Raw genomic sequence first — 138,761 nt, 5'->3', positions numbered from 1 at the left:
GACTAGCTTTGTTCAGATCTTATAGTCTACACACATCTGCACCTTGCCATTTTTTTAGGAATAGGTACTATATTAGCCACACATTGAGGATATTTGGCCACTTGCAAGAAGCCTACATTAAATTATTTTTTAACTTTCTCTTTGATTTTCAATAGCATTTTTGGTTTCATCTTTCTTAGCTTTTGCTACACTGATTTGCATTTTGCCTTTAATGGTAACTTATGCTCTACTAATTTGGTGCTGAGTCTAGATATATCTTGGTAGGACCAAGCAAAGACATCTATAAATTTTCAAAGTAAATCCTCTAACCGCTATCGATCAACAACTGAAACTCAAGTGCCAATCTTAACTTCTTTCTTTTTTTTTTTTAGATCACCCAAATTGACTAATTTAACCACTTCTTGATGAGGTTTAATGGATTGTCTTCTTGTTGAATTAGTCTCATCAAATCTGAAGATAAAGTATATTCTTTAGAATTTTTTTCAGTATCAAGTTCATTGATACTAATTGAATTTTTAAAGTTAAACCTCAAATCATTATCATGATTATCTTTGCATTCATTTGGGAACCTGAAAGTTAATAGAATAAGAAATATTGGCAAGAAATTTTGATAATGGAATGAATGGAATAGAAAAAATGAACAAAATGCATGCTCATACTTTTATTGAAATAATGACAAATAAAAGGCTCAAATATAAGATTTTATCATAATGTTTTTGGGCATAAGCGATCAGAAGATGTGATTACATTGAAGAAAAATAAAAAATAATTACCATTTGAATGACCTTCTAATTCTACACTTTATATTCTGATGGGGAAAGGTAAAGCATGGCTTCTCACTTTGGCTTCCATCATCCACCATGTGAATGGATAGCTTGGTGAAAACTGCCTCCTACTTTGGTTCTTTTTTTATGTCCCTTTCAGCTTTTGAAAGCATGTATTCTCTAAGAGTGAAAGTCTTATTTAAATGGGGAACAATTTTCGACTCATTCCTTGCCCTTCTACCAAGGTTTGGTACTTCTCCTATCTCATAACCCAATCTTACTCTGCCACTATTATCCTCAAGCTTTGGGAATTCTCTCATCCTTTGAAGGTTTTTGCCCAGACCAAACTCGATACTCCAACCTCTGTTAACCATCTAATTAATCATGATTCGACTGAATTTGAGCCATTCACCTACTGTATTAACATGTTCAAAGGATCTATATGAGTACTCCAATGATTCTTGTATTGCTTCTACATATAGGGCATTTATGAGTTGGGTTACCAGTAAATCTTCCTTTCTACCCATAATTACCAATTATCTTTTTATATTAAATTTGATTATTTGATGTAATGAAAAGAGAACAATACCTACCTTGTGGATCTAAAGTCTTCCTAATAAATAGTTATATGATGAAAAGATATTCATAACTTAAAGTTTTATATTGAAAACACATAGACCAATATGTATGGGTAGCTTAACATCTTTCGATACTTTTCACCTAGTCCTATTGAATGCTCGGACTACCATTTGACTGTCTTGGATATAAGACGTATCAAAGGGTAACTTTGTCAAAGTAAACATCGGCATAATATTGATGGCTGACCCATTATCAACAAAAATTTTAGCTACAATATGGCATTTGCATTTAACAGTGATATACAATGCCTTGGTGCTTCTTCTACCTTTCGGTGAGAATCATCATAACTAAAAGAGGTATGGTGTGACACTACTAGAGTGCTTGCCAAATGATTCACATATTCCATGAAGATATTATAGGCTACATAATTCAATACCTTTAACAAGGTATTGTAATGTGATTTTAAATTCAAGATGAGCGATAATAGAGAGATTTTAGTTGACATCTTATTCAATTACTCCACTACAGAGTACTCACTATGCTTGACTAGCTTCAAAAACTCACAGGCTTCCATTTCAGGCACAGACTTTGATGTATTCTTTTTTGAAATTTTTGGTTCAATTTACTTCTTTTTCTTTTTTTTTATTCATCCAAACTCTTCGAAGTGTAATATCTTCTACTTCTAGTTATGCCTCCTACTCTTGTTATATGGGTAGTTTTAGCTTTTAGTGCATCATTTTTGTTGTACTTGAATTGTTACCCCACATTCATAATTTCAGGGTACTACTTTGTTATCCTTATAAGAAAATGGGCATGAAACCTTAAGGGCTACTGGTTTGGGAACAAACTTGTTTTCAGCTGATGGTGACTTCTTTTTATAATGTATAGTAACAGGTTTTGGCACCCATCTATCTGTCATAGCTATTTTGATGTCTTTTAAGACTTTCGACTCTTCATAGAGCTCTATTTGATAAGAATCCATCAGTTTCTAAATTTTTTCATAAAATTATTTACAAACATCGATTGAATGACTAAGCGTCTTACTATGATATTTATACATTTGATTTGGGATATGTTTCTTTACATGAGTGTATGAAGCCAATAGTTGTATCATCTTAGCCTTATACAAGGCTTCATATAGCTGGTTAAATGGCATTTTAAGCTCTTTTACCCTCTTTTCAGATTTTTTCACTTATGTTTAAAGTATTGAATGTATGGCTAGGCAAAAGATTCCCATTGATGTTAGGTGCAGAACTTCCACTAGTATCAAAGCTTATCAGCTCTTTTTTAATCAAACTCTGTATCCTATGTTTGAAAGGAATGTAGTTTTCAGTAGAATGTTCTGTTACTCTGAAATGGTAGTAGCAATAGGCATCGGTATCATACCATTTAGGGTAAAGAGGTTTAAGCTGTTTTGAGAAAATATGAGCTATTAAATGGCTTTTATAGAGCTCTTGATATAGCTCTGTGTAGCTTATAGATATAGGGTCAAAAGTTGATCTTTTTCTAGTTCATGGTTCTTTGGTATTGCTTGTAGTGTTGATTAGGTGAGCAAGGGATCTTAGAGAAAATGGATAAGATAGTTGACTAGTATAAAGATATGAAAGTATGGCTTACTATGTAATAGTATGTGGGGAGGTAGGTCAAGAGTTACTTCTAAATTACTACCCCTCAAGACTCATAGCCTAAGTCTTACTTTCTTTTTTCTTTGGTGCTTTTTTGAAAGAATCACCTCCTTCAAGCTTGCTATTTTTTATAACATTTTCGATGATCTCTCCCGAAATCATTATGTCTACAAAGTTCTTAGTTGTATTCCCAGTTATCTTTCCATAATAGAGTGACTTTAGAGTACTCACGAATAGCACTGTAATTTTTTTTTATTAAAAAAAGTTATACCTAAGCAGCCACATCCTGCTACCTTTAAGCATATTGCTTGAAGGACTTAAGCGCTTTCTTTTTCATTACTTGTAGAGAGAGACGATTGAGAGCCATGTCAATAATGTGTTGATACTGTTAATAAAAGATCTGATCAAATTTTTTCATGTCTTGATACGAGTCCCATCTAATTGGACATATCATCTTACCATATATCTAGTCAAACTATCTTAAAACACATGTATAAACAGTTTGTCATTACTGGCATATGCAGCCATTTTGTAATAGTACATAGTAATATACATGATATGACACTTAGTACTGTTATACTTCTCAAACTCTAGTACTTTAAATTTAGGTGGCATCACTACATCTAGTACTAGGCAAAGCCTCACTGTATCTATGGATCCATAAAAATCTATCCTTTCTACAGCCCTTAGTCTTTCTTTAAACTTGTTCATAGCTATTTTTCTAGGGCATAGCTACCTGTGGCTTTTTCTTTTATTTTACCTCATCTGCAGTAAGAAGTTGAATAGGCTTAGTTGTTTTTTCAGCAAGGATGGGATTATCATAGCTTTGAACATTCTTATAACCTAATATACAGGTCATTCTTGGGTAGTTGTACTTTAGAAAAGCTATTTGTTGAGGTTGGAAGAATGGTGCAATTTGATTTTATAGTGGGTCAAAGCCTAGAAGATATGTCGAATTGGTAGCTTCTTATGAAGTATCTTTTTCTACTGATTTTCCCCTATTTATTTTTTCTAGGGCCTCCAGAATTTGACTTAGCTTTCCCTCTAATGCTTCTTGGGCTTTCTATATCCTTTCAAAGCAACTTGTATTATCATGTTTCATCTTTCTAGCTCGATTCTGAGTATTGTATTGATGAGAAATTATTCTTGCACTTTAGTACCATAATTAAAGATTCAATGATAATGTTATGATAATGAATGCATGAGTGAATGTGATGCAAATAAAAGAAAACAGAAAGTAAAAGAAAAATATTTGCCCTTTGAAAAAGATTCAACAAAAAAAAACTTTCATTTATTCCACAGAAGTCTATTTTACATCAAACTTAATACTGTTCCTTTATAGAAATGTCTAACTTACGCATACTAGTCATTTACTTCCCCAATGAAATTCAATAACTTTTGTCCATGCTCTCATGTTGGTGTGATCAAAGCTCTCAAAGTCTCAGCCTTTTTTACCATGTCGCCTGCTTAGATCACAGCCTTGTCTATCTGAGCAATAAGGTGTTTTATGTATCTCTGTCTCCCTAATCCTTATCTTTTGCTACACCACACTTGATGGGATAATTCTCTATGATTTTTTTGAATGAACCTGATATGATTTTTCTATTCACTTAACTTTGATATCAGAGTCAGAATGTGGTCTGAAAGCCATTGATTCTCCTGTTCAACTTCTATAAAAGCATTTTCTATATGGTCACGTTATTTTTTTAACTCCTCATTTTCATGAGCCAACTCAATATTGTTTATTTCTTTAGCTTGTACCTAAATATGTAGCCTTTTATACTCATGTTGTAACTCTTTTAGCTCTTTTAAGGCATCGTCTTATTCTTTAACAACTTTTTGGGCCTTACTATATTCTTTGAAGATTCTATAGGCTTAAGCTTTTAGTTTCTCTGCTTTGTTTTACCATTGATCCTTTTCTTCCTATAGCTTCAAAACCTCTTGTCTTAGTTTCTCTTTCTCTATCTCATGTTCTAATTTCGAAAGCTTTTTATTAGACTTTTGACCCATTGGTAAGGGATGATCCTGAAGCCCAAATACAATCTCCTGACTTCTCTTATTCCTCCAAACCAAATACCTCTAAGTAACTCGATTAGTGAATGGCTCTAGGCTTACTCTTTTAGGCTTCTTCTAGGCTTTAATTATGTTATCAATTTGTTGAAAGGTTTTAGGCTTTCCATATGAGCAATCAAACTAGCCAAGCTTGCAAGTCATAGGAATAAACTATTTAGCTCCATGCAGCCTCATTATCATTAATGGGGTATAACTTGTTAACCCTCATAGAAGTGGGACCCTTGTCTCATCTCCATATTGGTATAGCATAAGTTCTCTGCCCATCCATAGAGCTAACCATCTTACTTAACCAGCCGTGAGTCCTTGTAGCAGATATTTCCTTTTCTTTTGAGTTTTTGTCTTTGGTCAAGTGCTCTGACAAAATTTTCTAATCGAACTTCAAGTGTGGAGATAGAGTTTGGTAAAGGTACTTTTCTTGCATTTAAAATGGCTCTTTATCCATACATATAACAAGGGTATGCAACCCATGAAATGTGCTTTGTCCATCTGCCTACAAAAACTCAGATATCTGATAGTTTCTATCAAGATAACTGGTGAAGGGTTACAATTTTTTTCAATCTACTCAAATAGATCCACCACTTCTATCTCAATGTGTCTTAAGACCTTAGGGAAGATGACTAAACTATATATGGCTAGAGCAAATGCATTCATTCTTTGATGATCATTTGAATGCTTGATAATGAAATCTCGAAGAACCCCTAATGGAATACCTTTGTAATCACCTTTCTCTTGAATGTATGAATCTATAGTCTCCTTTCCCACCCCTAGCATCTAACTGAGCTTTTTGTGACTCATTGACTTGTATTTCTCCACGTATATTCTATTTGGATACAATATATGTATACCCATCAGAGTTGAGTACTCCTCAATTATTGGTACTATATTAACTTCATTAAAGATGAAATACAAGTAGAAAAGATCCCAAACTATATCATCATTTTGATTAGTGAGTAGTCAACCGCCACTGACAAGAGATATGCTATATATTCAAACTTCACACAAAAGGTCTTTTACCTCAAAGAGATCACATCATTCCATATGTCCAACAGGCTTTTCAAATTATTATGTTTGAGAAGTAGGTGGACTTTTCTTGATAGTGTAGGGACATAGCCAGGTGGTAAACAATCTCCTTCTTTTAGCTGTCTCTTTTCTGATTCAATCTTCACCTCTTTGGAGAATTGCATTTGAATAGCATAGATAAGGTACAAACTTGACATTCTGTGGAATCCACAAGGATTTTTGTTGAAATAGTTTTAAGGCAAGAATACTATGCAATCTGTAAACATGTTCATGAATGTGTGCGAAAAGAGATAAAAGAAAACAAAAAAATTAGTTAGTCATTTCAATAAAATATAAAGAAAACATAACAACATGACTTAGAATTTTGGATTATCTACAGAAGGTGAGAAAATAAGACTCTATCTATAATTGGGCTTCTAAAGTCAACTATATGTGGTTTGAGCCATTTCTAAAAGGTTCCTAAATTATTCCCTACATTATGGTCCATTACACACTAGTAAGGCACCCCAATCCTCACACATCATAGGCTTCAAACGAAAAGGGTTCAAAGTGAGTGAAAGTGTTTCGCAGGTCCATGCGAAGACATAAAATCTCATGAGAGCATAAGTACTTCACTCTCTCCTAAAGGTAGAGCTTAGGTAGAAGCTTGTGTTATGCACATACAAGTGAATGACAGATATAATAAGCATATATTTAGGCAAATATAAATACTGAATAATAGGGCAGACAAATAAACAATAATAAAGCATATATAAACAATAGAAAGAAGTAATTTCAAATTTGTTAGATAAAGCCTGGATAATAAGAAATCTTTTACTGGCTTGACTCTTCATAAGTTTCCTAGTGGAGTCGCTAAACTGTCGTAATGTATATATCCATAGACCTACTGCTAGACTTAGAATGAATAGGGAGTCGCCAACAATTTTTTTTGGTTAGGTGTGATTGGCCACCTAATTGAAGTTGATTTATAAAGCAAAGGTTAGGTTCGAAAGTTGATTGCACATGATGAAAGTTATAACACCCCCAAAATGCTCATCCAAGGGATGACACCAGTTTCATTTCGAATTATCTAAACCTTGCTCATTTTTTATAATTTACCATATAATGGATTATATTTTTTTATTTTTTTATTTTTTTTAGAAAGAGTTTCCTTCTTCTTAAGAAATAACAAAACAATTTTTTTTATAAAAAAAACCAAAAAATAAAAATGTGGATAAAATAAAATAAAATAAAAATCAAAGAATAAAAAGAAAATGAAAAAGAGAAAACCTGCGATTGGGTCAGGTCAGGATGTAGGTCAGCACGTGGGTTTTTAGGTCGACGCACAGGTCCTGACTTGCCAAAACGATGTCATTTTGGGGCAATATAAAAGGCACCCTTTAGCATGTTTCCTCAAAACTCTAGAGCCTTTCTCTTTCTATTCTTCAAAATCTTTTAAACTTTCTCTAGAAACCCACCGAAAAGTTTAATTAAAAACTGAAGACACTATCAATTTCTAAAAACTTTGTCAAAAAATTCAACCGAAAACTAGAAAACCTACCAGTTTCTAGAAAACCTACCAGTTTCTAGAAAACCTATCGGATTCTGAAAATTTCGCTAGAAACTTCAACCTTAACCAAAAAATTCAATGTTCTTCAAAAACCCAAAAAAACCCAAAAAAATCCAAAAAATTCCTAGATAGTTCTAGCCCTTCCTAAACCTCTTACAACCTCAAATCCACATTCAAAAACCCAAAATCACACTTAAAACTACAAATAAAACCCGAAATCCCTATACTCGAATCCCAAGAACCTTTACTGCCAAAATTTTCAAAGCTTCCCTAATAATTTTCTCTTTTTTTTTTCCTTGTTTTTGTGTGTCCTCTATGTCAAAATCAGTCTAATTTATAGGTAGTCTTTAGAGTAACTTTAAGAATCGAAAAGAATCAATCCCAGGCTTGAATTCTGAGATTGCATTCTGTCTAACATGATTTTTGGTACAGAATTTCAGTAATCTCCTGCTGATACGTTTTGGCATGGAAAGTTTGACTCAGTAGGATTCTGGTTCTGATTTTATCACGTGGGACTCAAAACAAAAAAAAATGAAAAAGAAAGGAAACAAATGAAAATATATAACAACAACAACAACAGCAATAATAATAATAATAATAATAATAATAATAATAATAATAATATAATATGATATAATATAACAGAAAAAAAATCAAAGAAAAAAATAATGATAATAATAATAATAATAATAATAATAACAAAATAAATCTAATTTGACTTCAATGGTTTTGAACGAGAATAGGCCTAGTTGGGCTCAGGCCAACATGGACCTAACCAAAAATGAGCCTAGTTGGGCCCGTACCAAAATTGGTATCTACAATGGGCATAAAAACCATTTAGATAATTTCTAATTGTGATATAAAACTTTTCTAAATGGTTTGAAGAGCTTAAATATGTGTTTAAACATATTTATCTATCTTAATAGCCTTTTTCAAGAAAATATGATATTAAAAGTTAACTTTTTAATTTCCTTGTTTCTAATGCCAAATGATCACTTGAACAACTTTGTTTTGTCATTTGAAATTTGTTGGAATGGTTTAAGTTGGTTGAAAAATGAGCTTAACTAATTTTGAGATTTATTAAGGTATTTTTCAAGCAAAAATAAGTTTTAAAGTGCAAAAATCAAAACCCTAAACATATTAAGCTTTGAATGATTTATCTAATGGTTTTTGCATAAATATACTTGTTTGAATGATTTTAGCATGATGGAAATGATTTTTGTGACTTTTATGCATATTGATTTCTAATTATTAAACATGCTTATATGACCATGTTGATTAAAATTACTCAATTTGTTCTTAATGCTTGGATAGTGTAAAATATTTTTTAAACTTAATTGTTATATTCTAAATTGTTATAACTCTTGATTTGTGAATTGATGAACATTTTATGCCTAAATCATATATATTGATGTTTGATTGTTCATTTTTGATTTCTTATGAAATAGTCTTGAAATATGCTTTCATTATTTATCCTTATTAATTTAAGATTTATTTCTTCTTTTGTGCTGACGAATTGATGAACTTTATATGCTTAAAAATATAGATTGATTCTTTGCTTATCTATGTTTTTGGTCAATATATGTGTTCATATGATGATTGATTCAATTTGACCTTAATACTTATGATTTGAAAGTGCTTAAATTATTTATTTCTTAATTTGTGAAATACCTTTGTGATGTGCTTGCTCTTGTGCTTAAATGTTTTATCTCTTAATTGCGTTTTTAAATTGATGAATTACTTGTTTGTAAATGAAATATGTTGTTAGTTCATCTATTACTCTTGTCAAGTGTATGGTTATGTGATAAATATTTTTTATTTTACTTAACATGCTTGCAACATGACTTAAGTAAATGAATTTCTTATGTGCTTATTTTTAACTTCAATCATTATTGATTACGGCCTATAATTTGTGTAGACATATTTATGCTTTTGTGCTAAATTTTTCTTGAATATGTTTTTGATGATAAATATGTCTTCCTCAAGTTTTTAATTTTCATATGCCTAGAATTTATTTTTACATATTCCTTGGTGATTTATTAAATATATATGAATATTGAATATGTCCATTTTATGTTCATGAATGATCTAAAAGGTTTGATTTTGCACATTATATGAAAACTTTTGCTTTAGTGCCATTCTTGTGCTATTTGATGTTTAAATTAATATATAACCTCTAGCTTAAGTATATGTCTCCCTTGCAATTGGTAACTTGTGCTTAGTGAATAAATTTTCTTTTGCCTATAACGACTTAGAATATGGAATTATTTTCTAACAATTGGTATAATTTTTATCAATTGATTTTCTTGATGCTTCTAATGAAAATCCTTAGTCAAGTAATTTTTCTAAGCCTATACTAGGAGAACTTGAAATAAGTATGAATGAACTTTTTGGAATTTCAAATATAGCAAGCAAAGTAAGTCATCATCATCAATCAAGCCCAAGTACATCAAAGACTAGTTCAAATAATGTGAAATGGAGTATTTAAAGTCTCACTCAACTACAATGAGCATAATAGCATAGCTTGACAAGGATAAAGGTAATTGCATTGAATCTATGCTATGTGCCTATAATTTATAATGTTTAATGCATGATTTGATAAATGTTTTCTTTGATATGTGCAAAAATGAGATATCATATTTGAATTTGTGAACACTTTGCACAAATTAGTCACCAAGCTACTTGATAGAATTTTCTTAACTTTGTTAAAAGCTTGGATTGATTAATTCACTTCGATTAATATTCATGCCTAGTTTTGTATTGCTTTGATTAATAATTTTTATTGCATGAATATTCATTTGAATATTTGGACATGGATATGAGTTAAATAGATTGATTTTTTTAAACATGTTTATTGACTAAGTCCATTGAGATAGTATATACCATATTATGTCTAAAGGTTTGCATTTTTTTTGGTATACTGTTATATATGTTTTGAAATATTCTTGCATATGCATATGCTTATGTGATTTTGTTTGAAATAAAAATATGTTTGATTACTTGCATATGCTTAAATTAAGTTCATTGTTATGCATTGAAATAAATTGGAATATATTTGAATAATTATGCTTTCATTATTTCTTTGCTATGGCTTATGTGTTCATCATATTTGGAAAATGCTTGAATAATCTTTGTTATAGCTTATGTGTTCACCATTATGATAATTGAACCTTATTGCTCATTAATATTCATGCTTTATTAAATACATACGAGCTTTTGGTTCTTGTTTGGATAGAATAGGTTATGAAAGATTACTATTATCATGTATGCATGTACTGAATGAATCTTTCATATACTAAAAATATGTGTGCTTTATGAAAGTTGTTGAATAAAATTGCTAACAATTGGTAACAACTGGTATCAAAATTGCTAAATAATTTTTTAACTTTCATGGACATTTGTTTATGTGCCTATCTTTGATATAGCTTGTACCTTTCATGCAAAATTATGTGTGCCTTAAATTAATTAATCCTTATTTTGAAAATGAGGAGAAATCTAGAATACAATTTTGCTTAATTTGTTTTGTGATAACAATTGGTATGCTTTATAATAAAATATCTTTAACAATGGTATCCATAACAATTGGTATGAGCTTGTATGCATGTGCTTAAATTTATGCATAATTGTTATTGATGTTTTAGGTTCAAAGCACATCTTATGATAACATGATTTATGAGTAGGTTGCATATCATTTATTATCCTTTTGCTCATAAATTTCATGTGATTAGGATTGAATGAATAATTTTGTGCTATAACATTTCAATTAGATACACTTATACTTTTGTGCTTGAATACATGTATGTGAACTTCATTATGCATATTACACTTGATTACATGCATTCGAAATACTCTTGATATTATCGGTATCAAGCATTTTGTTCTATGCTTTAAATTATCTCTCTTTCTTTTGAAATGATAAAAAGGGGAAAATTTTAGAAATATTTCCTCTTGTATGCTTATAACAATTGATATAAGGGCTTAAACATTTAGTATAAAGAGGTTAAACAAAAGGGGGAAGAAATTTTTCTTGAATATATTTGTTAATGTTGCCTATTTGCGCTTATTTACTCATTAATATGCTTATGCCTTTTTGCTATGATAAAAAAGAAGAGAAATATCATATGGACAATTTTGTTTGTCCTTTATATGCATATATTTGATTGTGTTTATTTGACATATTTGACTAACATATGTTTATCGAGTTGTGTTGTTGAATTATGAAACATAAATTGAAGGGGAGTTTTGTCATGCATTGTTTAAGGGAGAGTTTTCAAAATGTTTCAAAATCTTAAATGTTTCAAGAAAAGTTTTTCATCAAGCAAATTTATTTTTAAGTTTTGTCATATTAAAAAAAGAGAGATTGTTAGCCTTGAATTTATCCTTATTTTGAAATGACAAAACATTAAGCTAAGTAAGCTTGATTAAGATTTTGAAAAAGATTTATTTAGTACATGTTCTTAAGTTTTATATTTTGATACTAAATAAATAATATGATTTTCAAAGTTTAAACAAACTTTTCTTGGTTTCATATTTCTTAAGCCAAATCTATCTTTAAACATTATTTATTTGAGCTAAAATGAAAGTCTAATTGTTGCTTTTAAAATGAACTTATTCATTTTGGACTTAATACGATTTTGATAATATTGGTTTTGAGAAATATATTAACTTAAGAAAGTTGTTTTACAAGAACAAAGTTTTTCCAATATTAAAATTATTTTATTTTTTTGTATTAATTCACAAAGTTTTAATATTTAAATTTTACATGGTTGAAAAGCTCTTTGAGTCTACTTGCTAATAGATTAAGCAAAATCAAAATTCAAATTTTCTTAGAAAAGATTTTGAATTTTTACTAAACACTATGTATTTGTCTAAAAATTACACAAGAGATAGTTTTGAAAATTCACTATAATTCATACACAATGAATTAGGTAATGATTTTTATATGGACAGAAAGCCCTTTAAGCTTAGTTTCTAAATCTTCAAACGGTTTGTGATTTGGATTTGTATAACTCAAGATATGATCAAATTAGTGAGTAAAGTACAAAATATGAAACAACCACCCAGTTTGGATAAGATCGATCCCCTTAAGGAAGGAATCGATTGATTTTTTACCCAAAAACAAACATGTTGAAAAGGCAAGAAAGAATCGATCACCTTATATAAGGGATCGATCACCCTCTTGAACCAATCAATCCCCTATATAAAGGGATCGATCGGGTCATGATTTTTAAAGGCATAAATGGCATAAAACTTGAACCAATCATCCCTTCATGGAAGGGATCAATCGGGTCAGCCTTAAAGTAACTCTAATGGTTAGTTCTAAAGCTTTCAATGACTGTTTTCTTCATCCAAAGCATCCCTAATAGCTAGCTCTTCAATTTCTATATATATTGGCCACTTCAACACACCAAAGAGTATGATAAATCAAGAGAGCAAGATCTAACAAGTCATACTTTCATTCTCTTAAAAAAATTAAGAGTTTTAGAGCTTTAAAGTCTATATCTTTGTATTTATTGTATCCAAATCATATTTGTTCTTCATTCATCATATTTCTTTGTACTTCATTAGGCAAACACTTAGCCTTTGAGAGGTGTTTTATGTTTGCATTTTTATTAAGTGACTTTGTAATCAAGATGTGAGACATCCTCTTGAATTTATGAAATTGAAAGGTTACTACCTAGATTAGACAGTAGATAGTTTAAGGTTTCTATTTTAAACCTTGGAGAGAAAAAGATAAGGTTGTAATTTCAATTCAAGAATAATGGATTGAAGCATTGGTATGGACAACCAAGAAAAAAGACGTAGGTGCCTTATGGAGAAAGATCGAACTTCTATAAATCCTTGTGTTTAATTTCTCTATCCCTATCTCTTTATTTTGATTATAGTTTATATTTGCTTATAGTTCATCAATTTATTGTTATTCGTAACATATTTTGATATTATTTTTAATTTTCCTTTTAATCATTTTGAATCATTGTTTGGGAAGAATTTGGAGAAATGCAATTCACCACTTCTTGGATCACCATCTCACCTACAAAGCTAACAATCATTAACTGTTATTGTTTACATTATATTTTCATTAAAAGTGCTTATTGTTTTAATTTTCATTTAATTATAATGAAATCATTTGTTTGTGAAGAATTTGGAGAAATCCAATTCACTCTCCCTTTGGATCATCATCTCACATATAAAGCTAATAATCTACTAGCAAAACAATTAGAAAGACATTCATTTGCAAGTCAATTATCCAATACAGAAAAATCAATAGTAGCTAACATGTCAAAAAATATGGTTAAACCTAGAAACATGTTATTGACCATAAAACAAAATGATGAGATAAATGTCAACATTATAAAAACTATATATAATGCACATCAAAGATACAGATTTATTAAGAAAACTGGTAGATCATAAAGCAATAGCTTATGAAAAAGTTCATTAATTGTAAATACGTAGAGTGACATAAAACTAACAAGACAAGCTACTATGTGAAAGACTTGTTATAGGCTTATCCTGGTGGTATATATTTATTGCATGCCTTTCCAAGTGCCATAATTATGAATTGTACCTATAAAACTAATAGATATTGCCTCCCATTACATGAGATTATTGATGTGAAATCTACTAAAATGACATTTTCTATTGAATTTGTGTACAAGGAGGTTGAATGCTATGACAACTATAATAAAGCACTATATAAATTAAGAAGTTTGATACCTCTGGGTACATTTGCTACTATCATTGTTATTGACAAAGACTTAGTATTGATGAAAGCAATAAATATTGTCTTTGCTAGCATAATAAGTCTTTTATGCAAGTTGCATATCCCAATAAATATACTTGCAAATTATAAGAATTTTTTTATCAATGACGAGTATGAAAAGCATTTAAATTCACTAAAAATTGATTACTAAACTTATTCGGGAGTAATCTAGTATGTCAATGGTTGACAAAGTATAAGGATAAATTTGTTGTTGCTTGGACAGATAAAATAATGTACTTTAGTAATGTTACAACAAATATATATGATTTGGGTTGCATGTTAAGATCAATTTGATAAAGATAATTCATAACAAAACATTCATTACAACATATCTTTCTAAATTTGTCTAGGGTTAAGAGTGCACATGTGAAATTAAAGAGGCACCTTCAATCATCTTAAGGGGATTTCGAACCATTATGAAAGATAATCAATACTTTTATTGAGCTTCAACATATGGAGATAAAAGCTTCATTTGAAAGAAGTCTTACAACTATTGAACATAACTACAAGCCAACATTGTTTAAAGAGTTACAAGGTTTGGTATCTAGGAGCACACTCAATATGATACTGATGAAGGCCAAGTGAGTAAATCAGGTTGGGATTAACAAGAAAGTTTGTTGTTGTGTGATCAAAGGCACACATGGATTATCTTGTGAGCATGAAATTGCAAAACATATAAGGGTGAAAGTCCAATTTCTTTATCTAAAGTGTATCTTCATTGAACAAAATTGAATTTAATAAAAAGCCAAGTTAATGACTTATCTTTTTAGTTAACCATTGTATTCAAGGTCGAGCGAATCATAAAATGCTTTTACAAATGTGATGAGGTCAATAAATTAGCTATGAAAAAAAATTCAGAAAATTAATGTCCATCAATAATTTTTTGGATTCTACCATTAGAGATGGCTAAGACAAAATGTCGAAGAACTATAAAAATAGATATATATGTATATATATATGTACATAACCCATTTTGTCCAAGATTTTTCTAGAACAAAAATAGACATTTAACCATTAATTGGGCCCGATTATGAAGCTTTGGGCATGATAGAAAATTTTTCAGTTTTAATTTGATTTGACTTGTTTTTTAAAAAAAAAAAGGTCAAAAGCCAAAAAAAAGGAAAAAAAAAAGAGAAATCTAAAAATAAGTGATTTTGGCTTGATTCATGTAAATCTTAGAAAACTCAAAATCAAATCATAAATCACAAAATTGCAATAAAATCATAACCAAATCAAATCACGTATAATCACAATCCTAGATTTGATTTACTTGCTAGAATAAAGAGTGATTGAATCTCGATAAAACGGTATTTAAGTACACATACAAAAAAGGGAGAGCATTTAAAAAAAAGATTATGCAAAACTCTTGAAAGAAAAGAAAAAACTTTGTTTAGCAACCAAGAGGTTTTAGGTTTTAGGTTCTAGGTTTGATTTTTTTTAGATTTTCTAGATTTGGGATTTGGTTTTTTTGGATTTGAATTTCTATAGGGTTTTGCATTCTAAAGATTTCTGAGTTCAGTTTTCTAGACAATTTATTGGGTTTTTGAAAATTCTTTGTCGACTTTTGGGATTTATTCATTAATTTCTAGCACTTATAAATCAGTTAAAGAGAAGACAAAAGAATAACCACTTTAGAAAGAGATGCATACTCAAATACTTATGAAAAAAAAGAACCTAAAATTTGAGGCACCCAGATTGGCATGTTTTACCATGCACAACTTGACCTGATCACTAGTATTCTCTTTCCATTTTTCACTATATTTTTTGTTTTGATTTTATTTTTCTTATTTTATTTATTTTATTTTGTTTACTTTTATTTACTCTTATTGTTTTTTATTTTAAATTGAAAAAATACATTACTTATTATTATGAATTTTTTTTAGTTTCACTTTACTTATTTATGAAAAAATTAATAATAAAATGTTTCTAAAATTGATTCATGAATTCTATTAAACTATTTGAGGATTTTTCATGAATTTAAATTTTTACAGATTCTACCAAACTATTAGAGAATTTCATAAATCAATTTTCAAAAGAAATATTTTTATCCTACTAAACTATTGAAGGATTGCATATCAAGTTAAATCTTACCAAACTATTGGAAGATTTAATGAATTTTCTCAAAAACAAAATTTTATAAATATTTTACAATAAAATATTACCAAACTGTTGGGAGATCTGTATCAAAGTAATTGATACCAAACTGTTGGAGGACTTTACTAATTTTTTTGAATGAAATACAATAATAAATCCGACGATGGACCCTCTTTAGGATGAGACACTAGTCTTCATGAAAACTTTTGATGTGAGAGAATTATTTTAAATTTCTACCAAATTATTAAAGTAATTTTAAGATTAATTTTTAATATTAAATATTTTGGTAAAATATAAACATATTTAAAGCTTGGATAATTTGAAATTAAATTAATACCATCATTTGGATGGGCACTGTGAGAACATTATAGGGGTGCTATAACCCTTCTCACGTGTAACTACACTCCTAAATATGAAATATGATTTCGTGGACTTAAATCTATTATTTAAAGATATCTAAGTTAATCTAGAGACTCATTTTTAAATAGGATGGATTCAATTAGGTATCCAATCACACCTAAACAAAATAAAATTGATGGTGACTTTTAAATATCATGTCTAGTGGTAGATCCACAGATCTATATGTTATGACAATTTAACAATTCCACTAGGGATATCGAGAGTCAGGCCAGTAAATGATTTGTTACTAATTTTTTTTGAATGAAATACAATAATAAATCCGACGATGGACCCTCTTTAGGATGAGACACTAGTCTTCATGAAAACTTTTGATGTGAGAGAATTATTTTAAATTTCTACCAAATTATTAGAGTAATTTTAAGATTAATTTTTAATATTAAATATTTTGGTAAAATATAAACATATTTAAAGCTTAGATAATTTGAAATTAAATTGATACCATCATTTGGATGGGCGCTGTGAGAACACTATAGGGGTGCTATAACCCTTCTCACGTGTAACTACACTCTTGAATATGAAATATGATTTCGTGGACTTAAATCTATTATTTAAAGATATCTAAGTTAATCTAGATACTCATTTTTAAATAGGATGGATTCAATTAGGTATCCAATCACACCTAAACAAAATAAAATTGATGGTGACTTCTAAATATCATGTCTAGTGGTAAATCCACAGATCTATATGTTATGACAATTTGACAATTCCACTAGGGATATCGAGAGTCAGGCCAGTAAATGATTTGTTACTATCCAAGCCTTGCTTAATAAATTTCAGATTATTTTTTTTCTTTCCTATTATTTTCTTTTCATTGCTTATATTTTGTTTAGTTATTCATTTTTAGATATCTGTCATTCATTTGCATGTGCATAACATAAGCTCTCCACCTGAGCTCTGTCTCTTAGAAAAGAGTGAAGTATTTAGGCCTTCATGAGATTTCATATATCCATATGTGCTTGCGAAACACTCTTACTCAAATTGAACCATTTCCGTTACAGCCTATGGTGGGTGAGGATCGAAGTGTCTTACTAGTCTATGATGACTATTGATGTAAAAAATAATTTGGAAACCTTTTAGAAATAATCCAAACCACATATAGTTAACCCTAAGAGCTTAACCATAAGTAGAGCCATATCCTTCCACCTTTTAGAGTTAACTCGAAATTTAAAGTTGTGCTATTATTTTGCTTATTCTATAGTGTTTATTCTTTATTGAGATGACTAACAATTTTCTTGTCTTGTTTATTTGTTTTCTTCTTGTACATATCTATAAACATACATGCATTCTATTACATTCATTCATGATCATTTATTCATCATGTTAAATCATGTCAAGATCACTTATTCTAGATTATGGTACTAAGGTGTAAGAATAGCTCAACATCTATATAACACTCGAGCTAAAGCTAAAAAGATGGAGTAAGATAATGCAAACCATTTTGAAAGGTTGTAAAGGCTCATAAGGTAATTGGGGGGAAATTAAGTAAGATCTTTGAAGCTTTGGATAAGATAAACAAAGGAAAAATGGTGGAGGAAGATATTTCGCATGAAGTCATTGAGTCACTATATCCTTCAAGTTTCAGTCCATATTAGGCCTAAGCCACTCCAAACTTTTAGCTATAACAAATCACATTCCCAAGTTACAACTACTCAGGAATGCCCTATACACCCATTAAAGTAAATGTTCAGAGTTACATTAATCTTATCTTTACTAAAAAAGACAGTTAAGCCAACCCAAATCCTTTATTTGGATGATATAAAAGAAAAAGTGAAGTTATAGACAGTTGCATCCTCATAATACTCTAAGACTGATTAAACAATAAGCATGATTGAGGAAAGATTATAGGCTATAGAAAGCATGGACTTCTACAGATCCAAGGATGCTATGGGGCTTTGTTTGGTGCCAAATGTGATGATACCACCAAAGTTCAAATACTAGAGTTTGAAAAGTACGATGGCACTCAACATTATATTACACATGTCAAGATGTTTTGTCATAAAATGGCAGTACACGCTAGCAACAAGAAGCTGTTCATTCATGTGTTTTAGGATAGCTTAACTAGTGTAAGGTGGTACATTCAATTGGACAGAACTTACATTTGATCATGAAAAGATTTGACATGTTTTTTCATCAATCAATATCGTCATATTATAGATATGGCTCATAATCACCTTTCTTTGCGATGTATGAAAAAAAAATGATGGAATCATTCAAAAAAATCTTTAGAGGTGGTGGGATATAGCTGCTTAAGTATAGCCACCATTAACTGAAAAAAAAAATAATGGTTTTATTTGTAAGCACTTTAAAGTCACCTTATTATGAAAAAGATGATAGAGAACTCGATAAAAAATTTCACTGATATAGTGATCTCAAGAAAGATTATTGAAAATGCTATCAAGAATGACAAGCTTAAGGAAGGAAGGGCTAACAGTGCCAAAAAGGGTGGGGTGACTAAGAAAGAAGAAGATGAAGCCCAAGCAAGAAACTTTAAGGGGTAGCAATCTAGAAGTTATGCTCTATATCCTTCATATGTTCATCATGCTTATTATCCAGCAACCAATAATATTGTGCAACTCTCTTACCGGCCTTATTGCCTAGTCATGAACAATATTGCTCTAAGTCCCTATCAATAAGCTTTTCAAGCACCTGTATATGGGCCTAATCCTATTACTACACTAGTTTCAAGACCTAACAATCAAGTAAGTGGTTTGAAAAGATCCAGGGATAATTAAGAGATAAAATCATAATCAAATCACATGCAATCACAATCCTAGATTCGATTTATTTGCCAGAATAAAGAGTGATTGAATCTCTATAAAATGGTATTCAAGCATACATATAAAAGGGGAAAGCATTTAAAAAAAATGATTTTGCAGAAACTTTTAAGAGAAAAAAGAGAAATTTATTTAGCAATCAAGAAGTTTTAGGTTCTGGGTTTGATTTGTTTAGAATTTCTAGAATTGGGATTTCGTGTTTTAGGTTTGAATTTTTGTAGGGCTTTGCATTTTAAGGATTTATGGGTTTAGTTTTCCAGACAATTTGTTGGGTTTTTTGAAATTTTCTATTAGTTTTTTAGATTTATTCGTCAATTTTTAGGCACCTATAAATCAGTTAGAGAGAAGACAGAAGAATAACCATTTTAAAAAGAGAGACATACACAAACAATTCTAAAGAAAAGCTTGAAATTTGAGACACCCAAATCCGCATGTTTTACCATGCATAACCTAACCCGATCATTGGTATTCTCTTTCCATTTTTCACTCTTTTTTTTATTTTTTTTCTTATTTTATTTATTTTATTTTGTTTATTTTTATTTACTCTTATTATTTCTTATTTTAAATTAAAAAAATACATTACTTATTATTATGAATTTCTTTTTAGTTTATTTTACTTATTTATGAAAATTAATAATAAAATGTTTTTAAAATTGATTCATGAATCTTACTAAACTATTGAAGGATTTTTTATCAATTTAAATTTTTATAGATTCTACCAAACTATTGAAGAATTTCATAAATCAATTTTCAAAAGAAATATTTTTATCCTGCTAAACTATTGGAAAATTTAATGAATTTTCTCAAAGGCAAAATTTTATAAATATTTTACAATAAAATATCACCAAACTATTGGGAGATCTACATCAAAGTAATTCCTACCAACCTATTTGAGGACTTTATTAATTTTTTTGAATGAAATACATTAATAAATCCAATGATGAAACCTCTTTAGGGTGTGACACTAGTCTTCATGAATACTTCTAAGGTGAGAAAGTTATTTTAAATTGCTATCAAACTATTTGAATAATTTTAAGATTGATTTTCAATATTAAATATTTTGGTAAAATATAAACATATTTAAGGCTTGGATAATTTGAAATCAAATTGATACCATCTTTTGGATGGGCACTCTAAGGGTGTTATAGCTTTCCTTACGTGTAACTGCACACTCAAGTGAAATCTGATTTCGTGGATTAAAATTTGCTATTTAAATATACCTAAGTCAATCATGGGACTCCTCTTTAAATAAGATAGATTCGATCAGGCGTCAAATTACACCTAAATAGAAAAAAGATTGGTGACGACTCCTAAAAATCTTGTCTAGCAATAGGTCCACGAATTTATACATTATGACAATATATACATAACGTGACCCTTCACACTTGGAGATTACGTTATCTATGAAGTATAGTATATCACTACCAACCATTGCCCATTCAGTGAAAGTGATGATGTAAATGAATAAACTTTTTGTTCATCATTCACATGGTAAATAGAAAATGCAATATTTGGATATTTACTAGTGGAGTTACATCCGTATATACAGTGTACCATTGATGTTGAGGCAAATAGGTATTATGGTTTTTGTTCTATTGCTAAGTTGCTTGAAATAGGTTTAGAGGGTTGAGTATAAGTGCAAAAAGATTTAATTGATAAGCTTAATTAGTATTGGGGCATATGTGACTTGTATGAATCTATATAAAGAGTGTTGAGGAATTGCTAAAAAAATTACCATGTTTTAAGACTTGTGACTCATATGATAAGTGGATGACTGATACGAGAAGTCACCACATTGCATGTGTACAAGCTGAACAAGTAATGTAGATAGAAAGTATTTGAGTTATCCTCTTCACAAAGATTAAGTGTTTAACATAAGGGTAACTACTAAAATTAGACATCTAAGATATATCTAGTTCAAAAGATATTTTAATTAAACAAATTACTAAAATTAACATAAATTAGTCCTAAAGCTCAACAAGCAATCAAACCTAACTAACTAACAAATTATGAAATTAATAATTAATTAAAATTTGCTAAATAGGGAAAATTGCTATAACAAGAAAGTAACTAAAAATAGAAATGTTTCTAAAAAAAAAAATTCTAAATCCTAAGATGGAAAAGCTCTAAATCAAAGCATATTAACAAAGATTAATTATAATGTACTAATTAAATATACATGATAATTAACCTAAATGAATAAGTAAACAATGCAAGTTTCCTTAAATAGAAATAGCACTAAATGAAGTTTAACCCTAAAACATGCATTACATGCAACCTAATCTATCATGAGCACTAAATAACATAAACTGACTGATTAAAAATTTAAAATAGAATTTTAAACACTAATGCACACAAGATATGCAATGGAAAGTAACAAGAAAACAAAGATCTTGAGCTTAAATAAACCAAAACATTAACATGCATCCAAACTTACTTAATATAGTAAATTAAAGGCATAAAACAAAGATCAAATTAAACAAGACAAGGGCTAGAAATAGAACTTGAAATTTAGCAATTAAATCGCCACTAAAACCTAGCAAAATGATAAAAGCAAAGTATCAAACACTTGACAAACATACCCTAAGTGAACATGAAACCTAACTTAACATGCATAAACCTAACTAAATATGATTAAGACATGAATAAGGTTCAAAATGCAACATTAAAAGACATAAAAATAGAATTGAAAACTAATATAAATAGTATGTAAGAACCAAATGGGAATTAAACAATAAACACAAAAGCATACTAACAAACACCTAGAGAACTCTATAAAAAATAACTTGATGCATAAGACCTAGCTAAATGGCATTAAAATAAAGTTAACAGGACTTAATAAGACTAAAATGAAAATTTAAAAGGCTGGAAAGCAATTAAAACATTACTGAAACTATGATAATGAAAAAGAAATAAATAAACTACTAAAATAGACATGAGCTAATATGCTGGGAAAAATGAAATGAGATGCAAGGAAACATTTAAACAATTATCATGTACTCAAAATAGAAAAAATGATCCATAGGAACCGAATCCTAAAACCAAATAAAAAAAGGGTAAAAACTTAATTTAAAAACAACCATTACAAGTTAAAAGAAACGGACAATAGAAATTAAGAACAAAATGTTGAAAATTTTAAGGCATGAACGAAACATTTAAACAATAGAAAATGGCATGAGAATAAGGTAAGATTGCAAACAAATGAACAATAAACCACAACATATAGGCCTAACAAAAAAAGTAAAACTAGTTAATATAAACTTGAAAATAAAAAACTAAATGAAAGTCAAGTCAATAAAAAGCCTATGGATGATTGCTCATCCTTATAACATTCATAGACCATCTTTTTCTTACTAAGAATAGCTTCAAACATAAAGAAAACCAAGTTGAAAATGAAATAAAAAAAAGATGAAAACACAAGGAAAATAAAGTTGGAATTTCATTAACAAAATGTAAGGAACAAAGGCTAAAATTTAAAGTGTTGGCCAATACAAGAAACTTAAATGAAAAACAAGTCAATGTTTGAGTAAAAGAAAGCAAAATAAAGCAAAATGGATCCTAAATAAAGCACAAGATGGTCAGCAATGGTTATCATGGACCAATATGTTATAACAATGGTTGTTGCCTACTGTGCCACTACTAAAGTAGAAAAGGGAAAAAAAATAATGGAGGCTTTTTTTCACTAGCCCTCTAATGTTCTATTTAAAGAAAAAAACTATTCTCTTCTTAACTAATCAATGGCCTTCAATAATCCATCTCAACCCAAAAAATGCCAACTTAAATAAGAAGTGTTCTAGAGCTATAAGAAAAATAGCAATTTTATTTGGCTTTTTATCTATGTTATCCATTTTCCATGTGAACTTATATGTGTGATCCATTGAAAATATGACATATAGCTATTTGTGAAGTGTGTTGGCAGTCACCTAAACTTCTGAAAGGTTAGACATGTAAATATTTTAAGCCTCCAACCCATGATAGGCAATAATCCTAATAGTAGAAAAGATATTCATGTGATTTATGTGACGTTAGCCTCTTACAGCCTATGTGAACTTCTTTACATAAACCAATCCCCTTCAAGCTTGTTGCCAACTTAGTTTTCCATGTCACCTTCTAACTTTACAACTAAAATCCTCTCCAAAATCATGAAAACAATTGGTAATAGTAATAGAGACAATAATTCTATTGGTAGCGAATGTCATCATTTTACATAAGGTAAGCGATATTCTATTATGGTGATCCTTGTGTTATCTTGCAATCCACTAGAAAGAAAAAAAAATTCAATGTCATCTTCAAAGATTCAACCTAAAGTTTCCCTTTGAAACCATGAATTTCTATAACAAAGGTAATGGGTGCATGTTTTTTTCCTTATGGTATCTTTTGTCTCTTAGTACCATTCGTCCCCCTTTTACGTCATAAGTGAGAAAAGTTATAACTCAACAATTCTTGGACAAATTTTAGGAACTTTTGTTGATGTGGAAGACATTGATAGGACCACTATCCACTTATTGAGAATTGAACATTGAGATCAAAGTATAAAATAGCAAAATTTAAAATTTTTAACTCCCAAATACCAAGGATCAAATTGATAAGATCATACAAAATAGTCTACTAATTTTGGTATAAATAGTTTTACTACTTTGCTTGTGATAGTTTCAATAACAATTCAAGAACCTCTAAGCTCGATTCTAACAAACCAGTAGCTATATAAGGTTTACATAAGACAATCTCCATGTAGTTGAATAACATAATGTATAAGACATTGGGCCTTTACTTATTCCTTTATGTTGGGTATTGACCCAAGTAAATTAAATACAACTTAATTTTTCTTAATTTTAATCTCCCACAGCTTGTTCTATTATGTTTTACCCATTAGATTCATTAATGTATTAGTAATAAATATAAGTATTATAATGTTCTACTATATTTTGGATTAGATAAATCAAAACCATTTTGATTTCATCATTAATTCTCTAATTAACCAATCATATATTTGTAAATCATGATCACTACTAGGTATATTGTTATTACCCCTAATTGTTAAGGAAAGTGAATATTTTTGACATATCTGTCTATGCTTGGTCTTGTAATATAACTACATCATTTTATCACCTAATACCACAGTTATAACGTTGAGCATAGATTAGTGTTTACTCAATTTTATTCAACCATATTAAGTCTTGGCTTTAACATTTACTCTTAAATAAACTTTAGAACTATTCTAAAACCTTCTTCCATTTTGGCCAAAGATTTATTGAGTTAATTCAATAAAGACTAGATGAGATATTCACTTGACCACACAAGGTAATGAATCCTACATTAGTTACTTTATGCATCTTCATATGCTTTATGTTATACCTAATAATAACTAATTAAAGCATACATGATTAGAACTATGTGTAAAATAAAGTCAAAGTATAACATTCATCATATAAGATCATAAGTACTTTCAAGTTAAAAGTTCACTTATATAACTATCTCAAGAGAATGTTGCTATAAACAACATGTGAACTATCATATAGCATTCTTATCTTGGGTCATATTCAATGAACTTGTTGTTGTAATAAGCACTCACATGTTAGTTCAAGTTTATCCAAACTTTAACCTATAAGATCCATTTCTTGCTTCATAAAAAGAGTATAATCATGTGCCAATCTCAATAGCTTTAATTAATATCCTTGTATTGATAAAGCATTGACTAGGAACTTTAAAAAATATAGCTTTTTAATCTCATTGTAATTCTCTTGCAAAGTTTATTTATTCCAATGACTTTATCATATAAGCATAAGCAATAGGAATATATAAGCTTGTTGGTTTCGAGTCTAGTTGCCAACGTCACACCTTTGAGTGCTTAATCAAAAGTTCTAAACTCTTTAACATGCTTTCCTATGCCTCTGGTTAAGATCATTAAACCAAAAGTAACAATTGCTAAGGTTTTGAGAAAAACAAGTTTTTTTTTTTAATGATCAAGAAAATAAATTTTGAAATCTTAATGAACAAGTTCTCTAAGATTTCCAATCTTGAATACTAAGTTAATCTTCATCGAAGTTTTAGTGAATAGCTTTTTAAAGGTCTTTAACAATTAAAAGTACTAGGTACAACAAGAAAACTTATACCATGATCAAATTAGGGTTTTATGCATATTTAACATTTTCATATGCATACGGCAGCCAGATACAAATTTTTGGATAGATTTTATCATCAACTTTTGAATAACCAAATCAACTCCAAAATTTTTGAAAATTTAATACAATGCCATCAATATGTCAATTTTTATGTGTTAAAATTTTGTAGCAAACCAATAACCCGAAAATGACAAACAATTTTCATAATATCACTACTGTAGTTATTTTTGGATAGATTATGAACAAAAAATTTATAATGCATGAAAACAACTTTCATAAATCATGAAATTCATACCCAAGCATCCTGAAACATCATGCTGTGATATTATAAAAGAATCAAATCAAAACAAAACAGAAAAACTCATTTTCGGCCTTTTCACCACTATAGACATATTGTAATCAAAATAGTTTTGATATCAAGAGCAACCAAACAACTTTGAGTTTGTATGATCTAGATCAACCTAGTTCTAATACCACCATTGGAAATTGAACATTGAGATCAATGAATAAAGTAGTGAAATTTAGAATTTTTCAAATTTTAAAAACTAAAGATCAAGTTGATAAGATCATACAAAATAGTCTACTAATTTCAATATAAACAATTTTCTTACTTGTGATGACTTCAAAAACAATTCAAGAACCTTTAAACTCAGTTGTAGCAAACCAATAGTTGTCCAAATTTATAGTCTCTAATAGTAATCCACACAAACAAGATGGAAGAACCTTTTATAGGAAATGAGAAAATCATAAACCAAAATTTTAGCTAGTGAGTTTGTCAAATGCCTTCACTTGTTTTCTTTTAAGGTTTCTCAACATATGAAATGCCTAGTCACTTGGTGATATTCTCTTATGCTTGTCTCTTAAGAGAAGGAAGCTTAGTGATCTTTATATAAAGAAAGGGTTTAGCCAAGTCCCTAACTCCTTAGGGTTTGCATGAGACAATTTTCATGTAGCCAAATAGCATAATGTAAAGGCATTGGACATTCACTTATTCCTCTATTTTAAGTATTGACCTAAGTAAATTAAGTTCAACTTAATGTAACCTAATTTTAATCTCCAATAGCTTGTCATATTGTGTGTAACTCATGGGGTTTTTTAATATGTTGGCAATAAATATCTATACGGTAATCCTTTAATATGTTTTAGATTAGATGAATTAAAACCATTTTGATTTTGTTATTAATTCCCTAATTAACTAATCTTATATTTATAAATCTTGATCAATACTAGTTATATTCTCATTAACCCCAATTGTTAAGGGATGCGAATATGGTTTGACAAACCTATTCATGATTGGTCTTGTACTATATAACTAATATCATTTCATCACATAATATCTTGGTTATATCATTAAGCATAGATTAATATTTACTCAATTTTATTCAACCATATTACGTTTTAACTTTAACATTTACACTCGAATAAACTTTAGAATTATTCTAAAACCTTATTCCAAAAGATTAGGTGAGATATTCACTTGATCATATAAGGTAATGAATGCTATATCGATTACTTCATATATCTTCATGTGCTTTATGTTATACCTAACAATACCCAACTTAAGCATCCATGATTAGAATCATATATAAAGTAAAGTCAAATTATAACATTTATTACATAAGATCATAAATAATCTTAAGTTAAATGATCACTTATACAATCATCACATAAGAATATTGCTTAGACGCTATATGAATTACCCTATAGTATTCTTATCATAGGTTATGTTTAGTGAACTTGTTCTTATAACAAGCATTCACATGCTAACTCAAATTTATCCAAATTTCAATTTATGAGATAAGTTGCTTGTTTCATAAGTAAAGTATAACCATATGTCAATCTTAATAGCTTTTATTAATGTATTTATATTGATAAAGCATCAACTAGCAACATTCAAAAATATAGCTTTTATACAACAATGATCTCACAATTATAACTTCATTGTAATTCCCTTATAAAACTTTATTTATTCCATAGATTTTATCATATAAGCATAAACAATAACAAAATATAAGCTCAATGATAAACAAAACAAAAGCTTTTAAATTATCAAACAATGCAAAATAACAATGTATTCTCCTAAATTTGGCTAGTAGGGCATATACCAACACCACTTTAACCGTTCTCAATCCACTTGGTTTGTTGCATCACCTATATCATGTAACTTTAGCTACTTTCAATTTGTACTTTTTAAGGATTGACTTAATTGCTCCCATCCTTTATATGGCTACTTAAATGATGCATTGTAGCTCATATATAATCTCTTAATTGGCTTGTAAAGTCCATGCAATTGAAAGTAAAAATATATACATCTCATGACTCGCTTATATCTCTTAACTCATATTTGGCAACAATGGCCCGTAAATTTAACTCTATCTTATGTGTGCACACATCCCACAGCCTAAATGAATCTTCTTGTATTTTTCATGCCTCTTATTGTACTCCTAAGGTCGTATTCATATAGCTACCTTCAATGTCTCAATTTAGAATGTAACTTCATCACCATAACATCTTTAGCTTTCATTAACCTATAATTAGGACAATTAACAAACTTTAGTTGAAAATAGACATAATGAAGCAAAAATCAAGTATAAAAGTGTTTAAATTAATTAAATTAGTACTTTGATAATTTTAGAAAGATATAATTATTAATGATCGTACCTAATGTGGGTCATTTGACAATCTCACAAAATAATATCATGTTAGTCCACATTAGTTCAAGATAGTGTTTGACATATCTTTTAATTAGATTTGTTAATGATTATTATTTTGTACAAATACTTCTAATTATATTTGATAGTTATCATTTTTTATAATTGATCATAGCATTTGAAAACATTTAACTAGTCTTTTTTTATAGGTGATAATGAAAATGCTCTCACCAATGTCTCTAATTGTATGCAACTAATGTAGAATTCAATATGATTATGCTCGAAGATAGAGGTTTCATATGTACCTGGTATTGAGGATTTTAAGTTATTGTTTAGCAAAAACTTTAATGTGGCCACTTAGGCAACAATTAACATAGATTGATGTGTTTGATACAAATTTTCACTTATGTATATATGGTAATTCATAATTTTTTTTCATTTTTATTATTTTCAATTTTTTTTCATTGATGTATAAATTAAAATAATTGTATGTGTTTTTTGTTGAGGTTCTTAAATAAATGTGTTATATTTAGTAGGTTTCTAAATGGATGCTTTTATATTTAGCAATTTCTTAAATAGATGTATTATACTAAACATATTCATAAATGGATATGTTAAACCCTAAAATAAATTCTATAAATATTGTTACAGTTACATATATAAATAAAGCCATTTACAACATAAAATTACAATTACAAAATAAGTTTATTCAATTGATATATAAATACCCTTAACAAACCACTAATAAAGTCCTACTCTCTCAATCTTTTAAGTCGAAAATATACACATTGTGGTGGTCGAGATGAGGGTGTTGTTGCTTTTTGGGTTAGACAGCAAACAGACGATAACGGTGTTGTCATCGATGTTAAAGTAAGGAGCTAGCAGGGCATAAGTTAAGAGCCCAATGCTGAGTTGTTAAGTGATTTTGAATTGTTGAAATAATGGTCTAAGAGTCGATGTTTAAAACAATGCAATTGGTCTAGATGCAGTTGATCTAAATTAACTATTACTAACTCTAAATAACGACCTAGACAATATGGCATGTGCTTTAATAATTGCTTTTTTCTATACATCGACCCCTTGATCTAATCCACTAACAAAGTATCTTCAAGAACATACAATGCCATCGAGCTTAGTTAAACATTAACAAGATAATCAATGTTGAAAACATATAATTAATGTTACATTAACAACTAATCAAATTATGACTTACAATATCATTAATAGGCCTACTATTGATTGTTATAAGCTAAAATCCAAAGCTACATTTTGAATTTTGAATGCATCGATGTGAAATTAATACATACTAAGCATTATAATTTGGTGACCACTTGCTTAATGTTCGACATCATCATCTTTAATGCTTAACAGGCAGGACATACATATCCTATCTTTTTAAATATTGGTTCAAAAAGTTGTATGCAACTTTATACATATTAAAAGATAAACCTTGATTGGCTTGAGATGAGGCTAAAAGGGTTAGAGGAATGAACTATACAAAATTAAACTATCGTAGAACCCTCTTTGAATAATATGATTCTATACTAGCCCCACACTTCATATACTTAGAAAAATAAGTATTCTCAAGTAATAGGTGTTGTCGTTGTTTCGCATAAAAGTCCCAACACACCTTATATGAGAGCAAGTCATCCAAGTGCTCCTATAATCGCTACAATGGATTGCCATACGTACGAGGCGTCCACTATCAAGCACAAAGTTTAAGATAAAAATATGCCATGTTAGCTATTGGATTTAATATAAGAAAGTGCTCACAAATTCATACTTACACCAAATACACAAAGCATTATCATTCATATGTTCATTTTCATTAAATAAACAAACATAATTAATCCATAAAATTATTTAGCTATTTTAATATACATTCTTAAAAAAGTGTAATATAACTAGAAATTTGATGAACTTAGCCATTCTCATTATACAAGTTGTTGATATAAGTATGTCCAGCAAATTGCTCTCAAACATATCTACTTTTGGTGTTGTCAGGCAAACTACCCCCAAGCATATTTACTTAAAGTGCTAAAATAGCTTAAATTGGTTTAGTATGCTACTAATATGTTATATCCACTCTTGTCAACAAATAGCGTACACCTTAAGAGATGGAATAAAAAGCTTTCTTAATACATTCGACATCTCAATTATGTATCCTATAGCTACTATTTTTTGATAGATGGATCACAATAAACTTTGATCTCATTGACTAAATCAGCCATTGACAATCCAAGCAACTACACCGATATTGCGTTCGCCTCATCAATCATCATGTATTTAAAAAATATCATAGCCCAATTGACAAGTATGCGAAGAATCATGTACACATTATTCAATGTGATAGTCATCTCACATAATGGTAGGTGAAAAGTGTTTGTCTCAAGCTATCACCTTTCAACAAATGTGAACACTATTTTATTGTTGGACTAATGATAAGTGTAATCGGTAATGGTGACAACACAATGTTCACATGGATACACTATTAGGAAGCATTTAGAGGCCAATGCTATACTTTTATCTTATGATTGATTGATTTCAATATAGCTCACTCCTATAACAACAACAATAATAAAGAGAAACTAGTTACTAACTTTACATACATTATGATTGAATTTATTACTTAGTCATTTCATGTACTTGCTATAACATGAGTCTTGAAACTCCTAAGGATATAAGTATTTGTTGGCCCTTTAGCAAAAGACTCATCCATATCATTTCCACCTTTATAATCTTACTATTGGGTAGGAGGTATGTCTTCAAGAACTGACTCTGAGTTTCAACAATAGGCTTATCTATGTGTTATTGGACTCGTTATCTCCTCTCAAAGGCAATTAGATGCATCCGAATGTAAGTTGTAGTAGGTTTTTCACCTGTACCAATGCCATATCCCCTTATTTGTGCCATGTCTATTATCTCTCAAAACAATTATATAAATTAACCCAAACAATTAATGTGTTTTATACTGATATTGAATAATATATATTCCTACTAATATTGAAAACTTTTAAAGCTTTCATGATTTCCAAATTATTTAAAAATGTAAATCTAGAAACTTTTAAAACTTTTCGAAAATGCAAATCTAAAAACTATTGAAAGTATTCAATTTTGCAAAACAAGAAACTTTCAAAAACTTTCGTAAATGCATTTCTAGAAGCTTTTATCAAAGATTTTTGGATATGCAAAACCAAAACTTTTAAAAACTTTTAAAAATGTGAATCTTGAGGCTATGAATTCCAATAGTATCATTACCCAAATTTATGAAATCAAATAAGTAAAATCAAAACAAAATTCAAGAAATTACATCTAAATGAAAGCATGATGACTTTATTAACTTTGAATCTTAATGATTTTATAGAGATTTTTGGGTTAAAGATTGAGAGGTAGATTTGGTTTTAGGGTTTGAAATGGGTTTGGGTGTGTTAGGTGTAAAGAGGGTGTTTATGGGATTTGAGAGTTTAAGGTTGTTAAGATAACAACAAACATACATATTGTATAAATAATACAATAAATTAGTCAAAAATCATTCCCTCGAGTATTAAGCTAAACCAGTACTTATTATCAAATTTGTGCAACATAATTATATTCAATTCTATAGAAATTTAATATCAAACTAGAATTTAACTACTAAACTATCAACATTAAAGCACACTAAATATAACATCCTAAAATGTTAAAACACAACTCAAAACTAAAATCTAGCTTAGTAGCATAAACTAAAATAGGCCAATTAAAAAGCAAGAGATTAAATTCTATTTAACATGAAACTTAATTACCAACCAAGCAAGTATAAGAAAGTTAAATGACATTGAGAATTAAATGACATGAATTTAAAAAGCATGAGAATGGAAAATGCAAATGAGAAAAACAACAAACATTAAAGGAATTAACACTCTCGACTATCCTAATTCAAGCTACTCGTATGCAAGAAAAATAAAACTATTAAAGTAGAATGCAACTATCAAATCTATCATGACCAAAATAGCCTTTAACTAACAAAATTTCACTCTGAAAACACATCAATCTAACAATTAAAATTAAGAAATGCATGTAATGTAAATGGCTAGAGCTTGAATCAACATGAAATTAAGAAAAATATAAAACTAAGAGTTTTAAGATGTATGAGCAAAATTTAAACAGAACATAATGTACAAATGAACTTGAAAATTGAAATTAAAAAACACATGAACATAAAGAGCAAGAAAATAAAAAGGGCTGGAAAATTAAATTGCAATGAATTAATAGCATGAAAAGTGAAGAACATGAACCCAAACATAAACATAAAAACCAAAATTAAAATAGCACGAGCAGAAATTAAATTCAACAACTTATCAAGAGCTATATAGCTTGAAATTAAAAGTAGATGAAATTGGAAATTTAAAGGAAATTAAAGCATTGAAAAAATTAAATTTGCTAGGGATTTCAATAACATGAAAAGTAAAGAGCATGAACTTAAAATAAGCAAGAATCAAATCAAATTAATAGAAACTTAAAATCAGCACACGATCAAGCTACATAACATGAAAGTAAAGAAATGATAACTTGAAAAATTAAATGAAAACTTAAATGAACATTAAACTTAAAAGACTTGAAATTAAAATAACAATAACAACAAGTAAGTAGAGCTTAAAATGCAAGACAATGACCTAAATATCAACACAAATAAAAATTAAATTAATAGCAATTAACTTGAACTTTAAATGAAATAAAAGGAGAAAAATGTATATTCAAATAAGAAGAAATCTCATAGGTGATTTCTCAACCTAATAGCATTCATTAACTATCCTCATTTTCCCTTAAAAGCCTTAAACATTAAAGAAAATGAATAAAACAGTAACTACATAGTAGCTGGAAATCAAAACAAAATTGTATTGTTTTTCATTGATTTTCTCAAGGTTTTATCTAAAATTTTTACCATGAAAGGCTAGTTAATAGTAAAAGAAGTAAAAAAAAAAAGCTAAAAGGAAACTTAAAGAGAAGAAAATGAAAAAAAAAAAAGAGCTAAACAATAGCCAAAATCATTGTTGCTCTATGAGTAGATAGCATAACAGAAAATGACATTGAAAATGAGATAATGAAAATACGACTACAGCTTTTTTTGTAAAGCAAATGGTTCTTTAAATAGGCAATCTTCTATATTTCTTTCATGAGTCAATCATCAGGCATAAATTTTAGCCAAGTCAGTAACAAATGCGTGCCCAAAATAAGAAGTAAATGATGGGTAAAGTAGGTGAGGCAGCAACTATCTTTTTTGTCCTTTAGTTGAGCTCAACTTTTTTGTCATTTTGTTTATTCATTCATTATGCAAAAGCTCATATATCATGGCTCAATAGCAACTCATGCATTCTTCCTCATGTCGTTGCACCACACCATGCAACTAGTTTTTTTTCATACAAATTTAAGGTAGCTTCTTACTTCATATGGCATGGGCAAAGCTTAATTTAGCATGTCATTGTGATTTTTTTTATCCTACATGACTACCACAAACTTGTAATTTCACCTTATTCTTTTATCCTTTACTTAACCTACAGCATGAGATAATTAAACTACTTAGGTGGATAATTGCATTTTATTGCTAAGAATCAAGCAAAATTAATCTAGGTAAATATTATAATTAATCACATAAGTGTTATGATAATTTTATAAAAATAGAATTATCAAGGGTATAAGGTGTTATGAGCACAAATTTATTTTTTAATTTTGATTTTGGAGTATATTTAGTATTTGGGAATATATAGTATTTATTGAGGTTGGGGTGTAAATAAAATTCTTCTTTTTTTACCTTAAGTTGATCACTAAAAACTGCCTTTCGTTTTTCATTTTTCTATTCTTTTATTTTATTTTTAATTAAATTGACAGCAACATAAAAACATATTTACATTTATTTTTTCATAAGCAAAACAAAAACTTTTTAATTATTAAAAGTAAAAATTTTTATTTTCATTATTTTCAAAACCATATTTTTTATATTGTTCAAAAGTAAGTGACTACTATATATGCACATATATATCTCCATTCTTTCTTCTTTTTTCTTTTTTCTATTTTCCTTCTTCTCCTTAATTTCCTACATCCTATTTCTACCAAACCATTTTTCATTTTACTTTTCAAAACATGAAAGTCTCATTTCATTGATTTCTACCTACCATTTTCTTTTTTTTTTCAAATCATAAAGGACAAAATAACGGGTTTTGTCAAAAAAAAAAAAAAGAGCGTGGCTTTCCTCTTATCTACATAAACTTTTCTCATTCTTTTAATTAAAGAGAAAATTACAAAATGGGATTGGTCATCATTAATATGTATTACTTTATGCCATAAAAAATTAGTGAAATGATATCATTTATACATAAAATTGATAAAAAAAAATGTAAAATTGTTTTGTCACCATAACATTTAATGATGTAAAATCGCTAACGCAAACCATTATCATATGTTCTTTAAAGACACGTTATATGAAAATTTCATAAATATATATATATATATATATATACAATTAGTTTACACAAAATGTATATATTGATAAAAATTTAAAACCTTATATTTATTAATGAATACAGACAAAAATTAAAATACATATTATTGTAAAATTTTTGTTTTCATAATATTTTAGACAATGGATTATAAATGAATAATAATATATACATTTCAAAATTAAGAATATAAGTTTTACTAATGTCAATATAATTTAAAGTTATTGTACATATATTTACTTGTAAGTACATATAAAATTACTTTTAATCATTATTTGACACCATTAAATATTAGGTTCATAAGTATAAAATTTATTTTTTTAACTAATTTAATATGTTGTCATTTTTTATTAATTAATTTTACTTGAGCACCGAATAATAATAACTAATATTTAGTGTTTATTTTATTAAATGTGCATATAATATATTTTGTCTGTACATATTATAATTATATATCCAATTAAATATTAAGATAAAAAATAATCGTAATTTTTTGTCAATTTTAAAAATTATTTTTAATTGTAAAATAATTTTATTAGTTTATGCCAATTTGTAATTTGTACAAAAAGAAACAGATGATGTGATACGCCACCTCTCATATATTCTTTCATTAAAAATGTTAAAGAAAAAACAAAAGAAGAGTGAAGATTACCTAGCCACCCATTACCGTTAATAAAAAACAAAGAAATAAAGAAAAGAGTAGAGTTGGCAACGGGATGGGACATGTTGATTTTTTGCTTTTCTTACCTCTAACCCGAAGCTTCAATAGTTTTATCCGATACCCGACCTACACTTGCTCGGAGGTTTTAGTTGAAAAACTTAACCTCGACCCGTTAAGCATATTATTTCGTTGCATTTAACCTAACTTAATCTGAATTTAATCTATTACTAATTTAAATTTACTGAAAATTTAACAAATTATAGTCTAAATATTACAAGCATTAACAAATTTAACTAAATCACTCACAAATTCAAACTTAGTACATACAACTTTTTTATCTAGTAAAATCTCACAAATTCCCACCATAAATAATGGAATTATGAAATACATAAAACTTAGTAAATTAAAACTCACAAATTCTCACCATAGATGATGGGATTATGAAATACATAAAACTTAGTAAACTAAAATTCAGACATCAAATAAGCATAAGTTAATAACTAAAATTTAAACATAGTACATAATACAAGATAAACATTAAAACTTAAACCACCACAATAAAAAGTTAAGTTGTTTAAACATCTTTTCATCCACCATGGTGAAAATCTTACAAGAACACAACAAATCATTTCATCATCCCTAAGCTCCATATCTTCATTTTCCTCTAACCACACTAGTCCTATAAAATAAAACAATAAGATGAATAAATAAATCTCATAAAATAATACATTTAAAAACAATAATATAAAAAATGAATTAGTTAAAAAAGATAATATTAATTATCAAACTAGTTATTTTTTTCTCAATCTCACTTTCATCAATATCTTTGTAGAAAAACTTTTCTCCTAATGAAATTGACTCTACAAATGAAATAATAAAATATGAACAAAAATATATAACAACAAAATATAATACTTAACAATATGCTAAAATAAAAAATAAAATTGCATAATATGCATTATTGTACCTTTTTTTAACCCATAACCAATTTTGACATGTTAAAACTTCTATAATTGATGGATGAAGTCTATTACATTGTGCACTCACCAGCCTCCCTTCAGTACTAAAAATAGACTCTAAAGTAATAGTAGAAACTGGTATGGCATAAATATCTCTAACAATAAGTTGTAAGGTCAGAAATTGAGGTCTAGTTTGTTTTCACTAATTCAATATATCAAAATCCCCTTTTGTTGAAATGACTTCTTTATCCAAGTAATGATCTAACTTTGATTTCACTTTTGATTTCTTTTTTTTTTTTTTGCTTGAAAGACAATCATCATAGTCTCCCCAAATTTTTGGTTCAATAATATCAACACCATCTAAAGATGAAAAGCTTGAAATAGAAGGTCCTTCTTCCTTTTTCAAAGCCAATTTTTCTTTATACTCCTTAAACAAATTCAGACATATTTGCACAATCCTTTCAATTTCAAATTAAATATTTTTTCCATAAATCTTTTTAAAGTAATACTCCAACAACTCTGTTTTGTACCTTGGATATAAAATTGTGGCAGCAGTCATTATACCATGCACATCATTCCAATATTTTTCAAATTTGCCTAACACGTTCACTACCATACATGAAATAATTCTATTGGTATGCATATTCTATTCATTCAATGCCAATATGATTTTAAAAATATTAAAAAAATAAAGATTTGTAGTAGCATATTTTATGCCAAGAAACCCTTCAGTGATATCATAAAACGATTTCAACTCTCACAAATCTCGGTTGTAATGATCCAATCATTTTCAGTTAGTAAATATTTGTACAAAAGATCACCATATAATTGCACACAACAAGGAAAAATATCTTTATAAAATAAAGTTGTTTTAAGCATCAAGTAGAGTTCCATCATGTTTTGACATCAACACATAATTTTTTAAAGTTAGAATGTGCAATTGACTTGTTATCTCTTCAAATTTTTTTCACCTCTTTGGTGTAGCACTTAAAAAAAAGACAATATCATGAATTCTTTCAATTCTGTCGCCAATCATACTTAATCCATTTTTCACAATCAAATGCAAGATATGTGCACAACAATGTATACGAAAAAAAGCCCCATTAAGCAAAAGTGTATCACAACGAATTCTATCAATTAACAACTCAATAACACCATCATTCACATTACAGTCATCCACTGTAATAGATGAAAGTTTTCTATCAATATTTCAATCTAAGAAACATTTCATCAAACTTGAAGCAATGATCTCTTTCGTATATAGAGTTGGCACATATTCAAACCTAACTAAATAATCAATTATTTATACTAATTTAATAATTAATTTAATAATAATAATTACTTAATAAAAAAACACTAAAAAATAAAAAAATTTATAAATAAAATATACCTGATGATGTATTTTTGTAAGTTTCATTAATTATTGATGTAATAAGCAGTGACAACCATGTACCTTTTTTTTGTGATCAGCAGTCCACATATTAGTTGCGATAGCAATTTTCTTTTCATTAGCTTCTAACTTTGATATTGTTTTTACCTTTTTTTCTTTGAAAATCTTTAAAATATCATTTTTTATAGTATTTCGAGAATGTGTAGCAAACAAAGGTTGGAGACTGTAAGAATACTTTCTAAATTGCACATGATTAACCATCGATAAAGGATATTCGTGCATGATTATCATGTTGACAAGCTCTTTCCTTGTGACACTTTGATCAAAAAAATTTTTTTTTGTATTACTTTTTCATTTGCCTTTTTTTAATTAGCTACAAGCACTTGTTGATGAATATTCATTTAAAATTGCTTACTGCACTTCTCTAAATGCTTACGCAAATAACTTGTCCCATTCTTAAAAGCACCACCAAATTTTTTTTTACAATAATTACATATTGCCTTCCATTCATTTTTATCTTTTCTTTTTTAAAATGTTTCCATACTTTTGATTTTAGCTTACTTGAGTTATACCTATTATCATCAATTTTAGCACTCTCGTTAGTCACACTTAATGATAGAGTTGCATTTTCATCAGTTCTTGGAATAGTAGTTTGCTAAATTGGTGATTGATGTAAGGTAAAAGAAAAAGGTGTGGAGGAACACGAATTATCTCTCAAATTAGACATTTTAACTTCATTCATAAAAAAGAAAAATTAAAGTTATTATTCTTGATATTATCAAATAAAGCAACTGAATAAATTAATTGTATAAAACCAAAATAGAAAGGTTTGTTAACAAATAATTATACTAAAACGATTGAAAAACAAACTTAGAATCTAGGTATAAAAAAAATTAGAAAAGTTCATTCCATAAAAAGAAAAGTAGGTGATTATCCTACCATGTACAACTTAGCATGGACCTTTAGGTTATTAACTTAGCATGCACCTTTAGTCAAATGAAGAGGCTAATTAGCATATGCAACAAGTTAAAATGTCTTCATTTGTCTTTTTACTAATAATTTCTTCATTTATGACTTAGTATGCACTTTTAGTAAATCAAATAAGGAAGCTTATAACGTTTTTTTGCCAAGATAATGTGTTTTTTTTTAAACTAGAATATATATATTTGACATGTGATTGCTACCAACTTTTTTCATTTCTATCTTTTTTGTTATCATAAATATAGAATATATAATATATATAGATTAATTTGAACATGAAATTAATATATACACCTAACTAATCATTAATTGAAATTTCAAGATAATGTTATATTTAAAAAAATTTTAGACAAATGCTACTAATCTCTTTATTTTTCAAAGCCTATTGTCTACGTGTCTTTTTTCTACCTAGGCATGAGAGAAGACTGTCATCAACCTTGGCATTATGGAAAACATTACTCCACAAAGGAATCTACTAATATTTGGTTAAGCCTAGGTCTAGTTAGTAAGGCTGGTTTATCGGTTGTCTTTTCTTTGGTTTGAAAAAATGTATCATTACAAAACCCACTATCTTTTTTTCTCTTAGATGAGCTTACAGCTCTTAACAACATATTCATAAATACTAGTTTGCAAATGCAGCATTATTCACAAAATTTCTTTGAAAGCATCAAAACCTGGTCGCATTTTGAATAGCAAGGACCAAAACTAAGGAACAAAATGAAATTTTTTTGGTTTTTAATACAGGTAGGTAGGGTAGACTATCTCTGCACTTCCACAAAAACAAAGGCTACTTCTTATTTAACTTATCTTTTTTGTCTCAATAAATCCAACTAAAAACTACACCAAAAAGGCATAGTTGTTTCCATATAACCTCCATTAATTTAACTTAAAAGCCATATAATTCATGCAAATTAATCATTTATAGGAATATCTTATCGGCCAACCTAAACCTATAAAGAAAACTCATGCCCAACCACTCAAATGTACCATACACATATAACATCAACAAGTAAACACTTATTTATAAGTTTCACAAGCTAAGCTAACATTTATACAAGGAAGAAAGCACCAGTAATAGTTGAATTTAGACTATTACATTTCCACATTTGCAATGGATCAAAACAAGATGATTTCTCACATTTGTAAACAAACAATAAAAATATCTTAAAAATCCAGAAAGCTAGGACCTGCTGGTAAGAAAAAAAAATAAAACTAAATGAGTCAATTCCATGGTTTGTGAATTCAATACTAATTAAGATCTTGGATTTTCTAAAAAAATTTTATGCCTCTTCAAGTAAGAAGATTAGTGTGCCAAAACTTGTATTTTTTGTTTGAAGAATCTTTCTCAAGCTGCAACTCAAGATATCAGCAAGAAGAGTCATTTTTTATTATCCAAAATTTTAGCAATTATCTTGGGGTTTCTCTACTGCATACACGGGTTACAAAATTATTATCATATTGTTGAATGATGATAAAAATAATATAAGCCAAAAAATAACCTGAATCAACTCAAATTAAAAAAAAAGTTATTTTTCAACCATAAAAAAAAAAGAAAAAAAAATATATGATGGTTCGAAGATTTAGGGTTTTTAAGAAAGTGAAATTGCAAGAATGGCTGAACGAGGGAAACTAGAACTAGATTTATAAATGACTTGAAAGCTTAACTTTTTTTTTTGGCTTAAAATATGGATGCTTTTTTTACTGAAATAGAGGAAGAAAATGGAAGAAGAAATGAGGTAGAGGAAGAATTTTGAAAAGATCGAGCATGAGAAAGAAGGAAATGAGAAACCATAAAAAAATTTACATAAATATATCAAGCGTATTTTTGTAAATATCTCGAGTCAGGTCAGGTTTCATATAAACCCGACCTTGACTCAAATCTGCCTTTTAAAAAAATAAAATCGATCCGACTTGACCCGAAATCCATTTTTTTTTAAAAAAAATTGACCTTAGATGATCGGGTCGGGTCGGGTCAAAATCTGATGGTTTCAAGTTTTTGCCATCCTTAAAAAAGAGTTGAAGGAGCTGTGACATGGATATTCTGTTTGAGCTTAAAAATCTAAAATATTTATTTTATGAATAGATATTATATTTTAATTATGTATAAATATAATTTTATATTAAATTAAAATATTAAATAATAATTTTATATAAATATAAAATTAAATAAATAATAAAAAATATTTTTATATATATACAAATTGAGACGAAATATCTTAAACATGCTTCCAATTTAATCTCGATTTTTAAAAAGAAAAAACTTGATCTTATAAAAAATTTTAAAAATACATTTATTTGATTGAGGCAAATCAAAATCTATCAGATTAGATTGTTTTATCATCCTTACTTTTATTAATTTTTTTCTTATAAAATTTACGTGATTAAAAATAACAAAAAATAAAAAAAAGCTTAAATGAGGTGCCATATGAATTTATTAAATTAAGATATAAATAATAATTTTTTTATTATAGTATATATAAATATGAAATTAAATAAAGGATAAAATATATATTTATATATATATATATTAGGATAGGATGAAACACTTTAAATTTACCTCCAATCCAATCCATATTTTCCCAAAAAAAAAACTCGATCTTGAAATTTTAAAAAACACACTTATTGTATCAGAGCTAATCGAAACTTATCAAATACTGATTATTTTGTCATGATCACTTTTATTAATTTTTTTATAAAATTCATCTAATAAAACATAAAAAAAAAAATCTAAAACAAATAAAAAATATTAAATAAAAATATTAAAAAAAAAAGAGAAAGTGTCAGTGAACACCCTAATGATTTCTAAAATAAACAACTTTAATGGCATAGATATAAAACGATGATCCTGAGCTACTGCATGTGGGAAGAAGTAAAACCTAAAAAAGTTACAAAATAGGATGATGTAATAGAAATATTTATTAATTTATATTATGATAAAAATAATTGATCAAAAATTAAATATACAAAATATTTTGCTATATTTTGTATTATGATAAAAATAATTACTTAAAATAATTAATATAAAATGAATAAAAAATGAACAATTAGTTGAGGATTAAAAATTGATAAAAGTTAAAATTTTGTGTTTGTTAATAAATATAAAAATTTTAAAATGAATGAACTACAAAACATAATTTTTAAATATAAATATTTACTTTTAATTTATAGAGTTTAAAATGAATGAACTATAAAACATAATTTTTAAATATACGTATTTACTTTAAATTTTTAGAGTTTTTGACATCCATATATTATCAGATAATTTTATATTTTTTTATTAAATATACATATAATATGTTTTGTTTATACATATTATAATTTTATATTCTATTCAATAAAAAATTATTATATTCTATTGAATAAAAAATTAATTATAATTTTTTATCAATTGAAAATTAAAAAAGTAAAAAAAAAGTCATAGGAAGGTGTCACGTGGCATTAAAATGTGCAGGATTTATATAATTAATGATTACAGATTGATAAAAGTTTAAATTTTATATTTATTAATAAATATAAGAGAAAATATATTAAAATAAATATTATCAAACATTATTTTTAACATACATATTTATTTTAATTTTTTAGGAATATTTGCATACATATATTATAAGGTAGTTTTATGCTTTTTATTAAATATACATATAATATTTTTTTAATAAATATTATAATTTTATATCTAATTACACAAAAGGGTAAAAAGTAATTATATCTTTTATTAATTTAAACATGATATTTTTATTAATTATTTTTAATGTAGCAGTATGTAATAAATAATTTAATTCAATACCTTATTTTGTAATTTTCGTTGGAGATGACTCCGCTCATTGTCTTCCATTCCTAAAACAAAGTTTGGAGCTAAAAGTTGGCAACATTGATATTATATATTTGATTTTTTTTAGTATAAAAAAGTTTAAAATATAAAAATATTGAATATAATATTATATATTTTTATTTAATTCTTCATAATATTATTTAAAATAATTATATATAATTTAAATATTATCATTTAATACAATTTTAATATGTTATTAATTAATAAAATTAATTAATCTACCATGTGAAAACATGTAGTAATCTACCATATGAAAAGGGTTTTGATGAACAACAAATTCCAATTAAAGCAAGATTGATTCAAATCAATAGGAATTAGAAAATTTTGTTAAAAAAAAAGATCTTTTGAAAAAACTAATAAGAAAAAATAGTTATCTTATTTTGTTCAGAGATATAAATGATATATTAATACTCATAAAGTATTCGGATTCGATTCAAATAAAACTTATATTTGACTTGATCATTATAAAACCGAGTTCAAATAACTCAATTTTTTGAGTAAGTTGAGTTCAAACTTCTTAATGTGCGACTTAAATAGTTTACGAGCCTAATTGAAATTTTATATTGTAATTAAAAAATTACTGTACATATAAATTCGTGTTCGAGTTTGAATAAAATAATTAAATTTAAAGTCAAGTATAAGAATTGAGTTCTTTTTTTATTTGATAAATGAGGTTAATTGAAGGAGTTTGAGTAACTTGATTTTTATTTCAATCGAGCTCAAACTTAAAACTTAAAATTCAATCAAGTTTGAGTCGAATTTCGAATAATAAATTTTAAGTTAAACTTGAACTTTTTATTGTATCAATTCAACTCGATTCGATTACATCTTTAATTTCATCTTTTGCATTATAAAAAAAATACTAAACTTAAAAGAAGGAAGTTTAAGATTATAATAAATTATAAACTTCTAAAAACGTTTGATTATGGTGGTGTTGTTAATGGTTTCAAGCTCTTTCTAGTTTTTATATATAATGCGCCTTTGTTGATTTTTTTTTTACCTTTTTCATAAAAAATTAATACATAGGCTTTGTTTATTTTTTAAAAATTAATTTTTAAAATATAATTTTTACAATTTTTAATATTTATTTGATAAAAATCTATTTAATCAATAAAAAATTAATTGCTAGTCAACAACAAACAAAATCAAAATTTTAAAAATTCTCTTTTACTTTTTTAAAAAATATTAATATTTATTTGATAAAAATCTATTTAATCAATAAAAAATTAATTGCTAGTCAACAACAAACAAAATCAAATTTTTAAAAATTCTCTTTTACTTTTTTAAAAAATATTTTTCAAAAAAGATTTGTTTCATTGGTTAGACTATTTGTCAAAACTTGAGAGTTTAGTTTGATTCGAATATAGTCTTGATCATGATTTTTAGGTTTGTTTGATTTGATTTAAAATATTATTATATTAATAAAAAATATTTTAATTTTAATTTTAATTAAAATATTAATATAATAATATAAAATGTCTTTTAATATTTTAATATAAAATATCACTATTTTGAATATTACAAATAATAAATATTTTTAATACTTTAATGTAGTAAATAATATTATATTATTATTTTAATAATAAATAATATTTTGTATGATTTTAATAATGATTAATATACAATACCACTATTTTAATAATGTGAATTTTTTCGTATTTAATATTTAAATTAAAATGTATAGTATTTTTACTATTTTAATAACACATATTTATATATTAGCATTTTAATAATAACTATAAGTAATACTTTTTAATGATTTAAATAAAAAATAACTTCAACATATAATATATGTATTTTAATATTTTAATAATAAATATTAGTATTTTATATTAATATTTTATAATAAATACTAATTTAAATATTTCAAAATATTAATAAAATTACTGTTTTAATAATAAATAGTATTGTTAAATATTTTGATATTAATTTAATATTTTTAAAATTTTAATAATTGAATATTGTTAAATATTACTATTTTAAAATATTAATATAAAATTATTATTCTTAATACTTGAATAATAAATATTTTAATAGTTATTTTAATATTTTTTATTTAAAAAGCAAAATTTTGAGAAAATAATTAAACAAAAAAAATATATAAACATTTGATTAAATTATTTGACGCATGATCAAACCGGAAATAAAGGCGTAGGCAGGAAGGAGATTTTAGCTTTTCTAGGAGTAAGAAACTGAAAAGCGATGTTGTGGTCATGTAACCCAACCGCAATTCCTCTCAACCGTTCTATTACCCTGTTTGGACGAACCAGAGTCTATTGCTTTCAGTCTCACACAATGGAAACCAACGACGAAACCCCCAAAGCCAAGGCCTTAAGCTTTGATTTCCTCAGCAAGAAGCCCTACTCTCCTCCTTCTTGGGGCTCCCATCTCAAACCCATTCCTTCCCATGTCTTCTCTCTTGGTCATGTAAGTATGTTAGATTAATTTTCATTTCCTCACCAAAACAGCCTAATCTTATTCGTTGTTTTTCAGCTTCCTACTCCAATTCACAGGTGGAATCTGCCTAATTTGCCCCAAAACACGGAGGTTTGGTTGAAGGTAATTTCGGCTATGTTTTTTCTTTTTCTTGTTAAAAATTTATTTGCTGTTTGCCACTGACGATTTTAGTCCATCCAGCGTGACGATCTCTCAGGCATGCAACTGAGCGGTAACAAAGTTAGGAAATTGGAGTTCTTGTTGGCGGAAGCAGTGGCCCAGGGCGCTGATTGCATCATTACAATTGGCGGCATCCAAAGCAACCACTGCCGCGCCACCGCTGTCGCTGCTAAGTATTTGAATCTAGACTCTTATCTTATACTCCGCACCTCTAAGGTTCCACCATTTCCTTTCTTTATTTTATTTATTTATTTTCTCTGCAACAGTCTTTTCTTTATCCTAACCAGTTGGCTGTTGCAGCTTCTTGTTGATAAAGATCCGGGATTGACAGGCAATCTGCTGGTGGAGCGTTTTGTGGGAGCTCATATTCAACTTATTTCAAAAGAAGAATATGCAAAAATAGGGAGTGTTGTTAGTTTCTGACTTTTTCGTTGCCATTTTTGCTATTCTTACTATACTTATTGTAATACTCCATCTAATTACTAATTACCAAAGACTGATGCTAATGTGCATTGGATTGTCGGGAACAGAAAATCTAGTAATTGTTTTTGCAATTGCATTAGGATTTTCATTTGTTGCAGAGTGGGGCATACTGTGTCTATTACAATTTGACTCTTTGCTCATTTTCATAGATAATATTTATTAGCGTTGCTAACATCGAAGGCTTGCCATGATATTGTGCTAGTATTTTGTAAGTTATATTGGAGCTAAGTTGGTTTGCTTGTTATCAAAATTATATATACATTCTGTTTACTAATGGATTGGTTAATATGATGTTGATATTTTGCCCTTTTTCAATTTATACTTGTTAGATAGTTTGACCTTTGACGTGGATTTTGAGCTGAACTAGCAGATTTGATTTTGGGGTTGCCTTTATTAGATGGCTGAAATAAGAGCTTTTTAATGATTTCTTGAGAATTTTTCTGAGCTACTACATGTCACCAACAATGTTGCTTCTAGATTGTAGGATCCACTGTGTATGTGATTGAATTGATAAGTTTTATGTGCTAATGCATCATGCGGTTTACTAATTCTGCCTATATGAAACTTTTGGTATCAGGCCCTTACTAATGTTCTGAAAGAACAGTTGCTAAAGGGAGGCAGGAAGCCATATGTTATTCCTGTTGGCGGATCAAACTCCTTAGGAACCTGGTGAGCTTCTGTCATAGTATCTTCTCTTTTTCTGTCCGATTTCATCTGCAGTTGAATTGTGTGCCTTGAAAACTATATAAAGTGCCTGATATAAAATATCACTATCTTTTCCTTTATAAACTAATTTTTATTTAGCCTCTATTTTGAGGTCCAGTAATTTTTATGCTGATAAGTGGTAGAACGTGAGAGAAAATTCACCATTACACTACAGTATCTTTATTATGCTGCAAATCTTATAGAAAAACATCAAAAAGTCTTTTCACGCTATGTTTAGCTACTTACATAGATTGTATGAAATCATAGTACCCTTTTAGGAAGTATCCTAAATTATTTCAGCAGAAGGATGGTCCTTTTTATTATTTTCCACCTTTTTTTCACTCTTCTTAACTTGGCATCCTCTATTTGAATCACATTTTCTTGCAATAGTGAAGAAATTCATGAGAATTTTATTTATAATTCTTAAGAAACTTTCTAGAGTACAAGAGTATATATATAGCTAAAACATCAAATCTGGCAAATCCCATGATATCCTAGAGATAATAACAAATCACCTAAAAATCCTCTTAACGATAAATGGAAACTACCAAGTAGGAATTTGATCAATGAACCAAATCCTTTTTATTTAGGAAACAACCAAAATTCTAAATGGATGACACCTAATCAAATTTGGTTAGGAATTGGTTTTTCACACTCCCCCTCAAGTTGTGTGGTAGATATCAATCATACCCAACTTGAACTTCAAATTCTCGAAATTGCCACGATGAAGAGCCTTGGTGAGGATGTCGGCTATCTGATGTTCTGTTGGAGTGTAGACTAGTTTGATTGCGCCTTCTTCAATCTTCTCTTTGATGAAGTGGCGATCAATCTCTACATGTTTTGTTCGATCATGATGAATAGGGTTTCTGGCAATGTTAATAGCTACTTTATTATCTCAAAACAGTTTCATTGAATTCCCAGCTGACTTCTTCAGTTCTTGTAGCATTCTCTCAAGCCAAATTTCGTCACAAATCCCATGAGACATAGACCTGAATTCAGCTTCAGCACTACTTCAAGCTACCACTGCTTATTTCTTGCTCTCCAAGTGACCAAGTTGACCCACGCATATGTACAATACCTTGTAGTTGACCTTCAGTCTGTCACAGAACCAGCTTAATCTGCATCCAAGAAAATCTCCACATCTCTATTTAGTGTTTTTTTGAAGTGCAACCCTTTGCCCGAATTTTTTTTGAAGTATTGAAGGATCCGATATATTGCCATCTTGTGTCTTTGTGGGATCATTTATAAATCTACTCACCATACTTATAGAGAAGCCAATGCTAGGTCTAGTGTGTGCCACATAAATTAATTTTCCCACAACTCTTTGGTATCTGTTTTGGTCTGCAAGTGAACTTCCATCTTTGGTTCGCATCTTGATATTTGGGTCCATTGGAGTATCCATTGGTTTACACCTGAGCATCCCTGTCTCTTTGAGAAGATCAAGTACATATTTTTGTTGTGAAACATAAATACCATTTCTTGATCGAGTTACTTCCATGCCAAGAAAATATCGAAGCTGTCCCAAGTCCTTTATTTCAAACTCTTTAGCTAGAAGAGTCTTCAATCCAATTATTTTCTTTTCATAATCTTTGTGAGGACAAATATCATCAACATAAACAATCATAATAGCAATCTTGCTATTTGGTGAATGTTTGACAAACATAGTGTGGTTGGATTGGCATTGTAAGAACCCATTCTTTTTAATTGCCTTAGTCAAATGATCAAACCAAGTGCAAGGAGATTGTTTAAGGCTATATAAAGGTTTTTGAAGCTTACACACCTTGTCGATGTTGTCCTGGTTGTCAAACCTTGGACTGATCTTCATGTAGACCTTTTCCATTAGAGCACCATTCAGAAATGCATTTTTGATATCGAGTTGGTGAAGAGGCCAATCTAGGTTTGCGGCAAGTGATAGTAACACGGATAGAATTTAGTTTTGCTATAGTAGCAGACGTCTCCTTATAATCCATCCCGTAAGACTAAGTGAACCCCTTAGCCACAAGATGAGCTTTGAATCTGTTTACACTTTCGGTTGTATTGTGTTTGATGGTAAAAATCCAATTACATCCCACTGGGCTTTTTCCTTCTAAAAGATTAGTAATTTTCCATGTGCCATTCTTTTCTAGTGCTTCCATTTCTTCCGTTACCGCAGCCTTTCACTTTGGTTGTTCGAGCGCTTCTTGGATGGTATTCGGTATATGAATATCAGTTAATGATGTAAGCAGTGCTTGGTAAGTAAGAAACAATTTTTCATAGGAAACAAAGTTACTAATAGGGTGTTGAGTACATGATCTCACACCTTTTCTTATAGCAATGGATTGATCAAGATCACTAGGAAAATCATTAGAGATAGGTTTAGTAATTGTGTTACTTGTATGAATTTCAAAAGTCCCTGGATTTGGTTCAGAATCTTGGTTCTGTGTCGAAGATGTACCGGTCCCTATCTCATTTTGAGATTTTGGTCTCCTTGAATATCAGTTAATGATGTAAGTAGTGCTTGGTAAGTAAGAAACAATCCTTCATAGGAAACAAAATTACTAATAGGGTGTTGAGTACATGATCTTACACCTTTTCTTATAGCAATGGATTGATCAAGATCACTAGGAAAATCATTAGAGATAGGTTTAGTAATTGTGTTACTTGTATGAATTTCAAAAGTCCCTGGATTTGGTTCAGAATCTTGGTTCTGTGTCGAAGATGTACCGGTCCCTATCTCATTTTGAGATTTTGGTCTCCTTGAGTATACAATCATTTCCTTAGCTTTTGTCTCTTGCATGGTTTCAAGAGATTTTGGAGACTCAAGATGACTAGTTGACTCAAAAGAAGAAGAAGAATTATTTGAAATGGGAATTTGAATTGGCAGAGAAGTAGAGGAATGATAAGATGATGGCTTAATCTCCCAAAGTTGATATTCCCTAAAACTCTCCCCTTGAATATCGGCTTTGGGATAGAATGGCTGATTCTCAAAGAAGGTGACATCCATAAAAATGTGAAACTTTCTGGTAGTTGGTGAATAACATCTGTGGCCTTTTTGGTTAGGTGAGTAGCCAAAAAATATACACATGAGTGATTTGGGGTCTAGTTTACTGCATTGTTGGTTGTGTATATGAACAAAAGTAGTACATTCAAACATTTTAACTGGTATGGAGGAAATGATTTGGACATTAGGGTAGGTTTTGAGAAGTGTTTGACTGGGGGTTTGGAGTTTTAGTACTCGAGAAGGCGTCTATTAATAAGAAAGGTTGCTGTCAGGATTGCCTTTTCCCAAAAATGTTCCAGGACATGAGAGGCTAGCATAATAGATCTTGCAACTTCCATCAGGTGTCTATTCTTCCACTTGACAACTTCGTTTTGTTGAGGAGTTTTAGTACATGGGCTCTGATGAATAATTCCTTGATCCAACAAGTAAGATCCAAGAACTGAATGATAGTATTTTCGCCCATTATTTGTTCTGAGCACCTGAATTTTTGCTTGAAATTGAGTTTGCACCATTTTGTTGAAATTTTGAAATATTGAATTAACCTCAGACTTGTCTTTCGTAGGGAACAACCATGTAACTTTAGTGTGATCATCAATGAAGGTAACAAACCATCTAGAACCTGTAATATTGTTAACCCTCGATGGTCCCCAAACATCACTATGGATCATAGAAAAAGGATGAGTTGATTTGTATGGTTGACTTGGATATGAATTGTGAATGTTTGAAAAACTGACAAATTTCACATTGATAGACTTGGAACCTTTATTAAATAAATCAGGGAACAATTTTTTGAGGAATAAGAAATTTGATGTCCTAAATGATAGTGTCATAACATGATTGTATTTTCTTTACTCTTACTAGAAGATGAAACTAAACAAGCACTCATCCATGATTGTCTTTTAGATTCCTCATCTCTAAGGAGATAAAGTCCAGCATGCAACCTAGCAATACCAATCTTCTTCTCTGAATCCAAGCCCTGAAATTAACATGTTAAAAAGAAATTTAGTAACACAATTAAGATCTCTCGTAATTTTACTAATAGACAGAATGTTGCAATTTAAATTAGGGACATGAAGAACAGAGTCAAGTGTTATGTCCTTTGAAATAATGATTGAACTTGTCCTGGCTACCTGAGAAAGTGACCCATCTGTTATTCGAATTGTGAGGTTTTCATAACATGGGTTGTAGTCATGAAACACCGATGCATCACCAGTAATGTGGTCTGATGTGCTTGAATCAACAATCTAAGATCTTGATTTTCCATTTTGCACAAGTAGAGCATTGAGAGAGTTACCTTTTTGTGCAACAGATGTTGTGCTTACAGCTGACCCAGCGTTTTGAAGAGATTGTTGAACAATTTTTTTGAGGAGTTTCAACTACTCTTTACTAAATGGGCTTGATTCCGGGGGTGTTGGAGTTGTCTCGGTGGTGGTAGAATTTCCATGACTCTCGCTTTCGAGTAGAACGTGGTTTGTAGTCAGCAGGTTTCCCATGGATTTGCCAACAATTTTCCTACGTGTATCTTGCCTTTTGATAGTGGTCACACCAAGGTCTGTTACCTTTCTTCTATCGATTTTCACCACTTCTGTAGGATTTTGGTCCTCGTGCAGCAATGACTGAATTTTTTGTCTCTTATGGATCGCATGATGTCCCTAGCAATATTTTCCTTTTACTCTCTTCTCAGTGGACCTCAAAGAAAACTTCTTGGATGCCGGGTAATGGCTTGATGCTAAGAATTCTCCCATGAACATCATCAAGGCTCTTGTTTAGACCAAGTAGAAACTTATAAACTCGGTCTTTCGCCACTATTTTCCTGTATCGTTGGCTATCGTCAAGGCACTTCCATGCTATTTCTTTAAAGATATCTAATTGTTGCCAATAACGAGTTAAGGAATTAAACTATTTCGTGATAGAGGAGTCTTTTTGCCGTAGGTCATGTAGAGTGCTTTTGATCTCGAATATTGTAAATATATTGTCTATGTTGGAGTGGGTTTCTTTCACAGCATCCCAAATCTCATTGGCGCTTTTGTAGTACATGAAATTCTCACCAATCTTATTGGTCATATAATTGATCAACCACGACATGTCCATGCTATTCTCCAACTTCCAGGTTCGGTACTTTGGATCATCCTTGCTGGGTGAAACGGTAATTCCTGTGAGATAATCCTCCTTGCCTTTTCCATAGACAAACAACATCATTGATTGAGGCCGTTGGATGAAGTTTTATTCATTGAGTTTGTAACCAGTGATCGGTAAAATAGGGGGCTCGGACATCCCTGTGTTACTGGCCATGACATAGATAGAAAGATAGAAAGAATATATATATATATAAATATATATATATATATATATAGGTTTTGATGACTGAGGATGAACGCTCTGATCCCATGAAGAAATTCATGAGAATTTTATTTATGTTTTCTTAAGAAACTTTTTAGAGTACAAGAGTATATATATAGCTAAAACATCAAATCTGGCAAATCTCATGATATCTTAGAGATAATAACAAATCACCTAAAAATCTTCTAACAATAAATGGAAACTACCAAGTAGGAATCTGATCAATGAACCAAATCCCTTTTATTTAGGAAACAACCAAAATACTAAATGAATGACACTTAATCAAATCTGGTTAGTAATTGATTTTTCACGAATAGTGTTGATAGATTGATGCTGTACAAATTTGAGGAAGATGCCTACAATGCTTGTGGTAAGTTAGGGCTAGAAATTATGGAACTTGGGAATTATTTTGGATTTATGGATAAGTTGCAAAATTATTAAGGGTTGAAAGTTTTAATCTTGAAAGAGGGTTGGAATCAAAAGGAGAATGTATTTGGAAATTTTTAACAAAAATAGGATATGATAAAGTAAAACATTTTTTGGTGATAGTTTTTTAGTCCTTTTATTTGAATATATTTTGAAGCCTTTAAAGAGATATAAATTGGCAAATGCTAACTTGTTTTGTTTGGACTATGTACCCCAAAATCATTTTACTTAGGAGCATGGTTTTATGAATATACACTAAAGACCACATGAAATCCCTAATAACTAAAATTAATTTAAGATAGCACTCAATGAAACCTGGCTAAGGTTCATTCTTTGCCAAAAAAAAAAAAAAGAGCATATGCATGAATATTGAAAACTGAATTAAATTAGTAAGATGCCCGAATGTTGCTGTAATTGCAATTTTTTTTGTAATTTTTCATTGAAATCAATGAAATTTGTCCAAATGTTTGAAAATGCCTATATTTCTTTATGTTTTCTAATGTGGGTTAATTTCAAAGAATCAAAGTGTTTACCCATAGCTACTGTGTAATTGGGAAATAAAATGATAATCAATGTCGAAAATGATGATTAATAAATCATATTTCATTTAACATTTCAAATTATTAAAAAAAATTGTAATTGAATAAAAATAGAATAAATGGATTTTAAAATTTGTAATTATATCACTATTGAATGTTAATTACGCATTAATTATACAATTGATTCACTATTAGTTCTATTTGCTTTACATTGATTTTTTTTGTCCATTTATTTTATTTTCATTAATCAATGATATGAAAACCTTAACTTTTTCTTTTAATATTATTTTCTACTATCTTTTATGAGATCTTTTCATTTTTTTGTTTCCATTTGTTTCTTGATTCTTTTTCTTTTTTCATCTATTTGTCCAGCTCTATCTCTTTATTCCCTTTGTTGTTGTTGATGTTGGTCATCATCTTGTCCACTCTTTCTTTCTCTCTTTCACACACACACAAACAAACATATACGCAGACACACACTCGCACTCACTCTTCCTAACACCCTCCTTAGAAAATTCCAAAATAGATTGATGCAAAATGACTATTTGGTCCAAAAATTTGAATGTGAAAGGACCAAAACCTTTCAAAATAAAAAGGCTAAAATACAAAAAAACTTGTACTTTCCTAGATTTCCTAGGTAAGTCCTTATCTTTCTATTACACAAAATTAAACCCTTGAACTATTATTTTTGTTTATTTATGCCCTTAAAGTATAATTTTTTTTGTTTAATAAAGCCTTTGAAGTACTATTTAGTTAAAGCAAGCCTTTATTTTTCTAAGGGATTTTAGTGGCTTTCGTGCCTATTAAGGGCTTAATTAAACAAAAAAAAAATGTTAAGGGCTTAATAGGTAAAATAGAATGAAAATGGCTTATTTGGAAATTTGAAAAAGTATCAGGATTTTTTTTAGTATTTTAGCCATTAAAAACTTGTTTGTCTGAGTGAATCCTAGGTTTGGTAGTGATCTTGAACCTTCTTTACTTTTGAAAGGTTTATAACTTGGACTCCATGTGATCTTGGTAGGGTGAGTTTGACATAATAATTGCAAATTTATTTTCTTTTAGTCTTTTATTGTTGCTTATTATACTAGTTTCTTAAATGCTTAAATTGCATATTAACTTTTCTTTTAATCAAACATATATTTTAATACTAATTGTTTGTTAATCAATATCTTTCTATGATATTAAAAGATAATACAACAGCAATAACAACATACTAAGCCTTATATCCCATACTCTGGGGTTGACTGTATGAAAAACCAAATGAGAGAATCAAGTTAGGTTGTAGTTTGATTCTTTTTGCACCACTCATTTCTATCAACAACCACCTTTTCATCTAATTCCTTTACCCTCATATCATTTTTTATTATTTGCATTCATAACTTTCGTGATCTACCTATAGATGTTTTGATCTCTCATAGATCTAGAGACTCAATTCTCCTAACCGGTGCACAGCTAGGCATATGTTTTACATGTCTAAACCATCACAAATCGCCCTCTCTCATCTTTTCTTCAATTCAGATTATTCTTAATTTTTCTTGATTCTCTTCATTTTTTATTTTGTTTTTTCTTGTCTTACCACATATCCATCTAAGCATCCTCATTTCCACTACATTCATTTTTTTCTTATGTTGTTTTTTAACAGTCCAACACTTAGTTCCATATAGTAATGTGGGCCTTATAGTTGTTTTATATAACTTTGCGTTTAACTTTAAAGGTATGTTGCGATCACACAACATACCTGTCGCACTTCACCATTTAACCCATCTTACTTGAATCCTATGTTTGACATCTGCTTCTATCTCAGTATCATTTTGAATAATTGATCTCAAATATCGAAATTGGCTATTCTTTGGTACTGTCTCACCAAGTAAGTTAATTACACTAGTACCCACTTCCTTGTGACCACTAAACTTGCATTCCATATATTCAGTTTTATCTACTCAATTTAAAACCTCAAGACTCCACTGTACTCCTCCATGATTCTAATTTTATATTAAGGGCATCACAAGTTTAAGCAATTAAACTATATTGTCGGCAAATAACATAAACCATGGCACCTCATCTTGGATACGTCCGTTGAGCTCGTCTATAACTAATGCAAAAAGGAAAGGACATAGTGTTAAGCCTTGATGTAATCTTAAGGTAATAGGGAAGCTATTTGTCATGCCCCTAATCATCCTCACAATCGTTACTACTCCTTCATACATATCTTTAAATATGTTGATATACTTTAAAGGGACTCCTTTCTTTATTAAGGCCCACCAAAGCACCTTTCAAGGAGCGCTATGTATGCTTTCTCCAAGTTGATAAATATCATATGTAGATCTTTCTTTCTCATTTGAAAACCCTCTAATAAAAGCCTCAAAAAGTGGATCACCTCTTTTGTGAAGCGTCTTGGCATAAACCCAAATTGGTTTTCAGAAATAGTGACCTCACATTGCAACCTACATTCAATTACTCTCTCCTAAAGTTTCATAGTATGACTCAAGTTTTATTCTGTGGGAAAACACTTATTTACAGCTGGTTGTAATCTTGTAATCTGTATATTTATATTTGTATCTCTAGAATTAAGTATTTGTATCCCTAGAATTAAGGAAGATTTAGTTTCCTAGTTTAACCCCTAGTTAGTTGTATATAAACCTAAGATTCTTGTATAATTGTAGATAAGCAGTTTTTCAATATACATTCAGTTTTCACATGGTATCAGAGCTTTAGGCTCTTCTTGGGAAGAAAAATTTTCAGCCTTCATTGCTGACTTTTTTAGGCCTTCATTGCCGACTTTTTTAGGCCTTCATTGCCGAATCCTGTTTAGGCCTTCGTTGTCGAACCCTTTCAAAGAAAGATATCACTATCACCCAATTTGAGGAAATGTTAACTGGAAAAATCACTGGAGTACTGCAGATGTGTCAGAAACAAGGAGAGTTCAACAGGGAAGAGATTGAAAAGCTGAGAAACTTATTGAAAATCCTTGAAAAGCCTACTATGGTATGTTCTTTGGGTAAAGTTTCTAGTTCAGGTAAAACTTTCGGTTCTCATGGATTAAATGTCTCGGCTAAGCCTATTACGAGTTCTTGGGTCATTGACCTAGGAGCCACAGACCACATGACACATTCCCCACAAAAATTTAGTACATATAACCTGTGTCCTAGTAATAAGAAGATTGTTGTTGCTGATGGTTCACTTACCACAGTGGCAGGATTAGTAGATGTTCAAGTTAATCCCTCGTTTGTTCTAAAAAATGTTCTTCATGTTCCTGGATTGTCTACTAATCTAATATCTATACAAAAACTTATCAGAGATATGAATTGAAAAGTAACTTTTTATCCCTCTTATTGTGAATTTCAGGACCAGAGTTCGGGGAAGATGATTGGACTTGCTAAGGAGAAGGATGGACTATACTATCTTGAGACATCAAATAACACAAGTAGTATCAAAAATAGTTTACCTTTGTCATTTCTTTCTGAAAAATCTTCCAATAAAGATAAAATCTGGCTTTATCATTTTCATCTTGGACATCCTTCTTTTGGAACCTTGAGAAACATGTTTCCTTCTTTGTTCAAAGAATTAAATGTTGAAGATTTTCATTGTGATATTTACGAATTTGCAAAACATAGACGTGTCTTTTCCAATCAGTAACAAAAGAAGTTCTACTCCTTTTTACTTGATTCATAGTGACATTTGGGGTCCCTCTACAATTCTTAATATTTTTGGTGCGAGATGGTTTGTTTCATTCATAGATGATTATACTAGGGTCTCTTGGGTTTTTTTACTTAAATCCAAATCAGATGTGAATAGTGTGTTTTTAAGCTTCCAAAACATGATCCAAAATCAATTTGGAGTAAGAATAAAGAGATTTAGGTCTGATAATGCAAAAGACTACTTCAAGCAGAGTCTATCTACCTATTTCCAAAAAGAGGGGATTATCCATGAGTCATCTTGTGATAATACTCCACAGTAGAATGGAGTGGCAAAGAGAAAAAACAGCCATTTATTAGCCACAACCAGAGCCTTTCTTTTTCAAGCAAATGTACCTAAATCTTATTGGGGGGAAGCTGTTCTCACTGCCACACACATTATAAATAGGTTACCTTCAAGAGTTTTGGGATTTAAAACTCCTATGGAACTACTCTCACAATTTTATCCCAACCTCAATACCACAAATAATCTCACACCTAGGATATTTGGTTGTACATCATTTGTTCATGTTCACAGTCATAACAGGGGAAAGTTGGATCCAAGAGCGATTAAGTGTATTTTTGTGGGGTATTCTTCAACTCAAAAAGGATATAAGTGCTATCATCCTCCTACCAAAAAATTGTGTCTGCAGATGTCACTTTTGAAGAAAATAAACCATTTTTTACTCAACCTTATCTTTAGGGGGAGACTTCATTCATGGAAGATAAGGATAAAGACTTCTTTTTGCTTGATTTGCCTTTTTCTTCAACATTTACACCCATTAATTCTTATGAGTCGAAATCTGTTTCTGCTGAGCCCAAGTCAAACATTGAATTTGAGTCTGATCCCATTCCAAATACAGAAGATGTGACAAAGGATAATATTGTTCTTGATTCTATGAAGGAATTACAGGTGTACTCAAGAAGGAAAGTTCCAGATCCTGAACCAGTGCCAGTCCAAGAACCTGATCCTAACTCTGGAAATGAGGTAACTATAGTTTTTGATTCTGTTTCTCAAAATGAGCATGAATCTCCTCAAACTATAACTAGTGATTATGATTTGCCTATTGCCATTAGGAAAGGAACCAAAGAATGTACCAAACATCCACTATACCCAATATCTAATTTTGTGTCATTTGAAAAATTCTCACCATCCCACAAAAATTTTCTTGTGAGCCTAAACACTATTTTTGTTCCAACTACATTATCCGAGGCATTATCCAATGAGAAATGGAGGCAAGCCATGAAAATAGAAATGGAGGCCTTAGAGAAAAATTAGACATGGGAACTGGTAGAGTTGCCTAAAGGAAAAAATCTAGTGAGGTGTAAATGGGTTTTCACTGTAAAATACAAGGCAGATGGTACTGTTGAAAGGTATAAAGCCAGGTTAGTGGCTAAGGGCTACACTCAGACCTATGGAGTGGATTACCAGGAAACCTTTGCTCCAGTTGCCAAGATGAATACAATTAGGATTTTGTTATCATTAGCTGCAAATTACAATTGGTAGCTTCAACAATTTGATGTAAAGAATGCTTTTTTACATGGTGATTTGGAAGAAGAAATATATATGAAGGTTCCATCGGGATTTGGAGGTCATCTAGAAGCAAACAAAGTATGCAGGTTAAAAAAGGCTTTATATGGCCTTAAACAGTCTCCTAGAGCTTGGTTCGGGAGATTTGCCAAAGTGATGTTAGCAATGGGATATAAACAGAGTCAAGGAGATCACACATTGTTTATCAAGCACTCTGATTCAGGGAAAGTCACAGTTCTATTAGTGTATGTTGATGATATAATTATAACTGAAGATGATGAAAAAGAGAGAGAATCTCTAAAACAGTGTTTGGCTAGAGAATTTGAGATAAAAGAGCTAGGGAGATTGACGTACTTCCTAGGAATTGAAGTAGCTCACTCACGGCATGGTATTTTTATCTCACAACAGAAATATGTGATGGATCTTCTGAAGGAAACTGGGAAGCTTGCATGTAAACTTGCAAATACCCTTATAGATCCTAATCATAAAATTAGAGAAGCTAATGAAGATGCTGCTGTAAATAGAGAGATGTACCAAAGATTAGTTGGAAGACTCATTTATCTCTCACATACTAGACCTGATATAGCATATGCTGTGAGTGTGGTAAGTCAATTTATGCATAGTCCTAAAGAAGTGCACCTACAGGCTGTCTACCGTATATTGCACTATTTGAAGGCCAATCCTGGAAGAGGTATCTTATTCAAAATAGATTTGGGGTTAGTTCTAGAAGCATATACAGATGCTGATTATGCAGGTTCAGTAACTGATAGAAGCTCTACCTCAGGCTACTGCACTTTCTTAGGTGGTAATCTTGTGACTTGGAGGAGTAAAAAACAGAATGTGGTGGCAAGATTAAGTGCTGAAGCAGAGTTCAGAGCAATGGCTCAAGGAATTTGTGAACTATTATGGTTAAAGATTATCCTAGAAGACTTGAAGATCAAGTGGGATGGACCAATGAGACTCTACTGTGATAACAAGTCTGCAATAAGCATTGCACACAATCCTGTGCAACATGATAGAACAAAACACATTGAAGTAGACCGGCATTTCATAAAGGAGAAACTAGACAGTGGGTTGATTTGTACACCTTATGTATCAACCAAGGGTCAACTTGCAGATGTGTTGACTAAAGGTCTCAGCAGTGCAACATTTCAAGAAATTATTTCCAAGCTGGGAATGGAAAACACCTATTCACCAGCTTGAGGAGGAGTGTGTGAAAACACTTATTTACAGCTGGTTGTAATCTTGTAATCTGTATATTTATATTTGTATCTCTAGAATTAAGTATTTGTATCCCTAGAATTAAGGAAGATTTAGTTTCCTAGTTTAACCCCTAGTTAGTTGTATATAAACCTAAGATTCTTGTATAATTGTACATAAGCAGTTTTTCAATATACATTCAGTTTCCACATATTCCTCGATAGTTCGAACAATCTTGTACATCACCTTTATTCTTGTATAAAGGCACAAGAGTGCTCTTCCTCCTTTCTTTTGTATAGAAATTTGAGTTTCCTACATTAGTGTAGATTTGATTCTCCTACATTAGTGCAGCTTGAATTCCTAATTTATTTTTGAAAAATTTCTTAGTTACTTTTCTAATTTAGTCAACTATTTTTATTGGCAAGTTTTTAAGGATTTGTTTCTATTTTAGAATAGAATAATTATTCTTCCTTTTATTATTTTTTATTTTCTATCTCATGTAAATTGTTTCTTAATAAGGAACTTCACTGTTCCTATTTATTTAGATGTACTCTTTCATTGTAGATAGAATAAGAAGAAATAAGAACAATTGTTCTTTAAGTTTCCTACATTGTATCAGAGCAAGTGGGCTTTAACCATTAGACTGTAGCCACATGAGTTTTCGTTAAGGCTAGCAGGAGTGAGATCTTTTTCTTTTGCAGAGGTATGGCATGAGGAAAGTTACAAAGAGGTGATGTTCCAATAAACCCTTCAAGATAAGTCTGCAACCTTTGGAACTAGTTTACTAGCACAAAAAGGGAATTTCCTAAACGCTTTAAGTGTTCAATGGGGAAATACACAATCTTGGATTGTTGATTCAGGAGTATCAGATTACATGATTGGAGATGCATCCTTATTCAACACATATAGACCTTGCTATGATAGTGCTGCTATAAAAATTGCTGATGGCTCTCTCAAAGGTGGTAGGAACAAGTTTTATTGTAGTTTCAAAAGACATAACACTCGACCTTGTCTTCCATGTTCCTAATTTAAGTTGTAACTTACTTTCTATCAGTAAGCTTACAAAGGATAAATGTTTTGTCACTAAATTTTTTTCCAACTTGTGTGAATTTTAGGAATTGGGCTCGAGGAGGATTATTGGCAATGCTAGGATATGTGCAGGGCTTTACCTTCTTCAAGATGATGCACTTGAGAGACCATAAAACTCTTGTACAGCCTTACCCTCTAGTACTAGTAAGGGTGACCTTATCATGTTATGGCATTATAGATTAGGACATCCAAATATTTCATACTTAAAAAGGTTATTTCCCTTATTATTCAATAACATCTCTAAAGATTTTCAATGTGAAATTTGTCAACTTTCCAAGAACACTGGAAATACCTACCCTAGCCTTTCCTATAAATCATCTCAACCTTTCTCAATGATTCACAATGACATTTGGGGTCCATTAAAGTTAACAATATCAAAGGTTCTAGGTGGTTTGTTACATTCATCGATGATCACACTCGACTCACTTGGGTATTCTTTATGAAAGAAAAATCCGAGATTAGCCAAATATTTCAAAACTTTAATAGCATGGTACAAACCCAATTCCAAGCCAAAATCCAAGTCCTAAAAATTGACAATGGAGGGAATGCTTCAACTTTATTCTTGGCCTTTACCTCACCAAGCATGACATTATCCATCAAAGCTCTTGCGTTGACACTCCACAGCAAAATGGGGTTGCCGAACGCAAAAACAGACATTTGATAGAAGTGATTAGATCCCTCTTGTTGACTTCCAATGTGTCTAAATATTTTTGGGGAGAAGCTGTCCTCATTGCATCTTATTTGGTTAATCGAATGCCTTTTCGAGTTCTTGGCTTTAAAACACTTTGTCAAACTCTCCTTGCTTCCTACCCACAAACTCATTTGATCTCTTCCATTCCTATCAAACTCTTTGGCTGCATTGCCTTTGTTCATATTAGCCAACAAAATCGCAGCAAGGTTGATCCCAAAGCCTTAAAATGCATCTTCCTTGGTTATTCCCCAAACCAAAAGGGCTATAGGTGTTACTTACCCATCGCAAAAAAATTCTATAGCTTTATGGATGTCACCTTTTTTGAGAATCTTCCATACTACAACAAGAATGATATTCAGGGAGAAAATACTACTCAGGAATATCAATTCTTGGCTGTTGACTTGCCAATTTTCCAACCAACCCCTTCAAAACCAGATTCCTAACTAGCCCCTTCAAAACTAGATTTTCAACCTATCCAACCTATTAGCCATGCAGATTTCGAAACCCAACTTGTTCAAACAACTATTGACTCTTCAAACCCTAAGGTTATGCAACAAAAAACAAAAGAACTAATAGTCTACTCAAGGAAGCAAAAACCACAAGAAGTGGACAATTGTACATAGGCCATTTCTAAAAATCAACCTGATTTGAGTCTCCAAGAACTTGAAACTAACATAGGTAATGTCCTTATTGAATCTGAAATTGAAACTTGTGAGCCAACCGGTGACCTTGACATTCCTATTGCATTAAGAAAAGGTGTGAGATCATGCAACCGGTACCCTATTTGCAAGTACATCTCATATGACAGGTTAAATCCAAACTTTCGAGCCTTACTACTAACCTTGACAATGTGCAAATTCCAAAAAATATTCAAGAAGCCCTCAATGAACCAGATTGGAAGGTAACAGTTCTTGAAGAAATCAAGGCACTAGAGAAAAATGGGACATGGGAAATTTCAAATTTGCCTAAAGGAAAAAACCCGGTTGGATGTAAATGGATCTTCACAATAAAGCATAATGTAGATGGAAGTATAAACAGGTTCAAAGCTAGACTTGTTGCAAAGGGTTCAGTTAATCCTATGGGATAGACTATGAGAAGACATTTGCTCCAGTAGCCAAATGCAATTCAATTAGTTCTATTGTCACTAGCAACCAACTTGGATTGGCCTTTTCGCCAACTTGATATCAAGAATGCATTCTTAAATGGTGACTCGGAGGAGGATGTCTACATGGAAATTCCCCTTGGTTTCGAAAGGCAAGACAACAATGGCAAAGTGTGCAAACTTAGGAAATCTTTGTATGGACTTAAACAGTCTCCTCGGGCTTGGTTTGAACGGTTGACCAAGGCAATGAAGAGGTATGGATTCCTTTAATGTCAATCTGACCATACTATATTTGTTAAGTTCACTAATGAAGGAAAAAGAGTTATTTTTATTGTTTATGTGGATGATATTATAATCACTAGAGACCACAAGGAAGGAACAGAGGATTTGAAGAAACTTCTTGCCAAGAAGTTTGAAATAAAAGACTTGGGGTTCCTTAAATATTTCTTTGGGATGGAAGTAGCTCGGTCTAAGGATGGAATATCAGTGTCTCAGCGTAAGTATGTACTTAATCTACTCAAAGAAACCTGCATGATTGGATGCAAACCTGCTCGTACACCCATGGACTCAACGAATAAAATTGGAAGTGAAAATGGAAGCGCTTTCTCGAACAAAGGGCGGTACTAAAAACTAATTGGGAAGCTTATTTACCTCTCCTACACACGACTTGATATCAGGTTTGCAGTAGTGATGGTGAGTAGATACATGAATAATCCAACCAAGGAGCATTTCAAAGCTGTTCATCGCATCCTACAGTACTTAAAGAAAAGTCTTGGTGAAGGTCTATATTTTAAGAAATTAATGGACAAGGCAGTTGAGGTGTACACAGATCCTGACTGGTTTGGATCAGTAATAGATAAAAGGTTCACTATTGGATATTGCATTTATGTTTGGGGCAATTTGGTCACTTGGAGAAGTAAAAAGCAAGCTGTTGTAGCTAAGAACAGTGTTGAGGTTGAGTTTAGAGCAATGTCCCATGGTATTTGTGAAGGAATTTGGCTAATGAGGTTACTTAGAGAATTAAAAGTTCAAACTGTGACATCTATGACATTGTTTTATGACAATAAGGCTACTATAAGTATTGTCAAAAATCCTGTTTATCGTGATAGGACCAAGCACATAGAGCTGGACCGACATTTCATAAAAGAAAAGATAGAAAATGGGTCTGTCAAATTGGCCTATATCCCTACAAGGTCACAAATTGTAGATATTTTGACTAAAGCTCTCTCTAGAAGCATTTTTGACGGAGTGAAATCCAAGTTGAGTATGATTAACATTCATAACCCACTTGAGGGGGAGTGTAGAAATCTAATTCTCCTACATTAGTGCAGTTTTGATTCTCCTACATTAATGTAACTTGATTTCTTAATTTATTTTGGGAATATTTCCCATTAACTTTTCTGATTTAGTCAACTATTTTGATTGTCAAGTTTTTAGAGATTTGTTTCTATTTTTGAATAGAATAATTCTCCTTCGTTTTATTATTTTTTGTTTTTGGTTTCATGTATGTTGTTTCTTAATAAGGAACTTGACTGTTCCTATTTATTTAGATGTACCGTTTCATTGTAGATAGAATACGAAGAAATAAGGACAATTGTTTTTTAAGTTTCTTATATTTTGGCATCTTTTGGGTATGCCAAATTTTGTTGAATAGATCTGTCAACTATCTTATCCCTATTTCACCCAAGCATTTCCAGACTTTAATCAGGATTCCATCTGGTTGTACAACTTTTTTAATCTCATCCTTCTCAAAACCTCTTTAACCTCATAACTTTTAATATTATGCTTAAACACACAATTTACATCTTGAGAAGGCATGTTCAACCCACCTATATCATGCTCAAAACTGCTATTAAGGAGATTATCAAAATAATCTCTCCATCTCTTTTTAATCTTTGCATCCTTCACTAAAACTCTTCCATCCTTGCCTTCGATGCATCTAATGCCATTAAGATCTCTACTCTTCTTATCTCTCATCTTAGCAATTATAAACAGTTCTCTTTCTCTAACTTTTGTCTCTAGTTTTCTATATAACTCATGGATCCTACTCTTTGAGTCTTGAATAGCCTTCTTGGTTTTATTTTTTTCTGCCTTATTTCGCACACAATAGTTTTTTTTTTCTTTCCCCTTTTCTTTATTTTTCCATTTTCTCTTCAAGTATTCAGACCAGAAAACAGTTACAAACCCTAATCTCCTATTTGTTCTGCATTACAAATGATGGAAAAATGTCAAATTGACAACGAATAAACAACAAGCACTTGAAAATTCATTCAGGCTTTTGAATAGAGAGACATGGCACATCTGAGTGTGGTGTCTTCTTTTTTGTTATATATTTTTTAGTCATGTTGTGGATATAGGCAACAGTTAAGGGATGACAAAGTTCAACAGTTCGTTTTCTTTGGTCTTGAAGTTGTTTGCTCTAATGCCGTGATAAATGTAAAACAAACTGGACAATTTCAAGAACTAATAGCCTTTATTCAAGGAGTTAACTGTAGGGCCTTAATAAATTAGATGTTTTATTTTTCAAGGAGATTGTATTATAGGTTCCTTGATCATCTTTTTTTCCTTGTCAATGGTTACTAAGCTTTTAAAGTCTTTATTCCTTTTCTAGATCCAATACAAACAGATAACTGTGTTTTCTATCTTTAGGGGCTATATTGAGGCAATTAGAGAAATTGAACAGCAGCTTCAGGCAAGAAGCAATGGAGTAAAATTTGATGATATTGTTGTAGCATGTGGCAGGTTCTATTCTACTCAAGTTATTACATTTTTTCACCAAATAGTGCACTTATCTGTCTCTTTCAATGAATGGCTTTTTGGTTTTATCTTTGACAATTCGCAGCATTAGAAGAAGTAAATAAAGCCTTTTCCAGGTGAAAATGTTATACTAGAAAACTTTGATGCCCATTAGATTTGATTTTAGCAATTTTTGTTTATGGTAATCGTGAATCCATATCTGAGTATCACATAATGTACTAAAACAATGTGAGTGTGACTGCATCCTACTTAAAGCTATTGTCAATTATGTATTAGGGACACTTAGTTTTTCATTTGTCAAAATTAGTTTTGTTTCTTTTAAAAGTTCAAGACCTTTTTTGCGCTAGCTTAGTCCACAAGATTTAACCATTTTAAGACATGAGAGTTGAGAACACAGCAGCACTGAAACATTTTATTACCCCAAACATTGAGGAATGAACTCAAGGCCTGGACTAGGTATGAAAGAGAGTCTTACAAAACAATAAAAGACTAAAGAGGCATCAGGGTCGCTGCAGCCTGCAGCAGGGTTATTCTGACAGTCAAGTTAGTGCACAAACTCCAAAGATGATTGTAGATAGAAAAAGTGGATAGTGACCTTTTTAAGATATGATGATTGAGAACATAACAACAATGATACATTTTATTACCCCGAAAGTTGAGGAATGCACTTAAGGCACAGAAGAGAGTTTTGCAAAATAGTAAAGAGTAATGGCTAACATGGGCATCAGGGTTGCAAGGCACATGCTCAAGTAATAAGGTGAGGTGTAAATTACAGAAAGTGCCTTGAAGCCTCTAGTTGAAGTGAGGTCCTTAACATTAGTGCATATAAGCACTTTTTAAAAGGAAAAGGAGACATGAAAGTGACACCCTAGTCAAATGTCTGTTTTTTTCTTCATTTTTTTCTTTGAGTTATATTGATGAAAGGGGATCATACATGTGCTTTGTACTAGAATTAAAGAAAGTACAACATTATCCGTCTGTAGATTTTTGTTGAATACAAAGTGGCCTAGTCTTTAATCAGGTTTAGCGTTATTCTTCCCCACAAAGTGAGGTTTCACTGACTAGATGCAAGTAAAATCGAGATTGGTAGCTTCAACTTCATTGCAGAGTTCTGACATGCAAAGACTAATTTGAAGGGATTAAAGAGAAAGAAGTAAATATTATCAATTTAGTTGTGATAGAAAGAATTTTAAAATTTCTTCAGATGAATTTTCGTTTAGTTTATAGATTATGGTTCTTGGTTTATTATAATTACTCATGTGCATGTCCAGTAATTGTTAGTTTCAGGAATGGCAAATGAAGTTTTGGCTTGGTGGATATAAAAGCTCAGATAGAGCTAGAAGCTATAAAGACGTTTTGCCTACTCTCATCGAGTAGCTAATCTAAATTTATTTTTTAAATTAGGTTGACATATGTAAATGCAATCCAATTTCCCTAGCTACATAAAGAAATACATTTTTTACTAAACTTTCCTTTTCATTCCCTTTTCTCTTATTCTTTAGTGAACTTCAAACCAAGTGTGATAAAAAACCTTGAGCTGTATGTCAAAACTCCGTCATACCCTATTTTGCAAACACTAAAATATCTTCGATTGTCATTTAAAGCTTGACCTTAACTGAGGTATGGGTCCTACTAGCATTTATTTTAAAAGTATGACCCCAGTTTTATGAGTATAACATCTCAGGTGTTTGAGTTGTGGCTCTTAGTCTTCTGCAGTGGCGTTTTTGAAGGCTCTGCTTGTATGGTGTCATCTCTTCTGGATGTCAGTGTCCATTGGTGAAGGGTCTTGTTTAACTATTTTTAATTCAAAATCATGACAGTACTTGAAAGCTTCCATTTGTAGGAGATATATCTTCTATTAGTTGGTTTATTTTTTTGTTCTTGCTGTGTGTGGTGTTGACACATGTTACTTCCTTTTCATCTTGTACTTTTTTATTTATGGGAATTTAAGTTGTGGATCCATTTTGGAGAAGTGCGGTTGTATGCCTGTCGAGGTTGATCAGACTTGTGATATTTAATTAATTAAGGTTTTATGTTGACTATCATTTGGGCTTGGCTTCAGGTTGTAGACAAAGACAATATTGAGTGACAATTTTATTTTATTGATTTTTAGTGGGGGTACAGTTGCTGGTCTTTCATTGGGATCATGGCTTGGAGCATTGAATGCGAAAGTGCGTATTCTTATCTATACATTAACACTTACATTTCTCCATAAGCAAATTGATTTATATGATGTTCTACTGACAATTTAGGTTCATGCTTTTTGTGTTTGTGATGATCCCATTTACTTCTACGACTTTGTTCAAGGCTTGATTGATGGACTTCAAGCAGGTGTTGACGCACGTCATATTGTTAGCATCCTAAATGTGAGTATTTAATATGATCCATTTGATCATTTACTTTTTTTTTTTTTTTTTTATCTTCTAAGATATTGTAAATGATACTCCTTGGCTGTGTGCTAAATTTAAATGCCTCTTTTAGTTCTGCAATATTCATTCTCTGTGAGGATGTTGAGTGAATTCTTCATTTTGTGTTGGTGCTTGTATTATGAGTCCTCAGACTTCTCTTTGAGAAAGTTTTCAGGCATTATTTGTTCCTTTTCATCACCCAGCTTGTTGTAGTTTCCCTACGCTACTCTATGTTTTATGCATGTTGCAACGATGGAGATGAACTATTTGTTCTGTTCGGTTTTGTTTGCTTTTGTTGATGTCGCAGAAATATCAGGGTTTTAGAATAGGCTTGAAGCCAGTAATTTGTTCCAGGAACTCAATCTCAACAACAAACAAGTAGTATAAGTAGCACTGTTTTTTATATTTGAAATTTCAACTTACTGGAATACTGTTTCCATTTGGGCCCTAATCTTTTATTCTTGTGCCACCAATCCCTAACTTTTGAATTTTTCCATTTGGGCCCTTGACCTGTTATTTCATTTTTGGTCCTTTTGTCACATTATTTTATTAACAATTGAGAAAAATGTCCGTATGGTATGCTAAGGGAATGGCAACGTGATGTGCAACGTAAGCCCTTTATTATTAACAAAATTATGTTAAAAAAAAGAACCAAAATGGAGCTATTTTGAAGGATAGGGACCCAAATGGAATAATTCAAATTTAGGGACTAAAGTGTTACCAAAATAAAAGATTAAGGACCATGAATGGAATTTACCCCATATTTCAAGTATACCAACTAATCTTGGAGATGAAGTTTAATTTATAGGCACAACTTGGGCTAGTCAAGTTGCATGAAAACTCACTAACTAGGCCCACCAAAAACAGCGTTAAATCAGCTTGCTATAGTAGACATTTAGGAAATGCCCTCATTGTTAAAATCTTGCAGCATCTCTCACATTGACTCGAGGATATTTTCCTTATAAGTTTCAGGTTAGATTTGGGTCATTTTGGGTTTGAGTTAGGTGGTTTGGCTTGTTTCTTTGGGAGTGAAATTGGGTTGGGTTGGGTCGGGCGGTCGGCCTGGTTGTTCTAGTTCAGAACCTGATTTGTTGGCTCTACCTATTTGATTTATTGCTTAGTTTATTATATGCCTAAGATGGAGTGAAATTCTCATAGTTTCAGTTTAATTCATCCGATAATATGATAGATGCCATTAACTTGCTGTAGTTTATCAGATGGAGTATGTAAAATGTTGTAGAAATTCATGTCTCTTTGCAGGCTAAAGGACTAGGTTATGCAATTAACACATCTGAGGAGCTTAAATTTGTCAAGGAAATTGCTGAAGCAACAGGTGTTGTTCTTGACCCAGTTTACAGGTATAAAGTTAATTTCTACACATTGGCAATTCAATTTTTATTTCCCTTCTCTAAATAAATTTTATTTTTTCAAACTAGAAACTTCTCATAGTTATTGACCTAATGTCAATGAAGGAGGAAAACCATTTCTTCAGTTGCTTTCTTTTCCCATGTAGGTGTGATGTTGCAATGATATTTAGGTTTTATTCTTTTGGTCACAAACCTTATATTGTATAGGGAAACTCAAAAATTAACTTGGTTGAAGACAGTCTAATGATTTTTACGGTAAAGTAGAGAAGTTATACTTTAAAACCTATAGCAATTACACAGGCCAAAGATAATGGTTGCGGTTGGCAAAATAGCCAACTAATCTAGCCATACCAGTACATTCCTTGATGAAATAGCTGGTGTAATCAAACTAATCCTCCTATCAAACATTTGAATTACATGTTGGATAATTAGCATGGTGCAATGAAAACCTAGCATTTTCTTAAACCTAGATTTATCTACAGATTCTATTTTGGAAAAGAAGATTTTCTCTTAAGTCGTTTAGTTTTCTGTTGTGGTTAGTGGGAAAGCTGCTTATGGAATGATGAAAGATATGGCTGAGAATCCAAAAAAGTGGGAGGGCAGGAAGGTCCTCTTCATACACACAGGTGGACTCTTTGGGTTGTTTGACAAGGTTGACCAAATGGCTCCATTGGTCGGGAACTGGCATCGAATGGACGTCAATGAATCTATTCCAAGGAAGGATGGTGTCGGGAAAATGTTCTAAAGAGCAGCCGGTAATCATGCATTATTGTTCTGTAATATATCCATAGTCCAAATTTGGTGCATGAAAAATATATATATTTTTATATTTATGCATGTACTCTTGTAGCTATATTAAGAAATGTTCATTGTAATTGATATGGCACCAAACTAATTTATAGTTATGGTGTAATTTAGCATTTCTTTTTTCAGGTATATAAGGATTTTGAGTTGAAGTGTGGTAGGTAATCGTTTTTCATATGAATCTTCATCCATCTTAGGATTCTTACTCAAGATGCCCAAGATAAGGGGCTTGGAGCATTTTCTAACCGCCGAAATGTTCTCTCATACCATAATTTAAGATTTTATAGCTAAAAGCATTTTCTTACAAGGATTTAAAAAAAAGTTTTATTGCTAAAATTATGTTAAATGGTAGGGCTAGAATATTAGGGGCAAAATGTTAATTCCAAACTACCAACATTTTCATAAGGCTAAATAGATATATATATATATATATATATATATATATATATAAAACCCTTATACTATTTCAAAAAGGATGGTTATTATTTACTACTCAACATATTTTACTAGTTTTAACAACTTATTTTTTACTCATCACGTCTCATGCTCAAAACTAAAATTTATTAAAACATACGAACACCTTATTTTCCCTCTTTCAAACCTTATTTCCTCTCTTTTACACCCAATCGTTTTTCACTCTTCTCAATTGTAAACCTTAAAAATTTGAAACTAAATTCAAAGGAAAATTTACCTATTTGAAGCTAAAAAATTTGGTAAAATTTAGGATTTAATTTGGTGTGATTCAAAGCTTCTAGAAATTTATTTTCGGAAGCTCTTAATCGTTTTTAGAAATGGATGTATGAAATTCTTTAATAGCTTTCAGAAATAAAGATTTTTAAAAATAGATTTTCAAAAACTTTTAAAATTTTTCAAAAATGGATGTTCGAAATACTTTGAAAGTTTATGGAAATAGATTTTTGAAAATTCTTAAAAGCTCTATTTCTATAAGCTTTTAAAAGCTTTTAGATATCAATTTTCAAAAATCCACTTATCCAATCGTCATCTCCAAATCTTCATTGCTGTAGTTGTTTCTCTTAAGTTCGCTTTCCGTTTTGGCAATATACAAGATATTATAAATTTTGGTTTTGAATTTTGACAATAATATGATTTGTTGTTAGGAAGAAGAAAAGAAAGCTACCGCTAGTTTGAGAAGGAGAAGAAAAGAAAATAAGAAGGGCTTGTGAAAGACAAAAATGTAATTGACTAATGAATATTTAAATAATTTGATTAAAGGTTAAATTTGTAAAAAAAAATTTGGGGTGTATTGTTTAAGGGGAGTTCTAAATACACCTATAAAATTTTTCTTTACACCGTATAACTAAATACCCCTTATTTTCAAAATAAAATTCCTATTTATTTTAAATACACCCCATCTAGACCTGCTCATAGGTTAGATAGCTCGTTCAAACCTGAAAATTTATTCGAAATTTTGAAGGGCTTGGACATGAATAGTAAATCCTTTAAATAGGTCTGGATAAATAAATGATGCTTGATAAAAAAATAGGACTGGGCTTGGGTTTCATCATTTAAGGCCTAGGCCCAACCTAAAAATTAAAAAAAATGTTTTTTACCATAATCGGACAAAGCCTATTTGTTTTATTTTTTTATAATGGACAAGGTCTATTTGTTTTATTACTCATAATATGATAAAATCCACTTTTTCTTTATATATGATTCAATTTGAAATTGCATTCCACAAAATTAAATTGAACCCAAGCCTAAATGACTTATAAATTCAATTAAAAATAATTAAATTAGTTAAATTAATAAATTTACAAAAAAATAAAAAAAAAATTTTTCTCCAATTTTAAATACCAATGTTTTGGGTGTGTCTAAACTTTATTATTACATGTAGGAATGGGTTTGGACAAAAAATGAGACTCGAAAAATGGAGCTGGGCTAAGCCTAGGCTTACTTAAAATGTTAAAATATCATACCAGGCTTGATTTGACTCGATCCATAAGTAGGTCTAACCCCATCTAACATAAAATCACATTTCCTTTCATACCCTTTTAACTATTTTCTTCATTCTAAACCCTAAAACCCTAAACCTCAAAGTTTTTCCATCAAAATTATGCTTCTTGGAAATGGGTTTTTTAGAGCTTTAAAAGGCTATTGGGAATTCATTTTCGAGAGCCTTTTAAATTTTTTAAAAATTTATTTACAAGAACCTTAAACATTGAATGAAATGTGATGGAGTGTAAATTTTTTTTTTTTTGTCAAAATCATGCTTTTCAAAAATAAATTTCTTAGAATTTTAAAAGGCTTTCAAAAATCCATTTTCGATAACTTTGAAGGCTTATCAAAATTTCATTTCCAAAGCTTTGAAAGCTTTTCAAAAATGGATTTTCGAGAGCCTTAAAAAACTCTTGGATATAGATTTTCAAAAGTCTTAACATGGTATGAAAAAGGGTAAAATTATAATTTATTAAAGGATAAATTGGTATTTTTAATTTAGATATTTTTGAAAAACAAATGTTGGGTTGTAGAGAGAAAAATTAGGGGTGTATTTAGAATTCCCTGTTGAGTAGTTCATGAGGTGCAAATAGAACCCCTTTTCAAAAAATCTGTGTAAACCTTTATTCCTTTATCACTTCTAATTAAGTCATTATACTATTATTTTTAACTAATCAAGCCCTCGTCATGTTATTTTTAACTATGTGTAACCTTAAATGGAAAAAAGCCATATAGACAATTAACTATTTGACATTATTGAAAAGGTAGCATGCTGACATGAAAAATTACATGAAGAATTATTTTTTTCATTTTTTCTTTTCTCCTATTTTATTTTATTATATATTTGGATAATTTGTATTTTATTATTCATTATCCATTAACAACCTTTCCAAAATCTCAACTAACACTGCCTACCAAATATTGGACAAAAAAAACATCATTATGTTAGCTTACAACACTAACAAGTAGCAACAAAAACTTCCATCATGAAAATTCAGAGCGAAACTTAAGTGAAGAGAAGGTTAAGCTTTTAGAATAATTTTGTCTAAAAATTTGTGTCACTAGATATATGATAAAAATAAGGGTAGCGACGATTGATGGAAGAGAAAAAGATAATGAGAAAAATAGAAGGGTATTGTAAAAGTGGGTTGTAGCAACTAAAGTTAGCCATAGAAAGGAATATTTCAAAATTTCAGTGCAATAGCCTCATGTTGATAGTGATTTGGAAGATGATGCTAGAATATGCTTAAATGCTAGATCAATCACCATTTTCAATGTCAAAAGCCACTCGATCTGGCATGGCTAAGTTTGATATGGAGCCAAGCCTAAAATCCTATGACTTTCAATCCCAAAAAATGGCACAATCATAAAGATTACACTTGAGTTATTGTCAAATCTAATGTTTAGGTGAGATTTTTGCCCTTACATTGCCCCAAGATAAATATATGGTAAGCTATGTTGTTCAATCCGATGTCATTCTTCAAGAAATTAATGGCATTTTGATTGGAAAATGGGAGGGAAAGCAAAAAGGACAAACAACGTAGAAAAAGAAATCGTAATGCCTGCATGCCAAGTCAGCTAATAATTTTATGTAATCTTTTTGGTGCTAGGCTATTAAGAGAGTTAATGTAAGTTATTTGTTCCATCCAAATAAAGGCTTGATTAGTTAAAAATAATAATATTACGACAGCTTAATTAGGTATGATAAAAGAATAGGGGTTTATTTAAATTTTTTGAAATAGTATAAGGTTTAATAATAACATAAAATGTGATCAAAATGGGCCTTGCTAATTGCTAGATCACGAGTAACAACGATAGAACAATTTCAATCATACTCAGACACATAGCAAAAGATAAAATTATAGAGAACACACAAAACTCTTGATCACATGGCAATAAAAGAAATATAGAAGGGGTGCTTTAATTGCAATTTTCAAAATTGATAAAAACAATTATTGTAGCAAAAGTATACATATAATTTAGTAATTGAAAAAAGAACAATAATCTTCATGTTGGGGATTTCTATAATTATGCAAAACATTCTAATTGCGTAAATCCTAATTTCAAGATCTAAAACTAATTGATTTTTATAAATTCATTGATAAAAGAAAGCATAGATTGATTCATGTAACGTTTTTTGAAGCAATCAATATGTAAAATTGACAATCTTGTAGGACCTCATTAGGTTTTATAGAATGTTTCATGGAGGAATACATACATTAATTTGTAGAGAGGAGTAGTTTCTTTAATTTCCTCTATATATACTCTCCATCAAAATATGCAATTATTTAAAACCACTCACTTTTAATTTGAACACCAATAAAAATTTAGCATTTTCAATTATTATTAAATTATGATTTTTATGTAAATGCATTAAAACTCACTTAACCATATTTATGTAAATGCATTAAAACTCACTTGACCATATTTATTTAAATGCATTAAAACTCATGAAAGATGGGAGATGGCTTTTCCAACTCTTGAAACAATGTTAGGCTTAATTTTGTTAGAAACATTTTAAAAATATGTTAAAAATATTTCCTAAATATGAAAATAGTTTGATTAAGCAAAAACTTAATTTCATAAAAAGAATTATATTAAGCTATGTAATGATCTAAGTAAGGAATTCCATGTTCTAAAAAACACAAGAATTTATGTTAGAGAATTGTCCATGAGAGTAGTTAGCTGCCATATCATAATGATTCAATTGTTTTAGAATGCCAACGAAGGCAGTCAACTACTGTCATGAAATAGTTGATAGCTATACTTATATAGAAACTAAGAAAAATCTTAGCACTCAAACATATAAGGGAGCAATCGATTGTCTAAGTTAGGCAATCGACTACCATAATTGGAAATCAAGACTAGTCTATTCTTATTCTTATGAAAGTCAATTGTTATTGTATACATAGCCTTCTAGATGATCAAAAGGCTTAAAATAGTCGATTGCGATAGATGGAAATTGATTGACTTGATGATGAACATTTTTTGGAATAAATAGGTAGTTGACTACTTTATTGTTATGAACTTACTAGATCAAAGGTGGAATTGACTATTTTACTAAAGGAATTGACTACTCTAAGTACATTTTTTGTAAAAGTGTAAAAGGTTATTTCTTTTATAATGAAAAGATAAACCATTCAATTGAATCCCTTTATCCTTAATTATTCAAAAAGGTATTTTTTTTTATCAAAGGAAGTAATTTTTAATTGAAACAACACAATCAAAGAGTCATAATCTTAGGATTTAATTTCTATAATAAAGATTGTAAGTGTTCATTTGATGTGGTTCAAACAATTAAACAATTTAAAAATCATTCCCCCTTTTCCTTCCTTTTTCAAAAAATAAAAACTAGTTACTTTGACATTATATCTATAGAAATCAATGTTTAAAGTTAGATGTTTTGTCTCTCACAAGGGATGTTTAGTGGTTTAATATCATAAGTACAATGTGACATCAAATAAGACTTTATTGTATTTTAAAGGCATTTCAATTATATCCCTTTTACATACCATAACTGATTGGAGCGAAACATGCCTTAAAAAAAGCATTTATAGTACCCTTTAAAGCCATTTTCATTTGTTCTTTAAAGGTTTAATCTTAAATTTAAACAAGATTTGAAAGAGAAGACTATAACCGGAGTCAAAAGTGAAAGTACAAGACTCAATTTATTAAATACAATACAATACAATACAATATATATATCTATCCTACTTTGTTAATTTTGGCACATAATGACTTTAATTGGTTGTAAATTTAAGATTTTAATTGCTATTATATATAATTATTTTTTCTCTTTGCATAAGGTCATGTAGTACAAATTAAAAATTAAAATGTTAAAATATTCAATAATTTGGTGGAGTATAAAATTTTCACCAATCTATAACTTACATTAAACCTAATTGTCCCTTTCCTTCAATTTACTATATAGGTATGTGATGTCTTAAAAAAAATTTGAAGGTAAATTTGGGCATGATTTACAGCTTTGTTTCTAAATTAAAGCTTTTGTGCAAAAAATTTTGGAAAAGAGGGGATAGGGAACAAGTTTCTCCACAAATGATAGTGAAAAAAAGAGAAAGGAAAGGAAATGAAAGAACAAGAAAGAGAGGATGGCGACACAAGAGAAAAGGAATCACCAATCGATGTCAATGCAAGTTGCAATCGGTGCTGAAGAACCTAATAAAGAAGCAATGAGTGACGAAAAGCACAAGAGACAATGATTCTATTGAAGACCAATAACGGTTGAGAAAGAAAAGAAAGAAAGAAGAATCTAGGAAAGAGTAGTTGATGGAAGCTTAAAAATTGAAAACTATTAGAAGTTGTCTCCTACTATTAGAACGCTGGTCTGTTCACTAGATCTAACTTTTTTTTTTTTCATTTTTGAAACATTTTTTACAGAAAAAGAGGAAGTGAGTTATGTGTCGGTGATGGTAGCAGTAAAAGCATAAGCTATTGTAGTGAGATAGTTTTGGTTTTGGTTTGGTTTTCTCCATTTGCTTAAAATTTTTTCTTTTATTTAATCTTGATTCTTATTTGGGTTTGTTATTTCTCATTTTTTTGTGGTTAATTTTCATGCTAGGTTTTCAACAAATTTTTTATCACGATTAGTTGTCCAAAATCATGATAATTCGAAGTCTTCAAGATCAGGGTTTCAAGGTGATACCTTTATTCATTTGTCCATCATTCTTTCTCAATTAAAGCTATGGATAAGAAGAATAATCATGATAATTCATTTTCCCTTTTTCTTTTGGTATACATATTTTTGGATAAAGAATAGTAGTTTTAACCTTTTTTTAGTCATAGGTTTTATGTATAATTGTTGTAGTTGACATGAGTTTAAGCATGATCGGTACAAATATGGGGAATCTTGAACATTCATGCATAGTGAATAAAGGAATAACTTCCAAAAGAAGAATCAATCACAATAGGTACTGGACTAGTTTTCCTAAAATTTTTTGATATTAGATCCTTTTAATTTGCATTGCTATAATATGATTTTACATGCAATGTTTTGATCATGATTTTATTTTATTTATTTTTTAAATTGTCTACTTTGTTTCATACATAGTGAATAAAGGAGTAGCTTCCAAAAGAAGAATCAATCACAATAGGTACTGGACTAGTTTTCCTAAAATTTTTTGATATTAGATCCTTTTAATTTGCATTGCTATAATATGATTTTACATGCAATGTTTTGATCATGATTTTATTTTATTTATTTTTTAAATTGTCTGCTTTGTTCCTCGTTGTCATTTGATAAAGTCAATAGATCAAGGCATTTTGAACTGGTTTTGTTATTAATATTTCACCATTTCTTGATGCATGTAGTGCTTTATAAGATTAAACAATGATTTTTTAGTCCTTTGAACATGCGATGAATACACTATTACACATATGGATTTTTTTTTAATTATATTATTTAGAATGTTACTAATATTTTTGGTTGTTTATGGAAATACTGATGTGGAATCTGAAGTGTTAGGTAAATTTTTATGTAGATTTTAGTTGTTGACAATGGCGGCCATGTCTAGTAACATTTGCGGATTGCTTGGTGGTAACAAAAATGTCTAGTAACAGGGCTGGACTTTTTTGGTATTTTTTATTTTATTGCTGATTTTTTTAGATGAATTAGATTTGGGTTTGTAGATGCAAGAGTTGCTTTCCAAGTTATGCAAAGTGTAGTTCGATTTGAGTAAGGCTATAACAATTAGAGTGAAGTACAAATATATTTTAAAGCATTTTTTTTTGTTAAGCAAAATAATTTTGATTAAAAAGTAATAAATTTTTTTTCTAGATTTATAATATGCATTATACTTTGAAATGAGAATGTGTGTAGCAATTTAGTATCTTTATGGATAGAATAGTTTCATTATGGAGAAGTTTATTTTTTTGCTTTTTACTTTAAGTTTTTGAGTGGTTTTATTGATGCAATAATTGAAAGAAAACTTGAAAGATTATTGCAGAAAAATCCTGGTGAATACGGACTGAGTAGAGCCAAACAACAAAGATGAGGATCAAATACTTAGAAGTAATTTTGAATCGAGACATTCAATACTTTGACACTGAGGTTTAAACTTTTCATGTTATGTTTAATTTAAATTTTTTTAGAGTTTTTTTTTTTATTGTTTGGTTTAACTAAATGGAGACCTATGATAAAAAGTTTCATGCCATATGTAGAGCTTTATTTCATTGGAGTCAGTATCTCTTTGCCAAGCCATTTGTCTTATATTCAGACTATGAGGCCTTAAAGTTTATCAATAGCCAACACAGGCTCAACCAAAGGCATATAGCTTGGGTGAAGTTCCTTTAAACCTATAACTTCACTATCAAACACAAATCAAGAACTCAAAATGTGGTGGCAGATGCTTTGAGTCGAAAGTACTCTTTATTGGGGACTATGGCTGTTGAAGTTATTGGATTTGATATTATTAAAAGGCTTTATGAAGCAGACCTTTACTTTGGCCAAATTTAGGAAGAATGCAAGCAAAGACCATACAACCAATTTTTGTTGCATGATGGATATCTCTTCAAGGTTAATAGCCTTTGCATTACCTCATGTTCTTTGAGATAGGCTTTAATCAATGAGGCTCATGATGGTGCACTAGATGGACATTTTGGAAAGGACAAGACACTTACTCTTTTATAAGATGGGTTTTATTCGTCGAGAATGGAGAAGGATGTGATGAAACACCTTGAATAATGTAGAGTGTGTCATATTGCCAAGAGTCATGGTCAAAACACTGGATTGTATACTCTACTGCCCATGCCTAATGCTCATTAGGAGGATGTTAGTATGAACTTTGTAGTTGGACTGCCTAAAACTCAAAGGAACAAAGATTCCATCATAATGGTTATGGATAATTTTTTCAAGATGGCCCATTTCGTTTCTTGTACCAAAACTATAAATGCTTTTCATGTTTCTAATCTATAATTTAGGAAAATTGCAAGGCTACATGGAGTTTCTAGATCCATGGTGTCTGATTAGGATTCTAAGTTTCTTAGTCATTTTTGGCACACCCTTTGAAGGAAGCTTGGCACTAATATCAAGTATAGTTCTTTTCATCATCCTTAAGTAGATGGTTAAATAGAAGTAACCAACCATAGCTTGGGCAACCTTCTAAAAGTTATGTGAGAAAAAATATCAAGCAATGGGATCTTGTTTTACGTCAAGTAAAGTTTGCCTACAACCACTCACAAAAAAAAAATCATTGGTTGTAGCCTTTTTGAGGTAATATATGATAAGAATCCAATCAACCCTTTAGATATAGTTCTTCTTCCTACTAATCAATAATTTAGTAAAGATGTAGAAGAAATAGCTAAGGGTATCAAATGACTACATTAACAAGTGAGACTTGAGATTTTGTAGCAAAATCAAAAATATAAAAAGGTAACAAACAAGCATCGAAAACATGTGGATTTCAAAGAAGGTGATTTGGTGTGGATTAACTTGTGAAAAAAGAGATTTCCTCTAGGAAAGTTTGGCAAATTATAACTTAAGGCGGATGGTCCATTAAGAATTTTTTAACACATTGAGGAGAATGCCTACAAGATAGAGCTTCCGACACTTTTAGAGTATCTTCCACCTTCAATGTTGTTGATTTTTCACCCTACCATGACGAGAAGGTTAATTTAGATTTGAGGACAAGTCTTTTCTAATCAGAGAAGATTGACCCCGGAGTGTCAACACATCTTACAACTTGGGCTAAGACTAAGAAAGACTTGTCTAAAAATAAGATGGGCTTATCCTTAATCCAAATCCACTAAACAAATGCAAAAATAACATGAGCTGAAATAGAGAGATTGTGTTCACATTAGTTGAAAAAGAAGAGCATGAATATGGATGAGATTGTAGTCAGATTCATTATCATGTAATTTACAAGAGTAAATGGGTAGATAATTGCATTTACATTACAGATATTGTGTTCAAATACAAATATCATGATTTTAGGTATGATTCTAGCAATTCAATCTGTTAAGTTCTCATGCTTGAAGAGATGTTCTTAGCCTATTTATTTCCTGTTATTCTTTGATAAAAGACATAGTAGAGTTTTCTTTATCCTTAAGCAATCTTTTAAATTGTTCATCAAGTTTTGTATTTCTTAGGTGAATTTTTTAGAGTAGTGAACTTCTATTGTTTTGTATCATTGATTAGAATTTCTAGGGTAGTGTTTTTGTATGTCTAGTCTTTGTGGTGAACTTCTATCTCTTTTAATCTAATAATTATATTCTGTCATTATTTAAATTCTTGTGAGTTGTCTTTTTTGTGAGTTTTTTTGTTTGCTATTAATCTAAAATATCTCAACCATCAATTCTTGACATTAATTTTTATCATACTATTATTTGCATATTGATATTTAATACTTTTAATTTACTTTTTTTAAGAATTTTTTTTTCATATTTTTTTTTAGGTTTTGCAATAGTTTGAAATATATCTTCCATTTTTTAGTGAATTTTGGTTATGGTGGGTAAAAATCTTCATTTAAAATATGCCTAATTTTTGTTTCAATATAAATTTACTATCAGTTTTGTCTTTTTAGTTCGCTTTTTGATGTAACTTTGTTTCTATATATTATATATATATTAACTTCCATGATTTCAAGAATTTATTAGAGTTAGAGCTCTAGGGCTTTGTATGAATGAATTTAAAACATATTTTTCTTATGTTCATGTTTATATTTTAAAGATATTTTATTTTTAATTTGTTCTTTAGCTTTATTAGTTCTTTACCTAAACCTATTTCCATGTTTGTCATTCATTTTTTATCTTTTGCTTTTTCACCTGATACTTAAGTTGCAATGATTGAAATTATGGTTGTTTTTTTTTTTATATTTAAAAAAAGATGTTTTCTTTTTATGTGTTTGTAATTATTGTAGATGAAAACTTAGATATAGTAATTATATTCACATTTTTAGATGCAAATTTTCAATTAGTACTTGAATATGAATACAATGTATGAGTTCTTGTTATTAGATCTAAATGTGAATACAATGTATACTTGATAAAAAAAGACAAAAAAAAAAAAATTAAAACTTAGATATTTTGATTGTCAAATTTGGATGTGAATACAATAATGTCAAATTCAATATTTATAAGTGTTAGGTGTGGATGACAAAGATAAATGTGCATTTTCATAATTTGATTTAGGAATGATAAAGATAATTGCAAAAATATTAAAGGTTGTAGATTGGTCTATTTAGACACTAAACTTAGTTTAAGTTTGAGTTTCCATCAAATTTTCTTGTCATATGCAACAATTCAGTTACATATATTGTTATTATATTACTTATTTTCCTTGATGTCTAATTGTATGATTTTTTTTTGCTATCGTATTAACCTATTTTTTTAAAGTCTTTTTTTCATATTAAAATAAATCATAATTCAATTACTTGCAAGGACATTCGCGTTGCCTAATATAGGCTTGTTCGAGTGGACATTTTTTATGCCATTTTCACCTAGGTGAAAATGAGTAGTTATGGATTGACTTACACTTTTCACTTTTTGAGTATATGTCTCTACATTTGATAATTATTTTTGGAATGATGATCGTGGAGCTATTTTAACTTGAAAGAAACAAAATGCTTTAGATTGTCAAAATGTTACTTTCTTGGAAAAATGATGTTATAATGTTTTAAAAGATCATTGTTTCTTTGGTGTCACTAATTATAATTTTAACTCATTTGACATTAGTTAGTATGGATTTTAAATAGCCATGAGCGATATTTTGAGTTTATGAATTTTCATATAAGGCTTTCATAGCATTTTTGGATTAGCATTTGTGTTAATAAATCTTTCACCTATTACTATTATTGTTCTATTGAGCTTATGTGGCATTGTATTACTGTTAGTCACAAAAGTTTTTTTTTTTAGTAAAAAAAAGATAGCATAAACTTTTATTTCTTTATATTATCAACTTCAATTTAATTTTTTCGCAACTTTTTTTAATGAGTTTTTTTTTCCTTTCTTCTTAGTATCTTGAATGCATTTCAACTAAATTTTTTATTGGCTTTTTCTACACATTATTGGTGCCAACTTTCCTAAGGAACTCTTGTAATTGCTTCTACTGTTGACATGAATTTCCATGATTTGAGGTATTTATCTTTTTCTACATGAATGAGTTATGTAAGTCCATACTTGACAATGTAAAGCATATAAAGCATAATTGTTTCTTCTATAGTTTTGTATGTATGTGTGTTCAATTGTGTATAGTGTAAAGAGTGAAAATTAAACCATGATGTTGATGACTCGAAATTAAGGTTGATTTTGATGAATACTTTTTATTGTTATTTTTTGTAATCTAATTTCGATAATTACATATTTCGTGATTATTATATTTTATACTTGCAATTATATATCTATTATAATGATAGATATTATTAACACTATTATTAATTATACAAATGCTTGCGTTATAAACCTGTAACATAGTGCAAGTATGTTTCTAGCTTATATTAAAAGCAGTCCCTTATTGTGAATTGGTTCCCATGTCGGTAATGTAATTAAAAATGATTGGATGGTTAAATTTAAGAGAATATTTGTTTTAAGCTTGCGAATATTTTGCTTTTCTACTTCCTACTTTTCCTTTTGTTGATTTTTTTTAGAGTTGTTGAAGCTTTTCATTTTTTTTTCTTTATTGAGGTTAGTTTTTGTTATTCTTTTTCTATTCTATTTCTTCTTTCTTTTTTTCACTCTTTTCTCTTTGATTTCTTCTCTTTTTTTGCTTTTTTTATTGGATAGTTTGTTTTTTGTTAGTCTTTTACTGTTGTTGTTTTGACATTGTTGTTTTTGTGTATGTATGTTCGATTAATTATTTCTGGTTTATGCATTGTTTTGTTTGCATGTGTTCATTAAGTTTTTTTTTTTTTTTTTTTTTTTTTATGGTGTCATGTGTTAGTTTTGTGTTTTGATAATTTTTGTTCATGCATGGTTTTTTTTTTTTTTTTGGTAAACAATGTTTTGTTTATTTGCATTTAGAATTTTGGGTTTTTAATTTATGGTAAGTATTAGTTTTATGTTTGATTTTTTTTTTCACGCATGTTATTTTATGGGTTTTGAGATTTTCATTATGGTTTTTGACTTTTGGATTTGTTGGTGGTAATAGTTGTTCTGTCGTTATTGTTGTCAATCTGAGTTTTATAATTGAAATTTAAGAATTTAATTTGTTTAATTTTGTTCTTGATGTTCAAAGGGAGTTGATTCTTTTTTTTTTTTTTTTGGTATTTACTTATGGTTTTTTTAAATAGCTGTCACGCTACTACATGTTAAGGTTGTTCAATATTCATTTTGAATTTTGTAATTTTTTTTCTTGTAATGAGATGTGTCATTTGCAATTTGTTTGCCTTCTCTTGCTAGTGATTTTTTAAAGACTATTTCATCCCACCATCTTCATCCTATTCTCATGTTTGATAATTTATGCTGCTGAAACTATCGAGAGTCACCATTTTAACACTACTACATCACTATTAGTTGGCTATCCATGGCTGTCCAGGCTAAGGTAATAAGATTGAGTAAGAGGAAGTTTCTTTGAAAAAAAGAAGAAATAAGTCCTAATGCCCATAAATTTGCATTATTACACGAGGATAGTTATAATGAATGATGAGTGATTTATATATTTGCATCATTCAATAAATTTTTATTGGAATATATTTTATTTTATGTATGGAACAATCTATGTAACAAATGTTTGGTATTAGTAATTATTTTGTTTAGGGTGGAGATGGTTTGATGGTTTATAATCAATGGTAGATTTTGACATGGAGTGTCAACATATTTTACAACTTAGGCTAAGACTAAAGAAGACTTATCCAAAAATAAAATGGACCTATCCTTGGTCGAAATCATTTAAACAAATATAGAAATAAGGTGACCTAGAATAGGGAGATTGCGTTCACACTAGCTAAAAAAGAAAAGCATGAAAATGGATGAAATTGTGATCAGATTCATTATCATGTAATATGTATGAGTAAATGGGTAGATAATTATGTTCACATTACAAATTATTGTATTCACATGCAAATCCCATGATTTTAGGTACAATTCTAGCAATTCAATCTGTGAAGTTCCCATACTTGGAAGGATGTTCTAGCTTATTTATTTTTTGTTATTTTTTAGTAGAACGTAGAATAGAGTTTTTTTTATCCTAGAGTTTTGTATCTTTTAGGTGGATTTCCTAGAGTGATGAACTTTTATTGTTCTATATCATTGATTGAAATTCTCAAGGTGGTGTTTCTGTATCTCTTAATGTTTAGTCTTGGTGGTGAACTTTTATACCTTTTACTCCAATAATAATATTTTACCATTATTCAAATTCTTGTGAGTTGTCTTTTTTATGAGTTTTTTTGTTTGCTATTAATCTCCATCATCTCAACCATCAATTCCTGGTATTAGATTTTGGATAGTAGATTTAAGTTAATGGCTTTATTATTTTTAATGTTGTAATTAATTTGTCCTGTAATATATTTGATTTTTTGCATGGATTAGACAATAAAAAACATAAATTTGATATGTGAGTTTGTAATTGATGAGATTATTGTGCTTATTATTTAGATTTGATATTAGTTTTTTTTTATTGATGGATTGGTATGGTTATTATCTTTGTTTTATGAAGTTTTTGTTTTTTTTATGGATTTCATTTTATATTTGCAAAAACTTGTTGATCTTGAAGTTGTTTCAGTATCTTTGCTGTGAAAATTGAAGTTTAGGTTTGATAATTCTTTATTTGATTTTGTTTTTGCTTATTAATACATGTTAATTTGCTTTTGACTTTGTTTTAGTTTTATTATTTGATTCAAAACAAATATTTATTGTATTAAGTTATTGATGTTGATTTTATTATTTGTTTGATTTGGCTATCTTTGTTTAAATTGTTTTAATGTGGATCATAGTGTTTAGAACTATCAAGAGTAATTGAGCAATTAATGCAGACCATATGGTGTCTAGAAATTTTGTAATGACTTTAACAAAAAATATTATATGGAAATGTTTAATTTGATGTGGAGTTACTGACAGTTTAAAACTGTTTATAGTAAAAATTATAGAAGGTGATAACATATGGCTATCAAATTTTTGGTTGGAGATGCTTTCCTTGAAAATACTGGAGTTGATAGGGGAATTGTTTGTAGTAAATTATATGGAAAAGATGGATTAAAAAAATTCTTATTTGGATAATGCTAGGTTCACTCTGCAAGAAATGTTCTTAGGATGGATTTTGGTGTTTGCTAAACCTAAATTTGTGGCTATACATGCTCTGAGTAGCTGATGTCTGTTGCAAGAAAATTATGTAGTGAAACTTCCTTCTTAAGTTGCTTTCTCTTGAATTTTGAGCTTGAAGTTTGTCGAGTTATCATGTCCTTGGTATTTATAAATTGATTTTTGATGAAATTGTGCTTTTCAGGTTTCAGTTTCACACTTTATAGTGATGCTCTTAAATGTTTAAACTAGTGATAAGCATCATGGTCCAATTTGTTTGTTGAACTTTGCAAGTTCATACAATAGAAAGATAACTGAATGGCAAAGTGTAAAGATACAAATTTGTTTATTATTGCCAAAAATTGATAGTCAAAGTGAGTGTTAAATGGAAGTTGAACTGTGTACCAAGGATTTTGGTTATTGTAAAAAGTGTTGAAAGTAAAAGACTTTGGTTGGTAATGTGCTTTTGAAAAGTTAAAAATAATGTAGCATTACATACAGACTTTTAAAATACAATGATAGTTCTCTTTGATATCTATTTTTGTTTGTTGCATAACCAGTTCATTCTTTGGGATGTAAGCCAAATGTACTATAATATAGTGTTTGTTGAATATTTGATGGTTGTATAGTAGTTTTTCTGAATCTGAAAGGAAGTAAGAAGCAAAATAACAGTTAGGGAGATAGTATATGGTTGATGGAATAGAAACTATCACAAACTTTTGTTGTTATTTATAAGTGAAGAAGTTGAGGTAGAAGTAAAAATGGATCTTAGACATTAGAATTGAGTTATTAGTTTTATTATCTTTTAGATGATGTAATCAATTTGTCCTATAATATGTTTGATTTTTTGCATGGGTCAAACAATAACAAACGTAAATTTGATATTTGAGTTTTTAATTAATGGGATTATTGTGTTTATTATTTAGATTTGATATTAGACTTTGATGTTGATGGATTGGTGTGGTTATTATCTTTATTTAGTTTTATTATCTTTATTTTTGTAGAAACTTATTCATTTTAGAGTTGTTGCTTTGTTTGCTAATTAATAATCTGCAAGTGCATAGAGTTAGGACAAGTAATATAATGATAAGTAGAGTATTGTTTCCACAATGATTGAAAAATAGAAAACTCAAGCACCAAAATTGTATGCCCTTAAACCTATACTTAGAAAAATCAATTAAAAGATATGAAAACTAATAAAATAAAAACTTGAAAACATGCAATACTGTGAATCAATACCAAATTAAACTAAATACAAAACAGAAAGCAAAATGACAATATAAGCAAAAACAGAAATCAATATAAAGCTAAATACCTAAATGGAAATCCAATTAACTTTAAATAGTATAAACCAAAAGTAATAATGTAAGAAAATAAGCAATGCTAATCAAAAGAACCAAAGCAGAAAATTATAAGAATCAATATGTGATGCCAAATATAAACCCTAATGAACTAGCATGCAAATCATGTAAACAAAAACCTTAATTTACTATAAATCATGCAAGGAACTTTATTTTAATTGAACAACATGCAATTAAATCAAATTAAACTTAAATAGAAATTAAATCAACTCAATATCCAAAACCAGAATGATATAAACCCTAATCTAATACAATTCATGCAAACCCTAATCAATAAGTACTAAACCGAATTGAAGCAAGATTAATTAAATGATGAAATAACTAATTGTTACACTAAAAACAATATAAAAAACAATTAAAATAAAAACAACCACACCCAAATTGTAATTATATCAGTTTAACCCTAAATCATGCAAACCTTACAACTGTGAGGTAATTAAACTTAAATTTGGCCTTAACAATATAAATTGAATGCTTAAAGATGGCTTAAACATCTAATTGAATGAATTTAAACAAAACAGATAATGAACCACATGAATTAAACAAAACTTAAAGATAGAATTACAAATTATAAAGATTAAAATCCAAACCGATTGCAACTAACACTTTTTAAACCAATTTGCATAAAAACTTAGTAAAATAGAATGAAAGAAAGCTTTAAACCAAAATTCAATTGAAGTAAACTTAAAATAATGTGCATAAACTAAATTGAAAAAACATAAAACTAAAAGAATAAGAACAAGAAACTTAAAAACTAAAAGTTTAAATGCTAAAGAAAACTAAAACCAAGAATGCTATGGATTGGTTTGTCACCTCAACCCTTGTACCCCTTTTTCCTAACACTTAAGTCATGTATTTATAGGCCTAGAAATTGCCTAGAGTGTTCAGTTGGAAATGAGATTCCAAGAAGACTTCACATAGTTTCGATTAGACTTGGTCTCTTTAATCCTAGAATGTTTCTTCAAAAAAGATTTCTAAAAAGAAAGCTTCTAAATCATACTTGGCTTTTATACTTTTACTATACCGTAACTTATCATGTATCAACTCATACCATACATAAACTTACCAAAATAGAATCTTGCCAAATAAAAAAACTATATTTTCGACCTTACAAAATTTAGCTTCCAAAAAATTGCTTAAAATCCTTTCATTTTGATCTTGATCTTCTCTTCCATGCCTTGGCTTGAGTTCTTGAAGAAAAATGAGAAATTAACTTCATCCAAAAAGCTTTCTAAATATTCGTACAAGTTGTATTTATAACTCATGGAAAATATGACTCCAAGTACAATTAGGAATACTTCACCCCTAAGAAAAGAAATCCAACTCCAAATATGAAAAGAAAACAAAATTACCACTTCATCATGCTACATCATTTTCTTCAACGAATAAGAAAACTCTTTAAATGCCATGTCATCCCATAGTAATCCCATGCATGTGCACCTACACAAACTACCATGAGCTCACAATCACATGAAAGTACAATTCTACCCCTATTCTTTGCCAAAATTCCAACTTGAATTCTTGCATGAATTTTCATCTTCTTTATCCAAGATTCATCATCTTTAACTCTATAACACTTGCCAAAGCCAATCTTGAACTTTAAGATTTCTTAAAAAATCAAGAACTTGTAAGAACATCTCAACTATCCAGAATATGATCAAGAATCATCCAAGAATCGTTATGAAACTTCAAAAATCTTTAAGAATTACCAAGAATCATTCTTTTCTTCAAGAAAACCTACAAAATAGAAAATTCAACCATTGTAAAAAGAATTTGGCTGATGAGGTTACTTAGAGAATTAAAAGTTTAGACTGTGACATCTATGACACTATTTTGTGATAATAAGGCTACTATAAGTATTGCCAAAAATCTTGTTTATCATGATAGGACCAAGCATATAGAGTTGGATTGATATTTCATAAAGGAAAAAGATAGAAAATGGGTCTGTCAAATTGGCCTATATCCTTACAAGTTCACAAATTGCATATATTTTGACTAAAGCTCTTTCTAGAAACATTTTTGACAGATTGAAATCCAGGCTGAGTATGATTAACATTCATAACTCAACTTGAGAGGGAGTGTAGAAATTTGAACTCCTAAATTAGTGCTTATTTGATTCTCCTACATTAGTGTGGCTTGATTTTCTAATTTATTATGAGAATATTTCTCGTTTACTTTTTTGATTTAGCCAACTATTCTGATTGTCAAGTTTTTAGGGATTTGTTTCTATTAGAATAGAATAATTCTCTTTCCTTTTATTATTTTTTTTCTGTTTCATATATGTTGTTTCTTAATAAGGAATTTCATTGTTTCTATTTATTTAGATGTACTTTTTCATTATAGATAGAATAAGAAGAAATAAGGACAATTGTTCTTTAAGTTTCCTACATTTTGGCATCTTTTGGGTATGCCAAATTTTGTTGAAAAGGTCCGTCAACCATCTTATCCCTATTTCACCCAAGCATTTTCAGACTTTAATTGGGATTCCATCTGGTCCTACAACTTTCTTTAATCTCATTCTTCTCAAAGCCTTTTTAACCTTGTAACTTTTAATATTATGCTTAAACACACGATTTACATCTTGAAAAGGCATGTTCAACCCACCTATATCATGCTCAAAACTATTATTAAATAGATTGTCAAATAATCTCTTAATATCTTTTTAATCGCCTTATCCTTCACTAAAACTCTTCCATCATTGCCTTTGATGTATCTAATGCTAGTAGGATCTCTACTCATCTTTTCCCTAATCTTAACAATTTTAAACAATTATATTTCTCTAACACTTGTCTCTAGTTTTCTACATAACTCATGGATTCTACTCTTTGAGTCTTGAATAGCCTTCTTAGTTTGATTTTTGGCTGTCTTATTTCACACACAATAGTTTTTTTTCTTTCTCTTTTTCTTTATTTTTCCATGTTCTTTTCAAGTATTCAGACTAGAAAACAGTTATAAACCCTAACCTCCTATTTGTTCTACATTACAAATGATGGAAAAATTTCAAATTGACAATAAATAAACAATAAGCACTTGAAAATTCATTGAGGCTTTTAAATAGAGAGACATGGCACATCTGAGATGTGGTGTCTTCTTTTTTGTTATATATTTTTTAGTCATGTTGTGGATATAGGCAATAGTTAAGGGATGACAACGTTTTCTTTGGTCTTGAAGTTTTTTTCTCTAATACCTTGATAAATATAAAATAAACTAGACTATTTCAAGAACTAATGGCCCTTTATTCAAGGAGTTAACTGTAGGGCCTTAATAAGTTTGATGTTTTATTTTTCAAAGAGATTATATTATAGGTTTCTTGATCATCTTTTTCTCCTTGTCAATAACTTTTAAATTCTTTATTCCTTTTCTAAATCCAATACAAACAAATAAATTGTGTTTTCTATTTTTAAGGACCATATTGAATAGTAGCTTCAGACAAGAAGCAACGAAGAAAAATTTGATGATATTGTTGTAGCATGTGGCAAGTTCTATTCTATTCAAGTTATTACATTTTTTTCACCAAATAGTGCACTTATCTATCTCTTTCAATGAATAGCTTTTTGGTTTTATCTTTGACAATTCCCAACATTAAAAAAAATAAATAAAGCCTTTTCCAGGTGAAATGTTATAGTACAAAACTTTGATGCCCATCAGCTTTGATTTTAGCAGTTTTTGTTTATGGTAATCGTGAATCCATATTTGAGTATCACATAATGTACTAAAACAATGAGAGTGTGATTGCTTCCTACTTAAAGCTATTGTCAATTATGTTTTAGGGACATTTAGTTTTTCATTTGTCAAAATAGTTTTGTTTCTTTTAAAAGTTCAAGACCTTTTTGCACTAGCCTAGTCCACAAGATTTAACTATTTTAAGACATAAGAGTTGAGAACATAGCAACACTGAAGCATTATTACCTCAAATGTCGAGGAATGAAGTCAAGGCCTGGACTAGGTATGAAAGAGAATCTTACAAAACAATAAAGACCAAAAGGGCATCGAGGTTACTGCAGCTTGCAGCAAGGTCATTCTGACAGTCAAGTTAGCACACAAACTCCAAAAATGATTGTAGAGATAAAAAATAGATAGTGATCATTTTTAGATATGAGGATTGAGAACATAACAACACTGATACATTTTATTAGCTTGAAAGTTGAAGAATGCACTAAAGGTGTAGAAAAGAGTTTTGCAAAATAGTAAAGAGTAATGACTAACATGGGTATCAAGGTTGCAAGGCACATGCTCAAGTAATAAGGTGAGGTGTAAATTACAAAAAGTGCCTTAAACCCTTTAGTTGAAGTGATGTCTTCAACAGTAGTGCATATAAGCATATTTTAAAAGGAAAAAGACACATGAAAGTGACATCCTAGTCAAATGTCTATTTTTTTTTCATTTTTTTCTTTGAGTTATATTGTTAAAAAGGGATCATATACGTGCTTTATACTAGAATTAAAGAAAGTACAATATTATCCGTTTGTAGATTTTTGTTGAATACAAAGTGGCCTAGTCTTTAATTAGATTTAGGGTTATTCTTCTCTATAAAATGAGGTATCACTTACTAGATGCAAGTAAAATCGAGATTGGTTACTTCAACTTCATTGCAGAGTTCTGACATGCAAAGACTAATTTGAAGGGATTAAAGAGAAAGAAGTAAATATTATCAATTTAGTTGTGATAGAAGAAAGAATTTTAAAATTTCTTCAAATGAATTTTCATTTAGTTTATAGATTATGATTCTTGGTTTATTATAATTACTCATGTGCAATTCTAGTAATTGTTAGTTTCAAGAATGGTGTATGAAGTTTTGGCTTGATGGATATAAAAGCTTAGATAGAGCTAGAAGCCATAAAGATGTTTCACCTACTCTCATCAAGTAACTAATCTAAATTTATTTTTTAAATTAGGTTGACATATGTAAATGCCAGCATGTGCCGATGGTGGTTGAAACATGTACCGAGACCAAAGGCAAACATATCCTGATGGTGGTCAAGGCATTTGCACATGTCATGATTGACAAGTTGGTCTAGGCCCAAGGGTTCTATCCAAGTCAAAGAATAGTTCTAGTTCTAGTGGGTTAGGGTTTGACAACCTGGAAGAGCAAGCCTTGAGGCCTACTGATGGCCTAGGTCACAAGAAACTAGCCTAAAACTATGGTATGGCCAGTGATCAAGATTTTAGAGGCTCAGCCACGATGTTCAAGTTTTGCATAATTAAGCCAAGCCTAGGTACGAGTGCTGGTAAGTACTTATATGAATTTAGAATCCATAAAAATAACATTGGTACGATAGAAACATAAAGATGTGCCTGAACCTATCGATTGCCTGGTCATGGTGTGCATGATATGTAGCTTGAGCCTAAGATACCTATACATGATGCAGGCTTTTCATGTGCCAATGGTGTTTGAGGAAATTACCTACATAAAAGGCTAACCTGTGTCGATAATGGTTGAAACATGTGCTAAGACCAAGGACTAACATATGCCGATGATGGTCAAGGCATATGCATATGTCACAGTCCACAAGTTGGTTTAGGCCTAAGGTTCTCTCTGAGTTGAGGAGTAGTTCTAGTTTTATCAAGACAACATTTGGTAGCTAAGGGAACTAGGCCTTGAGGCCTACTGGAGGCCCCGGTCACAAGAAACTAGCCCAAAATAGTGGTATGGGCAGTGATCAAAACTCTAGAGGCTTAGGCATGGTGTTCAAGTTTGACAAAATTGAGCCAGGCCTAGGTGCAGTTGTTGAGTGCTTATATGAATTTACAAGCCATAAAAATGACATTGGCATAGCAAAAATATCAAGATGTGCATGAACCCACCTATTGCCTAGTTGTGGTATGCATGGTCATGGTCCAAGCTCAAAATACCCGCACGTGGTGTGTGTCCCATCTTATGCCGATGGTGTTCAAAGAAACTGCCCGTACAAAGGGCCAACATGTGTTAATTGTGTCGAAGTATGTGCTGAGACCAAGGGCCAACATGTCTCGATAATGGTCGAGGCATGTGCATATGTCATGGTCCACAAACTGGTCAAGCTTAAGTGTTCTCTATGAGTTGAGAAGTAATTCTAGTTCTACAAGATAAGGTCAATAGCTAGGGGGACCAAGCCTTGAGGCCTACAAGAGGCTCAAAACATGTGGAACTAACCTAGAATAGTGGTATGGGCAATGATCAAGACTCTAGAGACTCAAGCATGGTGTTTAGGTTTGGCAGAATTGAGCCAAGCCCAGGTGATGGCACTAGAGAGCAATGCGCGGGCACACAATCAAACCTAGGTGTGGGTACTGATGATTAAAGTATAGGTGCAGGGTTAGACCTAGGTGTGGGCACTGGTGATCGAGGTGTGGGTGCACGGTTAGAGCTAGATGCGAACAGCCTTAGACATAGTTCTGGGGGGTTAGATTTGTGGGCTTGTAAAAGACCTTGTATTGTAGCATAATCTTTGACAAGCTAGAATTATGCTAAGCATTTGAGTTTTATAGGCTGACTTAGGCATACAGAGTCAATTCCCTATCCAAGGTGTAGACACTCTATTTTGTCCGGGGTCCTTTGTCAAGTAAAACAGGTCCAAGCTCAATTGTAAATTTTTTTTCATTTTTATTTTAGATTTTTATTTCATATTTATCATTTTTTAATTTTTATCTTATGGTCTACTTATTGTTTATTTTCTTTTCCTATCTTCATTATCTGATTATTTTTTTTTAAAAAAAAGAAAGATTGAGATTAGGCTTGCTGATGATCAGAAAGCATAATTAGATGCTAATTTTTAGCATTGGATGACTAATTGGAATTGAACTGAAACTCTATCAGCATGGTTTTATAAACCATTGTAATTCACAGTTTGAAAGGGAAGAGGGGAGGAAAAATAGAAGAAGAATTCGAATATGAGAGAGGGAATGAAAAAGAAAAATAGATTTGAGGGAGAGATATAGAGAAAAGTATACAGCAACCAGAAAAGAGAGATTACAGAAAGGCATGGGAATCATCGAGCAAAAGTGTAATGACCCAATCTAGAACAGAGGCTAAAGTAGAAACACTTAGATTTCTTGTTGACGTCTTCCATCGAGGTACAGAGAAAGATCCTGCAGATCGCCCAAAAGCCAAAGTCCTTCATGATATGTTGCTTGAATACACAAATGATTTCAGGAATTCTAGCTAGGAGCATGTAGGTAATTTTGATTGTCCAGAGAAGAGATGAATCCTGAATACTTTTATAGATACATCCCTCTTAGTCGAATAAAAACTTCTTTTACAACTGAAAGCTATCCTATCTTGAGTTGTTCTTTCCCTTCTATGACCATAAGTGATGACATTGAAAGAGTGGTTTCTAGTTCTCTCATTCGATGCAAATTTGGATCAATGGAGGCTGCAGCAAAGGTGCACACTCTTGAAATAACATTCAAGAAGTTTAGCTTCAGCGGCATTGATTTGGATGCATTTCTTGATATGTCCACCGATGAGCTGGTCAAGCTGTTCCCTGCTCATGCCTGTAAAAGGTTCCAGAGGGAACTCAAGCGAAAGCCCATGGCTTTGATTAAGAAACTCCACAAGGCGAAAATGAAGGCCTCACCTAGTGAAAACATTTGTTTTGAAGTCGTTGAGTGTACGAGATTTCATGTGAATAAGGCAAAGAAAAGGTTTTATCATGCTAGGTTTTCTTCTGTGACCAAGAAAAACATCTTGAAGGCTATGGACAATCTAGTGGAGCCGAACAGACATGAGGCACTGCAACTCCAAAGAGCAAAATCTCTAAAATCTTCAGATTTAGAAGCATGTTTTCCTTTCCTAACCATGCGGAGGTCGGGGTTGCATAGGCAGCATAGGAGGCAAGGAGGAGAAGGAGAACTAAAGGGAATTTACGCCAAGCTCGTGATTGTTGTTGTGGTACTTTTGATCTGCACACTCTTGCTTTTATTTTTGGCCATAATTGGTGGAAATCAGGATCTCTCCATCCTTCTAAGATCAATGCAAAAGAACTTTGGGAAAGTGCCAAGTCTGGTGGCTGGAGGCCATCATCTGCTCCACGATCTGATTGGCCTCCTCTTCCAAGGGAAACTAATGGCTATCTTCGAGTTCGTTGCAATGACGGCCTAAATCTGGGAAGCTTGGAAGAAACAGCTGCTTTATTCCATGTAAACTCAAAATCGATTAATAGAACCACTGAGGGTTTCTTGAATGCAATAAATTACAGTTGCCTAGCTGGCCATGACGAGTTTACTTGGCATGTGGAGTATGAAGTCCAACCTGAGGATACATGGGATGTCATTTCATCAAAATTTGGGTCATTTGTTTTGGAATATCCTGAAAAGAAACTGATTCCATCACAAATTGTGATTTTAGATATTTTATGTGGCTATTCTATGAGTGCAGATATTGTCACGTACAAAGTCACAAAGAGAGATACACTCTATACAATCCATTCACGATTTGGTACAGATCTAAATAAGACTATCAAGTTGAATAGGATTGAGAATCCAAAGCTTATTCATAACGGTGATGGTGTTGAAAAGCCGTTGGAATTCGGAAGAAGTAACGGCCATCGTGAATGGAAGCTTAAGGAAAGTTTTCGAAAGCAACAGTGAGGGAAAGAGAAGGCTAAAAAATAAAAGAGCTTGAATAGAGTTTCAGAACAGGCCCGTTTCAAAGGAAAAGAAGATAGGCTCACCCTAGACCTTAAACCCGAGCTGTTCATTAATCAAAACCAAAGCCTTGAGTCGGAACCCATTCAAGAAACAATCTAGGCCTAATTCAGAAAGTTGGCCTAAATTGGTTTTGATTCGGGATTAAGCTCAATTTTTGGTAAGATGTTTTCTTTCCCGTTTTGACTTTTTGGTTGTAGTATGTCATTTATTCACTCATTTTATTTTATGTTTTCATGATTTAAAAACATTGGTTAATAATAAAAATAATAATTTGAAGGAAAAAATATTTTTGAGGAAAAGTTAAAAGTATCAATTTTCCTTAAAAATAAGCTTTCAAAAATAGATTTTTGAGGAAAAGTTGAAAGTATCAATTTTTCTTAAAAATAAATTTTCAAAAAAAGAGTTTTTTGAGGAAAAGTTGAAAGTATCAATTTTCCTAAAAAAGATAAATTTTCAAAAAAGGTTTTTTTTGAGGAAAAGTTGAAAGTATCAATTTTTCTCGAAATTAAAGTTTCCAAAAAATATTTTTGGGGAAAAGTTGAAAGTATCAATTTTCCTTTTTCAAAAAAAGGTTTTTTGAGGAAAAGTTGAAAGTGTCAATTTTCCTCAAAATTAAAGTTTTCAGAAAGTATTTTTGAGAAAAAGTTGAAAGTACAAAAGTAATCATTTTTTTTCTTCTTTTTTATTTTCTTGAATTTTCTTTAATGTTAAATAATTTGACAACAGAGCCTCTACAAGTGAAACAATAGTTTTCTTGCATACTCTTGAGGTGAGGGAATTTTTTCAATTTTATGCTAAAAGTATTAGAGTCAATTGAGAATAATTTTCAATAATTAATTACTTGGTAAAATTTTAAGGTTTATTGGATAACATAAAATTAAGCTGGTACCATCTTTTGATGGGCGTTGTGAGGGTGCTATAACCTTCCTCATATGTAACCGAACTCCTAAACCCTATTCTGGTTAATAGACTCGAACCTATTCTTTTAAGGACCCTTAAACTTAAGTGTTCCCTGGAAGGATAGATTCTTTAGGTGGCCAATCGCACCTAGATAAAAAAGATTGGTGGTGACTCTTTAAGTCAATGTTTGGCGATGGATCCCTAGATCTAGACGTTATGACAGTTTGGTGACTCCGTTGGGGAAGTCCGAGAGTCAGGCCAGCAAATAAATTTGTGTTATCCAAAAGCCTAATAAAATTGAACCTTTTGTATAGATTTTTTATTCATTCATGTTTATTTACTTTATTAATTATGTCATTCATATGCATATGCATAACATGAGCTTTATACCCGAGCTCTGTCCCTCTAGGAGGGAGTAAAGTACCTATTACTTTTGTGAGGTTTAATGCCTCCGCAGTGGCTAGCAAAATACTCCCATTCAAATTGAACCTTTTCTGCTTGTAGCCTGTAATGGATGAGGATTAGGATGCCTTACTAGTTTGTGATGGACAATGATGTAAGGAGTAATTTGGAAACCTTTAGACTTTAACCTTGAATCATATATAGTGAACCTTAGAAGTGCCTAAACCTAAGATAGAGCCCTTTCTACCCAATGATAGGTATACCCTGAAATTAGGACCCAAGAAGAATATTTATCTAATCATTTTGATTGTTTGGCTTTGTGCATCATTTTCATTATCATATGTAACATTTATGCATCGGCATCACTTTCATTTCATCTATGAAACTAACTATGTTGTTTGTCTGATTTTATGCATTTGCATTATTTTCATGATCATGTTTTAACACAATCATTTGCATCCATTTCATATTAGATTTCATCCATAAAAATGTACATTTCATTCGTGCATCAACATATCATACATAAAGCATAGCATAGCATTTCTAATCATAATTGTGGTGCTAAAAGTTCAAGGATAGCTCTACCAAGCAACCATATTCACCAATACAATACAAGAGCTTGAACCAGACAAATGGCATAAGAAAATTCTAATTGTCTCGAGAGATTAGAGAAAGCTCAAGAGAAGTTAGAATAAGGGTTGAATAAGATTTTAGAGGCTTTGAACAAGCTAAACAAGGGGAAGGCAATAGAGGAGAATGCTAGCCAATAAGAAGAGGATAACTCACTGTACCCTTCTGGTTTCAAGCCATATCAAGTCCAACCTGCATAAGGTCCACCATCACAGCGGTTCACTTATCTTATAGGGTACACATATCCTAGAATACCATGAGATTCAAATCAAGGACAGTACCAAAGTTATATAAATTCTATCTTTACTGAAAAGGTAGTAAAACCAATATCAATCCCTAATTTGGATGATCTAAAAGAATAAAAAAATTGAAGCCTAAAGAGAAGGAGCTTGTAGAAGCTTTAAAAGCTGAACAAAAGATAAACTTGTTAGAGGAAAAGCTACGAATAGTGGAAGGAGTGGGTTTTCATGGTTTTACCGATGCCGATAGCTTTGTTTAGTCCTGGATGTGGTTATCCCTTCGAAGTTTAAAGTGCCAGAGTTTGAGAAATACGATAGTACAAGGTGTTCAAAAATTTGCATTACTTTATACTATCAAAAAATGACTATCCATGCCAATAATGAAAAGCTCTTGATTCACGTCTTTCAAGATAGCCTAACAGGCTTCGTTGCTAGATGATATGTCTAGTTGGACAGGACATGCATTTGTTCTTGAAGCGATATGGCTTATATTTTCATTAGTCAATACCAGTATATAATAAACTTAGCCCTTGATCATCTTTCTTTACAGAATATGAAGAAGAAAGCAACTGAATCATTCAAAGAATATGCCCAACAGTGAAGGGATATTGCTTCTCAAGTGCAACCTCTTTTGACTGAAAAAAAGACCACCGTATTGTTTGTCAGTACTTTGAAATCCCCTTATTATGAAGAGATGATAGGAAATGCCATAAAAAATTTCGTTGACATGGTGATCTCAGGCGAAATCATTGGAAATGCCATTAAAAATGGCAAGCTAAAAAGAGGAGAAACCAAGAAGGCACTCGAGAAGAAAGAGACTAAAGCTCAAGCTGTAGGCTTTAACAAACAGTTCAGGGGATATCAACCTTATCCACCCCTAGGTTACTCTCCATGCCATCTTGCTGTGAATAATGCTTCATCTTATCCATACCAACCAGCCCCACAACCACCTAATTCATCCATATACTAGCCCATTTTTATCCCCCAAGCTCCCATATATAACCTTAACAGTCAAACTCCTGCAAGACCCTAAATTCATCTTATTAGCCTAAAAAGTGGCTTATGAGAGCAATGAACTATTTGAGAAAAACTTGTATCTGATCCAATCCTCATGACTTATACAAAGTTATACCGAGAGCTCTATAATAGCCAACTGATTGCCCTGAAGCCGTGTGGACCCGTTCAAACCACCTTATCTTAAGTGGTATGATCTTATAGCTCATTGTGACTACCCCTATAGAATTGCTGGCCATTGCACTGAAAATTGCACTACTCTAAAGCATGAGGTGCAACGTAATCAAGGATGGAATGGTAAGTTTTGATCAAGGAAGAGCAACAGGGAAACATGAGTACAGAGATTAAGGAAAGCTTCTTATACATTGGTTTGAGGATGAGAGTGAAAAAAAAAAGAGGACAAACTGATTTAATATGGTGGTCCAAATTTCGAGTCGAATGTCACTCAACGAGTGGAGAGAGCCTATTCTCAAGAAGCGAATTTCAATTATCTATCTTGAAATTGAATAGAACATCGATCATATTCCAGCAGCTATAGCTGAAGATGTGGAGCTTACGATGGCTGCTGCTCAGAGAGCTCTTTCTAGAAACAAAGGCAAAGATTGGGCTTCAGCTTCTGGCACTATTCGTGCCAAGTATTTACGAGCCACCGTTTCCAAGATAATAGAGAGAAAATCTGAATTAACAAAGCTTAAGCAATTGATTACAGGAAACCACTTGATGAAGCAACTTGGGACATTGATGATGTTATTGGATGTTTTGAGTACTATACATACCTTGCTGAAGGTTTAGATATGAAGCAAAAGGTTGCTATCTCTTCCTATTGAGACATTTAAGAGTTATGTGCTTAAGGAACCACTTGGGGTCGTTAGATTGATTACTCTATGAATTATTCACTGTTGATGGCCACCTAAAAGTAACTCTTGCTTTGGCTGTAGATTGTGTTGCAATATTGAAGCCTTTCAAGTTGGTATCTATCACCTATTTGAAGCTGGCTGACGTGTGTAGGAAAGTTGGTTTTCCTCCAAGTGTCTTGAACATTCTGACTGGATCGGGCCTGAAAGTTACGATGCCTTTGGCATCTCATCCCAATGTTGACAAGATTGCCTTTACCAGAAGTACTACAACATGGAGCATGACAACGAAAGCAGCCGTTCAAATGGTCAAGCCTGTATCTTTAAAACTCGGTAAGAAAAGCCCAATCATTTTGTTTGAGGATTAAGAATATGAAGAGTCACAATGAATCAATAAGATGAGATAAAAATCGTTCACCTGATTGCATAGGGGCATGATTTTAAAGAGGATGTTAAAACTGGTTGAATGCTACTTGTCATTCTAAAAGTTCTTTTAAAGTAATGTTAGGATTTCTTTTTTTGCAATATGATTTCACTTGTTATCATCTTAATAAGGGTAAGTTAATGCATTTCATTACATTTTATCTCTCACTCGACCATTATTCCATGCTCTGTTACCTTTCATAACTTTACGTTCCCATTCTCAAATTTCAGATGATGAGTATTTAGACAATGATAACAATAATTCTGGGATTTAATTTTGAGAACTCATCCACATTAATATGAGGAGATCATTTGAGCAAAAAAGTAAGCGGTTACCAGAGGTGAAATAGATATGTCTTGAAGATGTGCAATCTTTTATACAGGTTCATGAGCTTTGTTCAATAGATGATGTTCAAGAAAAGTATTCACAATTGAGATGAAAAATGGCCATCTTTCTTTTACCATTCAAAAAACCATTTATTGCTACCCCTTTGAGCCTATTATGATTTCTTTTTTTGAAGAACCCCAACCAAGGATTACCCTCTACATTGGGGGGCAATTTTTGAAAAAAGATATCACAAAAGGTCTCAAAGATGGAAAGAGAAAGAAAAGTAAAAGAAAAAAATAAATGCTACACATGATTTAAGGCAAAATAATGAGAATCTTTTGTGTAAGGAAAGAAAAAAGTAGTGAAATGATGTGGGGGCAAAATGCCAAGTTGCATCAAATGATCTTTTGGTCTTGAACATTTTTAATACATGTTTTGAGCCTATTATATCCATTTCTTTTATGACCCCTCACCTTGACCAACATTACAACCTTGAAAAGTCCATTTAGATCAAGTGTGAATGCTCAACTTGAATGATCATATGTTGGGCGAAAGCATGCTCATGATGAAACAATGGAATTATGCTACATTGCTCTAAAGTTTGATGTGTGGAAAGATATCAACAATGGATGAAAAATGATGAAAAATGAAAAAATGAAAAAATGGAAAAACAAAAAAAAAAATGAGAAAATGAAAAAAAAAAAAGATTCAAATTGAAAACCTGAAAAGGTGATTTGGGTAGAAAAAGATCTAGGTCAAATGGTTCATATGGATGGAAGATCAAAGACATCTGAAGATCCCTCAAAGACTGAGGCAAAGTTCACAAAGCTCAAGATGACTTCAACAGTAAATGAAATGAGTTTTTGAAAAAGAATCCTAGATTAATGTGGAAAATTATCTGAATATTCATCGTTTGGACATACCATTCATCCTAATGACATGTATCCAATTTATTTTCTTTCCCATTTATTTTGTACCAAAATATATCTTCATTGATTATCTTTACCATAATTCACCTTGTATTCTCTTATTGTTACATCCCTCGAATAAATCAAGAAAATGTATGAGTGCATTATATTTGTCAAGAATTGAAATGATGATGAATGAATGACAATGTGCATAAAAAAGGTCTTGCATTCCTTTAAAGAGAAATCTAAGATGATGGTGGTAACAAAATTGAAGAAATGGTAAAACCCTAAAAAGATAATTTGAAAGGACATATGATGTGACCAAATAGAGAATATGATGATGGATTGGACAATAAAATGAAGATGAGGCAAATCTTGAAAAGTGGTATAGTCAAGTGATGAATACGGGGATGTATTGGTCGATATAACCTATGAGTTATGATTAAGTGATGAAAATGATATGGGGCAATGAAGCTTATGAATGATGACCAAGTGACAGATGATGAAATTTGTTTTGAAATGGCTAGTATTGAGAAGCTTATAATAATGACCAAGTGATAGAAGATAAAATTTATTTTGAAATGGTTAGTGCTGATAAGCATGGCATGTGGGGTAATAGGTAAAATTTATTGGTGCTGAGAAACCTTCGGACGGTGATCAAGTAATGGAAACAATGATGATCAATTGATGAAGTTTGTTCTAAAATGTTGAGAAGCTAAATAAGGGGAAAATGTGAGATGGTAGGGTCTTGAGGACCATATACCACAATTATTTAAAATTTTGTGACATAGACGTCTGCATTGCATGCATCATGTGGGCATCATTGCTTGAATAGTACATGCACATGATTTGATGAATTAAACTTTGTTTGGACATGCATGGTACTATGAGAATATAGGTTATCGCATTTGCGTCATTAAGAAGGCATTTGCATCTTTGGTCATAACATTCATTCATGCAAATTTTTAAGTCACTTGAAAAAAATTGTGAATATTTTAATGAGAATTTTTGAGAACTCAAATGAGAATCTTTGAGGAATGAAACCCTAAAGTTCGTCGAAGGTGAATCTTTGAACAAATGAAAAGTTTTGAACTTTTGGATGTGAATCTCCAAAATACAAAGCTTTAATTTTTTGGATATGAATTTCTAATGTTTTAAATGAGAACCTTTGAACCTAGATGTGAAACTCTAAGTTTTATTGCTGAGCCTTTGAACTCAAATGAGAAGCTTTGAATTTTTGGATATGAATCCCAAGCTTGCCAAATGCGAACCTTTAAAAAGCCTTGAACTTTTGAATGTGAGCCTCCAAAGTTCAAATGAGGATCTTTGATGCGAGTTTTGCAAGTTGCAAATGCAAATCTTGAGATCCTGCAAATTTGAATGAAAATGAAATTTTGAGAATCAAATTTCAGTAAATTCTTATGAAATTGGAAGGTTCTTGTGAATCTGAACCTATGAATGTTGAACTCAAATTGTGAATCTTTGAGTTCCCATTACAAAATTTCTTCGATCATGATTTATAACTCCTTTGGACATGATTGTCAATGAGTAATTTACTTTTCAAAGTCATGGTGCCTCTGTTTAGAGGAGCAATTTATTTTCCAAAATTGTGGTGCCTTTATTTAGAGGAGCAATTTACTTTTTGAAAGTTGTTGAGCCTCTGATTAAAGGAGCCATTTATTTTTCCAAAGTCATTGGGCCTCTGATTAGAGGAGCCATTTATTTCTCAAAGTCGTTGAACCTCTTATTAGATGAGCCATTTATTTTTCAAAGTCATTGAGCCTCTGATTAGAGGAGCCATTTATTTCTCAAAATCGTTGAGTCTCTGATTAGAGGAGCCATTTATTTCTCAAAATCGTTGAGCCTCTGCTTAGAGGAGCTTTGATCAAAATTTTTAAAAAAATTTACCTCTATTTAGAGGAGCTTTGTTTATGTTTCTCAAAGTCGTTGAGCCTCTGCCTAGAGGAGCTTTGATCAAATTTAAAAAAAAAAAACAAAAAACAAAAAAATTACCTCTGTTTAGAAGAGCTTTGTTTATGTTTCTCAAAGTCGTTGAGCCTCTACTTAGAGGAGTTTTGGTCAAAATTTAAAAAAAAAAAACAAAAACAAAAAAAATTACCTCTGTTTAGAGGAGCTTTGTTTATGTTTCTCAAAGTCATTGAGCCTCTGCCTAGAGGAGCTTTGATCAAAATTTTAAAAATAAAAAAAAGTAAAAAAAAAGGTAAAAAAAAATCCAGTTGAGTCTTGAATGGGTGTCTACGTCTTTGCACAATTTTTGTTTCATAGAAAATGTGCAAAGAGGGGTAGCTGTAGACACCCCATTTTGTCCGGGGTCCTTTGTCAATTAAAACCAATCCAAGCTCGAATGTAAATTTTTTTTTCATATTTATCATTTTTTAATTTTTATCTTATGGTCTACTTATTGTTTATTTTCTTTTTCTATCTTCATTATTTGATTACTTTTGTTTTAAAAGAAATATTAAGATTAGGCTTGATGATGATCAGAAAGCATAATTAGATGCTAATCTTTAGCATTGGATGACTAATTGGAATTGAACTGAAACTCTATCAGCATGGTTTTATAAACCATTGTAATTTACAGTTTGAAAGGGAGGAGGGGAGGAAAGATAGAAGAAGAATCCGAATAGGAGAGGGGGAAGGAAAAAGAAAAACAGATTTGAGGGAGAGATATAAAGAAAAACATATAGCAACCAAAAAAGAGAGATTACAGAAAAGCATAGGAATCATCGAGGGAAAGTGTAATGACCCAATCTAGAACAGAGGCTGAAGTAGAAACACTTAGATTTCTTGTTGGTGTCTTCCATTGAGGTACAGAGGAAGATCTTGCAGATCACCCAAAAGCTGAAGTCCTTCATGATATGTTGCTTGAATACACAAATGATTTCAGGAATTCTAACTAGAAGCATGTAGGTAATTTTGATTGTCCGGAGAAGAGAAGGATCTTGAATACTTTTACAGATACGTCCCTCTTAGTCGAATAAAAACTTCTTTTACAACTAAAAGCTGTCCTGTCTTAAGTTGTTATTTCCCTTCTATGACCATAAGTGATGACATTGAAAGAGTGGTTTCCAGTTCTCTCATTTGTTGTAAATTTAGATCAATGGAGGCTGCAGTAAAGGTGCGTACTCTTGAAATAACATTCATGAAGTTTATCTTCAGAGGCGTTGATTTGGACACTCTCCTTGATATGTCCACCAATGAGCTGGTCAAGCTGTTCCCTGCTCGTGCCTGCAGAAGGTTCCAGAAGGGTCTTAAACGAAAGCCCATGGCTTTGATTAAGAAACTCCACAAGGCGAAAAAGGAGGCCTCACCTGGTGAAAACATTTTTTTTGAAGTTATTGAGTGTACGAGATTTCATGTGAATGAGGAAAGAAAGGGTTTATCATGCTAGGTTTTCTTCTGTGACCAAGAAAAACATCTTGAAGGCTATGGACAATCTAGTGGAGTCGAACAGACATGAGGCACTACAACTCTAAAAAATAAAATCTATAAAATCTTCAGATCTGAAAGCACGTTTTCCTGTCCTAACCATATGGAGGTCGGGGCTGCATAGGCAGCATGGGAGGCAAGAAGGAGAAGGAGAACTAAAGGGAATTTACACCAAGCTCGCGATTATTGTTGTGGTACTTTTGATCTGCATACTCTCGCTTTTGTTTTCGACCACAATTGGTGGAAATCGCGGATCTCTCTAGCCTTCCGAGATCAATGTAGAAGAACTTTGGAAAAATGCCAAGTCTGGTGGCTGGAGGCCATCATCTGCTCTATGATCTAATTGGCCTCCTCCTCCAAGGGAAACTAATGGCTATCTTCGAGTTAATTGCAATGGCGGCCTAAATCTGGGAAGCCTGGAAGAAACAGCTGCTTTATTCGATGTAAACTCAAAACCGGTTAATAGAATCACTGAGGGTTTCTTGATTGCAATAAATTACAGTTGCCTAGCTGGCCATGATGAGTTTACTTGGCATGTGGAGTATGAAGTCCAACCTGAAGATACATGGGATGTCATTTCATCAAAATTTGGGTCATTTGTTGTGGAATATCCTGAAAGGAAACTGATTCCATCACAAATTGTGATTTTAGATATTTTATGTGGTTGTTCTGGGAGTGCAGATACTGTCACGTACAAAGTCACAAAAAGAGATACACTCTATACAATCCGTTCACGATTCGGTGTAGATCTAAATAAGACTGTGAAGTTGAATAGGATTGAGAATCCAGAGCTTATTCATAACAGTGATGGTGTTGAAAAGTCCTTGGAATTTAGAGGAAGTAATGGCCACCGTGAATGGAAGCTTAAGGAAAGTTTTCGAAAGCAACAGTGAGGGAAAAAGAAGGCTAAAAAATAAAAGAGCTTGAATAGAGTTTCAGAACGGGCCCGTTTCAAAGGAAAAGAAGATAGGCTCACCCAAGACCTTAAACCCGAGCTGTTCATTAATCAAAACCAAAGCCTTGTGTCGGAACCCATTCAAGAAACAATCTAGGCCTGATTTAGAAAGTTGGCCTAAATTGGTTTTGATTCGGGATTAAGCTTAATTTTTGGTAAGATGTTTTCTTTCCTGTTTTGACTTTTTGGTTGTAGCATGTCATTTATTCACTCATTTTATTTTATGTTTTCATGATTTAAAAACATTGGTTAATAATAAAAATAATAATTTCAAGGAAAAATATTTTTGGGAAAAAGTTGAAAGTATCAATTTTCCTTAAAAATAAGTTTTCAAAAATAGATTTTTGAGGAAAAGTTAAAAGTATCAATTTTCCTTGAAAATAAGCCTTCCAAAAAAAAAATATTTTGAGGAAAAGTTGAAAGTATCAAATTTCCTAAAAAAAATAAATTTTCAAAAAGGTTTTTTTTTTAGGAAAAGTTGAAAGTATCAATTTTTCTTAAAAATAATTTTTCAAAAAAAGTTTTTTGAGGAAAAGTTGAAAGTGTTAATTTTTCTCAAAATTAAAGTTTCTAAAAGATATTTTTGGGGAAAAGTTGAAAGTATCAATTTTCCCTATACAAAAGCAATCATTTTTTTCTTCCTTTTTATTTTCTTGAATTTTCTTTAATTTTAAATAATCCGACGACGGAGCCTCTACAAGTGAAACAGTAGTTTTTTTGCATACTCTTGAGGTGAAAGAATTTTTTCAATTTTCTACTAAAAGTATTAGAGTCAATTGAGAATAATTTACAATAACTAATTACTTGATAAATTTTTAGGGCTTATTGGATAACATAAAATTAAGTTGGTACCATCTTTTGATGGGCATTGTGAGGGTGCTATAACCTTTCTCACACGTAACCGAACTCTCGAACCCTGTTCTAGTTAGTAGACCTAAACCTATTCTTTGAAGGACCCTTAAACTTAGGTGTTCCCTGAAAGGATAGATTCCTTAAGTGGCCAATCGCACCTAGATAAAAAAGATTGGTGGCAACTCCTTAAGTCAATGTTTAACGATGGATCCCCGGATCTAAACATTATGACACAAGGTTGCATAGAGTTTGGCTTAAAATCGAAGCTCGTAACACATGCACTAAGAGTCATGTGGTGCTGATGGAGATTGAGGGGCAGATAAGTGCCTTGGGTGGGAAGGTCATGGTACACATTTTACATTGAGTGCCAGCATTTGCCAAAGAGGTGCTTGAGGCAATAGCTCACATTAGGGGCTCGCTTGTACTGCACCAAGGATATGATTGCCTACACTAACTAATGGCCAAATGTTATTAATGGCATTCTAGGTAACATCTTGCACCAGGGATCAGTGTGTGCCAATGGAGTTCAAGGCAAGTGCCCTGTACCAAAGGCGAGCCTATCTTTTTAACCAATACCAAGGGCATTTGGTTGTCATTTTCTTGGACGCCTAATGGAGGGATGTGATCACCTAACCAAATCAGTTGCAACTAAGAACACCATTCATCCCCAACCCTAGAGTGGTGCAGGGATAAAAAATGAAGTGAAAGGGTTTTGGTAGGTGTGGAGGGGGAGGGATGAAATGGAATGACAAAGGGCTAAATCTTAATGGATCGTGGTAGCAAGGCCACTTTACCATTTACAATACCTCATCGCATATTTAAGTCATCTATAAAGGATTCTAGCTGTAGCTCGATGGGAATTAAGCTCTAAAATGGCCAATGAGGCTTGTCCGTCGAGAGGGTTGCACCTACGACACATGCCTTACGGGCCTATGGGCCCTTACTATGGGTCGACAATTAGGTGATGGGTGCATGCGTTACTTCTAGCCTAGATTCTAACTTAGAGGTGTTTAGTCATAATCTAGCCCATGGTACCTTTGCGCCACTGGCTTTTCATCCAAATGCAATGACCAATTGTGCGAATCAATGGTTCCTTGTGCTAAGTTAAATTACTATTGAGACATTGCCATTGGTAAGGTAAAACTAACCTATTTTATGATAGTCTAAACCTAGCTCATGTTCTCTATTGGTGGGTGAACAATAAAAAACTTGGTGAATTCTATTTCACAATGATAGCAAGAGCCAACATCGAATGATCAAAAAGCAACGTCGCTATAAACGCTTGGTTGCCACAAACTAGTTATCCTTATGGTAACTTTTCTACCACCTCTAGCTTCAAATTTCAAAGGTCTAAAAGATTGACAGGCCATGCTTTCACAGTTCGTATTTGTATTAGAAATTAGAATCAAACGAGTTTTTACCCTTTTGTTCCACATGAGATTTCTGTTCTTATTGAGCTAATCTTAAGACACTTGTGTTATCTTTTAATAGATATGTTGCCTTGGCAAAATTCTCTACCTGACAATGTCTTTCACCTAAATTGATCGATCGAGGTTGACCTTGTGTCCAAAAAAAGAGGTCATGGCCCCATCTTTGATTCATGAAATAAGTAAAATAGTGTCAAAAGTAGTGATATTTCAATTTCGCCCGATGGCTCCCACTTATCCTACACCTCTCAAGTTATTTCACAAAGTCAAACTAGAGTCAAGCTCAACAAGGTCTTCTTTCCCTCCTGATTTTGCCAAGTTCATTCCCTTGGCTGTGGTTTCACTGGATAGTAGACAAGGATAGTGAGAATCTTGTTAATCCATTCATGTGCATCACTAATTTGATGATGAGGCATTTGGTTACCTTAAGAGAGTCATAGTTACTCCCATCATTTACTCGCATTTGGTTGAATTTTTTTATTTTGACATTCAAAGCATTGGGTAGAAATCACATTACATGAACATACGTAAAAAGCATCACAATGCCTTGTTTTAATTAAATAGTTAGATTCCCCTTGTCCATATGAATTTTAAGTTAATTGTTTTTTGTCCAGGGAAGGCCCCCGAGAGGGCTATTCCTAATCTATCTTTTTATCGGCATGTGATGATTCACTCTTGCCATGAGAGTGGCTCAAGCAATGCATTAACAACTGATGAGTTTGGGACTAGGACCCCCATGCCCAACCCTCAGAGCCAATCTTTGTCCCAATGTTACAAATCCATTTTACCAACTTCCCTTGCCTATATTATTCCATCGACCAGAGGCTATTCAGCTTGGAGACCTGATGTGGTTATAAGTATGACTGGGCATGGATGACACTCGATCCTTTGAATTTTCAAGGCCCACCAGAGATGCACTAGATACCACGTGACTTGCAGTGCTTTTCCAGTCACTTTGCCAGGGCTCACACCTCAAGTTTTGCAATGATTACCGTTCTTTCCTACTCATTGGGGGGCCTTACCCTTGCCTTGATGGTTGGGTATAGGTTGTGCACTTAAGCGCCATCCATTTTTGGTCTAGTTGATTTGGTAGGGGAGCTATTACACACTCTTTAGTAGATTTTGACATTCATGACTATCATCCTATTATCTTAATCAACCAACAGCCTTTATAGGTTCTAGGTTAGCATACAGTTAGGCATTGTAACTTAGCTTTGGGTTCATCTTACATTACTAGTTCTGTTTACCAAAAATGGCCTAATTAGAGCTCTTGATTCCATGGTGTGGCTTAACAAAGCAGCCGCATTGTCTTAACTATTTAAAGTTTGAGAATAGGTCAAAGGCATTACACCCTCAATGCCTCTAATCATTAACTTTACCTAATAGAACTTGTTAAGGATTCCAACTATTCTGAGGGAAACTTTAAAGGGAATTAGCTATTAAATGATTCGATTAGTCTTTTGCCCCTATACCTAAGTTAGATGAACTATTTGCATGTCAGTATCACTACAGGTGTCCACCAGAGTTTCCTCTGGCTTTGCCCCATTCAAGCATTGTTCACCATCTTTCAGGTCTCGACAAGCATGCTCACACTTGAACCCTTTTCAAAAGATCAAGGTCAGTCGTGGTGCACCCGCAAGCAATTTTGTTAGTCAACTTCTTTGCACCTTACAAGTTTTCTAGCCCGTTGACTCACACACATGTTAGACTCTTTAGTCCGTGTTTCAACATAGGTTAAATGGGGAACTCGTAGGCTGACGCTGGGAGCACACGGGTGCTGAGGCACATTGAGATGGTACATGCTGCATTCCATGATCATGATGATGATGTTTTTATTGGCATATTAAAAGGTCAAGCTTAGGCTACTACTATAACTTACATCAGTCCATACCCTAAGTCGATTGGCGAATTGGCTCTCGCTATTCCACATTTGATCGGATGCATCATCGACCCTTATTAGTTTCTTTCATGACAATTTTAAGGATTTTTTGACTCTTTTTTCAAAGCCTTTTTCATCTTTCCCTCACGATACTTGTTCATTATTGGTCTCTCGCTCGTGTTAAACCTTAGACAGAATTTATCGCCCAATTAGGGCTGTATTTCTAAACAACTTGACTCGTTGACAATGCCTCATGGTGCAATAGGATCTAGGCACAATGGGGCACTCATCTTCTCTAGTGCACCTATCTAGGGGACTTGGGCATGGATTGTTACCAAATATGCTTTTTCATACTATAATTCTCAAGCTAGGCTTGTCTTGATTTGCCCGCTGTTACTAGGGTAAGCCTAGTAAGTTTCTTTTCTTTTGCTTATTGATATGCTTAAACTTTGTAGATGATCCCACCTAACATGGGGTCATGATATGAGCATCGACCAAGCAATGCAGGGGGTTCGATGGGGTCCAGCTGGATAATAACCACGCGTCATCAGAGATGAGGCACGACAAGAGTTTTACCACTAATGGTCATGGTATCATCGTTACTGGGACTCATTTTTCAACCAACCACAACAGACAAGATCACGAGAGGCCATCTTTTGTCCCCCCTCACCCGGAGCCCAATGGGCAAGGGGTTGGAAAAGTGATAATGCATGACACTCAGGTAGGTGTGCCCTCGGCCTTATGGCTTGAAGCATAAGTTTAAGGAGTCGATGGTTCACGAGATTCTACAACTCACACCAAGTGTCACATTTTGCTACATTCTTCATCAATATGAAAACCAAGATATCCATTTCTGAGAGTTTTTTTGGTTTTTCATGACAAAAAGAGTCATAACGCTACCTGTGCATGCACCACAAATGGGATGACAATGCACACGCACTCTTTTCCATTTCAGTTCCTTGGTGTGATTCATGCCAGGAGTTCATTATTCAATTGGATTGGCGATAGAGATCATTTCACCTGCTTAAGGCTAAAAAAGGCTCAAGGCACGGAGGCACCCTTGCCCCCTCAGTGTTTCATTAAAGCATTCACAAGTTGTTCATTGAGCATGTTTCAACCATGATCCTTTCGTAGGTTTACATACAAAACCTTGTTACGACTTTCCCTTCCTCTAAATGATAAGGTTTAGTGCACTTTCTGTGACATCATGGGCAGTGAACCATCTACATCATCATGATTCGAACATTTCACTGGATCACTAATTGGTAAGAGTAACGGATATGGATGTAGTCAATGCAAGCTGATGACTCGTGCTTACTAGGAATTCCTTGTTGAAGACCAATAATTACAGTGATATATCCCCATCACGATGAAATTTTAAAGACTACTCAGGCTTGTCGGCCAAGGCTATAGACTCTTTGAATATATCAATGTAGCACATGTGCAGCCTAGAACATCTAAGGGCATCACAAACTTGTTATTGCCTCAAACTTCCCTGGCCTAAGTGGTCATAGTCCTTCAAGGAGCTAGCCACAAAGGATTACCTCTACGTAGCTAGTTAGCAAGTTGAGGTCTTTTTTGTAAACAGAATTAACTAGGCAAATTGCTCTAGCATCTAAGAACAGCCATGCACCATCACCCATAGAATCAAGAAAGAGCTTTTAGTCTGTCAATCCTTACTATGTTCAAACCTGGTAAGTTTCCTCGTGTTAAGTCAAATTAAGCCACAAGCCCCACTCTTAGTGGTGCCCTTATGTTAATTCTTTTAAGTTTTAGCCTTGCAACCATAGTCCTCATTGAACCTAAAGACTTTGATTTCTTATAAGGTGTCGGTGAAGTCCTAAAAGTAACATCCATCGATCCCTGGTTGGCATCATTTATGGTTGAGACTAGGATGATATTTGATCATCATCAAGTCCTCAACTTTCATTCTTGATTAATGAAAACATCCTTGGCAAATGTTTTCATAGTTGTTTATCTTTCATAAATCCAAGAATTTCACCTCTGACTATGAAATAAGAATGCCCCCGACTATCCATGTTAATCATTACTCTGATCCCTAAGGCTAACACAATAGAACTGAAATCCTATTATGTTATCCCATGCTAATGTATACAAGCATAGGTCTGCTTTAAGTGGTCTAATTTCTTCAAAGTAATAGCACCGAAGGAATGACCCAGCTAGTTAAGGCCATGAGCACATCACCAACTGCAAGGACGAGTAGACTAGTGTTGAAATCCAATTAATTATAAATAGCATAAACCAAAAGTAATAATGCAAGAAAATAAGCAATACTAATTAAAAAAAAAATTAAAACAAAAACTTATAAGAATCAAATAAGCAATACCAAATATAAACCCTAATAAACTAACATGCAAACTATGTAAACCAAAACCTGAATTAACTATCAATCCTACAAATAACTTTATTTTAATTAAATAATATGCAATTAAACCAAATTAAACTTAAACATAAATTAAATCAAGTAAATATACAAAACCAGAATGACATAAACCGTAATTTAAAGCAATTCATGCGAACCCTAATCAATAAGTACTAAACCAAATTGAAACAAGATTAATTAAATGAAAAATTAACTAATTATTACCCTAAAAACAAAAGCAAAAGTAATTGAAATAAAAGTAACTGTACCCAAATTGTAATTATATCAATTTAGCCCTAAATCATGCAAACCCTACAAGCATTGGATAATTAAACTTAAATCTAGCCCTAACAATGTAAACTGAATGCTTAAAGATGGTTTAAACATGTAATTGAATGAGCTTAAACAAAATAGAACATGAACCACATGAATTAAACAAGATTTAAAGGTGGAATCACAAATTGTAAATATGAAAATCCAAACCGATAGCAACTAACACTTTTTAAACCAATTTGCATAAAAACTATGTAAAACAGAATAGAAAGAAAGCTTTAAACCAAAATTCAATTGAAGTAAACTTAAAATAATGTGCATAAATTGAATTGAAAAATCATAAAACTAAAAGAACAAGAAACTTAAGAATCGAAAGTTTGAATGCTAAAGAAAACTGAAAACAAGAAAGCTATGGATTGGTCTATCGCCCCAACCCTTGTACACATTTTCCTAACACTTAAATCATGTATTGATAGGCTCAAAAATTCCCAAGAGTATTTGGCTAAAGATGGGATTCCAAGAAGACTTCACATAGTTTCAATTGGACTTGGGTTTTTTAATCCCAGAATGCTTCTTCAATAAAGACTCTTAAAAAGAAAGCTTCTAGATCTTTATATACCATAACTTATCATGTAGCAACTCTTCCATACTATATATTGACTTACCAAAAATAGAATCTTGTTAAATTAAGAAAGTACATTTTCGGTCTTAATATATTTATCTTCTAAAAACATAGCTTCAATTCCATCCGTCTTCATCTTCTTCTTCTCTCCCATGCCTTGACTTGATTTCTTGAAGAAAAATTAGAAATTAACTTCATCCATAAAGCTTCCTACTTGCTCATACAAAGTGTATTTATAACCCATGTAAAATCTTACTCCAAATAGAATTAGGAATACTTTACCAGTAAGAAAAGAAATCCAACTCCAAATAGGAAAAGAAAACAAAATTGCCACCTCATCATGCCACATCATGTTCCTTAACCAATAAGAAAATCTTTAAATGCCATGTCATCCAATAATAATCCCATGCATGTGCACCTACACAAGCTAACATGGACTTGCAATCATGTGAAAATACAATTCTAGCCCTTTTCTTTGCCAAAATTCAAACTTGAGTTCTTGCATGAATTTTCATCTTTTTTCTTCAAGATTCATCATTTTCAACTCTGTAACACTTGCCAAAGCCAATCTTGAACTTCAAGATTTTCAAAAAAATTAAAAACTTATAAGAACATCTCAACTATCCATGATATGATCAAGAATCATCAAGAAACTTCAAGAATTACCAAGAATCATTCTTTTCTTCAAAAAAACCTACAAAACAAAAATCCAACCATTTAGGAGTAAAAAAAACTTTACTTTACTATGAATTAAGCAAAAATCAATTGTAAAAGCACTAGAAATAACTTTATAAAATATAGTTGTCCAACCCTTAAACTTAAACTTTTGCTTGTCCCTAAGTAAAAGACTAAGAGAAATAAAAAATACCATGCTAGAGATCTTCACAAACAACTCCCATAATAGATTATTATGAATCCTCAAAAATTACATGATAAGTATATCTAGAAAGAAAATCAAGAACATAGATCCCGCATAAAAATCATTTAAGAATAAGCTTACATTCCAATCATAATTTTTCGTGTATGTGTGTGTGAATAATCCATCTCAAATCAACACAAGATATTCAATTAAAGCTAAGCAAACATGAAATTAACAAATCCCTTCAAGGCATGAAAAAATTTCATAAATTTACTTTTCACATACCCTCTCCACTAATTTAGCCACAAATTTAACTAATGATTAATAGGTCTTTAGTAAGCTTGTAATGTCAGGCTAGGGTTAAGGTAGGATAAAGGAAAATTTAGGCTCATAAAACCCCCAACATGCATTAGTCAGGATCTCACTTTTAATGATAAGAGAGCTTCCACGAAAATTGTAACCCCCCAAACTTAAATTCTTCTTTCTTTTCTAAACAAACAACTTCACTTTAATTTGCATTTGCATTTGAATAACTTTGCATTGCTGTTTTTCTTTTTCTTTTTTTTTTCAATCAACAATTACTCTAATTTTTATGAATACTTTTGGTAGTTTTCAATTTTGGGAATTGATGGTTGAAATGTTAGAGATTAATAGCAAACAGAAAAACTCACAAGAGTTTGAATAATGGAAGAATATGATTATTGGATTAAAAAAGGATAGAAGTTTACCACAAAGACTAGACACTGAGGGATACAAAAACACCACTCTAAGAATTCTAATCAAGGACACAAAATAATATAAGTTCATCACTATAAGAAATTTATTAAGGGATATAGAACTTGAAGAATAATCTAAAAGATTGCTTAAGGATAAAAAAAACTCTATTATGCCTTTTACCAAAGAATAATAGAAATAAATAGGCTAGGAACATCCCTCCAAGCATGGGAACTTCACAGCTTGAATTGCTAGAATCGTACTTAACATCATAAGATTTGCATGTAAATACAATAATTTGTAATGTGAACGTAATTATCTACCCATTTACTCTTGTAAATTACATGATAATGAATCTAACCACAATCACATCTATATTCATGCTTTTTATTTTTAGCTAGTGTGAACACAATCTCTCTATTCCAACTTACCTTATTTCTATATTTGTTTAGTGGATTTGGACCAAGGATAGGCCAATCTTATTTTTAGATAAGTCTTTCTTAGTCTCAACCCGAGTTGTAAGATGTGTTGACACTCCAGGTCAATCTTCTTTGGTTAGAAAAGACTTGTCTTAAAGTCTGAATTAGTCTTCTCGCCATGGTAGGATGACAAATCAGCAACATTAAAGGTGGAAGATACTTTATAAGTGTTGAGAAGCTTTATCTTGTAGGCATTCTCCCTAGTGTGTTGGAGAATTCTAAATGGACCATCTGTCTTAGGTTGTAATTTGCCAAATTTCCCTTAAGAAAATCTCTATTTTTGCAAGTCAATCAACCTTAAATCATCTTCTTTGAACTCCACATGTTTTTTATGCTTGTTTGTTGCCTTTTTATATTTCTCATTTTGTTGTAAAATCCTAGCTCTAACTTGTTCATGCAATCATTTGATACCTTCAACCATTTTTTATGCATCCTACTAAATTGTTGATTAGTAGGGAGAAGAACTAAATCTAAAGGGCTTATTGGAATCTTACCATAAATCACCTCAAAAGGGCTACAACAAGTGATTTGGCTTAGTGAGTAGTTGTAGGCAAACTCTACTTGAGGTAAAACAAGATCCCATTACCTGATATTCTTTCCTACATAACTTCTTAGAAGGTTGCCCAAGCTACAGTTGGTTACTTCCATTTGACCATTTTTTTGAGGATGATGAGAAGAATTATACTTTAGATTGGTGCCAAGCTTCCTCCAAAGGGTGTGCCAAAAATGACTAAGAAATATTGAAATCTCAATCAGACACTATGGACTTAGGAATTCTATGTAGCCTCACAATTTCCCTAAAATATAAATCAAAAACATAAGAAGCATCTATAGTTTTGGTATAAGGAACAAAATAGGCCATATTGGAAAAATGATCCATAACCACCATGATGGAGTCTTTGTTCCTTTAAGTTCTAGGCAATCTAAATACAAAGTCTAAACTAACATCATTCTAAGGAGCATTATGCATGGGTAGTGAAGTATACAATCTAGTGTTTTGACCATGACTCTTGGCAATATGGCATACTTTACATGATTCAAGGTGTTTCATCACATCCATTTTCATTCTCAACCAATAAAACCTATCCTGCAATGAGCAAGTGTCTTGTCACTTTAAAGTGTCTATTTAGTGCACTATTATGAGCCTCATTGATTAAGGCCTATCTCAAGGAACATAAAAGAATGCAAAGGTTGTTAGCCTTAAAGAGATATCCATCAGGCAACAAAAACTAGTTATGTGGTCCTTGCTTGCATTCTTCCCAAATTCAACCAAAGTAAGGGTATACCTCATAGAGCCCTTTGATCATATCAAATCTAATAACTTTAATAGCCATAGTCCTTAAAAAAGAGTGCTTTTGACTCAAAATTTCTATCATCACATTTTGAGTTTTTGATTTGTGTTTGATAGTGAAGTTGTAGGCTTGAAAGTACTTCACCCAAGCTGCATGCCTTCAGTTGAGCTTGTGCTGGCTATTGATAAACTTCAAGGCCTCATGGTTTGAATATAGGATAAATGGCTTGGTAAAGAGATACTAACTCCAATGGAATAAAGCTTTATATATGGCATAGAACTCTTTGTCATAGGTTGAATACTTTTTCTTGGCTTCACTAAGCTTCTCACTAAAAATTGCTATAGGCTTTCCTCATTGACTTAAAACAACACCTATTCTAGAATTGGATGCATCACATTCCACCTTAAAACACTTGATCAAAATCTGGTAGGGATAAGATGAGAGCTTCAATGATCCTAATCTTAATTAGCTCAAAGTTGTGTTGGGCTTCTTTGGTATATATAAAAGCTTCATTCTTCAAACATTCGGTAATAAGAGCCATAATAGAGCTAAAACTCCTAATGAAGCACCTATAAAAGATGCAAAGCCATGGAAGCTTTGTATATCATGCAGAGATATTGGTGTTGGCCAATTTAAAATTGCCTAAACCTTGTTGGAATCCATCTTTATTCCTTCTTTTGACACCACAAACCCTGGAAACACAAGGCTAGAGATAAAGAAATTGTATTTTTTAAGGTTAGCATAAAGTTTTTGTTCCCTTAATATGCAAAACAGTTGGTGCAGATGATTCAAGTGTTGGTCTTTATTTTTGTTGTACACCAGAATATCATAAAAATATACTACTACATATCTGCCAATACAAGGTTTAAAGATATGATTCATAAATCTCATGAAAGTACTAGAAGCATTGGATAAACCAAAAGGCATTACTATCCATTCATAGAGACCATCCGTTGTCTTGAAAGCTATTTTCCACTCATCTCTAGGCCTCTTTTTGATTTGATGATAACCATTGCGTAGGTCTATCTTGGAAAAAATAGTTGCTCCATGTAATTAGTCCAGCAAGTCATCTAAACGTGAAATAGGAAAGCGATAGCCAATTGTGATTTTATTGACCACCCTACTATCCGCACATATATGCCATGATCTATCCTTTTTAGGCACCAAAAAGGCTAGGACTACATAAGGGCTCATGCTTTCATGCACCATTCTTTTTTTCACCAATTCATCAACTTGGCATTGCAACTCCACATACTTTTTAGGGCTCATCCTATAGGATGCCTTGTTAGGTAGAATAGTGCTTCATATAAGGTCTATGCAATAACTCTTCTTGAACAACATTTTGAAATTTTGCCAATAATTGTTGTATCCCTGCAATGGGCTTTTCACTATCTTTATTCTCTTTAATTAGCACTGGTGCATACATAGATCACCCATCTTAATTTTTTTTCTGTAATTGGCCTAGGTAAGCAAGTTGTTTTTTCCCTTTTGGTTGGTTTTGACATCACTATAGGCTTGGTAGGGCCTAGGATGCTTTTGTATCCATCCTCTACAAATGTGTAAGTGTTGCTATAACCATCATAAATAACCCTCCTATCATAATGCCAAGGTCTTCCGAGCAGTAAATGGCAAGCATCCATCGGAGCTACATCACACCACACTTCATCCTTGTACTATTTTTTTATGGAAAAAAAAAACAAAACACCTCTTGCTAACCTTAATTTCATTCTCTTTTTATAGCCAAGACAACTCATATGGTTAAGGTGTGATCCACTATTTTGAGGCCTAATTTTTGTACCATAAAAGTAAAAATAATGTTTTCAAAACTTCCACTATCAATTATAACATCACATACCTTCCCACGTACACCATGTGTGGAACATGTTCTTACGCAACCAATCTTCTTCTTTAGCAAGTATGATACTCAAGCTACATTGTATGACTAAGGATGCTCGACAATTGCCATAGGTTACCTTTTTCTCTTTTTTAAAGTTTTGATTCTTTTTAACCAGCTCATTTTCATTTTCTTCCAAGTCTTCCTCTACTAGAGTCACAATCTTTCTATTTGGGCATTTTAAGGCAATGTGTCCAAGCCCTTGACACTTAAAACACCTTTTGGTTTGTACAATAGACTAAAGCTTGCTTGTTGAGGTTTTATCTTTCCTTTGGGGCTACTTTGAAATGGGCTTAGAAAAAATAATTTTTTTGGATGAGCCACTTTTATTGATATAGTCTTCTTGATACCCAAATCTTAAATTGCTATCACAAGCCTCTTTTTGTTATCTCTTCACCTTAAGGCCAAGCTTACATACATCATTGAAAGTCCAATAAGGTTACAGCTATACCACATTAGCTATTTCGATCTTTAACTCTTCAAGATATCATGCAATAGTCTATTCTTCTTATTCACTAATTCACATTTCAACATAAGGTGGGCAAACTCAGCCGTATACTCCTCCACTAAGAGATCTCTTTGCTTCAAGTTATAGAGCCTAAGGAAGACATCTTGTAAGAAGTTGTCTGGGAGATATTTCCTCTTCAACTCTCTTTTCATCTTCTTCAAAGTTGTAATTTTTCTCCTATCTTTTCTTTCCCTTTGCTTCTTCAAATTTTACCACCAAAAATATGCATGATTTCTAAGTTTGATGGCTACTAGCTTCACCTTGCAATGTTCAAGGATATTATGGTATTTGAAGATGCATTTTACTGTGTGTAGCCAATCTAAAAACTCTTCAGGTTGTATCTTTCTTTTGAACTCAAAAATCTTTATCTTCAAATTGAATATACCATGTTGAAGTTAGTTTTGCATAGATAGTCTCTGACTTGTTATGGGTTAAGTGGGGTGTTATCGTCAAAATCGATGTTGTTTTTATGGTATGAATTGGTTTCTCCTTCATCTTCTTCATTCCTCATTCTTTGCCTTTTTATCTCCTCTTTCTCTTCTTGTATATATAGCTGTTATTATAGTTGAAGGATCTATTGTCACATTTTTTTTATGAAGGTACCCCTTAGGTCAATATTTGTAGTTGCTACAATGTCGGTATTGGCTTTAACCTCTACTGTTGGTACTTGATGATGATAACTTGCTATAGCTTTTATACCAATTTGATTCCAATAATTGATGGTTGAGATGTCGAAGATTAATAGCAAATAGAAAAACTCACAAAGAAGATAATTTAAACAATGGCAGAATATGATTATTAGATTAAAAGAGATCGAAGTTCACTACCAAGACTAGACACTAAGGGATATAGAAACATCACCTTCAGAATTCTAATAAAGGATACAAAACAATAAAAGTTCACCACTCTAAAAAATCCACTTAAGGGATACAAAACTTGAAGAACAATCTAAAAGATTGCTTAAGGATAAAGAAAACTTTATTCTGCCTTCTACCAAAGAATAATAAAAAATAAATAGGCTAAGAACATCCTTCCAAGCATAGGAACTTCATAGATTGAATTGCTATAATTATGCCTAAAATCATGGGATTTGCATATGACACAATAATTTGCAATGTGAATGCAATTATCTACCTATTTACTCTTGCAAATTACATGATAGTGAATCTCACCACAATCTCATCCATCTTCATGCTTTTCTTTTTTAGCTAGTTTGAACATAATATCTCTATTTTAGCTCACCTTACTTTTGCATTTGTTAGTGGATTTGGACCAAGGATAAGCCCTTTTTATTTTTAGATAAGTTTTCCTTAGTCTCAGCCCAAGTTGTAAGATGTGTTAACACTTTAGGGTCAATTTCATCGTTCTTGCTCTTTTTTTTTTCAATTCTATTTTTCTTTCTTTCTTTAAAAAGCTATTTTTAGCTTTTACTTTTCTTTTTCTTTTGCTTTGAAATAGAATTTGAAAAAAAAATTTCTTTTCAAACTCTAAACTCCACCCTTCATTCCCTATGTAACAGAGCTCTCATACTACTTTAATTAATCCATATGCACATAAGGTAAGGTAGAAAAATAAAGATAATAAGATAGATGATGGGTTATTTATGTAGGTGAAAACAAAGGAAAGGGATACATAAATATAAGGCTCAAAAAGGGTGATTAGAGATAAATATAAATAAGGTTAGTTTGAAAAGCTCAAACAATCCAAAGATGGCCTAAATCATCTCCCTAGTTAATTGTGGTATATTATTTCACCTTAAGGGATGCTCAAGCAAATTCTACAATAAATGCATAACTTCAAAGATCAATGGAACTCCACATCTATATAAACTTTAATTAGACATACTTGCATCTCAATGATCAAGATTAAGTGCTCAAGAATGTGAAAATATTGCAATAAAGAGAAACAAATTCAAGAACTCATTTCATGCTTTCAGTACATTCAGTCTTTTCTAAAAACCTACAATTAAAGTCAATCAAAGTTACTATCATTGGACTATGAGAAAATACTAAAGTGAAGTAATATAATGATTCTAAACATGAAAAATCAAGCTCAAAATAAAAATTTTGAAAAAAATTTGAAAAATTTAGACACAAATTTTCTCTCTTTCCAAACTTAAATAACATGTTGTTCCTAATGGGTGCAAATAAAGCATAAAAGCATGAAAAGAAAATACTCCCCTAAAATGGTAATGGCTGAATGTAACAACATGTAATCCAACTTGGTTGAAATGCATGGAATTCACCATCACTGCAACACATTTAGCTTTCTTGAACCTAATTCCTACAAAAACAAAGCAAAGAAAAGCCAAAGCATTATCCATCCTAAAAAAATTAAAATAACAAACCAAAAGTAAATATGCAAAACTGAATATTAAAACTTAGGTCGCTCCCAAGTAATGCTAGTTATAGTCAAGCTTGACTAATACCTACCAAAACTCTTCAATCATATTTAGGTTCACCCTTCCTAGGAGGTAGTTTACCTTGTTACACTCTCCTTTGTGGTATTATATAAATCAAGCTAAGTTTAGGAGGTTTAGAAATTGCACTCCAAGCTTTCCCTTTCTCCTCAACAACACAATCTCTTATTCTTCTTTTCTTCCTTGTAGGGCTCTTATACATGGGCTTAGGTTTCAATTTTAGGGCTTTCTTCTTGGCCACTTTTTGAACTCTTTTCCCACTTTCACAAACCAATTCAAAATTGACAAGTTTAAACACAATTTCTCTATTCTAAAATTTCATTGTAACCTTTTTTTTTTCAACATCAATCAAAGTTCTAGCAATGGCCAAGAATGGCTTCCTTAAAATGATGGGGATATCCTTATCCCCCATAGTGTCCAAAACCAAAAAGTCAGTAGGGAATGCATACTTATGCATTTTTACAAGCAGATTTTTCACTATCCCTAAAGAAAACTTTTTAGGAGTACAAGCAATTTTCAAATATGTGCTAGCAAGCTTCATCTTCATAATTTTTAATTTCCTAAAAATTTGCAAAGGTAAAAAATTATCACATGCTCCAAGATCATATAAAGCTTTATCACAATAATATTCACCAATATAACAAGGAATGGAAAAACTCCCAGGATCTTTAAGCTTTGTTGGCAAATGCCTATGAAGCATAATATTACATTCATCCATAACTATAGCTTCCTCCAACTTATCTAACAACTCATCCAAAAGTGGCTCTTTAACTTATTGTGTAAGATTGAATTGTAACCCCCTTCTTGTAGACATTCTATAATAAGCCCCATTGATGTTTCCCTTACCTTTTTTCCATTTTTGATTTCCTCACTCTTAGTTTTTTCCTCCTTAGGTGGTTCAACCTCCTCAATCTCAGTTGGTGTATACTCCTTATCATTATCATCTCCACCATTTTCAAGCTCAACCTTACTAGGATCCTCTTCAATCTCATCATCTATAAGTTCATCCTCATCTTCTCTTCCATAGACTTTTTAACAAGCTAAACTGCCCATATTACCTTCTTTAGCCCCTTATCTTTTTTTACACTGAAAATGTTGTTCACTTGCTCTTTACCTTATTTTTTTGGGTTTTGCTCCGTAGTGTTGGGTAAAGTATGTTGAAGGCAGTTATTAAAGGCATTTGTAAGGTGTCCTACTTACATTGCTAAGTTCCTAATAGATGCTACATGGTTTTGTAAAATTTGAGAAAACATCTCCTTCATGGATGGTATTATTGTGGTTGTGGTTGTGGTTGATGGAACTAGGTGGGTTGAGAGGTCTAGTGTAGGAATCAAAAACTTGCCCCTAGTTATTATCTCATGAAAAATTTGAATGCTGCTTCCACCTAAAATTATAGGTATAAGAGTAAGGGTTATATGATTGCTTAGTCTGAGCAACATAATGGACAGGCTCTACTATAATTGAGCATCTATCTAAGGAATAGTTACCTCTACAATTATCACAAGAAAAAAAAGGACTTTGGATTGCATGTATATCATTAGGCATAGTGTTTGAACCTAAATGTTCAATATTTTTAGCTAAAGTTGAAGCTTGAGAAGTTAAAGCAGTTATGGCATCAAGCTCATAAACCCCAGCAAGTTTCTTATAAACTAAACTATCATTGACCCACTCATAGTTATTCATGGCCATCTTCTTAGAAAGATCATATGCTTCATCAATGGCCTTACCCATTAAAGTCCCACCAACAACATCATCAATGGTAGTCCTCGCTTGTCCCCTTAAGCATTGTAAAAAATTTGAACTTGAGGGCACTTTCTTAACAATTCCTTGTATCTCTCCCAAGCATTAAAAAGAGATTCAGTCTTTATTTGCTTAAAAGAAGTGATGTCATTGCACATTTTGGCTATCTTTGAAACAGGGAAGAAATAAGTTAAAAACTTTTAAGCAAGACCATCATCTGTTGTAATAGAACCAAAAGGTAAAAATACAAGCCAACTCTTTGCTTTGTACCTAAGAGAAAATAGAAAAAGTCTCAGTCTAATGGCATCATCAGTACCACCATTTGGCTTAAACATATCAAAAATTTAAAGTAAATTAGAAAGATGCAAATTAGGGTCATCACTAGCTAACCCACTAAATTGAATAGACTTTTGAATCAAGTTGATAATGGATGGTTTTAGTTCAAAATTATTAGCCTGAATGGCTAACCTATTGATGTTGAAAACCATCAAGCTAAAGGATAGATAGCCCCTAAGTGTTCTTTGATTATCTTGCTGCTCAGCCATGACTAGCACAGAAGTTACTTGTTTTTTACCTTTTTTATCTTTTTAAGTGTTTTCACAATCTCTTCATCTAAGGGTACTAAACTGGCACTCATAGTTCTTGGCGTACAAAACAAGACTAACCAAAACAAATAAAAACAAGAAAATAAAAATCCAAGCTACAAGTAAATAGATTAGTATTGATGTTGTGATTTCCACTCAATCCCCAACAACAGTGCCAAAAACTTAATTGATGATATGCAAGCGCACAGAGTCAACATAAGTAATATAATGATAACTTAATCTAAAGTAATATACCAAAATTGTATATCCTTAAACCTATACTTAGAAAAATCAATTAAAAGTTATGAAAACTAAACTAACAAAAACCTAAAAACATGCAATACAATGCCAAAATAAACTAAACAAGTTATAAATAATTAAGGACGTGCAAAACACAAATCAATATAAAAAAATAATCAAAAACCAAATTCAATTAAAGTTAAATACTGGAACTGGAATCAATTAACTATAAATAGCATAAACCAAAAGAAATAATGCAAGAAAATAAGCAATACTAATTAAAAGAACCAAAACAGAAACTTATAAGAATCAAATAAGCAATACCAAATATAAACCCTAATGAACTGACATGTAAACCATGTAAACCAAAAACTTAATTAACCATAAATCATGCAAATAACTTTATTTTAATTAAATAACATGCAATTAAATCGAATTTAACTTAAAAAGAAATTAAATCAACTCAATATGCAAAACCAGAATGATTTAAACCCAATCTAATGCAATTCATGCAAACCCTAATCAATAAGTACTAAACCGAATTGAAACAAGATTAATTAAATGAAGAATTAACTAATTATTACCCTAAAAACAAAATAAAAAATAATTGAAATAAAAACAACTGCACCCAAATTATAATTATATCAATTTAACCCTAAATCATGCAAGCATTACAAGCATATGATAATTTAATTTAAATCTAGCCCTAACAATGTAAATTGAATGCTTAAAGATGGCTTAAACATATAATTGAACAAATTCAAGCAAAACAGAACATGAACCACATGATATAATAACAATACTTAAAGTTAGAATCATAAATTATAAATATTAAAATCCAAATTGATTGAAACTAACACTTTTTAAACCAATTTGCATAAAAACTAAGTAAAACGGAATAAAAAGAAAGCTTTAAACCAAAATTCAATTGAAGTAAATTTAAAATAATGTTCATAAACTGAATTGAAAAAATATAAAACTAAAAAAACAAAAAACTTAAGAATCGAAAGTTTGAATGCTAAAGAAAACTGAAAACAAGAAGACTTAACATAGTTTTGGTTGGACTTGATCTCTTAAATCCCAAAATGCTTCTTCAACAAAGACTCTTAAAAAGACAGCTTCTAAATCTTTATATACCATAACTTATCATGTGGCAACTTTTCCATACCATATATCAACTTACCAAAAATAGAATCTTGTTAAATTAAGAAAGTACATTTTCGACCTTACTATATTGAACTTCCAAAAAAGTTACTTCAATTCCTTCAATCTTCATTTATTGCCCATGCAAAATCCTACTCTAAGTAGAATTAGGATACTTCACCACTAAGAAAAGAAATCCAACTCCAAATAAGAAAAGAAAACAGAGTTGCCACCTTATTATGCCACATTATTTGCCGTAACCAATAAGAAAAGAAAAGTCTTTAAATGCCATTCCATCCCATAGTAATCCCATGCATGTGCACCTATACAAGCTACCATGGACTTGCAATTATGTTAAAGTACAATTCTAGCCTTATTCTTTGTTGAAATTTCAACTTGAGTTCTTACATGAATATTCATTTTCTTTTTTTAAGATTCATCTTCTTTTTTTAAGATTCATCATCTTCAACTCCATAACACTTGCCAAAGCTAATCTTGAACATTTTTTCCATTCTTGAACTTCAAGATTTCTAAGAAAATCAAGAATTTTCAAGAACATCTCAACTATCCATCATATGATTAGAAATCATCAAAAAAGTTCAAGAATCATCAAGAATTACCAAGAATCATTCTTTTCTTCAAGGAAACCTATAAAACAAAAAATTCAACCATTTAGGAGTAAAAAGAACTTTATTTTACTAAGAATTAAACAAAAATCAACCATAAAAGCACTAGAAATAACTCTATAAAATAGAGTTATCAATCAATGAATGGTTTTTGTGTATAATTGATATCTTTTCATCGTATAGTATCTTGGTTTGAACATTGAGTATGGTTTAGTATCTACTCAATTTTGTTTAACCATGTTATGTCTTGTCCTTAATGTTAACTCATAAATAAGCATCAAAATAATTCTAAAATTTTATTTCACTTTGGCCAAAGATTTTTCAAGTTAATTCAATTAAAACTAGTTTAGATACTTTGTTGATCACTCAAGGTGATGAATCCTATCTTGATTACTTCATGCATCTTCATACGCCTCATGTTATACCTAACAATACTCGATTGGAGCATTTTTGGTCAGAACTAAGTAAAGTTAAAGTATAACATTCATCATATAAGATCATAAATAATCTCAAGTTAAAAGATCACTTATACAACCATTACATGAGAATATAGGTATAGACATTATGTGAACTATCATATAGCATTCTCATATCGAGTCATATTCAGTGAACTTGTTCTTGTAACAAGCACTCACATGTTAGCTCAAGTTTACCAAAACTTTAAACTATGAGATCGATTGCTTGCTTCGTAAGCAAAAGCATAACAATGTGCTAGTCTTAACAAGTTTTGTCAATGTCTTCTTATTGATAAAGCATCTACTAAGAATAATTTTGACACATATAGCTTTTATGCAATGATGATCCCATAATTACAATCTCATTATAATCAAAGCTTTATTTATATTTTGAGGATTTTATCATATAAGCATCAACATTAAAATATATGTATACAAGTTCAATGATAAAAAAAAAAAGACCTTTATAAGATATTAAATATCAAAGTACTACAAATATAACAATATCTTAACCAAAATATGATTTAGATTGAAGGGCAAATACCATCAAAATTGACCTCAGAATGTCAAATTATGAAAATACCCTTAAAGGATATTTTCATAATTTTACATCTTTCGAGGTGCAATCAAGATTTTTAATGCACAAAAAATCATAAAATAATTTCAAAACATCATCTAGAGTGTTTCAAGAAAAACCAACCTCATAAAAGGTCAAATTACAAAATTACCCTTAAAAGGCATTTTAGTATTTTCATACCTCTCAAGGTGTAATTAGGTTTTTCGATGTATTAAAAATTAAAAAATAATGTTTAATCATGAGCTGAAAATTTTTATGAAAATCCAACCTCAAAAATGTTAAATTACAAAAATATCCCTAAATAGCATTTCAATAATTTTACCCTTTCCAAAATATAATCAAGATTTTTAATGCATTAAAAATCATCAATTTCAATTCTTAGCCTTGTTAAGCCCATTTGATTGTGAAATTTAAGGATTGACCATAGTTTGATCTAGTTTGATTGATTTTGACCATTTTTTACTTTGTTTAACAAACTTTGACCAAGTTTTACCCTAAAGCATTTGGGTCAAATTGGTCTTAAATTCGATTTTGAAAGCTTGTCAACTAAAAGAATATTGGATTCGAATTAGGTCAAATTTTAAAGATCTCACAAGTGGTTAAACTTTGTCAAGACAAATTAGGTGCCTATAATCTTAGCTAATTTGGCTTCTAAAAGAATAAAAGAATTGTGAAAGTCGACTTTTTTTATTAAAAAAGAGTGGAGTAGCTGGCATCTCCTTTTGCAACCCTCTTAAAACTTATCTTGATGTGTCTATCTATTAATAATGCTTGCACAAGGTGGCAGCTAGGGTTCTTCAAAAGAAAAGAATGAGTTTTAATTAATTTTGAACCCTAAGTTGCCTTCTAGAATAATAACTTCAACTTAGAAAAGGACCAGTGCTTTTAGAAAACTTTTTGAAGTTAGAGTAGAACTTGTTATTCTTGAAAAGCTTCTTAGAGTTGAAGTAAGACTTCTTAGACAACAAGAAAGTTAAATCTAATTTTAAATTCTCCTTAGCAGTCACCCCCTATGCTTAGTTCTTTTATAGTTCATGCAACTCCTACCATAAATAGGACCAACACAAAGTAGGAAAACCAAAACAAGGTAGGAGAATTAATTCAAAGCAGGACATTCAAGTTAGAATAACTAGTCAAGGTAGGAAAACCAAAATAAATTAGTATTTCCTTATCAAGGTAGGATTTCTTAGTCAAAGTAGGAATGCCAAATCAATAGCAGACTTTCCTAATCAAAGCAAGATTTTCTCTTTTAATTAAGATTACCAAAGGTTCTTTGGACTTTTTCAATTTGGATAAAATTTTCAAGTCATCATGCCACATCAACATTTAAATCATCTATCTTGGCCAATGAGAAAAGACTTGTTGTCATGTCATCCACAATAATTTCATGCATATGCGCCTACATAGAACACCATGGACTTGCATTCAATTTTGAAATTACAAATCTAACCCTTTTAATTGTCGAACTTCCCTTGCATGATTCTTGCATGAGTTTTCTAAATTTTTCATCAAGATTCAATCAAACTTAATCCCATAAGTGCGGCTAAGCAAATCTTGAACATTTTCATAACTTCCACTCCAAAATTTTCAGGAACTCTCAAGAACATTCCAAGAGCAATCCAAGATTACTCCATATATATCAAGAACCCATCAAAATTGATCAAGTATTTTTAAGATTCTTCAAAATTCAATACTTGCTTTATGATTTCCTACACAAAGGCAAATTAAGCATATTAAGAGTAAAAAGATTAGTATTTAGCCATGAACTAACCAAAAATACCTCAATCTAGCATAAAAAATAACTCTATTTCATAGGGTTATCACTTACAACATTTTTAAACTAAAATGGCCTAGAGGTACAAAAGTTGTTGGAAAGGCAAAATTCTAAAATCTACAAATAATGCACCCTTTTATATGCCTCACAGATATGCATATCCGTGAGACTTAAAAAACATACAAATATACATATCCTTATAGTCTAAAAAATAGGCAAATATACACATCAGTCCATCTTTGAAATTATATAGAAACAAGTATTCGTATAAGTTTAAAATCTATATAATATTTCACAACAATGCAAAAAATTCAATCACATATTCAAAAAAAGAAAAAAAAATATACTTCGATCTTGTCTCTAATTTGTTTATTCAATCCTAATCTTGCCTCAAAATAAGAATTAAGGGTTTGAAATTTTCAATCAACAAAATAATGGAAAATAGTGAAAAGAGATAAAGCTAAGATTTGTTAAGAGTGAAATGTGAAAGATTAAAGAGTTCAAAGGTAATTGTACTTTGAAATGAACTTGGTTGTGATAAGTAATTTTTATTAAAATAAATTTGAAAATAAAGTGTATTTAGTACATGGGTGTAAAGAGCCAAAGTGAAGTGTAAATAGAAGCTCTCCATTTTCATCCGAAAAAAAACTAACCAATTCCCCGATATCTCTTCCATTAAATCAATAATACCAAAATTCACAAATCAAGGGATACTTAGGCAAACAATTAAAGACCCAATTTCCAAATTATATGCTAATTTATTATATTGATTTTGTCTAATTATATGCTAATTTATTATTTTTTGGTCATTTGTTGATTTCTTTCTGGATGTAATATATAATTTGTGAAAATTTATTAATGATTTTTCCAATATGATTGTAATTTTTATGGCTTAATGCAATGCTAATGAGTTTTATTTAATTTCAATATAAATGTTTCTTTTTATTTAATTCGCTACCATCCAGTCAAATACATTTATTGGAAAGGCTAACACTTTGCCTTCTGGTTCGGGAAGCAATAAAAAAAAGTAGCAGAGAGTATTTCAAATTAATTTTTAAAAAAAACAAAAGGCAGAAAGAGGCATCAAATTTCTTTCCCTCCATTTCTCTCCGGATTTCGATCTGCACTTTTGAATCAAACCAAACAAGGATGTGATGACATTTTAAATAATTTGAACATTTCACCCTCATAATAACAAAAACGATTTAAAACAAAACATGGTGCAATCTACGAGAGAGAGAGAGAGAAGTCGATTGAAAAGCCAAAGCTGTAAATGAGAAGAATATCTGAATATCTGATGGCCAAAAAGCCCAAATCAACCTAAAACTTGTTGGGATAGCAGCCTTGCGTGCAGCCAATACCAAAACTTTTGTTACCAACTATATCACAAGTTATTACTAAATAATCTACAGGAATTATCAAACATCATGTACAACAAGATTGATTCCCCTCGAGTGATGAAGGAACTAAACTCTAAGGATACACTGTTCCAATATTACATCCTTCATAATGGTAAAAGTTCAATTACTACTCTGGTAAGGGGAAGGAAAATAATATATAACCAAACACACCTTTGAATGCATTTCGCAGGCACATGAAAGGGGGGAAAACTCCTTCAATCGATGACACCAACTCCAGTCAGTAATAAAATACAGCTCCTTCCCCATTCAATGTGAAAGCTGAAATGAGTTGAGCAATTGCAGCAAGTTCCATCAGCAAATATTCAGAGCACTCAAGCTGATAAGGGTTCATAAGGGTATGATAGCCATGGATGCTTCAGAGCCTCAGCTGCAGAAGGACGCTTCTTTGGGTTTACTTCAAGCAAATGAGCAACAAAATCAATGAAACCCTGGTCCCCCATAGGCAATCGATGCCTCAAAGATGTCTTCTTGGGTATCAGGTATTCCAGTTTGTTGGTCTCCTGAAGTATATTTGTAAATATGCACCACTTTAAACCCAAATTCAAAAACATGAAAACAGCATTCAAGTTATATAAGGAGATAGGGTGTGGAGCCCCTAAGCATTGGGGAAGCACTGCAAAATAATGTTTAGACTAAAGCACTTTTCTCCAATAACTAAATAATGACCTGATTTCGTTCATAAAGCATGTGATTCTTGGTAAAAAATTTGTATGTATCCCGTCCTTTGGCAAGCATGTCTTGTTCAATGGGACCTATGATTCCAATTACCCTTGCGAGTAACGTCGCAGGTGAATCATTTTGGAAGAGGACCTACACCATCGTATTAGTACGAATTTGTACCAAAAATTAAAAAGATGAGTTGCAATAAAATAGGTGAATTAGTAATGGTAACAATCAGTATATGCTGAGCTTGAGGCTACACAGAAAATAAAACAGGTAAAAGGGGGAAATCATTTATTTCTCCAAGAAAATTATCCAAAAATATATTAAAAGAAAGTAGTACAGTGAAAGAAACATATTTTTCTAGGAAAATCAATGATTGAAGTCGTCAGTAGAACAAGCTAACTAATAGCAATAGAATGAATGCACAAAAATCCAAATCTAGATACCATAACATAAGAAGCATTTTCTTTCGGTCAAGTTTGAGCCAACCTATGTCAGGAAACCTATGTGTGGTAACTCTAACAACTCAATCAAATAGCCTTCCTAATATTTTGAACCAGAGACTTAATAATTGGACAGAGTCCCAAAATTTAATCCATTCAGCATTTATGGGTAAGGACATCACTGAATGAAATTACAAAGAGGTCAAAAAATGTACAAGATCTTTTTATTTAAAAGTTCTACAACTAGACAGTTCAAAACCAAATCAATGTTCAGTCAGAGTTGTTTTTCCATTGAATTTAATGATTTGTTCAAATGCATGATATTTCCAATTGTTTTGTTTATAATAAATTTTCTCCAAAGAAGAAGGTAAAACAAAAACTTTAAAAAAAAAAGCTGTATATGAAAACCTTCAACATATCATAGCCATACTTCTTAAGAAGCAAACAGTGATTAATGTCTAAAGAAGGCCAATACTTACATTGCCAGTACAGAGTTCCGCCAAGATGCAGCCAAGTGACCAAATATCTATCTTCTTATCATATGGAAGTCTTAGGATAACCTCTGGTGCTCGATAGGACCTGGACTGAACATAGGAGCATAGATGATCTGTCTCAAAACAACTGCTCCCAAGATCAATGACCTTCACCTCACATCTACTATAGCTTTTTACTAATACATTTTCTGGCTTCAGATCACAATGTATTAGGCCAAGGCCATGCAAAAACTGGAGAGCCTCCAAACACTGAATGGTAATTGACTGCACAGAAGAATTTAAGAGAAGATTATATAATAGTGAGAATAAATTAGATGCTCTTCTAAAGAAAACAGCTTTCCACAAACCTGTAATCTTGGCATAGTGAAGTAAACCTCTCCACCTGATTCCCTATTAAATTTATGAAACTCATATAAGTTTGCCTTGAGAAGTTCACAGACTATTAGCAAATGCTCCTGGAAAATAAAGAAGAGTCAGCTGCTACTTAATTCCACATGCATTGCCATCCATGTACAGGACACTATATGCAACAGCCAACAGATCAATTATAATTTCACCAGCAGAGAAACACATTTATGCTGAACATGCCAAGCATAAACTTCAACAAATAAAACCATTTGCCTCTACAAGCCAGAAATATTCAGAACAACCCCAATAAATGTCCATGTCAATACACATGCAAGAATTAGGACTAGAGCACAAAATACTGGGAAATTGCAACATCTAACCAATGCTAAAGAACATAAAATAAATGAAATCATGAATAAAGATAAAACACCTATTATCTTTTAATAAAGTGAAAACAAAGTAGTAGGAACATTCAAAAGCATGAACAAGGAAAAAGAAAGATAGTTCCTGGCCTGCATTCACTCACTCGGTAGTAAAAGTAATCATACAATCGGAGAATGTGATGCTTATCCGCTGGATCATGTTTGTTAACATACTTGAGAAGCTTAATCTCATCAAGGCTTTGATCAAAAAAATCCTTGTTGTTCTTTATAATTTTCACACATACATCCATGCCTGTGTGCAGGTCATGTGCTTGTATAGCTTTACTAAAAGCAGCTGACCCAAGATACTCAGTAACATGATAGCGCCCAGCTATGACAGAATTCAAAACAACATGGAAATTCTTGTCCTCCTCAAATCCAGTTCTGAGAAACAAAAAGAGGTTTTGTGTAAGGAAATCTGTTAGCAAGAGCTCTATAGCTGATAGCAAATTGAAATATTCAGTATAAACTAAACTAAATAAATATTTAAGCTTAAAAACAAAAACATGAGCTTTGCTAAATACTTGGTAAAGGAAAAGTAGTCAACAATGAGAATCAATCACCTAATTAGTTAAATGAAGCTCTATGTTGCCTTGGCTTGACACTAACCATTACAGTGCATAAAACATAAATCCTCAAAAACTTGTCAGTCAGAAAATTAAAAGATGAAGCTTGCAACCAGCTTCACCCCTCCAACTTCAACCAGAGTTCATTGAGATTACCCCAAGAGAGATTCATGGATACTTGATATCTCACAAGGGAGAGAGAGAGAAGGTATAATACAATTTATGTATGAGTATAATTTTGAAAATTGTTAGCACCAGTGAATGAACAGAACACATATTACAATTAGGATTTTTTTCTAAGATAAGACATGCCTGTTTTTTCTATGCACAATCTTGAGGTCGAAGGTTTCAAATTCCTCCTCCTGTGCTTTAATTTGTCTCACTTGCTCTTGGACAGCAGCAGCCTCTTCATCTTCAAGTGATACCCCAGGATCCTCTCCCCTCACACCACTAATTTTCTCATCCTCTTCTTTCTTGATCTTCTCTTGTTCACCATAATCATAATTAGAGAGAGTTGAAGGACAAGAATTTGCTGATCTTACAGCATTAGCATTATTTTCAACCCTAGAACTTTTGGTGGTTGAAGAATCGCTGCTTTTCCGTCTCCATGTAGCAGGCATATCATCGGACCCCATCAAAGCACTCAAACAGTCATCATGTTCATCGCCAGCAGCATTGCAGTTACTCAACCACAGAGACTTACTAGAGCCTGCCTGCACCAAATGCCCATCTCTTAGCGGTGGAGGAAATGAAAATCCCCCAGCTGCAAGATACTTCGCCTGGGAGCTCAGACCTTTATCATTCCCAATAATATATTTATTGGAATCATTTTCCCCAGTTTTCCTGTTATCCCTAACTGATTTATCAATATATTTCCTGTCTGTCGCATGATGACTTTGTCTGGACCCACCAATAGCAAAATCATGATCATGAAAATATTCTAAATCCCCTTCTCTACTACCTCCAACTAAACTTTCACGTACTTCACTGCCAATATCAGCAGCATCACTGTTGATTCCCACACCAATAGACCTAACCGAACCATGCTGATCATCATCTATACAAATATCACCCAGCAGAGATCTGCCACATTCATTGAAAACTTTTCCATCTCCTAGCATGATAAGTTCATTTTTCTGTGTAACAAATCCTTGCCAAACAGGTTCAGCACACATCAAATTAAGCTCCTCTTCATCAATCAACTGCCCATCATATTGGGCAATTAAATCATTCTCATGAGTCCTGCTATACATTTCAGTTACAGACCGCTCTATAGGATCATCTGAAGCTGCAACAGGTTCAACATTCTTTGCCTGGAAATATTGTTCACCCGAGAAATAAGAATCCTCCTCCGCAAATGATTGATCATCATCTTCATCCTTGGTTTGACCTATTTCTTGCAGATCCGGAACACTCCCATGCCCAGTCCCCTTTTCGTTGTCACTAGGATAATCAATTTCATGAGCCAGAAACCAGGCTTCATCCTCGATAGGTTGCCTCATGTATCCAACATCATCATCGTCATCATATTCATCAGAGTCCCAATACTCATTTGGGTAATCAACAGATCCACTTAATCCATCACCAATAGTAGCAAAACCAGAAACCAGATCAGATGCATCTTCTGCAATTCCCTGACTCACTGAAAGCCAACTACCTCCAGCATTCCTTTTCCCACCTGGATCATCATAAACAAGATTCAAGCTTTACCCAGCAAAGTTACAAGAGAAAAAACAAACAACATCTCTAAAAATAAATAAAGAAAAGGATTATTGATGGTTATGAACTTAATAGATTCAGGGGCAGATAAAAAAAGATCAGCATCCCACCCAAGGGAACCTGAGAATGCTACAAGTTGAATCCTTTTTATGAACATAAAGATCTAAAGTGCAAAAGCTAAGCGTGCAACATCTAAATGCATATATCATTGCCTTTTAAAAGCTTGTGAACAACAAACACATTTATCATTTTTAGCATTATAAAATGACCCTCCAAGACAAAAGCTTATTTTTTCTTATTTTTATTGCACTCACATGCTTAAAAGCATCTGAAATGCCATTCAGGTGAGATGGATGATATCCATTTTGACACCCAAAGATAATATGTAAATCTACTAAGCATAACCTGATTAGTTCGAATCATATACCGACCAGTAAGGTATCGAGTACAATGGCAGATTTGGAAAACCTAAGTACAGGCTTTAAGGTTTACTTTGACATAAGTTTGAAGACAATAAAGTATAATATTTACAAGTTAACACAAATCTCAAGCCTCAAACGAGTTTTGAGCTTCTTATTTATGTTGATAACAATAAGCCTAATTCTTCGAGCTCAAGTGGGTCAAACTCAAGTACAAAAAATAAAGCTCAAGCCTTGAGTTTTTCAATCGAGCCAAGCTCAAGCCTAAAGCCCCATCAGCTCCATTTGGCTTGATTATACACGTAATGCAAACTACCACATAAATATCAAGAAAATTTAGAGTTGTAACCATTTATTAGTTGTTAGGCTGATTAGGACCTTACATAAGTTAGAACAGATATTATCAAATCTTCTTTTTCATGTTTTTCAGCTTTTATGTCATTTGTATTTTCCGTTTCGACTAATCGGGTATCTTGATAAGTTCAACGGTAGCTAGTTATTGCCACATCTCAAGGGATAAGTCTATTTAAGATCTTCCATTAGGCAATTGGGCTATTATTTTAGGCCCAAGGCCAAGAGTTATTTATCAGCCAACTTTTAACCTTTTTTTCTTGTGTATCAAGTTGTTGTAGGACTAAGATCATTAGGAGCCTGCATGCATCCATTGCTCCTTTAAATTAATAGACACCACTCTTCAGCCTCGTGGTTTTTTCCCAAAAATTCCCTTGGTAATTAAATAATTAAAAACTAAAAAAGTCTTTGAATTAATCAAAAACAAGTTTAAGAAATATTGAAAACTACTAAGCTTCATCTAGGATCATGTTAAGTAACTTAACAACACTAGGTGCAAAACCTATGATATTAAGTGAGAGGCATAAGTTTTCATTGTTCCTTTCCCCTCACAGTATAACAGTAATTTGAAACCTACAATCTTCTTTGAATTGTCCCTAGGAAATCTTCTCAGAAATCAATTAGATGTGACGAATTAAACCTGAAACCGAGATAACCCAATTACGTAAATCATGCGAAATGGCTGCATAAAATCTAAAACATCCTAAAACCAACCCAAATCTTAAACAATTTGAATCTAAGAAGACTTGATGCCACAGGTTTGTCACCTCGTCATGATATCAATAAGCTATAAATTCCACCTTTGAGTTACTATTCAGATCAGAAGTTAAAAGTACCCAGTCCTAGCAGGATCAATAATTCCTAAAACTAGAATTTAATAATTGGCTACAATCCCAAAGCTCACACATTACAACCGTAACCAACCAAATAATTTGGTTACCTCTGCCCTTTCCAAACGAGAAATTATGCTTTCCAAAGTTACCATTCCCTTATTGTCCTACAGCACCCAACAATCAAATTTGTTATGGTTGTCCAAAAGATTCAAGATTCAAGTTGGAAGTTTTCAATTAGGAATATGAATAAAATTGCAAGGAAAAAGATTAACCCCACTGTCATATATTTTTACTCTAGACACTACAAAGACGACATAAAATTTTGGTTTAACTTTTGAAGCAAAAATCTTAATAATTTAATAATTCCAGCATTTTTGCACAACTCCTTTATACAGCTCCGCTTAAGCTATTATCAAATGTCAAGTTAAAACACTCCATGTTATTTTAATATATTTTACATATTTGAATTTTGAGGATAAGCTGTCTTCATGCTATTTATTTCTTTTCTTTACACTTCTCTAGTTATGCCTGACTTCGATCAACTAGACCAGGTAAGACTTGATATAAAAACCAGAAAAACAACAATAAATTGAAAGTGAACAAAAAGCAAATACTTTTTCCCACTTGAGTTTCACAGAGAGTCACTTAGAAGGGGTTTCATCCAACCTTTTTTTATTATTATTACAGCTTGTGTCACCTTGGGCAAAGTTCAACAAATCTTCCCAGCGTATAAAAATGGTTTTTAAGGACCCGCAAAAGTAATTGCCAACAGAAAAATGACAATCCTGATAGGATAATTTTTAGAACTCATGGAAACAATGTATGAATTCCTTTCACTATAGATATATCAAACAAGAAAGTCACAAAGCTCACCAATGAGGCTTTGCCACCTATGGCTAGATGGCATCTTTTCAAGTTAACAAAGATTTTTACCACAACAAATTAGACAAATCTGTAAAGTTTAGACAAAGAATATATACTACGATCATATACTACACACAGACACACGACATACAAACATACATATATAACCAGAAGATATAATAAATGGCAAATCAAGTATGGAAAAGGAAAAGGTAGAAAATAATGAAAGTTTGGATAATTAGCCAACAACTTGCAGTCATTAATTTAAAGAAAATCAAATATATCTGTAAGCAAAAATCATCAAATAGACAAATCATTAAGTGAACTAACCTGAAGAGTTTATTTCTTGCCCAATGGGAACATCCAGATAGGACCCTATAAGTAAGGTATTGTCAGCACTAGTAAGCTTCACCCCCGAGCCAACACGCTCATATTTTTCCTCCCAATTAACATTTAATGACTTCTCCTCCGACTTGAGTTTAACAGGTGGCAATCTAGGTAACTCTTCCTTTGGATTATCAGATGCAAGAGGGAAGGCCAACCCATTTATACCTTTTTGCTCACCACTGCCTTGAGACTTCCCGAAGATTAGAGCCCTTCCAACCTCATCCACCTGATCTGCTTTCTTCTTCCCTTCTCTCTTATCTGAAGAACCAGCAGCATCATAACTGATTGATACATCCCCCTTAGGGAAGGGAAAAACAATCTTGACAGAACAATCATTCCATATCTCTGAAGATGAACTAGTGGGCTCCTTAGTTCTAGACCATCTGCTGTTATCAGGAAAGTTTTCCTTCGAGTATGCACTGCTAGTCTTAAATTGCTGATCAGGGTCCTTAGTTTCACTGGTATGAAACTTGTCATACTTGGAATCTACATTAGTTTTGCTAGTATTTCCAAGCCATGAAGTTTTCATTTCACCAGAAAAGGAAAGCTCTTCTTCAGATTTATCGCTGTCAGGAGCAGCAGCTGTACGATATCTTGACTGATGCGGTTTCTCTAGCTCTGAAAAGCTAGTGCTACTAACAAAACTATCATTGTTGTACATATCAGGACCATTGCTAGTGTTGAAGCTCCAGGACTGCAAATTGGGTAAAGCATCCTCTGAACTTTTAGAGAAAGTGAAACTTTTATCAGTTGCTACTTTTGCTTCACTAGGTTTATTACACTCCCCAGTAGAAGCAGCAGTTCTCCATTTGCTTTCAGACCCATTTTTGCCAGCCCCACACTCTATCTCTGTCACTATAAGTTCCTTAGAAACCTCACTACTGTTTTGAGAACCTGAGCCATGACTTCCGCCCACTATTTTTTTCCCATTTTCTTCTGCTAGTACCTTGCCAGAGTCTTTTTCTTCTACGGTAAGTTTCTTAAGGAATCCATTCAAATCAGGGCGGCTACTAAGTTCACTCTGCAAAGCTGCCTCAGCTCTCTTAAAGCTATTTCTCCTCAGAAAGTCCAAAATCATGTCTACTGAGCTTGGTTCTGTCATTATGAAGTGCTACAGATCTAGACAAAGGTACTAGAAACAAGAATCTACCAAACCTGGAAATATCCAAACAAAAGAGACAAATGTTTGTTTATTTAAAATAAAAATGGAAGTTGAAAGAACATTAGCTTCAAATGCTCTTTTCACTTGTAAAAAAGAGCTTTAGATTCAAATATAAGAAAACTTACCTAAAACTAAAAGAAGGAACCAGGATTAAACATCTAGCAAGGTTTTTTTCATCAGGTGAGTTTGATTTCTTTTTATTTTTTCATTTTCAATACTAATCTACTCCGCAATAATTTCTTAAAAAAATCAAGGTCAAATAACAATTGCAATTCCATGAAAAGAAACAACGAATGTTAGAAAACTTGAAAAATAAGGGTAGTAGTGATTGATTTCTTAACTATCATTACCTACTAGCGCTAACTTCAATCACTAAGAAATTATAAATCTGAATCCCACATTTCTCATTCCTTTTTGTTTCTTAGCACTGAAGAGTAAAGTTTTCCTTTTTCCTCTTAAAAATCCCCTTGATTTCGAAAACACATTCTATAAAATTGGTACATTTTGCCAGAAATTAAAGAGAAATATAAAACATAGAGAAATTCCCAACCTCGTTAATCAAATCAAAGGATAACAAGATCCAGAGATCCAACCAAAAACCCTAGAAATTTCCCCGACAACCTTAAAAAAGCTGAGATTCAAATTTTAATTGGCGCAGCCAAAAGCAAGAAAAGAGATACGAAAAAAAAAAAACTTACAGATCGTCAATGAAGAAGAGCAGGCACGCTAATCTCTGTTGTTGGCTTTGGATTCCGTAGCTGTGCTCCACATTAAAAACATACAATTCTCCAAAAGAAAACCAAAAGCGGGCTTCTAAATGCATTTAATTTTTTATTCTTCACACCCAAAAGAATTAATTTTTTAATAAAAATAACTATTAATAAAATATTTAATTATTTTTATTAAAAATATTTTGAGAATTACAAAAAGATGTGTTTTATTACACATTTTTATTTAAAAAATAAAAAATGTAATTAAAAATAAAAATAAAATAGGTGTTAATATCTTAATACTGCTTTTGAAATTAAAAATTTATACTAATAATGTATCAAATACTAATTCTTTATTAAGAAAAATTATCTAATACATGGACAATGAAGTTTTTTGGTTAAGAAAATAACACATACTCGTTAAAGTATATTTTAAAAATTAAAAAATTAACTAAAAGTAAAAATAAAATGTGTCAATCTCTTAACACTATCATAACAATTTTGAAAACCATTAGATGAATTTGAAAACAAAAAAGAATTACCA

The 138,761-nt window shown here is 31.3% G+C and overlaps 2 protein-coding genes, 1 non-coding gene and 5 pseudogenes across 11 annotated transcripts; 4 read left to right on the top strand and 4 right to left on the bottom strand.

The window, feature by feature from the left end:
• Window positions 1-44,857: 44,857 nt before the first annotated feature.
• On the top strand, window positions 44,858-69,594 carry D-CDES (D-cysteine desulfhydrase). 6 transcript variants are annotated; one of them, XR_016329245.1, is made up of 11 exons: window positions 44,858-45,157; window positions 45,224-45,289; window positions 45,368-45,562; window positions 45,647-45,757; window positions 46,407-46,498; window positions 57,398-57,481; window positions 64,756-64,848; window positions 66,977-67,034; window positions 67,116-67,229; window positions 68,512-68,629; window positions 69,179-69,594. XR_016329245.1 is itself a non-coding variant. In XM_089746512.1 (11 exons), the coding sequence occupies exons 1-11, from the start codon at window positions 44,933-44,935 to the stop codon at window positions 69,381-69,383; spliced, it is 1,341 nt and encodes a 446-aa protein (XP_089602638.1). In that variant the 5' UTR covers window positions 44,860-44,932; the 3' UTR covers window positions 69,384-69,594. The 6 variants fall into 6 exon arrangements, 5 of the variants coding, with proteins under 5 accessions (XP_089602639.1, XP_089602640.1, XP_089602638.1 ...); XM_089746512.1 differs by having other exon boundaries at window positions 44,860-45,157; window positions 68,532-68,629; XM_089746513.1 differs by lacking the exon at window positions 67,116-67,229 and having other exon boundaries at window positions 44,859-45,157; window positions 68,532-68,629.
• Window positions 69,595-98,171: 28,577 nt separating this feature from the next.
• LOC111274765 (aminoaldehyde dehydrogenase 1, peroxisomal pseudogene) lies at window positions 98,172-99,000 on the top strand (annotated as a pseudogene).
• Window positions 99,001-102,877: 3,877 nt separating this feature from the next.
• LOC149514054 (small ribosomal subunit protein uS19 pseudogene) lies at window positions 102,878-104,476 on the top strand (annotated as a pseudogene).
• Window positions 104,477-106,262: 1,786 nt separating this feature from the next.
• Window positions 106,263-109,312, bottom strand: LOC149514053 (25S ribosomal RNA; annotated as a pseudogene).
• A 232-nt stretch (window positions 109,313-109,544) lies between these two features.
• LOC149514052 (5.8S ribosomal RNA) lies at window positions 109,545-109,695 on the bottom strand (annotated as a pseudogene).
• A 255-nt stretch (window positions 109,696-109,950) lies between these two features.
• LOC149514051 (18S ribosomal RNA) lies at window positions 109,951-111,176 on the bottom strand (annotated as a pseudogene).
• A 10,891-nt stretch (window positions 111,177-122,067) lies between these two features.
• LOC149514050 (small nucleolar RNA R71) lies at window positions 122,068-122,177 on the top strand. The gene has a single exon (XR_016329470.1). It is a non-coding gene; the product is annotated as a small nucleolar RNA R71 (small nucleolar RNA).
• A 6,491-nt stretch (window positions 122,178-128,668) lies between these two features.
• On the bottom strand, window positions 128,669-138,297 carry LOC111282387 (uncharacterized). Of its 4 annotated transcripts, none has more exons than XM_022870461.2 (9): window positions 138,206-138,297; window positions 138,058-138,128; window positions 136,289-137,500; window positions 132,085-133,450; window positions 131,311-131,590; window positions 130,784-130,891; window positions 130,422-130,700; window positions 129,503-129,646; window positions 128,669-129,336 (listed from the first exon to the last, which is right to left on the bottom strand). In XM_022870461.2, exons 3-9 carry the CDS (start codon window positions 137,445-137,447, stop codon window positions 129,148-129,150), a joined length of 3,525 nt encoding a protein of 1,174 aa, XP_022726196.2. In that variant the 5' UTR covers window positions 137,448-137,500; window positions 138,058-138,128; window positions 138,206-138,297; the 3' UTR covers window positions 128,669-129,147. The 4 variants fall into 4 exon arrangements, with proteins under 4 accessions (XP_022726196.2, XP_089602636.1, XP_022726189.2 ...); XM_089746511.1 differs by having other exon boundaries at window positions 129,015-129,363; XM_089746510.1 differs by lacking the exon at window positions 138,058-138,128 and having other exon boundaries at window positions 128,669-129,363.
• Between the last annotated feature and the right edge of the window lie 464 nt (window positions 138,298-138,761).

The sequence above is a fragment of the Durio zibethinus genome, chromosome 17 (genome assembly GCF_047325235.1).
Source record: "Durio zibethinus cultivar Kanyao isolate XHJ-2024 chromosome 17, ASM4732523v1, whole genome shotgun sequence".
NCBI classification, from domain to species: domain Eukaryota; kingdom Viridiplantae; phylum Streptophyta; class Magnoliopsida; order Malvales; family Malvaceae; genus Durio; species Durio zibethinus.
This window is presented reverse-complemented; position numbering and strand designations above follow the sequence as displayed.

What these genes read in the sequence shown, in the direction of transcription:
- LOC111282387 (XM_089746510.1), bottom strand. Translation starts at nt 137,447, where the DNA reads ATGACAGAACCAAGCTCAGTAGACATGATTTTGGACTTTCTGAGGAGA. An exon ending in GCAAGAAATAAACTCTTCAG is followed by an intron (nt 133,451 to 136,288) that starts GTTAGTTCACTT and finishes ATGATGATCCAG; the next exon opens with GTGGGAAAAGGAATGCTGGA. An exon ending in TGCTTTATGAACGAAATCAG is followed by an intron (nt 129,364 to 129,502) that starts GTCATTATTTAG and finishes TTGGGTTTAAAG; the next exon opens with TGGTGCATATTTACAAATAT.
- D-CDES (XM_089746512.1), top strand. Translation starts at nt 44,933, where the DNA reads ATGTTGTGGTCATGTAACCCAACCGCAATTCCTCTCAACCGTTCTATT. An exon ending in ATGCAAAAATAGGGAGTGTT is followed by an intron (nt 45,758 to 46,406) that starts GTTAGTTTCTGA and finishes TTTTGGTATCAG; the next exon opens with GCCCTTACTAATGTTCTGAA. An exon ending in GTTCTTGACCCAGTTTACAG is followed by an intron (nt 68,630 to 69,178) that starts GTATAAAGTTAA and finishes TGTTGTGGTTAG; the next exon opens with TGGGAAAGCTGCTTATGGAA.